Consider the following 121,896-nt stretch of genomic DNA (forward strand, 5'->3'; position numbering starts at 1 on the left):
AAAGAACAGTCAAGTTTTCAATATGTTTCTGTTGAAGATACCGAAGTGTTCCATTTGTCAAAATGACAAGTTTACAGAAGAGGCTCCTGAGGGAGATCGAAGGGTCAGAATTCCAGTTCCTGACAAAGGAGCCGGTGCTCTGTCCCTGGCCTCCAGGTTTTGTAGTAAGTCATGGGCAGAAGCAGAAGTGGAATCTTGTTTTCCTGGGAGTTCATGCAAACTCCAGCTCTCATTTCCTGAATAAATTGCCTCTGCCTCTTAACTAGTAATGGAATCTTTGAGCTCTACCATGAGGGTATCTTTTAAAGAGAACTATTATCATTATTCTTTTTTTCCTCTTCTGTGCAGTGCCAAAGATATGAAACATCGGCTGGGTTTCCTGCTGCAGAAGTCTGATTCCTGTGAACATCATTCTTCCCACAGCAAGAAGGACAAAGTGGTGATTTGTCAGAGGTAAGAGAAGAGGCCTTGGTGAAGATCCATTGAGCCTTAACTATCTGACGACACAGATGTTCCATGGGGAGAAAAGGAAGTTAGATCCCTAGTTAAGCTAAATTTGGATCCAGACAGCCTCCATTTTCATGGAGATCATACTTGCATTTGAAATTTCCATACATTTAGTCGAAAGACGGTCCTAGTCAACAATAGGTTTCACCATAATGATGGAAAAATAAAATCTCTACGTTTTATCCAGGGTCTTAAATTTCTTGCCCCAGTTTTGTGTCGTGGCATTCACATTGTTCTTTTTCTCTCTCATGTCTCTAGGGTGAGCCAAGAGGAAGTCAAAAAGTGGGCTGAATCACTGGAAAACTTGATTAGCCATGAATGTAAGTCTGATAGTTCCCCCTCCCAGCTAATGAGGATAAAAGCACTCTAGATGGACAAGTTAGCTCATACTATGTTTGGTCTTATAGGCACTGCAGATATGCTTGGGTTTCTTCTGACTTCCAGACTCAAGGGAGTGAGTCTGTTTAAAATTTTACCATGTCTTAGAGCGTTGTGATATACAATGGAAAGTTCATACACAAACCATGTGGAAAACCATCTCTCTCACCACATGGAAAAAGGGGAGAGGAAAAAAAATCCAAATACTGAGATTTCTTGCAGTGTTAACCTCAGTTTCTCTACCCCAAACCCACTTTGGCAATTGACGGCTGCATGGGCATTTCAGAAACATAACATTTTCTTAAAAGAAACTTCAAACCTCGAGCAAGAAGCGCTAGGTATAGCTGAGATCCAATAGCTACCAAACATAGATTAGGGTTACCTGACCCTAGTCATCTCCAAAAATGGAAGAAATAGGGGATTCTTTGAACTCTTGCCTTATTCCTTCAACCACCTCGGCTTTATCTAAAATACTATGTCCAAGAGCCCAGCCGGTGTGATAACTGTGGTTCTTTCTCCTCTATCCTAGGTGGGCTGGCAGCTTTCAAAGCTTTCTTGAAGTCTGAATACAGTGAGGAGAACATCGACTTCTGGATCAGCTGTGAAGAGTACAAGAAAATCAAATCCCCCTCAAAACTAAGTCCCAAGGCCAAAAAGATCTATAATGAATTCATCTCAGTCCAAGCAACTAAAGAGGTAGGTCTTCATGGCAGAGAATTCTCTGGATGTTCGTGAAATTTCCTAGTAGTGGTGTTCATGGCATGGATCTTTAGACTATGTGAGTTAGAGGAAAAATTATAACAGTGGAGCAAGTTATGATAATCTTGACAACCGCAAATAAAACAGTTAAGAAAAAAGCTCTTTCATCCAAATGACTTAGATGATCTCCCTTAATGAATTTTTCCGATGAATGTCCCCAATTTGTGAGACAGAACAGAAAACATTGCCCTGCCCCCTGAAGCTGATGAGCCTTTTATACTCTCTTGACAAGTGGCAGGGTGGAGCCAAATATCCTTTTCTTCATTCTTGGGGTATAGAGGGTGCACACTTATTATTCAGGACAAAGCATACAGCCTTCCAGCTTCAACAGGGACTGTGTCTAATGGAGCCTTGGCCTCTGCCCTCAGGTAAACCTGGATTCTTGCACCAGGGAGGAGACAAGCCGGAACATGCTGGAGCCTACGATAACCTGCTTTGATGAGGCCCAGAAGAAGATTTTCAACCTGATGGAAAAGGATTCATACCGCCGCTTCCTCAAGTCCCGATTCTATCTCGATTTGGCCAACCCTTCCAGCTGTGGATCAGAGAAGCAGAAAGGAGCCAAGAGTTCTGCAGACTGTCCTTCCCTGGTCCCCCAGTGTGCCTAATTCTCACTTGGTGGTGTGGGGCTGAAATGTCAAGACTCTATGCCTGGAAAACCTGAGGCCAAATATTGATCTGTACTAAGCACCAGTACTTTCTCCACATTGTAACCTAATATTCATGCTGCCTGCCACGTGTGAGTCACTCCCATGTAAAAACCAGATTTTGTTTTAGTGTTTTGGTGTTCATCAGGGCGGCATCTCATTCTAGTCCAGTTTTCCCGAATTTCTTTTAAGGTGCCATGTGAGCAACTATCTAAATAATGGCCTTGTAGGTCTGGATTTTCAAAGATCGTCGGCAGTTCTCTCCTCCCAACAGTCTGACCTCAGGTTGGTTGGTTGGTATACTTCATGTGACATCCACAGGCACATGTATTCTGTTAGCCAGCACTTTCTCCAAACTCTAGATGTTTAGATGAGTTTGCTCTATTTTGTGTAAGTGTGTGCATATAGGTACACACACACACGTACATTCTATATACATATGTGTATATATACATACATAAATATTTCTGCAAGAATGGTTGGGGAAGACCCTAGGTGCTCATAACTAGAGTGTGTGTACATACTTACATGCATGTTCTGATCCCTGGTCTTTCATTGTATAATTGAACAGGGCAAACTGACTCAGCTCCCACACAGGCTAAGAAAGGCATGCTAACCCGTGGAAAGTGCATTCTGTAAAACTCCATGGGTCTTGCTGGAGAAGCATCCAAGGGAATCCATGCTTAATTTAACCACTGACAGCCTCCAAGTTGAACAGTATTCTAAGGAGCAAATATCATATAGAATCTTATACTTGACTGACGCAGCGCTGTCTCTGGCTGGTTATCACTAGTGGCACTTTTGAGTCCCTAAGCTGCTGGCCTCGCCTTCTTTGCCTGGGTGCTTGCTGCATGAGTCTCAGCAGCCGGGTGGTATGGAGTTGGGAGTTGGGATGCTTGAACTGGATGAAGAAACGCACGTAGGGCCTCGCCAGCTCCAGCTACTATAAGATACTGGCTGAGTAAGGGCACAGAATTTAAAGGTTAATATTCTTATCTGCTGCTCTCTTTTCCTCTCCTGATCAAGGTGCTCTTCTCATTTTGCTTTTTCCAAGAGAACTTTAGCCATCAGACGAGGCTCCTTAGCCCACTGTGGTTGTTTGTTTGATTCTCCATAATGGCTCTAGGCTATATGCCTACACTGATCAACCAGCAGCAGGGGAAAGATTACATTTTATGAGAGGAGACACGTTTTCCCAAACTGAAAAGCCCTCCTAGGTTTCTCTTTTCAAGGTAGAATCTTGTCCATTCCATCCAGAACATCGGGGTTAAGAGAGACTGAAGGCATTTCTTTCCAGGCTCTGAGACTAAACAAGAGGGAAGAGGAAAAAAGAGAAAAAGGATGTCCATTGTTAGAACTACTGTTCGGAACTTTTCAAGGCACATGAAATACTTGAAAATTTCTCATTTATGTTATTTATGGTGTTGTTTTGTACAATGTTTTTATTATTGTATTGTTTTATAAATGGAGGTGCATGATATCACCTGAATTATTAATGAACGGTCAGGAAGTAATTTTCTTCCCATTCTTCTAAAACTACGGCCTTTGAAGTGCACACACATGTACCAACTGCTTCAGTATAAATTACATGCATGAGCACCTTGTGGCGTTTAAGCCAGTAGACTGGGCTGCAAAATGAAGACGCTGGAGTGTGTGTATACAAATCTCATTGTGTTAAAGACATAGGTTTTCTCAGTTGTACCCTTCTTGTCTCTCTGGCAGTCTTTCCTTCAATGTCCCTGGAGTTTCTCATCAGCGTCCCTTTGTGTTACACACAATTCCAGTTTTGTCTCTGGTTGACTCCGGGATCCAAATGTATAACTCTCTTCGTCTTGCCCTATTATAACTGTCATGACTTTCAGATTGTACCTGTACTCCCGAACTGCTGTCTCACGAATAGGTTTGGAAGGTCATTCTGAATGAGAAGTAAATTATTTTATGTAATTCATTTTTCAAGTGTGTTTTTCAATTGCATTTTCCTGTTATTTCATCCCATTTGACATGGAGAGCTTACCTGCTCATGGTCCGTGGACAGAATACTCCTTCCACATGCATGCCTATTTTTATCATGTGCTTATTTAAAGGCCTCAAAGCTGATGCTTCCAGTGAAACACATGCATCTTAATAATAAGGGTAAATAAATGCTTCATACAAAACTATCTGCCTGTAAACACATTAATGATCCACAAACATGTTATGAGAAACAGCAGGGTGAGGGTGATTATAGAAAATGGCTCATGTGACAGCCTTTTATCTCTCCCATGCCAACTCTGGGAAAGAAAGGAGAAAATGAATAGTGTATATTCTTCAGTTCCTGCCACCCTCTGCCTACAGTTAGTCATGGAACAGAGGCAGTCTTGGCTCCAGAGACTTTGCTAAACAGATTTGGTAGTTTACTTGCAGGTCCTCAATAGGTTTTCAAGGGATAGAGCAGCATTTCTTCTGCCTCCAGTTACCTGCCTGATTGAGAGAAGATGGGAGCAGTGGGAGGTGGAGGAGGTGGAAGGGAGTTGCAGATGCCTTAGGATGGATCCCTGCCCAAAGTGCTCAAAATCCTTCCTTCCCTTTTGCTGATTCTGTTCCCTGGAAAAGAAGTCATAAAATATTCACATTCACAGTCACAGGTACTATGTCTATTATGGCATGAGGCCCCCATTTCTTGAATTCTTTCTTTCCCATCCGTAAGAGTCATGCTTACAAGGTTTTAGGGACACGGGGTCTTAAGCTGTTTTGAGTAACAGATCCTTTTAAGGATCTGATGAAAACTGTGGACCATCTCCTGAGAAAAATATATAGAGGAATTCAAATTTATCGTAAATATTTAGAGGAAAATTTTACAACCCCACCTCAAACACGCAAGGCTATCATCCCCTTCTCACACTATAGGTGTGTCACACTCTCAGAGAGAGTGTGCAATTGCTGCTCCATGTATGTCATAGTATCTTCTAAGGATTTCAGAGGAATTCAAAGACACTGCTATTACCAAGTGTGAGCCGTGTTCTTTCCTCCAGTCTCTGCCTTGCCCATCTTTTCTTTCTTCTTGATGATTGGCCATGAAACAAATAACAAATATGTGCTGACTCTTTTTCTGAAGGTGATCAAAGACCATATTTTGAAAAATATTTATTGTTTCTTATTGTGTGCCAGATATTGTCCTGAGCACTTTATATAAATAATACATTTAATTCTCACACCAACCCTAAGATAGGGATGCCAATCATGGGCGTTGCCTCTGCAAAACCTCTGCTAATTTTTACAGATGAGGAAACTGAGGCACAGGGAAGCTAAGTAACTTTCCCCAGTCAAACCGTCATCAAGTAGCAAAGCTGGGATTTGAACTGAGGCAGCTTTGCCTCCAGAGACCATGGCAGAGACATGTAGAACTGACCAAATATCCACATGCCAACAGATGAGGAGCAGAGTGTCATGTTCAGACCTATATTGTCAAGAAGAGAGCCAAAATGCGTCCTCCATCTCTCTCTTCTCCTTCTATGGCAACTCTGAAGGTTATGTGCTCCAGACTCTGTAGCTACAAGATGAAGGACCTCTCGACTCACTTCAGAATATAAAGTGAGTAAGAAATATATCATTGCTGATTTGACTAATTTGTTTATGAGGTTGTTACCGCAGCAGAGCATTGCTTACTCTGTGAAATGTCGAGGCTATGTTCTTAACTATTTCATTGTGTGGCTGCCGTTTATTTGTATGGGGGACAGACACTAGAGTATGGACTCAGAGGACTCATTTACATTAATAGCAGTTTGCAAACAAAAACTTGACTTTGGGGAAACTGCCTGACCCAAGGTGCCTCACACCGTGTTCTGGAACTCCATGTTTATAGTGCTTAGATTTTTAAAGTTAGAAATGAGATGATAGGAGGATGAAAGAGGAGAAAAGAGGAAAGAAGAGAGAAAAATTAAAAACAACTACCTCCAAGGAAAAACCCAAGAACCGTTAGCCTAGGCCAAACATATGGACAAAAAAGTCATCAGAGCAAAGCTAGTCAGATAAATTGTCTCAAGTGACAAGTATGAGAATGCAGTATGAAAACTAAATGGCTCCATTCATTTAATTCTGAGACTGAATTCAAAACATGAGTTTGCCTAGGACATTAAACTACATGATGACCAGCTAAATTTTTGTTCTTCATTAAACCTGTCGTTTTAATACGCATCGCTTTGCTTCTCTAACATCTAGATGTCACACAAAAATATGACATGAGAAAGGAAAATACTGGGTTTTGTCCTTTTGGTGATATGGAATAGAGACAAAATTAAGATGACTCAGGAAGGGTTCACCTAGAAACAGAGGCCAATTTTTTAGATTTTGCATGCAAAGTGATAGTGAGGGAGCTGGGGTCAGGGACTACTGTATTTCTTAGGCACATCAGTGGAGGTACACAATGCTTGGAGAGAGAACTGGGTTTCCAAGGGCAACCTAAAATTTAAGAGCAGCATCTTACATTTTTGGCATGCTTATTAATTGTCAAGACTACGCTGACTGCTTTACATTATCTTTTTAACCCTTAGAGCAAAACTCTGAAGTAGATGCTATTAGGGGTGGGAAAAATGTGATATAGGAAAGTCAAAAATTCACCCAAGATCGTATATCAAAAAAGTGGTAGAGCATGGATCAAACCCAGAAATCCACCTCCAGAGTCCACACGTTTGATTGCTTTAATCAAGGAGCAAAGGATAAGAAGGAAGAGAAGGGAGAAAGAAGCAGAACAAGCAAGGGAGGAATAACAGGAAGAAATAGAAATAGAGTGGAGAAGAGGTAAAAAGATAAAAAGAGTAGAGAAAGGAAAGGAGGAGAGAAGGGAAAGAAAATGTGAAAGAAAAAAACACGAACAACGGAGTAGAAGAAAAGGAAATAAATTGTTGCGAGGAAAGACAAAATGCCAAACCCTCACCAGTCTTTAAGTCTGGTTGGCTATGCAACCCCCAACCCCAACCCCCGCATACGCCCCAGAGCCTCATGCTGCCACCAGGTTGTCTCTATGCTCTGCCTGAACTGAGGCGAGTGGAAGGTCTCTCTGCATCTAGTGAAAAGTGAGTTTGGGAAGAATGGGATAAATACTAGACCACGTTCCTCTCTAAGAATCACTTATCTTTCTTTCTCTAAATTTGCCAGATCCTAAATGATTCTCCAGAGCAAGTCTTTTTTTTTTTTTCTTAAGTACCTGAAAGAAGAAGTAAAAAGTGTAGCTCAACCCTCTTTTGGTTCCAGTTCACCAGTGCTTTAGGTTGACATTGCACAGTGAATCCAAGTCATTCAGCCACTGTAGGAATCATGCACAGACAGGACCCCGGATGGAAACAGGCATTTGGCACACGGTCCTGGTCATGCTGCTCCTGTTTCCCCTCTGGGAGGGAAGCCAAGAATAACCACAGGGCCTCGGTTAAAGGAAATTGCCCCCCACATGAGTCTGGTCAAGGCAACAGCATGTACAAATTAGCAGTTTGTTAGACCGTGGGAATTAGTGAGTGGTGACCTGTTGAGAATGACTTTCCAGGGTTGACTTTGGGGCATTGCTTCTGAAGAATGTAAAACAAAATCCTTGTTGATTTCTTTGAAAAGTATTGTTTGTAAAATACCCAGATTACTTCCACCAATCCAGTTGGCCTCTCTGTAGCTCTCTTCTCCCAGGACAGTATGTCCCCAAGATGTTTCCTTATTAGCAACAATAAATTTTGAGAAACAACTTCTAGTTATGTCATATTAGAGACAAGCACTGCTCATCTTTTCTGCAACCACCATGGCTCTAAGCTCTCTCTTCTTCCTCTTCTTCTCATTTCTCCTCTGTAGGACTCAGTATTTTTTGCTACTCTTGCCTTGTTGATGATAATTTTATGCCTTTGGGGTGTTACAAAGGACAACTGTTAGGGCAGTTTGCAAATTCCAGATCAATTTCTCTTCCAATTCCTATCTTGGAGATGGCCTTACCTTACATGGATTCCCTCAAACTAGAAGCTACGGAATCACCCCCAGTTCTTCTTTCTTACTCACTCCACACACCCAGTAGTTACCTAGCTCTGCAGAATTCCTCTGGGTGAAATCTCTCAAAGCCTATTCCTGCCACTCCACTGGCATGGCCATGGCAGACGCTTCATCCAGGCCCTCATCACACTTGGCCTGGTTTGTTTCCTTGACCTCACTCCTAGTCGCTCTACCTCCAGTCTGATACCGTCTAATTCACTCCAAATAACTGCCAATCTGCTATAAGATGCACATTTGATCTCTCACTCTCCTGCTTAAAGTTTGCATTGCTTCCAACTCTCTAGGCTAGTATTCAAGACTCTTCATGATTTTGAACTCTATCTAGCTTTCTGATCTCATCTCTTGTAACTCCTCCTTTGATCCATCTGTAATTATTTGCAGTTGTTGAAGTGGCATGTTGTTAATTGCCTCTGTCATTGTCCAAGTCCGTCTTCCATCCCTGTCCTTTTTATAGCTAACTTCTACTCTTTATTTTAAACTCAGCTCAAGACCTACCCGCATTGAGAAGATTTCTCCCACTTTCTGGCATGATTTAAATGTTCCTCTGTGGGGTTCTCTTGATACTCTGTCGTGCTTCTATGATTATTATTACATTGTCCTATAACCATTGATTTGTAAGTGTGTCTCCCAAGCTACACTGCCAATTCCACAAGGTTACTATGTCTCATTTGATTTTATAACCCCTGCACCAAGTTACGAGCCTGATATATAGAAGGTGACTATTTGCTGACTGACTGACTTCAGTTTTACATACTGCTGGATGCAAACAGGAAGCAATCCATCCAGCTCCTCTCATTTCTTGAGTGCTTACTGTGTACTGAGTCTTTACATGACCTGATCTTCTCAGAGTCTACTGTAGTCTTGCCATTTGCCTCTTGGAGAATGCAAGGATATTTCTCCCAGCCTTGTGCTGGGGGCTGGGGGTGAAAAAACCAGAGTAAGGAAGAGTCAGTTGGAGCCACTTTACAGAGAAAAGAAGATTAAAAAGAAAGAGGTTACAAGAGTGCAAAGAGGGTGTTCTTATATCTATTTTATACATGCAATTAAAACATATATATTTAATATAATTTTATATATAATTAAAATCAGTATGCTCCTTTACATGAACAACCTTTTCATTCATATCAACATCATAAAAGAGCTACCATTTATTGTTTGCTCTCTGCTAATCCTTCTCTATATGTACTAACATTTAATGCATGTAACAACCCTACAATGAAGAGGCACTAATATTTATCACTTCCCTTTTATAGATGATAAACTGAGGCACAGAAAAGCAAGTACCTTGCCCAAGATCACATAGTTCATAGGCAGAGGAGCCAGGAGTTGGCCCCAGGGCAATGTGGCCCAGAGCCCATGTTCTTTGCTGAACTGTCTCTCACACAAGCCTGGAGTTATGTCTACCTGGTGATCACTCAAAAAAGTGGATTATTTGACCACTCTTCCTTCAAAAAATGTTTCTCTGAAAGTTTTTTCTGCTAATCTTGTACCACACTCATTTCTTGGTATGCTCCTATTTCTGTTTGTCTCCTCTTCTTATAAAATTTTTAACGACTTGCTTCCGACTATCTCTTGTAGCACTTCACTCCATCTTTCCTTCAAACCCTTCTCTTCAGACCTACACAAGATATTCTTGCTGTTGGAGTGATAGGACTTCTAAAACCAAACTAAATCTGGACAGTGCTGTACCGGCATTCCCAGCATAGTCAGCTCATTCAGCTGCTTCCTTAATTTCTACATCCCTGTCGACGTCAGGACTCACTCTGTGGAATAATTATAGATGGCAGGTGGGGCCATCTCCACACCTGCCTCCAATTCTGTTTCCTGATTTATGGCTCTTCAGCACACTGATAATTGGGAAATAAATTGGGCATTTCATGACCTTGGCACTAAAAATAAGCATGGAAAATAAGCTCCCAGCACTATTTATTTTTCGGATGAAGTATTATAGGAAATTTGAGTCAGATGAAGAAATTTGAATATAAATAGAAAGACCTATGCAAAGCAAAGGAAATAATTAAAGCGAATGGGAAAATAATAAAAGGTAAATACTTAAAATACTAATAATCGTTTTTGCTTATTGAGGGCTGACATTTAAGTTGGCACTGGAATTTGTGCTTCACGTAAGTAATCCCATTCAACTCTTCCAATATTCCCACTTTGCAGATTAATAAAGCTATTCAGAGTTGAGCGAGGTTGAGTCATTTGCCCAAGATCTCACGACAAACTCGGGACTAAAAGAAGGACAGTTGGAACCCAGAGCTCTTCAGGTCTTGATGACTCTTAATGACTATTTCTCTAAATTATACTGCATTCAATAATCACCTCAAAATGACTCTCTCATATAAGACATACCAGCATTTGCGGGTGATTTTATGTAAACTTTTACTCACTTAGTCATAGATAATGAATCTGGAGTAAAAGAAAACTCTTGTCTGAACAAGAAATTGGGTAAACTTTATATAAATGACAGATTCCCGGGCTCCAACTCCAAAGATTTGGTGCTGTAGGGGTGGGTACCATTGAAAAATATCTATGTTTAACAATCTCTCTAAATATTCAGTTTGGAAACCATTGATCTAGGGGGCCCAGCCCAGAACCAGGGATCTGAGGTTGTGTATCCATTCATATAGGTATGTTCCCAGCACTCTCTGTATCTTAGTGTCTCTCCATCAGCAAAATGAACTTCATAACAGCCCACCATATGACCTGGACACAGGAGCTATGCGTGGAGAGTAGCCTGCATGCAGTACTTGAGGGATCAAGGGAAAGGGCCCTCTGCCCAGTAATTTACATTGATAATGACTATCAAGCATAACATATTAAACATAAAACACATTGTCTTATTTGACATTCACAACTACCTATGAAGTAGATATTACTGTGATGATCTCTATTTTTCAGATGAGAAAACAAAAATTCATGTAGCTAAGTGGTAGAGCCTTCAGTTGCCTGATGCGATGTTCCTCCCGCCACACTGTACTGCTTTCTAAGTTAAAATTATTGCTTCCTGGGTTCAAAAACAAAATGGAAAAATTTGATGGGGCAAATATGTGACAGTGAATTGAAATGATAACGCTGTTGAGGAAGCTCAAAAGTTATTAATTCTTAGGGGTAAACAGTTCCAGCAATGAAGGATCATACATCTTTAAGAGACGTGTTTGAAGATAACAAATGCAAAGTGGACAAGTTACTGAGAATACCTACTCCTTTCTATAAAGGCATTCTTGAGATCCTAATAAGTAATAATAATGTCCCTTAGTGAATACTGAATCAGAGGGAAAGAAAGTTAGTTGAGGACAATATTTCATTGAGTTAACTGATCGTTCTCCATAGAGAAATATACCTACCTAGAGGTCATTAAAAGTATTTATAATAATGCCCGGCATATAATAATCGGTCAATATATGTTGTCTATTATTATTAGTAGTATATCTGGAGTCCCCTTCCTTCATTCAGCTCAAACTTTAGAAAGAAACCGACAATTACTCTTCAGTTCTCCTTGCTATTCCATAATGACCATTCTTTATGTCCTAATTAATGTGTTTCCTTTCAGCTGTTCCCTCGATGTAACCCACTCCATTAGAGTACTTTTGTGTGGTGTTTACTGACGTCTAGAACAAATTCTTAGTGATGAGAACATGTAACCAGGGTCCACCAGCTCCGCAGCACTGCTGGAAAAATGGCCCCGAGGATGCCTGCAAGCAAACGCATGCTCAAAAAGGCTGGAGTTTGCCTTCAAGCTGTACCCCCAACAGCAGTGTACAAGAGTTCCCTTGGCTTCACACCCTCACTAACATGTGATGTGATGAGACAGTTCAAGATCTGCCAGTCTGGAGACGTGGAGTGATAACTCATTATGATTTGAAGTCACGCTTTCCTGAGAACAAAAATTGTACATCTCTTTGTTTCTTTGCCATTTATGCTTTTTCTTCTGTGAAGTGGCTGTTCAAACTTTTGCCATTTTTTTCTATTGAGTTGTTTGTCGTTTTTGTATTGACTTTTAGGAATTTTTACAGACTGTAGATGCTAATTCATTATCAATTTTATGTGTCACACATACCTTCTCTCAGTATTCTTTCTTTTTTCAATCAATGTTTATGGTGTCATTTGATAAACAGAAGTTTAAATTTTAAGGTAGCTGAACATATCAGTTTTCCGATTATAGTTTATCTATAACAACAAGGTTATAAATATATTTTCCGATATGTATTGTTTTTTAAAATTTTATGGTAATTCCTTTCATATACACCTTTAATTCATAGGAAATTTATTTTTGCACAAAGTGAAAATTGATTAATATTCTCTTCTATATATATGCAGGTACCATCTACTGAAAAATCAATTCATTCCACTTTAAATAGAATGCTGGGTGTCTCATAAATTAAATTTCCATACAGGCATGGGTTTCTATCCCAAAATATTCTGTTCTACTGGGCTATTTGCCTGTCCACCCTCCTTATCCCCACTTCCTCTAGAACCAGGAGTGTCTTGGTTATTCTTGAGCCTTCTTTTCTTCCATCACCTTTTGGAATTAGCTTGACAAGTTCCTCCAAAAAATTTTGATAAAATAACCCCATAAGTTAACTGGAAGTTTAACTTTCTTTGACTCATACTTACAGATTAATTTGGGAATAATTAACATATTTAACATTGGATATTTCTGTTTATGAACATGGTACTTCTCTTCTTCTCTTGTTTACATCTTCTTAATGCCTTTCAAAAAGTTTATAATTTTCTCCAAGAAACAAATTCTTTTCTAAATGTGTTCCTTGGTATTTTATACACTTACTGCTAATTTTGAAAACACTTTTAAATTACATTTTAATAGTTTGTTATTGATGAGGAAAAGTGTATTTGAATCTTAGGTAATGATTTCACATTTAGCAGTCTTTCTGAGTTCTGTTATTAATTCTAATAATTTATTTGTAAATTCATTTGGGTTTTCTTCATAGATCATTTGCATACTGACAAAGTTCTTTAACATTAATCTTTATGCACTGTATTTGGGTTTTTTTCCTTCCTTCAAGTTGAATGGAAGCGATGACAGTGTTCCTCCTTGCCTTGTACCTAATCTTAAAGAGCACGGACCACTTTAGATCCTTTGGAGATGCTCTTTATCAAGCTAATGAAGTTCCTTTCTGTTCCAGAATTTCCAGCAGAGCCATAATTGAATGTTAAATTATGGGGAATGATGGTCCGAATCCATTGAGATGACTAGTTCTGTCCAAATTTGCTTCATATATTTAAATCTATAGTATTTGGTGGTCACAACTGCAGAATAATTTATATATTTCTGAGATAAATAAATCTTGTATCTTTATGTAATAACTCTTATATGTTCAGTTATGTTTTTTATTGTAAAGCCTATCTGATATTAGTATAGTTACGTAAATTTTTTGGTTTTTTAATTTCCTGGTATATATTTATTTATGTTCTTTTAGTTTTCCTTTCCCATATCCATATAATGTAGATGTGTTTTTAAATATAATTTAAACAGAATTTTTGTACATAGTTTCATAGTATTTTTTCTTTGAAATATTTTAATAGAATATACATGCGTTCCTATTGCTAATACATTTGGATTCAATTTTACCACTTTTGGGGCGTTTCCTGTCTATTTCCCCCTCGCTTGTTTTTTCTCATTTTAATTATTTTCCCCTTCATTATTTTGCAAGTTAAATTTTCTACCCTAATTATTTTAAAGGTTGCTCTATATTTGTATTTATTTTTATTTATTTAAAATATTCTGTATTTTAAAGGTAACATGTGTAGCTTATCGAGCCAAACCTTCATCAGTAGTTTTCACTTTAACCGGATATTTCAAAGACCTCAGATCATTTTAACTCTGCTGATCTCTACCTCGACTTATATGGCATTGCTGTCCATTACTAATCTTTATTTTTTTCAAATGTCCCAAATTGAATATTATTGTTTTCCTATACAATCAATATTTGTTGTGTACTAGGTTTTTCTTTCGTCATTCCTTTATTTTTGGGATCGTTTTCCTTCTGCTTAATATAAAGTCCTCAGATCTCCTTTAGGGACAATCTGTGAGAGGTACACTCTCACAAAAAAATTTTTGTGGCCTAAAATTATCTTTATTTTTCTGTCCTTCTTCAAAGATAATTTCACTGGAAACAAAATTTTAGTTTGGTGTTTATTTCTTCTTAACCCATGAGAGGTAATGTTCCATGATCTTTGGGTCCATTGCTCCTGTTGGAAAGTCAGTTGTAAGTCTAATAATTTTTCCTTTATAGATAATCTGCTTTTTTCTATTTGCTTTTAGATTTCTCTTTATCTTAAATTTTTCCCTAGTTGCAAGTTTATCAATTCTTAAGAAATTAAGGACTTGATCAACTGTAGATAAAGTCTTTAATTCTGGAAAATCCTCTATCAGTTTGTGTTTGATTATTAATTATTCCCCTTATCACTCTTATTTTCTTCTGGAACTTTTTAGACATCTTGATCTTTAAATCCTATATTCTATGCTTCAACTCTCTATCTGGCATTCTGAATAATTTCTTCAGAACTTTAGTTTACTAGATTTTTAGTAAACTGAAAAATAGTTTACTAATTATTTTTTCTTTCCAAATTATCTACTGATCTATTTAAGCTAATATGTTTATTTTTTACTTTAAGATTTTATTTTAATATTTTTGCATTTGCATATAACATGCAAAATTTATTTTTGTATATAGTGTACTGAGAAAAAAATCAGAAAGAGATAAAAGCATCTTTTTTCTCTATGATAAAACTGAATATCCAGAATCCCGAAGATGCAGTAAAAAAATTATTAGAATTAATAAAATTTGGTCAAGTAGCTTGCTTAGGATTTCAGATATTAATAGCTTTTCTTTTACTCTACCAATAAGAGTCTCTATAAGGAAATTTAAAAATCCCATTAACTATATACTATTTAAGAATAAATTTAATAAGAAAATTATCAGACACATATGAAGATAACCATGAAAATCTTATTAAACATATAAAGCAAGAACCTGAACAATTAGAAAGGCATTCATATTAGTGGATAAGAACTCAATACCATTTTGAAAATCAATTTTCTCCCAATTAATCTATACATGTAATGCAATCCCACTTATGATCCCAACAAGATGTTTTTGGAATTGCATAAAATGTTTCTGTCATATAGGAAAAGAAACATCCAAAAAATAATGAAGAAAAAGTATGAAAAACAAGGCCAGTGAGGACAGACTTGTCCTCCCAAATACCAGATATGATGGGACTGTATTCATATCATTAAAAACTAATATAACTTTAAGAATAAAAAAATAGATCAACAGAGGGGCCAGCCTGGTGTTGCACTGGTTAATTTTGGTGTGCTCTGCTTTGATGGCCTGCAGCGTGCAAGTCTGGATCCCAGGCACAGACCTACATCACTCATCAAGCCATGCTGTGGCAGCATCCCACACACAAAACAGAGGACGATGCACACAGATGTTAGCTCAGGGCTACTCTTCCTCAAGCAAAAAGAGGAAGACCGGCAACAGATGTTAGCTCAGGGCCAATCTTTCTCACCAAAAAAAAAAAAAGAAGGAGAAAAGGTCAACAGAGCATAACACAAAATACTGAATTAGACTTCAATGTCTAATTTATATAAAAAATGTTTACAGCACTTATGTTTCATTTCAATACGAAAAGGATGAATTATTTTAATAAGTGGTGATGCTATAACTGGCTACTCATTCTGCATTCCACTTTACAGTCAAAATGAAAACCCGACTTCACCAGGGTTTAGCAATGTTCTCAAAGAGAAAGTCACTTTCAATACTGGCTGATGTTTCCCTGGATTTACACTTTCACTTTGTTTATTGGCTTTTGAGCATTCCTTATTTTCATGCCAAGTCACTAATGCATTTTGTAAGACTTATTTTATATGTTATCCAGCACTTGTTATTGTTCCCGTGGAAGATTTATTCGAGCTAGCTGGCCCACCACTGGAGATGCTACATACTGCTTTTTACAGGCGCTTGTGGACTTAAGAGTGTGTGATGCAAAAGAGTGAAAGGAACTGACATGAAGTAGACAGCAGCAAAGAGCACGAGTGCAGTGAGGAATGTTGGGTTGAAGTTTTTCTTTATTAAATGTTCATGTAATTTATCTGTTAGGGCAAAAATTGAGCTAAAGATGGCAGTAGGGTTTGAGCTAATTAACACAAGTTGAATATGCTCAGCATATCAGCGAATAAACCTATGAATGCATGTCAAGAATATATCAATGAGTCTCTGGTATAAATAAAGATTAGTGAATGCTACTTATAGTGACAGAGTTGGAAAACTACTCTTAAAATTTTAAATCCAGAAAGATGCAGATGTAGGACATAATAAATTGGAAGTAAACTCATTCTTTTCTTGTTATGATGGTTATTCTGTTCCTCTTTCTCAACATGGTTACACTCTCTTTCATCTTCCCTTTTCTAATTCCTGTCTATATTTCCTAAGCGCAGTGAAGCTCACCCTTCTGGGGAAATATTAATGACCCCTACTGTTCTCAATGATTCACTTTTTTATCTCCAACATGCACAGCTTCAATAAAAGTCAATTCTATGCTGCCTTATGCCATTCTTCAATATTTTCCTAAATTTTTGTTAATTTTTTTCTAAAAAAAAGGGTGAGGCTTTTTTGACGGCAGATTCCGCCTGGAAGGTTTCCTCCATATACCATGCAGTTCTAGAACAGTGGTAGGCATAGAGACTAGTGCTCGGCAAATGCTTTATACGTGACCTTATTGCAGGTAGATAACTTTAAAATGTGATGCTAATTAAGGTGTTTTTCATGCTAACCAGAACTCATCTGAGACATACATCCCCACACTGCAGGGCTCTAAGCTCTTGGAGCTCGGTCATATACTTTTCTGAAAAACCTAACACAAGATCAGAATAGGTGTTCAATAAATGTCTGCTTGCTGAATAAAGGGAAATCAGATGGGGGAAAAAAGAAGAAGAAAAGAAATAACAAAAGAGAAGAAGAGAGAGAGAGAGAAAGAAAAAGAGAGATACAGGAGAAGAGGAAGGAAGGAGGGAGGGAAGGAGGAAGAAAGAAAAGTTGATTGATTTAATCCCTTATAGCTTTGTGAAAATAGAATTTCAAAGAAAACACCAGCAAAAATTAGGGCCAATAAAAGAAAATGAGGCTATCCGAGGAGGGCATGTTTAAGTTAGAAACATAATGTGCTTGGCAATCATTTCGCGCTCAAATGAACACACTGATTGCCCAGTCAGTTAAATGAACATTAGACACAGTTTAATTAAGAGAAGCTGTCAGAGTGCCTGCTTTACTGGAAAAAGTGAATTGGTCAGCTGCATTTTACTTTCAGAGACTACTAGGAGAAAAGCTGTTCCAGTAAAGCGGACGTATGTTGGTGTACAAGAGTCTCTCTTGCATTGAGCCATTCTCTACTTGGATTAGCTTCTCCCAGGAAGTGGACTATTCCAAATAAGTTTTAAGGCACATTGGGGAGTTACATTGATTCTTTCAGATGACAGGTTTTCCTATAATCGGTTGTTTTTCTCGGTAAAATCTGCTGACTCTAAAGTGGGGAGAAAACCACTCAGGTATGTTGTCCTTATCAGCAAAAAAATGCTGACTTCGTTCTGATGGTTTTTTAACCTCCCATCAGTAGATGACAATGATGAAATCAGTGTGTTAACACAAAGACCTAGTGTATCTATAACCTAGGTGGTTCTATGAAGGACCTTGAGGCATTAAAATAAAGCTTCCTCCCCATCCATCAGCTTTCAAGATGAAATGAGAGCCAGAGAAATGAAATGAGGAGGGAAAGGGAGTTTATTACCTCTACAAGCTGAAATTGGAGTATATTCCAATAAATCTCTTTTATTGCTTACAGTTCATCAGTTTTAATTTGGAATGGGATGTGGGGCCAGTGCTGGAATGAAGATAAGGAGGCCTCGTTTTATCTCCAATGAGTCATACTTATGAAAAATGCCTGCTACCCAAGTCATTTAGCCATGACTAATTATCATCCTTTCTTGTTAGCAACATTTTTCAGTCTCACCCTCAGTTCCTAAGTAGGGACAGAAAGTTCTAGAAATTCATATCCACAAAATAATAATTAAACTTGGGTCCATGTTATAGAAGCCCAAGGTGCATGTTTATATCCTTGTTCTCAAAATATAAAGAATCCCTTGCCTGCAGCCTGAGAAAACAAGAAGAAAAAAATAATAGATAACACAATCCATATTTTCCAGAGGCTGGTTGCAAACATATTTCAAGTCTTTTCCAACATCTCATCCACTATGAGGTTCCACAGATGAGGTTCATCTTGTTCCATAGATCTATAAACTTACAAGACAATTAATCTGCCCTCTGCACACTCAATATATAATGGGATATGGACATAACAACTGCAAGAAATGCTCCTGTTTGGCAAGAGAAAGGATGAAAGGCCCATAGCAGTCACTGGTCCAGAGACATTCTGAAATGGTGCTGAGCAAATGTTCCCAAGTCCCTCTCGACTGAAGATAGAAAAGTTCCTTCATAGATGCTAGTTCATTATTTTCCACAGCTCTTGAGTTGGCCTCTGGGAAGTTCTGCCTTTTCCATCATGCTCCTTAGCTATTTCTGAAGAAGGCATCAGTAAATCTACCTCCCCTTGTCACTGAGTAAATTTCTCTTCCTGCTTTCCACCTGTGGAAAGTTGGGAACGCGGAGATTGCTTCACATATTAAACAATACCAACCTCTTTTTAGTTTAGGTTGGCAGCACTTTTATCAATACAACTCTATTAAAACTTCTTGGGTTTTCTATATATTTGATTCCAGTCAACTCCATGATGCCAAGAGCACACCCACAGCTCCTTTTTAGATATGCCTCATTTTTAGACTTAATTACTGGTAATTTAAGCTCATCAAATTGCTGTGGCATCGTGTCATAAAGTTTTATAGCACCCCCTTTTCCAATGATGGAAACTTAATTGCCAGATTTTCAGGGAGATTAAGAAAAATACACAAGTAAATATCTACCACATGCGTGTCACACACTAGATGCTTCCTAATATTACTTAGCAGTCCATTCTTATTTCATCTGGTTTAAGTTCATCTCTTATCGATCTGGTTTAATGTTAACAGACATGCCCCAAATAAAATATGACTTAGAGTCTAGTCACCCAAACAGAACTGATAAAAATCAAAATTTTATATCTGCAGAGCTGAAAACTAGACCACTACTGAGGAAATGCACTGAGGTGCCATCTGTACATGAGGAAAGTCCCAAACTACTTCCTTCATACTTTGTAACACTACTATAAGTCAGCAAGACATTTATGGATTAGTTTCATAGATTTGTACTTTGGTACTTTCTCTGGTTTTACATTTGGAAAATAGCATCATGGAACTCTACTTAAGTAGAACACCTAAGGCGTTCATCTCTGAACAGAACAATTGTTGCCGATTTATGCAACTGATAAGGGGTCACTGATAAACGCTAGAAAGAAGGCACAAGAATCTCTCATTAGATGACCTCATTAATGACTCTAGGCAAATCTCTTTCTGAGCCTCCATCTCCTCAATTCACTGGGCATAATGGTACCTACCTTACAATGTTGCTATGAAGATTGAACAAGGTTATGTACTAACAAGTGCCTCACGTGGAACAGTGGATTAGCTCTGTCAACAACAGTCCTGATCCCCTTATAACTTGCCTTCCTGATCCCCTTATAACTTGCCTAGCTTGGAAAGCTAAAGAACTACACTTCTTAATTCCCTTTGCAGTAAAATTTCTGAATGTGATTTGAGCTCTGCCAATCAGATGGACTTGTATGTGTCTTTGATACAGAATGGAGTTACATAGAAAGAGAGTCGGGATAAAGGACAGTCATTTTGCTGTCAAGGATTGTGGTAACGGAGGTAAAATTCTGGATCTAGGATCCGTAGTGGTGACTTTCCTGATTCAGCAGCCTCTTGTTCATGGCAGAGGCAGTCTTTCCCTGAAGACGGAAGCCATGGCAACTAATTTCCTGATTCTGCAGTTCCTCGAAAGTAGAAGGGGTAGTAGCAGTCCTTGGCAGACCAGTTCTTTGGTGTGGCGTCTGGAGGCTCAATTCAAGTCTGTTGCTTAAGCTCTGCCAATGAGTCTGTGAACTATTTGTAACCATTAGTAAATCCATTTTTGCTTAAACCAGCTAAGCGGATTTTGTTTCTACAATTTGGAACTCTGGTGAATATAGTGCACATTAACATGTTAGTTATATGTGAAGATATATCTCACAGAAAGCATCCTTTTATGGAAGTTTGACATACAGTCATGCGCTACATAATGATGTTTCAGTCCATGATGGACCACATATATGATGGTGGTCCCATAAGATCAGTACCATATAGCCTAGGTGTGTAGTAGGCTATACCATCTAGGTTTTTGTAAGTACACTCTATGATGTTCGCACAATGACGAAATTGCATAATGACCATTTCTCAGAATGTATCCCCATCGTTATGCAAGGCAAGATTGTAATGGAAAAATCACACATTTGGGAAACATTGTGTATTCAAATCCAGATGACTTATGAGTCATGGAACATCAGACAAATTATTTCACTTGTCTGAAATTCAGGCTACTCATCTATAAAATATTGTTAATAATATCAATACGAAGAGTTTTCCATTTATCCAAGAAATGTTTATTAACTATTTAAACTCTAGTGAGAAGAAAAAGACAATAAAAAATCTAGCAAGTAAAAACGTACAATATCTCAAGCAGAAATAAGTACTTAGAGAAGAAAAATAAGTCGGAAGAAGAGGTTAGAATACGATGGGGAAAGTGGCGGGTGGATCTTGTTTTATATAGCTACATCAGGGAGGGCTACTTTGAGCTGAGACCTGAGGGATGTGAGGGAGAGAACCGTGTGGCTATCCAAAGTAAGAGTGTAGTGGGCAGACAGAAAGCATACCTTGCACATTTAAGGACCAGCTAGAAGGTCAGCGCAACTGGAGGGTAATGAGTGATGGGAGAAATGCTTGGCAATGAGGCCAGAGTGGTAGCAGGGGACTAGATCATGGCTCCCAGGCCTTTGAGAGGCCTTTATATTCTACTGGGACTGAAAATCAGATATAATATGTACATCCCCTAGCCTGGAGCTCCCTTTTCTTCCCTCCACAAAGTAAGTTTAATCTCTATGATGTAAGACCAACCTAGTAGGGCTTCCAGGTTATGATAGCAGTTTTTTTTTCATCCTCTGAATTCTTCTCCTGTCTCCAGGAAATTAGGAAAAGTCATCTCATCTCCACAGACTACCAATCTGTTGTTCTTATAACAACACAATATTTAATAACTTGATGAATACAAGGTCATGTAAAGAGAATGAAAAGTAGAGGAAATAAACTTGTAAAAAATTAAAAGATGAAGTTGATATCATCCTCTGGGCTTATAGCAAGTGGGCTGGCACTTCACAGGAGAGCAACTTTGACAAATATTTGTAGCATGAGGAAAAAGTGATTTATCAGCCACTCTGCTAAAGTCAACAGACTTCTCTGAACTGCATTGTTGAGAGAGAGCAGACCCAGCTGCCTCTTCGCCTTCCTCTCCTGTTGGACCTTTCTGTGAAGCTATTCTTCCATCCATGCTGGTCCTTCTGTCTGGATTGACCATCCCCTTTTTTCCTGGCAAAGTCTCTTTTATTTGTTTTTTAAATGATTAAGACCTAGCTTCTGTGCCACCTTCTCTGTGAAGCTTCATCTGACTCCCCAGGACAGAGTTGGTTAATTCTTCTCTCTGTTCTCACAGCATGTCCTCCATAGCTTTATTGAAAAATTTAGATTTTTCTGTCTCTCTCACTAGGCTGTGAGCTCCTCATGACAAGTTTTTGTTTCATTCTTATGTATTTCCTCATTACTTAGTCCAGCGCTTCATAAAAACGTTTGTTGACCAAAGGAAGGAAGGAAAGAAGGAAGGAAAGTTACTTATATCATTTGCTGCATGTCTCTCAAACATATGAAACTTTTGAGAAAACATAAAACCCTTAGAAAACTATAAACATAAGTAGACATTTCGGTGATGATTACAAGCAAAGATTCTTGTTGGAGACAGAAAATTCTAGATAGGGATCTCATTTTCTACAAGAAGTATCAGAATATTTGTTTTGGAAAATCTTAACATTCCTAATTCACTCTGCCTGATCTTATGCTAAATTCCCCAAGATGGAAACGAATAGCAGATCTACTTGTTTTCTTTATGATAATCAGGAATTTTTTACTTATCTTATTCAAATAAAACATTGCTTTTGGGGATCTGATTTGCCTATGGAGAAATTGAGTCCTGGTTTATCTCATCATTTGATATTCTGCCAAATGTAATAGAAACAGTTTCCACTGAAGTACTGTTTTCTTTTCTGCACGTTGTTTTGTCTACTCTGAGCTTTATTTCAACTAAACTGATCCAGGGGGCTGAAGAGAGCCATAACACTGCTAATAATAATGCAGCTCACAGTGATAGAGGCTTCTTTCTGGAAGGTTAGTAGATCAGATAGTATTACCCTACCATGTTTTAAAAAGAGGAAACAGGTTCAGAGAGTTTATTTGTCTAATTTACAAAGTATAAGTCTATTCTAGAACAGTGCACTTAAGCATTTGTGGAGCATTACTTTGCACCTAAAATTTTCACTGAGTTTTAATCGTTAGTTTTGTAGTAATATATGCTTCACTTTAAACCTATATTATTTTTAGCAACACATGCTATCGATTTCTAGGTATTGGGTAGAGTTTAAGCTGGCAAGAGGGGAACTCTGTTCACAGTCAGACTTTACGAGAAAAGATTGTGCAAGAGTGAAGGTAAAAGGTAGATATGGCCAGACGGCCCAAAATTTTGGAAATGGAAATGACTCAAAAGAGATAGGAAGTTCCAAAAATAAATGCTAACAATGTGGAAGTTTAGTAACGTAAGACACACAACAGAGTTTTCCAGGAAAGAATGACTAAATTCTAAAGATTTTATATGGTGGCATTTATTATGGCAGATTTAATATAATTTAAGTAGCTTAAACCCCGCATAAGATCTAGAAATCAATAAGATGTTCTACAAAACTAAGAGCTCTATTTTCTCTTGCCCCTTCTGGCTTGCTGCCACTCATAGCCTAGTAGGAACGTTGGTCAACCATTTTCCATAGCCTCGTCTTCCACAAATTGCTAAATGGAGAGGATAAAATTTATCCCTTCAGGAAACTTATAGTTCCCACTAATGTAGTTAAGGGATTACGAGAGTTTTGTGGGGAACTAACCTGTTATTTGAGCCAGAGTCACCAAGCAGAGGAGAAATCGGCAGAGAAGTATGATTTAGTGAGAAGAAGCAGGGTTAGTAATTTCTCTCTTTGCCTTGGTAGTAATCCCATTGCGGAGAAAAATGCTACCCTGAAGCTAAGAAAGAATTTGTTAAGTTATCAAAATCCTTAAATAATAAGATGAGCTAGAGAGACTAAGCATTTGCTATGTACCTACAAAAGTGCTAAGTCCCTTGGCCAGCATGATATCATTTAATTATTACTGTGTTAATGAGGCTTTTATTTTTACCTCCACTTTATAGAAGTTTAAACTGAGATTCACAAGGATGAAATAACTTCACTGAGGTAACAGGCAAGAGGGCACCCCTGGGTGGCATAGTCAAATTTGTGATCTATACTCGAACAGAGAAGGTTATATATACTTCAAAGGAAAAGTTGGTATGATTTGATAACTCAAGATTTTTTTAATGGAAAATGAGTCAAAAGAGAGAGGAAGCAAAGGAAAGCCAGCAGTATAGAAGTTTAATAATATAAAGTATATGACAGGTTTCTCTAGGAAAGAAGGACTGAATGCGAAGGTTCCATGGTGAATTCAACATGATTCACGAGATGAACCTCAGTTTTATAGATTCAAAGAAGCCTGGTCAGTAGCCCGAGTGAGTTCAAGCTGAAAAACTAGCTCACCTGAGGAGAATGAACCTGAGGCTCACATTTATAAATAGGCTGCCTACTAAACGAGAATGCTGGCTGGAATAAGGCATTTATCCTCACTTGATTGGAGCATTCTCCTCTCACAGATAAGGAAAAATAAAAATATCATGAAACCCAAACAGCAGCTCAAATACTCTGTCACTTTCCCCTCCATTTTTCTATGCATTCTAATGGGCTTACAGTTTTTATTCAGTTCTCCCTCATAGTTTGTTCTTTCTTTTGGGAGAAAGATTCGCCTTGAGCTAACATCCATGCCAATCTTCCTCCACTTGATATGTGGGATGCTTCCGCAGCATGGCTGATGAGTGGAATAGGTCTGCACCCAGGATGCAAAGCTGTGAACCCTGGGCTATGGAAACAGGGTGCACAGAAATTTAGCCACTCAGCCATGGGGCCAACCCCTGTTTATTCTCTTAGTGGTTATTTACGTACCACTCTTGCAGCTCTTTCTCTCTCCCTGTACACTTCAGCCAGAATGAGGCATAATCTTTTGTTCTTGAAATCCACAAAATCAAAATGAAACAGAACAAAAACAAGCCTAAAGGACAATATAAGACTTTACTGAAGGCTTGGGGAGGAAGACGGAGTTTTCAATTCAAGAATACATGAAACTCGAAATTCTGTATTAGTTATCCCTGTTTTTAAAGGCACTTTGGCCACTCTGCCCAACTACCCAATAATCCTCTCTCTCTTCTAGTCTCCTCTCGTCCCTGACTTCTCCAGCACTCAAGTTTTAGTTCTTTGTTTTTGTTGATGCTAAGTTTTATGAATTTTTAATTACACAAGCGGTATGTTAATACATTCAGCCTCAAAAGCAACAACCCAGGACACTAACAATAAAAATATCCACACTCTAAATCATTTTCTATTGCCTTTTTGTAATTTACATTGTTTTCATCTTTACCAGTGTGTTTTATACTTCCATATGTTTTCATGTTACTAATTGGTGTCCTTTTATTTCACTGAAGAAGTTCCTTTAATTTTTCTTGTAGGGCCAGTCTAGCAGAGATGAACAATAGTTTTTGTTTGCCTGGAAAACTCTTATCTCTCCTTAAATTCTGAAGGACAACTTTTCCAAGTGGAGTATTCTTGGTTGGCAGTTTTTTTCTTTTGGTACTTTGAATATATCATCCTGCTCCCTCTGGCCTGCAAGGTTTTTGCTGAAAAGTCTGCTGCCAAAAGACCATCATCTTATAATCTCTTGTAAGTAAACAGTTACTTTTTTCTTGTAACTTTTAAGATTTTCTCTTTGTCTGTAACTTTTGACAATTTAACTATAATGTGTCTCTGTGTGGATTCCTTTAGATTCATCTGATTTGATACTCTTTTGGGCTTCCTGGATCTGGATGTTTGTTTCTCTCCCCAAGTTAGGAAAGTATTCAGCCATTATTTCATTGAATAAGCCTTCTTTGCCTGTAATACTGTCAAAGATAATATATTTGGATTTCTGCAGAATGTTTGATGTGGTATTTTAAAATATCTTTGAATACCAGATGGAAAAATGTGGAACAAAATCAACAATGTAGTTAAGAGTACGTGTAGCTAATCACACAGCAAAAGTGTGCATGATATAATTTCATGTAATAGTGAAGAAAAATAAAGAAAAGTAAGTGAATGGAAAGTGAAATGGTAATCTTTTACATAGGGTATCAGGAAGACTCTGTTGAGAAGGGGAGAGTTGAACAAAGCGTGAATTGACCTGAGGATGTGAGCTATGTAAATATCTGGCAGAAAAAAAATTTAAGGTAAAGGAATAGGAAGGACAAAGCCCTAGAAAAAAGAATCTATGGAAAGTTTGAAAAACTGTGAGATGGTTAATGAGGAATGAATAGGAGAAAAGTTTGGAACATGAACATCAGGTTATATAGGGTCATGATAAAGATTTTGGATTCTATCCTAAGTGTGATGGGAAGCCATCAGAAGGCTCTGAGATGATTTATGTTTTAAAAATTGACTCTGGGTGCAGTGTGGAGAATAGAATAGCATAAGTTAAGAAAGTGGGACCAGAATGAAAGCACAGGGGCCAATTAAGAAGCTATTTCAGGAGCCCAGAAGACGCTGATAGCCTGGACACACGATGATAACTGAAGGTGATGCAAGATGGTCAGATTCTGTGTATATTTTTGAAGGTGATACCATAGGATTGTAAAAGAAATGGATACAGATGTAGAGAAAAGAGGAATAAAAGATGAGTCTAAGGTTTTGGTGTAAGTAAAAGTGACATCATTCACTGAAATGGGAACTATGGCGGAGGGGTGGTTTTGAGAACAAAATGTCTGACTCTGATTTTGGTTTTATTTATCTTAAGACATCAATTTTGTATATGTAAAGGCAGTGTCTCAAATCAGTAGAAGAAAATTGATTAATAAATAATTGGTTCAGGGAAAAATGGATAGTCACATGGAAAAAATAAAGTCTAACTTGGACTTTAGGCCAGGAAAAATTCAAAATGAATCAGAATTTTAATGGTAAAGAATGAAACCATAAAAGTATGAGACAAAATCACTGGACAATTAGGTCAGAATCTTAAGCTAGAGAAAGTCTTTCTAAATGTGATGCTTTATTTTTAAATTCCCAACACTGCCAAAATCTCCGCCTTAGCACATGCATTCTGCTTGGCTTCCTAGCCTCCATTCCAAGCCTGTACAGCATAGGGATCCGTCATTGACGTGGCGGAAATTGCATTCAGAATTTTGAGCTCATTTTTCTGACGTTTTCTTTCCCTTCAGTGATATTGGCCCCTCAAGTCCTGGCTGCCTCTAATTTTTATCCCTCAGCCCAATGATACTACTGAAAGCTTTAGGCTGTCACTTTCTTTTCAGAATTTATGCTCCATGCCAGGAATCAGCAGATTCTATGAGGGGAAAAAAAGCAAAAGATGAAGGCAGGACTTGGCCAAATATATTTTCCTTCACTCTAGAATCTTACCCTTCAATTTCTGACTGTTTTGGGTGCTCTTTGACAATTTCACACAGCTTTTTTTTTAAAAAAATTTCTCCCACATTTTATAGTTCTCAGCAGGAAGGTTAGAATGACACAAATTACTCTGTTGTGGATGAATGCCCCTACTCTTAGTAATTAATTGATTATACAAACAACAAATATGTAAAGATTAGATGATTTAATAGCACAACTGAAACATTTGATAACTTACAAACTTAGAACATTAAAGCCAAAAATTGGAGAATACACATTTATCTCAAGTCATCTTGGAGAATCTGCAAAAATTTACTATGTGCTAGGATATAAAATGAACCCAAATAAATTTCAAAGAATTATTTTTATGAAGACTACATACAATTATAAAATATAGTTAATGGGTCTACATCTAAAGGAAGTGAAATCAGTATCTCAAAGATATATCTGTACTCCCAGGTTCATTGAAGCATTATTCACAATAGCCAAGACATGGAAGCAACCCAGATGTCCATTGACAGATAAATGAGTAAAGAGAAGGTGGTATATACAAACAATGGGATATTCAGCCTCACATAAGAAGGAAATGATGCCATTTTCAACAACACAGATGGACCTTGAGGGCATTATGCCAAGTCAGATAAGTCAGACAGAGAAAGACAAATACTGTATGATCTCACTTGTATGTGGAATCTAAAAAAGCTGAACTCATAGGAACTGAGACTAGATTGGTGGTTGCCAGGAGCCGGGGGTGAGGGAAATAGGGAGATTTGGTCAAAGGGTACAAACTTCCAGTTAAAAGATGAATAAGTCCTGGGAATGCCATGTACCGCATGGTGACTATAGTTAAAAATACTGTATTGTCTATTTGTATATTGTACATTTGAAAGATGCTAGAAGAGTAGATCTTAAATGTTTTCACTACAAAAAGAGGTAATGAGGTAATGGATGTGTTAACTAACTTTATGTGATGATCGTTTACACATCAATATATACATATATCAAATATAAACATCTATCAATATATACATATGTCAAATCATCACATTGAACACATTAAAATTACACAATGTTATACGTAAATTATTTTTCAATAAAGCTGGAAAACTAGTTGTGTTGTTATCACAAAATGATAATAATAAATAAATAAAGAGGGCAGGGGAAACTTTTGGACATGATAGATGTGTTTATGGCATAGATTGTGGTGATGTAACATATCTCCAAACTCAAGTTGTATACATTAAATATGTACAGCTTTTTGTATGTCAATCATACTTCAGTGAAATAGTTTTAAAAACACACACACAATGTAGTTAAATTACAAATCAAAACCAAAAATGACTAGAAAAAATGGATTTGGAACTCAGAAACACACTTCTAAACAATTCATTAACCAAAGGCAAAATTACAGTGGAAAGCAAAATCTACTTAGAACTAAATAATTATGAAAATACTACATACCAAAACCTGTATAATGGAGTTAAAGCATATTTAAAGTTTTCTCTTTAAAAGATTGCAGTAAAAAAATAAGAAAGTCTACAAAATAATGAGCTAAACGCTCAATTTGAGATGTTAGAAAAAGAAGAGTAGGATAAACCACAAAAAGAAAGAAGAAAATTCTAAAGACATGAGCAGAAACTAATGAAATAGAGAACAATTATATAATAAAGAGGATCAGCAAAGCCAAATGTTTGGTTTTTGAGAAGGCTAAGAAAAATAAACCAAACTCTTAGATGATTGATTCCCCAAAAAGTACGTTATTTAGGAAAAGAGTGTGTGTGAGAGAGGAATAACTGCAGATTGTAAAGATTAGAAACAATGAGGGATATTTGAAATTAACCTGTAATGACATAATCGAAAACTTAAATGAAAAATACAAATTCCTAAAAAATGCAAGACACAAATCAGACCCACTCACGAAGAACTGATAACCCAAGGAAACCAATGGCCCCTAACAAAATTGAATCGATCTCAGACGGTTTTTAATGGCGTATTCTACCAAATATTCAAGGAACAGATAACGCCTATCATATGTAATGTCTTCTGAAAAATAGAAAAAAAGAGAAAATTTTTCAAGTTATTTTACAAGGTTATTATAATTTTGGTAGCAATATTGGTTACAAAAATACAACATAATGAAAAATTAAGGGAAAATTTACTCATGCAAATAGAAATAAGAATTCTGAAGGAAATATTTACGAAAGAATTTCACAAGAAAAAAAGACTAATCCATCAAGATCTAGTTAGATTTATTACAGAAATTCAACAGTATACAAATCTGCATATTCCAAAACATTAAGAGATTAGGGGAGAAAAGTATATGAGTGTCCGCTATGTGCAGACATGTATTTGAAAAAACCCATCCTTCATTTTAGGAAACTAAAAATTGAAAGGTATTTCTTTATCTGATAAATGGCATTACAAAAACAAAATTCTACAGACAATGCCATATCTCAAGGTAGACTGTTAAAATTTATTAAGTCAGAGAAAGACAAGGATATCTGCTAGCACGTCTTTGATTCAACATTGTACTGAAAATTTTAACCATCACAATAAAATTTGAAGAATAAATAAAAGATATGAAGATAAGAAAGGAAAAAAACCAAAATTTTATGTAGTTGGTGGGGTAACTCAAAAGAATCTACAAATTGTTCAAGTAATAAAAATATTGGATCAATACCCAAATTCAATGGACTTTCTATATGTGGTACACAAATAGAGTACACTAATAGGTAAAATGCAAAGAAACAAAGAAAAGTAGCATGTAAAATAGCAACAAAAAATAAGGTCCTTTGAAATAAATCTAATTAAAGATGTTTATTGGTTCCCAGGACTCCCACAACAAAGTACTACAAAGTGGATAACCTGAAACAACAGAAATGTACTATCTCATAGTTCTGGAGGCTAGAAGTCTAAAATCAAGGTATTGGCAGGGCCATACTCCTACCTAACACTTGGAGGAAGATATCTTTTTGACTCTTCTACTTTCAAGTAATGCTAGACATTACTTGTCTTGTGGCAGCATAACTCTAATCTCTGCATCTTCACACGGCTGTCTTCTCCCTATGCGTTTACATCATGACCGCCACCGGGCCAACAGTGATTGTAATTCATGGTCCATTATCAGATGTATTAAAAACAAAATAAATAAATGTGCATCTTAGAATTTGTTAAATATGGTGTAAAGCTCTAGTAATTAAGAAAGCATGGTACTAGCACAGGAGAGAAAGGCAGATAAAGGAGCAGAGAAACAGACCTATCCACATACAGAAACATGATAAATAACAGATTGGTCAACACATGTCAGTGAGGAAAGGATAGATTAATCAATAAAAGATGCCTGAGCAAGTGGGTGTCCAAATTGGGGGGAAAAACATTCAAGTATTCATAAAATCAATTCTTGATATATCAAAGATTTAAGTGTGAAAAGTAATACTTAAAAATAATTAGAGAAATATCTTTATGAATTTGAGGTAGGGAAGATACTAAGAATAAAAAGTGAAAAACTATTAAGGAATAGAATGACAAATTGAAGAATATTAAAATAGTTTTGAAACTTCTGTTCATCAAAAGACAAGTCCCAAACGGGGAGAATCTTGTAACACAAAGTACTCTCTCTATAAATACAAAAATACAACACTTAAAACTTCTATAAATCGACTTTAATAAACATTTATCCAAAGAAGATATATATAAATGGCCGACAAGCCTATGAAAAGACACTCAACATCACTACTCATTATTGAAATGTAAACCAAACCCGCAATGAGATATCTGTCCTAAATATACACTTGCAGGTGAGAAATAGCATATGTATAAAGTTCTCTATTGCAGCATTATTAGTAACACCAAAAGATGGAGAAAATCTAAATTCCAATCAGTAAAGAATTGGTTAAATAAATTAATATATATCTATATAATAAAATATTATGTAGCTAAAAAAGAATAATAGATGATAAACAGACAAATGATATATTAGATAGATAGATCCATGTTGACAAAGTGTGATGTCCAAAATGGTATATAGATAAGTACACAAACATGTACAAAATAGCAAGTTATTGTTTTTATAAATGGGGAAGGGAAAATATATGTATTTGCTTATAGATGTATAATCTATCTCTGGAAGGATATACAAAAATTAATGATAGCACTGATAAGGGGACTGAGAGGTTAGAGGACAGAAAGGGGAAAAAATTTTTCAATTTGGAATCATATAAATCTAGTATTTATTCAATAAGTTTATGATAACAAAATAAAATGCTCATGTCCATAGATAAGTAAATTTCAAAAATATTTTAAAGTTTTAGATGCCTATTACATTAGGTATCAAGAATATAGTTAGATACATGTGTCATGAATAGGTCAAGGTTGGAGATAAAATTTTTGGAAGCTGTCCACGTATGGATTGTATTTAAAGCCATAGGAATGTGTATAATCCCATTGGTGAGAGAAGGAAGAAATCCGAGAACTGAGTCCTAGGGCACTCCTTAATTTGAAAGTCAAGAGGATCAGGTAAGACACTAGACAGACACTAGAAAACAAAGAAAGCAATGTGACCTAGAAGCCAAGTAAACAAAGTGATCAGCTGTGTCAAATGCTGCTGACTTTGAATAAGACAATATCACAGAGTTTACTGTTACATTTGGCAGTGTGGGAGTTAAAGGGGGATGTTGGCAAGAATAGTTTCAATGGAGTTAGAATGAAACCTTGGCTGGAACCGGATCAAGAGAGAATGGAAATACGTTCGTGGAGACAGAAAACCCTTTCAATAAAATAGGTCATAGTTGGCAGAGGCTGTAGGTCAAAGGAGAACCATTGTTTTGAAACTTGTTGGTGTTGCTTTGAAAAAGGGGAGATCTAACATCTGTTTGAATGCTGATGAGAATAATCCAGACAAAAGATAAAAATTGAGAATGCAGGAGAGTTGGTGTATAATTTGTAGGAGCAAAGTGTGATTTGACTGCTCACCACTCTATAATTTTTCTTAAAGCAAATCAGGCAACATTAAGAGAAGTAAGATTCAAAACCGAACTACTATCAAAGCTTCTCCGCTTAGCCCTGTCACACTCATCTGCAGGATCATGTGGTGCATGCTACCTGTTCCTGTCCTTTCTGAGTGAGAAGAACACTGACCAACTGCTGGGAAAAGAAAAAAAAAAGAATTGAGGTTAAAAGTGGGATGGAAAAAGACGCAAAAATAAAATCGTATTGGGAACAGTTGAGCCTGGAGGCATGAGACCCTGTGAAAAAGCGTGAAATTGATCTTTGAATAGATGTCATGTGGAAGAATGAGTGCATTGATTTTCTAAACATAGTTTCTTAGAAGAAAATTAGGATGAAAAACACAGAATCACAAGGAGGTAGATATTGGCTAATTATTTTTTAAAAGCGTGTCTGTGTGTATTGAACATGTACGCGATTTTTAACAATGAAGGCTTTCAGTATTTACAGAATTATAAATATAATTTAAAATGGGAAAATATAGTCTAAGTATTCTTCCCATTTTTTATTTGTGCTCTTACTGTTATTTTTTAGTGTTCTTTATATATCCTGGATACGCCCCTCTATAAGATACGTGATTTGCAAATATTTTCTCCCAGTCTGTGGCTTGTCATTTGATTCTCTCATGTTCTTTTAAACATTTGTGCAATCTGCATTGGTGTCTATCTATTCCTTTCTAATACTAGTAATTTAAGTTTTCTCTATTTGTTCATGTTCAGTCTCATTAGTCTTTATGAATAATAAACTATTAGCATTCTTGATTCTTTCTATTTTACTTTTTTACTTTTTTTTTTTTTGAGGAAGATTAGCCCTGAGCTAACTGCTGCCAATCCTCCTCTTTTTGCTGAGGAAGACTGGCCCTGAGCTAACATCTGTGCCCATCTTCCTCTCCTTTATATGTGGGATGCCTACCACACAGCATGGCTTGCCAAGCAGTGCCACGTCTGCACCCGGGATCTGAACCAAGGAACCCCGGGCCCCTGAAGCTGAACGTGCGCACTTAACCACTGTGCCACTGGGCCAGCCCCTCTACTTTACTTTTGTTTCCTATTATTTTCTGTTCTAAAATTCATTTTACTTGTTTCCATGTACTTTCATTAGGTTTAATATGTTTTTCTACTTCTTTTCATTTGAAATATCTGCTTAGACCATTGTGTTTTTCTTAGATACTACTGTTCCATTCTGACATAAACGTCTTAAGCTGTAAATTATTCTGTAAGCATACAATTGGCTACATCTGCAAATTTTATGTAATAATTTTATAATTATTCACTTAAAAATATTTTCTAATTTTTGCTTGATTCTTTTTTTGATGTGTAGCTTATTTAGAAGTGTATTGTTTACCATCCTAACAATTGGGAATTTCCTAGTTATCATTACTGATTGCTAAATTAATTTCTAATAATTGCATGATTTTAATATTTTGAAAATTTTTGAGGCTTGATTTATGTTCCAAAAGAAAGTCAATCTGCCAGCAAATTTGCAGCCTGCCAGTAAAATTCAACCCTTTTAAAAAGAAGAGGATATCATTCAGACCGTCAAAAATGTAGTATTCACAATGACAAGCAAACACCCAGGAAAATAGCTACAAATTAACTATAAAAAGAAAAAAAAAGGGTACTTTATGTACAGGAGAACAAAGATAAGATTAACTCTTGGCTTCTTATAAGTAATTCAAACCAAAAGACAATGAAAAAATATTTCAACCTAGAGCTCTCTTTCTAGAGGAAATAGCAATCAAAAATAAAGGTAAAATAAAGATAATTTAAAACAAAAGTTGACAGACTTATTATTAGCAAATATCTATAAGAAATGCAAATGGGGGGGCCGGCCTGGTGGCACAGCAGTTAAGTACACACATTCCGCTTCGGTGGCCCGGGGTTTGCCAGTTCAGATCCCAGGTGCAGACGTGACACCGCTTGGCAAGCCATGCTGTGTTAGGTGTCCCACATATAAAGTAGAGGAAGATGGGTGTGGATGTTAGCTCAGGGCCAGTCTTCCTCAAGAAAACGAGGAGGATTGGCAGCAGTTAGCTCAGGGCTAATCTTCCTCAAAAAGAAAAAAAAAAGAAATGCAAATGGAAGTTCTTCAGATAACTTATTTGAATAAAGGAATGAAGAGCATCAAAAATGCTAAATATGCCATAGAATATAAAAGTGAAAGGAGGAAAAAATAAAATGCAAACCTTGATCAAAAGAAAGCTGGAGTGGATATGATATAAAGTTTAAGACAGAGTAAAAGAGGGATATTTCATAGTAATAAAAGGGTCAATTTTTCCAGAAGAAGTAACTATCCTAAATGTGTGTACACCTGACAATAAAGATTCAAATCCTGAAGTTATTATTGATGGAACAAAAGGTAGGCAAATATAGTTTAATACTACTCACTCAGTAATTAGGATAAGAAGACAAAAAATCTGTAAAGGTACAGAAAGTTTGGACAACATTATCCAACAGCTTAACCTAACCAACCCTTACGGAATACTGAACCTTGAGGCCATTTGTTTGAAGTGCACGTAGAATATACACTAAGATAAATCAAATGCTGGGCTAGAACGAAAGTTTCAATATTAGAAGAAGAGGGGAAAGCCCTTGAAAATCAAAACTTAATGAAACTAACTTGAGACAAAATAAAACACATAAATAGCCCTCTGTCTGTCAAGGAAAACTTTAGGCCCAGATGTTTTTACTATTGAGTTCCATCAAACATTTAAGGAAGAAATAATACCAATCTTATGCAAACTCTTTCAGAAAATAGAGGACAGTAAACCTTCCAACTAATTGATGAGGCCGGAATAGCCCTAATACCAAATGTTGTGATATTGTGAGGATATTGTGAGGAATGAAAATTACAGAATACCCTCATGAAAATAGTTATAAGATCCTTAATAAATATTAGCAACTCAAAACTAGTGATATTAAAAAAAATACATCTGGATCAGGTGGAGTTTTGGCCAGAAATAAAATCCCCTTCATAGCAAAATCTCTGTGAATGAGGAATTGAAAGGAATCCTTCAATCTGATAAAATCCATCTATGAAAATCCTTTAGTTAATATCACACTTGATGAGGGATCATTAAGCCTGGGAACAAGGCAAGGATGACTGCTTTTTCGACTTCTATTCAAAAGTTTTCTGTAGGTCCTAGCCAGTAGAATAAATCAAGGAAAGGGAAGAAATGTGTGAACCTTAAAAAGGAAAAAGTTAAAATATCTCAGTTTGCGACAATGTCATTGTGTACACATAACTCTACGAAAAGAAAAACCAAGCATGCAAAGTCACAAGATACAAGATCAATAGACAAAATAGTATTTCTAAAGATTAGAAATGGAAATACGGAAAATAAAAATACTTAAAAATAAATTTAATTAAAAGCCTATTAATTATTTGTTTTTTAAAGATTGGCACCTGAGCTAACATCTCTTGCCAATCTTCTTTTTTCTTCTTCTTCTTCCTCTCCCCAAAGCCCCCCAGTACATAGCTGTATATTCTAGGTGTGAGTGCCTCTGGGTGTGCTATGTGGGACGCCTCCCCAGCATGGCCTGATGAGTGGTGCCATGTCGGCACCCAGGATCCAAACTGGCAAAACCCTGGGCCGCTGAAGCAGAGTGTGGGAACTTAACCCCTCGGCCACAGAGCCGGCCCCAAGCCTATTAATTCTTGATACTGAAAATTATAAAACATTTCTGAAAGGAATTAAAGAAAATCACTATAAGCGAACTATACCTTGCTCACCACTTGAAAGATTCATTATTATTAAGATGTCCTTTATCTTCTGTTGGCTCTATGGATCCAAAACAGTCCTAATTAAATTCTCTGCAATTTTCTAAATAGAAATTGACATATTGAGGGCTGGCCCCGTAGCCGAGTGGTTAAGTTCGCGCACTCTGCTGCAGGCGGCCCAGTGTTTCATTGGTTCAAATCCTGGGCACGGACATGGCACTGCTCATCAAAGCACGCTGAGGCAGCGTCCCACATGCCACAACTAGAAGGACCCACAACAAAGGATATACAACTATGTACTGGGGGGTTTTGGGGAGAAAAAGGAAAAAATAAAATCTTTAAAAAAAAAGAAATTGACATATTGATTTTAAAATTTATATGGAAATTGAAAAGCCCTAGAATAACCAAACCAAATTTGAACAAGAACAAAGTTAGAGGACTTGCCTGCTTTCAAGAATTATTCTTAAATTACAGTAATCAAGTTAGTATAATGTATTAGCATAGTGATATATACAAATTGATAAAATTAGAATTGAGGAATATATATGCATTTCTATGGTTAATGATTTTTTTTTACAAAGGCATCAAAGAAATTCAATGGGAAAAGGAAAGACTTTTCAACAAGTGTTGCTTGAAAAATTGGACATCTCTACGGGGAAGGTAATAAACCGTGACTCCTGCTTGAAACCACACCTGAACATTAAAGCTAAAACTATCAAATTTCTACACTATAACAAAGGAAAATATCTTCACGATCTTGGGTTATGCAAAGTTAATTTAAGACACAGAAAGCACTAGACGTAAAAGGGGAAAATAATAAAAGTGACTTAAGACAATTAAAACTTTCTTCTCAGAAAAACATATTGTCAATAAAATAAAAGGGCAAGCTATATATCCTAGGAGAAAATATTTGAAATAAATATAGCAGCCAAATGACTTACATGCAGAATATACAAAAAGCTTCCCCATTTCAATAATTTAAAAACGCTCAATAAAAATAGGCAAAAGATAGGCAGACACGATACCAAGGAAGATATGCCAATGTCTAATAATTACATGAAAAAAGTGCTCATTATTAATCAGCTAAATACTTAAAATCACAATACATTACACTACATTACACAATCACAATACACTAATTATTGTTGAGGATCTGGAGCAATTGGGTCTTGCATACACTGTTCATGTACATTTTAGAACATTTTTGTGAAAATAAAGGTCATCATGGGGTTACATTTTTGCTTTTATCTACTCAGGAGAATCTGGGAAAAGAAAATGATGAGCTCAGGACTTTGAATTCCTAGCTAAATATCCACATACAAGATCTAAAAATTTATAAAATTCCCTGAAAGAGACCCTTCCATCCCATAGCCATATGGCCTAGAATTCTGAAAATCAAACCCAATCTAATCCTGCAGGTCATTGAATTACGATGCAGATTGAATTTCTAACTTCACCAGGTCTTTGTTGTCAAAGCTGGTGCATTCATTGGGAAGGAAGAGGATTCTGAAAATTGGGATGGGGACATACGGGCAGATTCTGATGAAGCTGTGGACCTTGAACATCTAAATTCCACTGAGTCTTCTTGCTGGTAGAAGCACCTCTCTCACCCCTGCCTGAGGAGGTTGGTCTCTCTCAACTGAAAAAACCATTATCAATTATTATTTTCCCAAAGCCCATAAAAAGTTGTAAAAATGTTCTTAAGCCTCCCCTGAGTGGTGACCTAGTGTCGAGACCTGAGAAGCCCAAAAGGAGTTTTGGTCAGATATCACATGGCCTCTACCAGGGAAATCCTTTTCTACCAGGGCTGTTTCCTGACAGCCCAGAATGGAGAGCATTCTGTGTTTGCTGAATACTTGTGATTAATGAATATAAAACTCAATGTTCTTGGGTAGAAGATCACATCTATTGAAATCTTGGAACTCAGCTTGATTTTCAGTATTGACATGACTAAGCATAACTCCACGCTGGGACAAGTGAAAGGATAATGAAAAGGCATCTGTGAAACTGCCGCTTTGCCAGGAGGGGGCGCGGTAGAGTACGAGTATTAGACTAGTGATCGCAGCATGTACGTCTGCTCCTTTTTGCTTTTGGGACTTGGGCAGATTACGTAAACTTCTAAACTTCTTTCTTAACTGTGAAATAGGCATAATTATATCTGCTTTTTGTATCTCATGGCGTTACTATGATGATCAAGTGAGCTTCGCTTTTGTCTGGCATTCATTCATTCATTCACTTCACAAATGCCTTTCCAGCATATAATTTATCACAGCCACTGCCCTGTCCTACATCCTTGGGATACACAGCTAAACAGGAGGCGGAGCTCATAGTCTAGATAGAGACAAGAAACAGCGCAAGCTTGGGCAAATTACTAAGCCTCTTTTCTCCTTTTCAAAATAGGAATGCTAACAGCTACCTCATGTTTAGTTCTTGGGGTTATGGTGATAATAGACAGAAAGTGCTTGGGAAAATGCCTAGCTGATAGTACAAATAATTATTTTTTAGTATCATTAATATTATTATTTTAGAGAGAAAGTGCTAAGGAAAAGGAGTCAATCTTACTTTGGAGGGAGCATGGTTAGAATATCTCCATTAAAAAGTGACTCTCCAGCTGAGTCTTAAGAAAATGGCTCAGGTGGGCAAGGATGGGGAAAGGTCATGCAGGCAAGGAGAAGGCGCAGCATGGGCGTGAAGAGGATGGTGTCATTGTCTGCAGTGTAGCACCTGTTTGATTAACTCATTCTGGTAAAAGATAAAGGATCACATCCTTGTGATGTGAATATACAATCAAATTTACCCACCATACTGTACCATACAGACCTGGGGGCTCCTTCCTGTAGGATTCCACATTCACGAGCTCTATCACGTCACTCATCACCTTCTTTTGGAACTCTGTGCATATATCGCCCACCCCCCCAGCTACATCCCAGGCCCTTTGGAGAGCAGGGGCTGAGTTTAGTTCATGTTTGTATTCCTAACTAACATAGGACCTAGTACACAGGACTCAATAAACTGGTGCACATTGAACAACTGTGATGAGAGCTACATGTAGTCTAGTTCAGAACAAAGTGTTAACATGGAGAGAAGCAGGGAGCCGCTGACTTCGCCGAGAGTTCTGCCAAAGGCTTCATAAGCAGTAAGGTCCAGAAGGATCAGATCTGGATCTTTGTGTTTATCCTACTGAACCACCATTTTCTAAGAGAAAATTTCTCAGGCAGCGTGTGACTTGTTCCAATGATCCCTCAGGATCTAGAACATTGAGCTGTTTGTTCTTTGAAGCTTAGGAATGACTGTTTCTACAGCTGCTGATTTATTAACGTTGCTAAGATTACACAAACCTCGTCTATCTGGGCTGAATTACAGCTTAGCTGGACTAAATATATTTTCTAAACCCCAAACCAAAACACATAGGCTATTTGAAATGGCAACTGTCTTGGAAAAATCTCTGTAACCCTGGTTGCTATTAGCATAGCCTGCTACTTCCTTGTGCATAAAGGATATGTGAATTCCTCAGGGACACATGGTGGGTGGTTGATAAGAGAGGAATTGGAGGCGGGTAGGGCTCAGTGGGATTCTACAGAGGTTTGGAATATCAATAAAAAGTAGGTGTGCTTGTAAGAAGGGAAAATTGGAAAACGCCCTCTGCACATGGAATTACATGTATCTGCAGAAGAAAAAGAGAAAATCCAGGCCTTCTTCAGGGTAAAGTGACCTGGTTTGAAGTTAAAAGGGAAGAAAGAAAATTAAGAGAGGGAAGAAAAAGGAAAACAACAAGCTCAGTATTCATAGCTACCATGTGTCCCAACCTGGCCCCTTTCTAGCTGCGGGACCTTGAGCTTGATACCGACCCTGATATCAGTTTCCCTACATTAAACCCAGCATATATGGGGTTAAGCACCTGGATTCATTACCTCCTCCCCACAAAGTGATACAGGCTGGTGGGAAAGCTCTGACCAGCAAGGCCATATGCTGTCCCCTCCCCTACCTAAAACCCCAAATAAAAGCCCTTCTTTTTAGCTTTTCGGCGAGTTTGGGATTTCAGCAATAGCTACCCTCTCTCCTTGCTCAGTGCTGTGCAATAATAAAATTCCTACTTTCTTCCACCACACCCGGTGTCAGAGAGTGGCTTGCTGCACAATGGGTGAGTCAACTCACTTCAGGTTTGACATAAAGCTCCTCATTGACTCTCTTTAAATCATAGTTCCTCATCAGAGGAGCTGCAAAGACTGAGGGAAGAGAAACTGAAAGTGGGAAACTGGTTGAAATCACACATGTAGACGTGGTTTGAAATTTTTAAGGAAACATTCAGATGTGAGAGGTCATTAAACACTAAAGCAATATAATCACGAACAGAAGGAGCCAATAGCAGGCTTTCACAATTGGACATAAAAGTATAACCTCAGATGTCAGTCAAGAGTTCCAAACCTTGGGGAACCATGACAGACGGCCCAGCTGGCTGTCATCTGAGATCGAACACCTTTTAAAACAAAGGAACTAGGCAGAGGCTTTGTAAATAAACCTGACCACAGACTAAAGGAAAATCTTCATGTGCGCACTCTTGCATCCTTCTCTTTTTCCTACCCACTTAGATAAACTGTAACTCTATTAGTTTAACCTCCAATGAGGTGGACTTTTTCTTAATTATATTTTTCTATACATGCACACACATTCATCCGTGGATCGTGAATAAAGAACACACAGACGTTATTCAAGGTCATTCACTCTATTACCAACCCTGAGAAGATGCATTGATGCTGAGTTTGTTAGCTGCACACTGCAGTCTGCTATGAAAAAAGGAGCTGCAGACAAGAGCCAGAAGACCCATCCTCTAGACTCAGTTCTGCTGATATTAACTATGTGACCTTGTCAAGTCTTTTAGATTTCATAAGCTTCAGAATTCTGATATATAAAGTGAACATTTTAATCCTGCCTACTTTAACCACCTCACCGAGTTTTTATGACAATCAAGTGAAATAAGGGAGGGAAAAGCTGTAGAAACAGCAGTTATTGTTAGGTCATTGAGTAGACTGTAGGACTGAAGAGGCCAAAATATCTTAAGTAGATATCTGGTAGACCAGTTAACTGATCATGGTTCTGGGTCAGTTGGTTAAATTATATTCTAGACTCTCAGGACACAAGGACACCAAAGAATAAGACATGGCCCGAGTCTTCACTCAGCTCACAGTTAGGAATTGGCTTGGTTGGGGGAAGGGGTCAGTGTGATGGAAATAAGGATGTATTATTTGATCCCTAAAGAAGTAGTTACTTTCTCTGATTATGCCCCTGATAATTCATATCATTATGCCCCTGATAATTCATATCCACAAGTTATAACAGGAAGCAATTTGACCTGGATGAGAATCTGAGAAAACAGCCTTATTCTACATGCTACATAATCTTTTGGTACATATTATTTTATTTACTCCTCATCACCTCTCTGTGTTATAGAAAATCTAGGTAGTCCGATTTTTGAAGATGAGCAAACAGAGGCTCAGGGAGCTACTTATGCTGCCGAAGATGGTGTAGACAAAAAACCTAGCCAATGACTCAGATTTTGCAACTCTACACCATATGTACTGAACCAACTTGAGAGAGAGGATGATTGTAACTAGAAAAGCCATTCTTCCAGCTCTAAAGCCTAATATTATCTACACATGATTTTCTGAAGTCTGCACTTACAGTTCAAAGAGACAGTCATTTAGTTTTTATCAAAATATGCCATCTGAATCTGAAATTCCATGTACGTCTGTTGCCTGTCTTGAGGAGCTAAGATCTGAATAAATGCTTTCATTTGGATTTAGAATGCTTTTATCTTCATGATGCAGACACTATAGACAGCTGATAAGTAAAATAGAAGGCCTCTCACACAAGCTAAAAGTATTCAGTCTTTTGCTTCTTCTGTCTACTCTTAGTCATTCTAGAAGGACTCAGCTGGGAGGATTTGTCAAGATAAGAGACATGCAATCCCCAAATGCTCTTAAATCTTTTTAGAGGAATAAAGTGCAATTTCAAAAGGGTAAGATTAGCCACCTCTCCCCGCTCACCTCCTAAAGTGAAACAGAAATGGTATTAGAATGAAAAGTCACAGTAGCTACCCACCATAACAAAAATAACTCATTTCTTTTCTCTATTTTTCTTTAATGGTTAGCACATTGTCTACAGATGTGCAGGGATAAAGAAACTGAGAGATGTCTGACCTACTTATACAGAAAAGGAGCAAAGTCACAACATCCAGAAAATTTAGTGCATAGCTACCCTGAAGGAGATGGACACAATCTGCCTGGAGGGGTCTGAGGTAATTAAGGTCCCAACAGCCTCTTGTCTTTCAGGATGCCAACCTCCCCTTGTCTCTGATGTGGTATTTGTCACATTGGACAAGAGTGGATGTAGGAGGTATCGTGTCTCCTGAGGGCATAGTTGAAATTGAAAGCCTCAGGAATTTAAATTCCCTTTCACGGCCCATCCTACAAACTCAGGAGGAGAGCGGTATCTGGAAGTTTTCAAGTCCAGACTTTTTCAGAAGTTAAAATACCAGACCTTAATTGAGTTTTCTAACTGTTCCACACAATTATCCTGTTCAATTGGTAAGGACACTTCTTTGGTCTTTGGTGGAAGGATACCAGACTAGGGGAATGCCCTCCACTTTAGTTAGGTGGGATCTGATGAGTACGAAGGAGGTTTCCTCAGGGAAGATGATATCTGTGTGCTAATTCTTTAAGAATATGTAGGTGCTTGCTAGGTGAAATAAAGGGAACGAAATGAAAGGAGCTGCCTCATGCAAGGGCTGGAGCACAAGAAGACCTGGTGCATTCAGAGCTCTGCAAGACATCACCCAAGCCTGGTTACTTTACAGAACTTTGTGTATTTGGCTGAAGATTCAGGGTGCTATTCCCTAGGGTAGTGGCAATCAAAATTTTAGAGTTAAAATAAACTTTTAAGATTTTTTTTTTTTTGAGGAAGATTAGCCCTGAGCTAACTGCTGCCAATCCTCCTCTTTTTGCTGAGGAAGACTGGCCCTGAGCTCACATCCATGCCTATCTTCCTCTACTTTATATGTGGGACGCCTACCACCGCATAGCTTGCCAAGAGTGCCATGTCCGCATCCGGGATCCAAACCGGCAAACCCTGGGCCGCGGATGCGGAACGTGCGCACTTAACCACTGTGCCACCGGACCAGCCCATAAGATTATTTTTGAGGACATCCATACAAGAGTAGCTGTAATACTATTACCTATTAATTTAAAAGATTTGAAATGACAAGCTAGTAGAAATTCAGGAATGTTTTTAAGTGAATTTGTATTTTGCTTTTAAAATCTGGATGAATTTACACGATACATGGATGTGTGAGGTATTATTCAATCAACGGATAATGAGGGACACATATGTGCCTTTACAAACTCTATAAGACTCCCTCTGTCCCCTGGGTCTGGAGCCCATGGAAGGCTGAAGAGCATGGAAAGCCGCTGAAAGATTTTAAACAGAGGACTAGCATGACTCGATAAATCATGAGAAAAATAGCATCTTCAGGTAAATGCTCTAAGCTGTTTTCTCTCTTGTCACTGAACTGTTAAAGATTTTATGTGTTACTCCTTTTAGGAGAGTTCGTGTTCAAAAGGAGAACTCTTAAGTGATGGACAATGCTTAACAAAATGGAATAAATTGAAAATGGTAATTTGCAATTGGTAATTGAGAAATTTAGCATGAGAACTTTGCAGTTCTTCAAATCCCAGTAAAGAGTAAAACAGTACCTAATAGTGGCCAGAATAATGCAAAGGATATAAGACTCTTCTGTGTCCATAAATCTTTATTAATTAATGGTGCTGTCAGAGAATGGGACCATGTATAACATAGGCGGATGACCAGGTCTCAAAATATAACATTACAACAGACACACCTCTCTTTCCCTCAATCGAAACTGGCTGTCTTCAGGAAGGTTTTAAGAAATAAGCAATGTGTATCATCCTATTGGAGATATTCACATTAAAGAACGAATAGCTGATAACTTTCCAACAGAATATTTTACTTTTAAAGAAGTATTTTGTTAATCTGAAAGGATATCTATTGGGAAAATTATTATAGAGATAGAGGAGAAATGTATATTTTTGAGAAGCACAATTTTTCTGGGCCAACTCCACACTACCACTTCTCTGGTATCTTACGGTTCTTTGACATCAACTTTAAGAACATCTGTTATTATAGATATGTGAATGTGGCATATCGTAAATTTTGTTCTACAGAAAAAATCCCCCAGACTTGGAATCAGATCATCTGTAAGAATGATGCTGTTTTCCGGATGTGTAACTTTCTACAAATTATTTCATCCCTATGGGCCTTAATTTCCTCGTCTTTAAAATGGAGATTGGGAGGAACAATCTCTCAGAATGGCAGAGTGGATTTTTGTGTGTGGTGACTGCTACCCGACTGATCACTCAGGACAATTCGGCCGATCTAATTGGCCAGCAAGTGGATGCCCCTTTGCTCTCAGGGCTTCAAGTGTTTGTGTCCCCGGGCTGCTGACATCTCTCTCTGCTGAGAAGAATCTTTGCAGAAAGAGGAAGACTAAACTTTCGCCCTGAGCATTTGAGAGCATTTGTAATGTCTATTCCAGCTCCAACATTTTCTGAATCTGGATTTTTCCCTTATCACCTCCCTGCTCGTTATCAGTAGCATTGCTAGAGCAACTCAGGTAGATATAGAAGTTATGGCTTGAGTTGTTAAATTAAAAAGCAGTCACAATACATGTTCTGTTAGAGGAAATCAGAGGACATCAATCTCCATCCATCCTTAGTCATTAAAGCCTCTGGGCTCCAATTCCTCCTTAAGTGTCTTTTAGGGTTTCCAAGAATTCTGCTTGAAAGCACAGTGGTGTCGGGCATTCAGCAGCACAATCTGAGGCAGGTGTCTATATCTCACACGTCACAGACAGCTGCAGCAGCAGTCACAAGGCACCACTTCTTCAAGACACAGCTAAGACTTTCACTGTCACCTGTGGGCTGCATACCCACCCTTGTCTGCCTGCCTCAAACTCAGCATTCTCCCAGGCCTGGAATAGGCCTGGCTGCCAAAGAATGAGCAAAGATTTTCTCCTATTAAGCTTTTCTTGCTAATAAAATTTCAATCCCCCCCCCTTTTTTTTTTTTGGTGAGGAAGATTGGCTCTGAGCTAACATCTGTGCCAATCCTCCTCTATTTTATATGTGGGATGCAGCCACAGTGTGGTTTGATGAGCCACACCCTGGATCCAAACCTATGAACCCTGGGCCGTGGAAGCAGAGTGTGCAAAATTAACCACTGTGCCACTGGGCCAGTCTTCCATCCACATTTTTTATTGTTCTAACAAGTTAAAACATTGAGAAGGTAGGATTTGACTGAAAAGTGGAAAAATATGGAAAGTGGACCAGAGATTTGCCAGATGAGACTAATTCAAATGCAGAATGCACTGAAGCACCGGGAAGCCATCCCAAGTGTTGAGGTATTTGGAAAGTTGTTTGTGAGCAAAATAATTTTCAAGACACTGCTGATTTAGAAAATGTAAAATTAGCAAAGTATGCTTTAGGGATTGTGTACCTTGGACAGCTTGGTTTACATCACTGACAGGGACTAGAATGGGTTCCCACTTGGGCAGTGTTTCATTTAGCCCATTTTACTCAAGTTAGAGCCAATAATCCTAATGTTTTGAGGGATCACATGTGGTTCCTTCGGTCTGGTGGAACACACAGATGTCTAAGAGGTGGTCAATCTGACCTCTAACCTCTGTTCTGCCACCGATTCACATAGTGACCTTGAGAATATCACTTCTTTTTTGTGGTGGAGACGAAAGTGTCACTGATCTTTGCTTTAATAATACTTCTTGGTACGAACTCTCTGAAACTCATCCAAAATAATTAAAATAAATAGAATAGGTGATATTGAAATGACTCAGGGGTATTGCATCTACTTTAAATATAGCTAGGCCTTATGGGAACTGGGAATGAGAACTAAGACGCCGTTGGAAACCAAGACAGATACTCTCCTCAATCTCTCAATCTCTCCCTCCCACTCTCTCTCTCTCTCTCTCTTTTCACCTTCCTTCCTCTATCTCTCTGGTCATATGGATTCTCATCATTGTTTTTCCCTGTAAATACGCTCCTGTTTATGCTTCTTTCTGCACACAAGCTTTCCCTTTTGCCCACTCCCAATCCCACTAGTTGTATGATCTTAGCCCATTACCTAAACCATCTGAGCACCAAATCCAAGGTCATAGACTTGGATTGCTTGCAGCAGCACCTGGATTTCAGATCTTTCCCCAGTGGGGGAGGAGCAGGGGATGACTATACTCACTAGATATTGCAGAATCCAAATGATATAATCCGCTCAGTTGGTTCTAACAGTGGACAGCTGGGTCAATAAGCTGTTGCCGCCTGAATCCAAGGGAAAGTGATCAACAGAGTGTATGAAAATGGGGCACTTTCTGAGTTTTGCATGTCAAGCTGTTATTACAGTTGATGCTTATTAGGATAGGAATTGTCCCCATTGATCAAGGGTTCACTGGGTTTAAGGAGCATAATGAACAAATAAGCTGATCTTAAGGAAGAGTTTCATATAAAGAATGTTCAGGAGTCAAGAAGGACTCATATGAGGCTGTCATATAGGTATATATTTAATATAATATATGTGATCGTGGTTACAGATACATAGTTAGTGCTTTATTTATCGAGAAGTATGAGTCACATAGTACACAACATATTGGATACAAAATCAGAAGATAAACACAATTGTTCATAAATGAAAAACTTGGGATAAATGCTGACAAGTGGATTTCCAAATCTTTCATTTCTGCTCCTTTCTCTGGGCTGAGTCTCCTGAAGATGAATTGTGAGTTGCAGCATCTAAAAAAATTTTAGTTCCCCCAAATCCTGACACTGTCTCACACAAAAAGAACTTTTGCCAAAGTTTCTCCAGGTTACTTCTCTCCACTGGTAAATGTCTCAGCATTTCCCATTGTTTTGTCTATGCCTTCGCCTATACATTTTCCTAGATAGGAAGCTAAATGCTTTTGATGTATTCATATTACATATTTGTGGTTAGACTCAACTACTTTAAATGTTTCCTGTTGAAGAGGGAGAAGAGGAAGAGAGACGTGGGGTGAGGTGGGGAGGGAAAATATCTCAGGTTAGAAAACAAGTAAGTTGCAAGAGGCTTATTAAACTAGATATGAGTGTTCAGAGTTTGATTTGTAGCTTCTCTACTAAAAACTAAGATGATGATTATTAAACTGCGAGGTGAGGATAATATTCAAAGATTTTTTTTGCCGTTCACTTTCTGCTATGAGTTTCCATTCAAAGCTACTATATATGTCTCTTCAGTTGGAAGAGTTGATCTTTTGTGATTCAGGATGGTTAGCCGATGCTGGGGAAAGCCTTTCTTTAGATATCTATTGCTCTGGTCTGCCACATAACCTGTTTGGGAGAAAGTATGTTTAACTCAAGTGGCAATTGCTAACTTGTTAACTAGAAAGCCTTGTCCCCAGCAAGTTTTAAATACATACTGCCTGATAGAATGGAGAGACTAGAAAACCAGAGAGGTCTAATAACAATTCAGTCAGGATAGACCGAGATTCATCAAGATCTCACGTCCAGAACCTGCATAGAGTTGCCTGGCCCTTGGGTTTGGACACTTGGATGTTAGAAACTGAATTCTCTGTGCTCTGATTTCTGCCACATGCGAGCCAAATGAGGAAGGTATATCCTCGCTGTTTGCCCTTTTATCTAATCAAGACTCTCTAGGATGTTAAAATGAAGTTTCGATCTTAGCTGCCTGTGAGTCAAGAAATACCTTCCTGCAAATCTTGCTGGAGACAGCAAGAAGCAATTTGATTTCAATCAAGTGGAGCTGCTCTGAAATGTTTCCCAGAGAATAGATTCACTTCATAGGGCTGGCCACTTACTCCTTTACCACTCCCCTTCTCCTTTCTTCCCACGACCCTTTCTCTCCCAAACCTGCTAAGTTTCCAGGAGACAGGGAAAATGGCCAGCTAGAGGAAATGATTTCAGGGGTAAAAAATCATTTTCCTGAAATATAAACAGGCTTCTAAGTGATTCTCAAATTATCAAATTTGCGATGGGACAGATGATTTGACAAAACCCTGGCAGGAAATGCTGATTAGTTTATCAGTTGATTTGCTAATGGTCAAGTTTTTATTGAAGCTTCTGGATATCTATTATTCTTTTGGAAATAATTAATAACTCCATCCTATTGAAACGGAGTGTATATAAAGAACACATCAAGCAAGCAAAATCCATGGCTTTGTAGAGGACAAAAATAAAAAATTTCTCCCAGTTCTGGGAAAAAGAAAATGTGTGTGTGTGTGCATGTGCACACGTGTGTAGGGGTTGTTCCCATGAACAAGCACTGCTTTAGCAGATGAGCATGGAACACAGTCTCCTAATTTACTCTAGAGTCGATTGTCTGTCTCTGTTTTCCAGTCCAGTTTAGATCCTAATCTGACGCCAACCCCAAACCATATCAAACCCAGGGAGAAAAACTTCGGTTATGGGCCATCACCTGGCCTAATCTTAGGTTTCTCTCAAGAATAAGAAGCATATACTCCATTCCCATTGACCGCAATTTGGTTCCACCACCTCTCTACGTCCCAGATCCACTTACAACTGTAGTTACATTTTCACGGGGGAGGAAAATGCAAACGCCACAGGGCTCTTGCATTGTTTCCTACTATCCCAGGCGATTTACTCAAGGGAAAGTGGGGAAGAAGAGGAGGAGGCAGAGGGACTGAAAAATAGATGTTACACAGTTTTTCCTGGAAAGATCATCCTGGTTTTTCTAATTTCCGAGAATTAAAAAATGTATTTTCTTTCTGTTACCATGGAAACTTCTAGTAACACAATTGGTTTTTTTTTTTTTTTTCCTTTTCTCAGTTTAAAAACACTTTCAAAATCACTCAGAGAAATTTTCTGGGGTAACTTTGATATGTTTGCTTTCTCATTTTGGGCTGTGATATTTGTATTCCTTTTAATTTTATTACTTTATATGTTAGAGGAGTCTCTAATGTATGTGTGTATTGCTTTAAATTTAGAACCATACATACATATACATATTACATGTTACCATTTTACTGGAAGGCATTCAGGCCTTTGCAGCACTGCCCTTGGGGTACTTTTCTTGCCCGCTACTTCCTGGGTCCAGTTTATGAAAAGGTGAAGCCCCTTCTTATCTTCCACTGACAAGCCTACCCGCTTACACAGGGTGAGTGAGCAGTCAATTTGTGAGTATAGTCAATCTGAATCTTTGTCACATCAACCATCTGAATGAGTTCTGAAATATCTAGTGAATTCTTTGGGAATTTTCAAACATTTGTCTATTTCAAATAATATGAATATAATTTGAATTTTTAATTACATCAAAATTCTTCTTAAGAATGCTTTGGCATTCAAGAAAAAAATAACTCACCTAGATTCTTGCATTCTTAAATTTTCTACCTGCGTTAGAAAGTAAAGAACTGGCAATTTTATACTGATTGAGGCAGCATAGAGAGATGTTGAGGAAGGTGGTACCAGGAATTTTTGATCTGTGTTGCTTGTCACTCTTACGCAAATGGACATGGTGAAAACTTCTTCATGATCACAGTGTTGATCTGGCCTAGCTGCTGACTACCTCATGACGGAGTTTCTTTGAAGTGAGCAATATTGACAAATATGGATGAACTCAAACCGCGCTAGGAAGTGTTGGCAGTAGACCCAGTCACTCCAACCCATTTTCAGAATGTGAAGTGGCAAGAATTCAGGAAGGGCATGTTATTAATTTGAAATAACAAAAATAGGGAACACCCAACAAACACAGTCAGTGCTTACGCGAAGAATACAGTAATATCGTTGCTTCACTTTCAGTATTCTGAGGAAATAACTGAATAAATGGGTTACAAACATGTGGAACTAGGAGTGTGTGAATGAAAAAGAGAAACAAAAGGAGGAAATACAAGACTAAACAATGTAACCTTCTACTTAAACATTTCAGAATTTTATTAATCCTTTAAAAAATACCTTCTCCTTTTTTTAATTAACTCAGTATCCTCGTCCCGGTTACCCTCATACATCATTTAGTTTGGTTCTCTTTATTACTAGATTATGATAAGAAAAAAGTTCTAGCAAGACTTACAAAAATGAAATACAGAATTCGAAGTTTAAACCTACTAAAAATACCATGGCCTATCAGCTAGCTGTGTGTGAGGCATGTTAGGGCCCACATGCGCACTTTGATGGTAAGTAGAATTCATTAACACAGGGAACAAAATAGGGAGGGAAGATGGGGGGTAGATAAAAGGTCATGTTATTTTGCAAAATGCAGGGTACTTTAAAACCCTGTCTCACTGAGAAGGCCTCTACATGTAGTCAAATTAGTTTTTCCAAGATAATTTGGTATTTTGAAGGTAAATCATCATTTACTAAACAAAGAGATGACATGATAAGGTAATTAACCATTTTAGGCTTGACAGAATTTTCCCATTTCAGTGTACAGACCTCTTGATGTTGAGGTGAGAGACCACTGCAATGGACAGCAACCATTTTATTTTACATGACTGGTGTTAAAAATTTTGGAATTTTATACTTACAAGCATTTAAAATAATCTGAAAATTGAAACTTTGGGCCTATATACTAGAGGCATAGATACATTTAGAAAATAGTTCATTGTCAATCTTAGGTCATTGATTTAATAAAGAATTTGGTAACTTTATGGAGAAGATATGAGGGAGGTATAAGGAAAAAATCAATATGGATTGTGTTCAGATTGATTTTGTATAAACACATCATGTTCATGGTTGTATCTCTTGTTTATAATTTCCACCTAACACAAAGATGCTCTAAGGGGAAGATCAATATTTTAAATAAGGTATTTGCTGAAAAAATCAAATAGTGGCTTCATAAAATTCTTACCACCTTTTACTAACCAAGCTCAGAAATAGTTAGAGGCGTGATCCTTCTGGATCAGAATTAAAACAACAAACGAGATCAATAAGTCTCACTTAAAATTGGTCTTTCCACATCCATATTCTTTTTCAGACCAATTTAGACGGCGATCCGTTACCTAAACCAAGTGGACTCAGGTTCAATGACTTCATATTCTTATCTTATACTTCCCTGACTTCGGCAGAATTTTTCCGTGATTCTGATTGCATTTCACAACCACACACTGGGTAGAGCTTAACTGAGAATGGGGCAGGAAGAAGAAACTGGGAAAGGAAGGCATTCAGACAATAAACATCGAAAACAACGTGGGCCAAAAGAATAAGCAACACTCCCTAGGATTTTCCCGTTTCGGTTATCTTTGAGCAAAGCTGCTATGGGAAGACATGTAGGTTGCTGGAAAGTGCAGGGTTATTATGGAAGAATAACTCACAAGGTGATTCTCATAGCCAGACTAAATTGCTACTTGATTAACTCTTGATAAAACTCAGAGCGCACAAAGCGAGGCAGTGAATCCTTTTCCATCAGGGCATGGATTCTTTTCTGAGCCACATCAAAGCTGCTCGGGGAAGGTTCCACCAGGTTCTTCATTGTGATGTCCTTCGTGAAGTGATCAATATTCACCTGTGGGCCAGGAAACAGGGTCATGAGTCAGCCCAGGTTGCAGGATTTGATGAGAGTTGGGAAGGCAAGTGGAATTTCTCATCACAAAACACACTAGGGGAAGAGAGTCATAAAAGCGAGAAATACCATTTCTATTTTATAGGCAATGAGGTAAGGTAACTGGTGTTCCAATAAATGCATGACTCAGATTAAGCAGAAATGTTAAGTGATTTGCCCCAGCTCATAAGTGGTAGAGAGAAGATTCAAAAGCCCAGCAATGTGACTTTTAACCAGGAGACTGCAGTGTTGGAAGGCGTCATAGCTTCCTGTCCTGAGGCCAGTGCTGCTACACTGCACAACTCCTGGGGACACCATTTGCCTTAGGGGCCATGGGAATGGTTCCCTGGAGTTGGGCAGCGTACAGCCTGCATGGGCTTGCCTGAGTATGATTTGAGAGGAATCATCGTACATCGCGTTGTACGCTTTAATGACTCTTAAGCCATCTGAGTGTAAAAGAGAAAGAAACAGAATCCAAATCAGCCAAAGGTTCTGAACCAGAACATTAGAAAATGTTTCAGGTTTCTCCTGGGCTGCTAGAGATCCTTGATACTGAGGAAAGCTATTTGGGCTCAGAGAATTATGGAGTGGCTGTAGGCCAGAGTCAGAGACAGAGGTATGACAGGGGAGACCAGGCCAGAACAGAGAGGAGTGGGCTGTGTGTGAAGGTCCAGGATGAAGTGAGTTGAGCCTATAGTGAGATTCTGCATAGGTGAGAGGGGCTGACGTGCTTTACACAGGCATGGTAGGAGACATGCAGTCAGCACCGGGAGCAGCCTCAGAGGTGATGTAGTCCAAGGCCAGCCTTTCTATGTGAAGACCCCGAGGCCGGAAGGGGTCACGCTACATGCCCACAAGCAGCTAGTGAGGGACAGAGTTGAGGCCATAATGTATACTTCTCTGTTCTCAGTCTATTGTTCTTCCCGCCACCCAAAAGCAACGCTTCTTTCTTCTCTGATACTAAATGTGTACCAAGCGAGGCAGGGAGTCTTACTCAAAAAGGTTGAATTTGTAAAAATTATGAAACTATCTCCTAACCCCATTTCTTTAAAGAAGTGGTGCATTTAAAACTCTCTAACAGGGGCCAGCCCGGTGGCACAGCGGTTAAGTTTGCACGGTCCGCTTTGGTGGCCTTGGGGTTTGCCAGTTCGGATCCCGGAAGCGGACATGGCACTGCTTGGCAAGCCATCCTGTGGTAGGCGTCCCACATATAAAGTAGAGGAAGATGGGCACAGATGTTAGCTCAGGGCCAGTCTTCCTCAGCAAAAAGAGGAAGATTGGCAGCAGATGTTAGCTCAGGGCTAATCTTACTCAAAAAAAAAAAACCCCCAAAAACTCTCTAACACACGTATCCACCTGCTAATAATAGCTATTTAGCTTATTATTTTTATCTGCATAAGGCTCCTCCAATGAATCATTCTGATACACATTCATTTGTATCCTGAGCCAGGAAAATATTATTTCATTAATTTCAAATATGGTCAAATGACAATTTGCAATGTACCAATTATCTACTTATTCAACTATATATGGCTGTTTCTCTTTCTTTAAATCTTAGTTCCGATTCTTATGACTATATCTCTCTGTCAGTTCCTGATGTTAGAGAGCTGAGGTGAATATTCAGAGAAGGAAAATTTAGATTACTGTTTGCCTGGGTAAATTTTCATATAGGTCAATCAGCTACTCATCGAAATAAAATAGTAAACTTTTAGGTTAAAATACAAGATTTGGGGAATTTTTAAAGTAATAATAGCTACAATTTATTAAACATACTCGAGGTACAGACACATACATGTGAGATGCTTACAGTTAAAGGAACCGAGGATTAGAGAGCGTTAGTTAGAGACTTGCCCAAAGTCACAAATCTAGGAAGGTCTGGAGTTGGGATGTCTGCATCCATCACCTCACAAATATTTACTGAGTGCTTATTATGTGCCAGGAGCAGCATTTACATCTTCTCTGATGCCCAGCTCAGAGAATGGAGGCCAAGATTATTTTAATAGAGTCCATAGGTCCTTATAATTGGGGGCCACCATTTGTTTGTTCTAGTAACTCACCCAGGGTTTTATTTATTTTGAAACCCCATTTTTTTTTTTAGGAAGATTAGCCCTGAGCAAACTACTGCCAATCTTCCTCTTTTTGCTGAGGAAGACTGGCCCTGAGCTAACATCCATGCCTATCTTCCTCTATTTTGTACGTGGGACGCCTACCACAGCATGGCTTTTGCCAAGCGTTGCCGTGTCCGCACCTGGGATCCAAACCGGCGAACCCCAGGCTGCCAAGAAGCCGAATGTGCGAACTTAACTGCTGCATCACCAGGCTGGCCCCTGAAACTCCATTTTTAATGTCTCATATTTTCATGATAAGCATTAATGTTTTAATAAAGAACCTTGAGAACAATGTTTTCCTAAAGCTCAAAGCAACTAGCGATAGTCTGGATGAAATATCTGTTTACAGATATTTCAACAAATCCTACAATTCTGTGAAGAAGAATAAAGTTGTTAGGAAGGGAGGTTGGAATTGGGGAATCCAGCTCAAGTTGGGAAATGTATGACAAATTTAACACTAACTTAATCTCCTTGATAACATCGTAAATAGAGATTCCATGCTAACAGATGAAGGATAGCCCAGCACAAAAGTCATCAGAAGTAGGGAAAGCTAACATATGTGCATGGGGTGGGAGGCTGAGAAGAACAAGAGATCTGGAGAGCATCCTCAAGTTAATTTCCACAGCAAGACTAATCTCAGTTTCCTTCTAGGAGTCTTTCACTTTCTCCACCTTGACCCACGGTATTCTACGCTGTCAAGCTCCTGACCTCCACCTCCTGTGTCATGGATGGAGCTCACCTGTTGGTATTAAAGTAAATAATTTGTCCATCCACTCAAACATATTTACCCTTTAAAAAAGTTCAGCAATGAGTAATTCATAACCAAAGGAATAAATTTCAAATGGTGGAACTCCAAGAGTCTAGAGCACCTGTGAAAGAAAGGGATATTGGGGATTTTTCCCTTTCAAATCATCTTAGTAGATTAATGCCTACCTACAGGGCTTGCTCAGATCACCTCTGTACTTGACTCCAAATCTTGATGAAATATTTAATATCCAAATTGGATTAAGGGGTACAATATGAAATTAGGGTGACCTGATCAAAACATGATGAACAGGTCTTCCCAAGGCCTGTGGAATCCTCGATTCCACAAAAAAGGCAATCAATTCAGTTTCATAAAAAGCAAAGGACAGATAAACTGACCCAAAGCTTCTTTGAAATCAACACACATCTTGTCTTTAGCAGTCAATTAATGGTATATTGTCTTCTGACATCTCTAGCTCTGTTATCTTATAATAATTTGAATTTCATGAGTAGATATGCTGTTGTCGCAACTAGAATGTAAATAAAAGACTTGAGGGAAACAAAAGGATGGAGAGGAATAGAGGGAAAAAAAAGACAGTTCTCAAGAAAAGAAAGGGAAGGGGAGGGGGAGAGAGAAAAGATAAGTGATAGGAATATTCATTAGGCATTAATTAGTTCAGACACTGAGATGTATTTTTTCACATCCACTGTTTAATTCCATCCTCACAACGACCTTGCAAAATAGTCTTCATTATCCCCATTTTCACAGAGAAAGAAACTAAGTTCAGAGAGACTCAATAACTCATCCAAGACCATACAACTAGTATGGTTCCCACGTGAGATGACATGCTCCTGAAGTGAGAGCCATACTGCTGGAAAGTGGTGTCCACAGGATTCAGGTTCACATCTACTTGGCCACACTGTCCTGCCTTGGCACTCAGTGGGTGCTTAGAAAGATGGCCCCCTCCCAAATCGGAGGAGCCTTTGGCTGCAGGCTGTACCACAGATGTAAATCCTTCCTGGGAAGTCGCTGAGCTGACTCTCACTGCCCACACTCACCCACCTCCCCATCAGGACCAACCTCTTTAGGAGCCTCCGTTTGGATGAATTCTTCGTAAATTTTCTTTGCCTTCTCAGCCATCTTGTCAGGGGACTTGATCTTCTTGTAATCCTCACAGGCAATCCAGAACTCAAGGTTTTCCTCACTGAATTCTGATTTCAGGAAACTTTTGAAGCTGGCAAGTCCATCTAGCAGGAAAAAGGTCAGTGAGAAGATAAATTTATTTATTTGTGTGTTTTATCTCTCTCTCTCTCTCTCTCTCTCTCTCTCTCTCTCTCTCTATCTATCTAATAGTATATCCTGCTGTATAGGCTAAGCTTATTTACTATATATTTCTGTCACATATAAAAGAACTTTTTGAAGGTTAACTTATTTACTCCTATGACAACCCTAAGAAGCAGGTGCTGTCGATATCCTATTTTACAAATGTGGTCAGAGGGTCAAGGAATTTCCTTAGCTAACCAGCTGGCAGGTGGCAGAACTGGGATTCAATTCCAGGCAGTCCATATCTGAGTGATGAAGGTTTACCTGTATGTGGCATCAAAGAATACTATGAACACTAATGCCATTCTGGATACCTATCAATTACCAATGAGAAAAAACACATTGAAAAAGAGGAATAAAGGAAAAATCATTGTATATCATCAATTTTTTCCTCCTTTTTAAAGCTGAATATATACATACTTTTAAAGCCAAAATTCTCACAAGTATGTATCTATAGAGAGAGAATCCATGTCTATTTAGTATCTGAAGAAAGTAGACTTCTAAAGGAAGCAGAGAGAGAGAAGAATTCTAGTTTTCCACAGCCTGTATCACAATTATTGGCCAATCCTCAGTAATTCCCAGCATGTCACTTTGCCTCCCAGGGGAGAAGACAGGACTGACTGTCACCAGTACGTCAGGGTCCAGTTTTCCTCTAACTTGCCCCCTATCAGGAGACATTTCTACAATCCATTAGTTCTGTTTAGGAAACATATTCACGTTCTGAATTCATTTCCTTTGACCTAATTTCAATCTATTTCCCTTTCTCTTGAATATTTGTCCTTACTCCTTTTTAGAGAGTCTAAATTTTCATTCATTAGTCCTTGCCTAACACATGGATTTCATACAACATGCACAAAATGCGTGTGATGTTTAAACCAGAGATATATTGTTGTCATTTCGGCAATTTCCCTTCTATACATTTTTATTGTCTTCATGCCCTTCACAGTCCCCTACAGACACATTCAATTCCAAAGAAACAGAAAGGCTAGTGATAATTAACTTGGATTAAGGTCACCAGTGATTTCTGGATCCAAACAAGACAATTTGTACTTTAATCCCCTCTCCTTCCTCTTACCCTAAAAACATTTTTTATTGATCAACACCTAAAAATATATCTGGGTACAATGGTAGGTATGATAGGTATGATAAACAATTTTTTCTAGAAACCTAGCTAGAAGAATTACTTTAAAACCATTTGATAACATGTACCTGGATAAAATCAGGGATATTTTCTCTCTCCCCCTGCCCATATTTCCAGCACTATTTATTATGATTTAGTGACACAGGAGCCAACATATATGCTGAAAGGAGAACCAGGCCCTGGATCTCTCTCTGTCGTGGTTAAAGTTTTCATTGTTTCTTAAACAAAAGTAGTCTCTGTCAAAACGGAAAAATTCCCAGGCACTTTCTAGCTGCCAGGAAATGACAGCAGGAGTGAAGTCTTATGAGCTCCTACACAATTGGGTCTAAGATTGTGGAGGAAATAATAATTTCACAGAATAAGTCTGTGACCAATTTGTTCTCATTAGCCCCAAGTCCCCACGACATATCAGGCACTCTGAATCACCATTCCAGATCTTTGTAAAAGATAGAGATATAATCCCAGTCCGCCCAAACACTATTATTTATGACCTGAGGACACATGCCAGGATTCCACAACAGTGTGAACATTTACCATCTATCCAGGGAAGGAGGTTGGAAAATAACTTTCCAGCGCAGTGAGTCCATTTCCTGGGTAATGGTTTCATCATTCTCATTGAATTCCACAATATTATTTCAAGGCTTTTTGTCAATATACAGACTTTAAACCGAGACTCACAAAATGGCTTTACACTCTATTGGTCTGGGAGATGTTTAAAGCTATTCTTTCTCACATCTGGCTTTTGAGGACTCTCTGGAGAGTCCCTTATTAGGACCTTCTAAAGCTACTTTCTAAGTACTTTTTCCTCTTTAACCTCTGGTTTCCTACTGGTCCATTCCTCAGATACTTTCCTGTTGAATTCTCATTACCCCTGAGGAAGTCCTCTTGTGTCACAGTCAAATAGACTCCAGGCCAAATGTGCCTATAATGCAAAGAACACAGCTGTCTTCTTTGCCCGACCCCATTCCCCTGCCCGCTCCACACTGTAGTAGAGCCCCCAGCACACATCCCTGATAAACTACCACGTACTTCCCTGCTGAGCCTGCACAGAGCCTCAGGACACCTCTCAACACACCTCTTCAGGCATCCCCTACCTAGGAAGCAAATGAAACCCACCTGATCCTCTGGTCTGGTGGAAATACTCTGGGTTGTGACCCACATTATAATTCCAGAACTGACCCTAATGTGTGTTGTTGTGTGATATTACTTTTTTTTTTTTTGCTGAGGAAGGTTAGCCCTGAGCTAACATCTGTTCCCAATCTTCCTCTTTTTTTTGCTTGAGGAAGACTAGCCCTGAGCTAACATCTGTGCTAATCTTCCTCCACTTTATATGTGGGTCACTGACACAACATGGCTGACAATCGGTGTAAGTCTGCGCCTGGGATCTGAACCCACGAACCCAGGTCGCTAAAGTGGAATGTGCCGAACTTAACCACTAGACTACAGGGCCAGCCCCAGTTGTCACTTTTGAAATCCATGTAAAATAGAGTAGCAGCCCTACCAAAGAACGAAACGAATCCACCTATAAAACTATTTTGAAAATAAAAGGAGTATTAGTCAAATCTAAGTCAGATTGGTATAAAGGAAAAATATCAAAAACTAGATTAGCACAAATCTCTTCTCCTAGGGGAAAAATAGTGAAATGTTTTGATAGTTGAGAAGCACCATTACATAGCTTACTGGTTCAAAGCATGGGCTCTAGAGTTGAGATTGCCTGCTGGTGGATCCTGGCACACTACATTACTGCAGTAACTTGGACCTGTTATCTAACCTCTCTGAGCCTCAGTTACCTCATCTGTTAAATGGAGATAATAATGGAACCTAGTCAATAGAGTTGTAAGGATTAAATAATTCATGCAAAGCTCTTACATGGCATTGAACATAATGATAGCTCAATAAATGTCTAGCTTTCATCATTACTATTCATACCCAATTTAAAATTAATCTTTATCGTCATTCAAAACCCAACTCAAATGTTGCCTCCTAAGCCTCCTAATCAAGGTAGTCTTTAACCACTACCCTCCACTAGCTCCACTTTATCATCATGAGAAGAGATTACTTTTGTTCTTCTGTTGGATGTTTTTGCTTATATGGCTATCTTTTCCAGAAGGCTGTTAATTGTTTGGGTTCAAGGGTTGAGTTTCACTTATCTTTGCCACTCTTTCTCATCCCACCTCCTAGTCTAAATCTTTGTGTCTAACATTTAATAGAGGTTTGCACTAAACTAAATAAGACCCATTTAGGGAAGTATTTTCTCCCAAGTCACAGAACTGAAGAACACAAACTTTAAAGGAAAATTAATTTACTGATTTTGCTATTGTTATACTATTTTATTTCATGGACAGGTTTCCTAACCTCTCTGTGTCTCAGTTTCCTTTGCTGAAAAGTAGAGATCATTATTGTACCTAAGTTCTAAAATTATTGCAATCATTAAATCAACTAATGTATGCAAAGTGCTTAGGACAGTGCCTGGCACATGGTAAATAATAAATGTGAGCTATTGCTTTTATTATTATAATTATTGCTTTAAAGGAACTTGTGGCTGCCAGTGAGTAAGATGATGATAAAGATGAGCTGGAAAGGAAAAGGGAGAATATTGAAAACCAAAAAGACTGGGGAAAGACTAAAAGCTATTCTTCTGAGAACAGGACAAAACAGGGATGCTCACTCTCACCACTGTTATTAAATATAGTACTGGAAGTTTTAGCCAGAGCAATTAGGCAAGAAAAAGAAATAAAAGGGATCCAAATAGGAAAGGAAGGAGTAAAACTATTACTATTTGTGGATGACGTGATTCTGTATATAAAGAACCCTAAAGAATCCACCAAAAACTATTAGAAATAATCAGTGAATACAATAAAGTTGCAGGGTACAAAATCAGAATAAAAAATCAGCTGCATTTCCATACACTAACAACAAACTAACAGAAAGAGAAATCGAAGAATACAATCCCATTTACAATCGCAAGAGAAAGAATGAAATACCTAGGAATGAATTTAACCAAGGAGGTGAAAGACCTATACATTGAAAACTGTAAGACAGTATTGAAAGAAATCGAAGAAGACATAAACAAATGGAAAGATATCCCATGCCCATGGATTGGAAGAATAAACATAGTTAAAATGTCCATATTTCCTAAAGCAATCTACAGATTCAATGCAATCCAAATCAGAATCTCAATGACATTCTTCATGGAAATAGGGCAAAGAATCATAAAATTTATATGGAATGGCAAATGACCCTCAATAGCCAAAGTAATCCTGAGAAAAAAGAACAAAGCTAGAGGTATCACAACCCCTGACTTCAAAACATACTACAAAGCCATAGTAACCAAACAGCATAGGGGCCAGCCCCGTGGTCGAGTGGTTAACGTTCCGTGCACTCCTCTTCAGTGGCCCAAGATCACAGGTTCAGATCCTGGGTGTGGACCTACTCCACTCATCAGCCATGCTGTTGAGGCGTCCCACATACAAAGTGAAAGAAGATTCACACAGATGTTAGCCCAAGGGGAATCTTCCTTACCAAAAAACAAAACAAACAAACAAAAAAACAAAACAGCATGGTTCTGGCAGAAAAACAGATACACAGATCAATAGAACAGAACTGAAAGCCCAGAAGTAAACCCATACATCTATGGACAGCTAATCTTTGACAAAGGAGCCAAGAGCATACAATGGAGAAAGGAAAGTCCCTTTAATAAATGGTGTTGGGAAAACTGGATGGCCACATGCAAAAGAATGACAGTAGACCATTATCTTACACCATACACAAAAATTAATTCATAATGGATTAAAGACTTGAATGTAAGACCTGAATCCGTAAAACTCTTAGAAGAAAATATAGGCAGTACGCTCCTTGACATCAGTCTTAGCACTATCTTTTTGAATACCATATCTGCTCGGGCAAGGGAAACAAAAGGAAAAATAAACAAATGGGATTACATCAGACTAAAAACCTCCTGCAAGGCAAAGGAAACCATCAACAAAACGAAAAGACAATGCACCAACTGGGAGAAAATGTTTGCAAATCAAATAACCGACAAGGGGTTAATTTCCAAAATATAGAAATAACTCATACAACTCAACTCAACAACAGTAACAAAAACAACCTGATCAAAAAATGCTCAGAGGATATGAACAGACATTTTTCCAAAGGAGATATACAGATGGCCAACAGGCACATGAAAAAATCTTCAACATCAGTAATTATTAGGGAAATGCAAATCAAAACTACAACGAGGGACTGGCTCGATGGCATAGTGGTTAAGTTCACACGCTCTGCTTCGGCGGCCTGGGGTGGGCAAGTTTGGATCCTGGGTGTGGACCTAGCACCACTTGTCAAGCCACCCTGTGGTGACATCTCACATAATATAGAGGAAGATTGGCACAGATGTTAGCTCAAGGACAATCTTCCTCAAGCAAAAAGAGGAAGATTGGCAACAGATGTTAGCTCAGGGACAATCTTCCTCACGCACACAAAGAACTACAATGAGATATCACTTCACACCCTTCAGATACAAGAAACAAGTGTTTGAGAGGACGTGGAGAAAAGGGAACCCTCATACACTGCCAGTGGGAATGCAAACTGGTGCAGCCACCACGGAAAACAGTATGGAGATTTCTGAAAAAATTAAAAATAGAAATACCATATGGTCCAGCTATCTCACTACTAGGTGTTTATCCAAAGAACATGAAATCAACAATTCAAAAAGATAAATGCACCCCTATGTTCATCACGGCATTATTCACAATAGCCAAGATGTGGAAGCAACCCAAGTGCCCATAGACTGGTGAATGGATAAAGATGTGGTATACATATATATATGTATATATAATGGAATACTATTCATCCATAAAAAAAGACAAAATTGTGCCATTGGCAACAACATGGAGTGACCTTGAGAGTATTATGCTGAGCGAAATAAGTCAGACAGAGAAAGACAAATACCATATGATTCCACTCATATGTGGAGGATAAGCAAACATATGGGTAAGGAGAATGGATTAGTGGTTACCAGAGGGGAAGGAGGTGAGGGGATGGTGAAAGGGGTACAGGGGCACATACGTATGGTGACAGATGAAAACTGGACTATTGGTGTTGAGCACGATGCAGTCTACACAGGAACTGAAATATAGTGATCTACACCTGAAATTTACACAATGTTGCAAGTCAATATGACCCCAATAAAATAAAATAAAGAGGGAGAGAAGCAGGAGGAGAATGCAAAGACAGAAACAAAAAAAGGAGCCCAGATCCAGGCTATTCTATTCCCCATGGAAGAATCCAAATCTCAAGAGTGTCTCAAGGAAATATTCTAACCTTTTGGAGCACCGAGGGCAAAGAAATCCACATAAAAACTTTACTGCTGCCGGACTGCGTTTCATTCTTTCTCTGCTCTTAAAGACAGTCACATGGAGGAGTTTAATGTCTCTGTCTTATTTAAATTCCCATGTGCAATCTGTTTGTGTTTAAAAAACAACACAGTGGTTATGTGCCCCAAGGACCTACTAAATGAAAACAGTGCCATCTATAGAACTGGACGAAGCATGTAAGAAATTGATATGCTTTCAGAACAGAGTCAAATACACCGGATAATTAAAATGATTCTAAAAAATGAGGAAAGGTGAGAGGAATCTTGTTAGCTAGAAAGGAAAAGATTGAGTAGAGGCTTAATTGTCTTATTTTTTTTAGAGGTTTGGTACCAGCTGATTTCATTTCCTCTCAAGAAAAATTAAGAAAAATGTGGATTTAAGGAAGGCTTGAGGAACTATATCAATTGTGAGAGTCAATATCCTACATTAGCATAGCCAAATGTTCTTTAAAAATCAACATAGATGCCATTCCTCAAGGCTAAACGGTTTGCTTTATCAAATCAAACATGTGAGAAGGGGGGGCTGGCCCCGTGGCCAAGTGGTTAAGTTCAGCAGCCAGGGGTTTCGCTGGTTCGGATCCTGGGCGTGGACATGACGCCTCTCATCAGGCCATGCTGAGGCGGCATCCCACATGCCACAACCAGAAGGGACTCCAACTAGAATGTACAACTACGTGCTGGGGGGCTTTAGGGAGAAGAAGAAGAAGAAAAAAAAAAAGATTGGCAACAGATGTTAGCTCAGGTGCCAGTCTTTAAACAAAACAAAACAAAAAACATGTGAGACGGGACTGTGAAGTTTTAAATGCATATATTTCTCAAATATATCTTTCTCCATTACCTGTTTTGCAACAATCACAGCTCGTGTTAGATATTTCTGATCACAGGCCATTAGTTTTAGCAGATTCAAATAAGAACATCTCATAAGAACTGAGTCGCCAAAGTTTGGCTTAAAGTTTCTCATGATGCGCAATAGTTGATGTTTGGGGGAATAGGTCAAATATCCTTTCTCCAGATTGATGGTGTTGGGGGTAGAATAATTTGGGCATGCCTGTTGTTCCACTAATCCATCTCTAGGAACAGCCAGAGAGAAACAGAGAGCAGAGACAAAGCAGCAAGAGAGAGACACAGAGCAAGAAGGAGAGACACGGAGAGAAGCAGAGACAGAGAGGAGAAATGAAAAGATAAAGAGGAAAAGAGAGACAGTAAGATTAGAGAAATAGAGACAGAGAAAGGGAGGGGCTGTCTTGCTTTACTAATGGCATACCTTCCACAGTACATGGCTCTCCGCTGTTTCTGTGAGATCTCTACACCCATACCAGACAACCTCTTTTTCACTCGAGCTAGTTTGAATGGATAGATACCGTTTCGAGGGAAGAATTTTGACTAGAGTAGTGCTTTTCCATTTATTGCTTGGGGAAATTAATTGCCCAAGTCTTAAAAATATTAATTACTTAAGAGGATGATTATGTGGAACTTAAGATTATATATACACACACATATACACAGATACTATATACCCACATATATATGCATATATAATTTTTAAATATTATATATAATTAACTAAATTAAATATTGTGAACATTATATATCTTTACACAAGTCTGGCTTAACTTCTACCCCTATTTTTCTTATCCCAATAGCTCTCTGTCCCCTAAATGCCTGAAACATATGAACTGAACATATGGTCCTAAGGATTAGAGTGACAGAAAAGGATTGTATATGAGCACATAAATATCTATCATTCTCCTTAATGGTTTTGAACACATGGAAATAGTTCTGTTAATTCTCAAGTTTCTAGACAATAGCAATAAATACTTGTACCCGGGTTACTTAGCATTCATAATGTATTAATTTGACTCCAATGGATTGATTGGATTACAATTTTAACTGTAATCTATCAGGTTGCTATTGGCCCCAAAACCACTGTATAACACAATAAATAAGTCAATTGATAGACTTAAATATGTTTCTGTTAGTTGACCTCATGGAGTTTCTGGGTCCAAGAGGCAAAATGAATTCATTCATTCACCCATTAAGTAAATAAACATTTATTGAACATTTTGTTCGTGGGCAGGGTACTCTGATTAGCACAAGAATAAAAAGAGAATCAAAGATGTATAAGATTGTGAAAGTTCCAAATTAGAGGCTTTGGTGTTCTGCCTCCAGACGTAAGATATTAATTCTATCACAGGTAAGCACAAGCTTAGCCCACCAAAAACATAAAAACTATTCATACACAATTGAACATACGTTCTTTATTATCTACTCTGTGCCTATTAATCATGATAGTCCTGTGAGAAATATTTTTTAAATCTTTATTTTTGCAAAGTATCTAACAAAATTTCATATTCCATTCTTGTGGTGAAGTTGGAGAAATATGAATTGGATATCTTAAACTGAATCATATTTTTACTCATTTATTTTTTTCCCCAAGGAAGATTAGCCCTGAACTAACATCAGCTGCCAATCCTCCTCTTTTTGCTGAGGAAGACTGGCCCAGAGCTAACATCCGTGCCCATCTTCCTCTACTTTACATGTAGGACGCCTACCACAGCATGGCTTGACAAGCGGTGCCACGTCCGCACCAAACCGGCGAACCCCGGGCTGCCAAAGCAGAATGTACACACTTAACCGCTGCGCCACCAGGCATATTTCTGGAATAAACTATTCAATATTTATTTTCCCCATACCATGCACTTCTTGTTGTGAAATTATCCAGACCAAAAAGACTAAGTCCTGACTGTCAATGAATTTATAATTTATCATAGGAGAGAGATGACTATGATCAGAGCACAATATAGCAAGTATTAAGTGGCATAAAAGATGTGCAGACGATGGCTCTGGGAGCTCAGAAGGAGGATAAATCATTCTGGATGGTCAAGAAAGACTAGGCATTTAGTATTTAGATTTGCTTTTATAGGAGCGGGAGAATTTCAACACATAGAGATATGAATACAAAGTATTCCAGCCAAAGTGATTACATGTAGAAATCCTATATGGAGGGGAGAACACTTCAGTTTGACTGCAGACCAGCCATATGGTTATCATGGAAGATCTTAAATATTGGAAATTTGAACTCGATACTGCAGACCTTGGGAATCAGTAAGGATTTTGGATTAGGGGACAGGCAAGTAGTGTTCAGCTGTATTGGTATTAGCTTGGAAAGGAGTTCTTGCTGGCACTTTTGTTATGTCTCGAATGAAGACATAAAAGGCATGCTGCCAGAAGGGGAAACCGAGGCTGGGGGAGATCACAACCCATGTCAAGTCACAAAGGCAGTTAAGAGCAATTTGAATTAGGACATACTACCCAACCCATGCCTCATGGTCCAGTGATCTTTACACAGCTATATCTAATCCTTATCAAGCCATTATGAGGCTAAGCTGGCAGCATCTCTATTTTACTGATGAATGTATTAAGACGAACACAGGTCAAGCCACTTGCTCTGGCTCACACTAGTAAGTAGGACAGATGGGAACACAATCTGCAATCATGAGTCCTCAGGAGACCTTATTTTCACATTCTCCCACAGTGCAGTAGAACTTCTTCTCATGAGCTGGATAACCACACTTCCTCGGCAACCTTCCCTTGTTGAGACTACTTTGAAAAACCGAAGAAATGTCAACATTGGGGAAGAAGGACATGGGCATCACAAAGACGTGTTTTGTCTCCATCCTTCCCCTGAGCTTTATAAAAGAAAACGTGAACTTACAGTTGTTCTGCAGGACCTTGTCCAGGGAATCACGCCACTGCAGGGCCTCATCCAGGGAGGGTCTAAATCAAGAATCAAGAAAGAAAAAGTTGATGGCCATAAGAAGGGAAATAGCTACCTATTCCAGCAACGACTTGGACCTGCTTTTCTTAGAAATGATACAACCAATGACTCATACTCAGGACAAAGGAGTTGGAGTTTGAGTTGTTTCTCTCTACCAACTGGGTTTGATGAGCTGGGTTTGCTTTCATACATCTATATCACACATCTTCATCTCTTTTGGAAGGATTTCATTCGATCTGTCCCTTTTTAGAAGTAGAGTCTATTTGTCATGAAGCTATGTCTTGATAGTCTTGTATATCCCATGACAGTACTTCCAATAGAGGTCCTTTTTCCAAATGTAACTGTAGGAAATGAGTTGTCCCACTGCAGGGATCAAACTTACATCCTCTGCCTCACCAATACTGTACTTGAGCCACCTGATTTCATCAGCAAGGGGCATTTGATTCCACATCCACATCCCAAGGGCATCACATCAAAGCTGCTGAAAGATGCTATGTATGATGCCATCTTAGGTTGGGAATGTGATCATAGGGAGTCTACATTTTAAAAAATCTGAGTGCATTTTTCCTGCCCAATTAGGATGGGATAATATTTTTTTTAAGATCTATTCTTTCTGAGAAGGGATTAATACATCATGAATAGGAATGTTGTGCACAAATGCTCCAGATACTGACTCAAAAGGAGTAGGTAATAACCAACATATAATTTCCCTTTAGGCTGTTTTTATTTTAACATTTATATGTGTAAAAACCCTGCAGTTATTTCACTTTAACCACTAATTTTTCTCTCACAGCAGGATTATATCAAGTCAGGCTGGTGTTGTCTGGGGGAAAAATGTCCTGGGGCTCACCCTGTTCTCACTCTTGCATTAGCAAGTGAGTTCTTCACTGTCAAATCAAAACAGACTAACCAGACATTTATTCGAATATTAAGGCCAATCAAGGTGTTCTTCCTGAATGGGAATTTCTTTAGCTATGAACTTGTTTTGTCTACTGTTCAGACAATCCAGGATAATTCCTGCTTCTGGTTTTTAAAAATTAATATCTTGGGGTTTTAATAGACAATTGCCGCTTCTACTTCTTCTTTTTTTTTTTTTTTAAAGATTTTATTTTTCCTTTTTCTTCCGAAAGCACCCCAGTACATAGTTGTGTATTTTTAGTTGTGGGTCCTTCTAGTTGTGGCATGTGGGATGCCACCTCAGCATGGCCTGATGAGCAGTGCCATGTCCGCGCCCGGGATCCAAACCCTTGAAACCCAGGGCAGCCGACGTGGAGTGTGCAAACTTAACCACTTGGCCACGGGGCCGGCCCCTGCTTCTACTTTTCATTTTGCCATCCAGGCTCGGATTCTGCCTCCCTTTTTTACGTAAGGAGTCCAAGATGGCAGTAGAGTTTTTGGCTAAAGTACTGTGAATAATTCCATCACCTCTCTATGCCTCGTTGCAGAACATGTACAGATTTCAATTCTTAATGATAGGATTTTTCATAAAGTTTTATGTTTTTACTATTTGAAGGTCAAATATGACAAAAATTAGTGTAAGAAACCTGGTGAAATAATCTTAGGTGATTTCTTTTTTCCTGGCTGGAAACATAGGTATCATAGATTAAAAACTAAATACTAATTCCTTGGAAATTTATTTTTAATAAGTGAACTACCTCCCCTCCCCCTTCTTTTTGTCTGGTTAGTATAAAGAAGCAGAGGAAGGAGAAATGACGTGAAGAGGAAGTTACAAGTATGTCCTTATATTTTTCTGCCTCATTTTATTTCTAAACAGAGAAGGATCTGTTTTCTAGGGGTTGGTAACTCCTTTTGGCTCTTCTATATTAGCTCATATTCAGAACTTTTCCTTTGTATATATTATTTCATATCTACATCTTTAGCAAAAGGCTTTACCCATCTTAATTTCTTCATTACAGTGGGTGCAATGTTTTGCATGCAATAGACACCAAGTCTCTATTGATAATTGACATAAACAGCAGGACACCAAATTATTTGACAAAAGAAACTGGCTCAGATCAAGGGGAAGACCTGCTTCACTCACTGAGTCTCTCTGATTTTATAAATATTCTCATACAATGAAATCACCTTCCCTCGCCCCTTTTCCTCTGGTTAGTGCAGAGGGACAAAGGAATAAGAAATGACATGAGCAGGTGCACCAAACTTCAGCATGTTACCAGATCCAGTTTGTCCCACATGGTCTCCTTAGAACCAGACTAACGGTCAATAGCAGCAGTACATCACAGCCTAGATTAAATTCCTGAAAAGGACATGTGCAGAGCCTGTGCTGGGGGTTAAATTAGTCCACATTGATTCAAGGACACAGTCAAGCAGGACGCAACCCCCACAGCATGAAGCTCAGTGTTGTGATTGCCAGTCTAGGAGGTAACACAGGTTCATCCTGTCCTGCTTCTCAGAATTTGCCGGCCCTCATTAAGTCTGACTTCTTTGGAAACAAGGTAGATGCAGAGCTGAATGACCAGTGAGTATCCTGGTTTGCAGGGTCATAGCTGACTACAGAGGGTGGGCATGGAGTCTCTGTGTGTGGGCATGGGGCAAGGGGGAGGAAGTCAGTTCAAGTGAAATGCAAAATAAACTTTTATGGAGATGATTAATTTTGTGCTTTATAATGCCCAATGTAAATGCCACCTGGTCCAGGAAGTGACCATTTCGGCTGGAAGTGCTCTGACCCTTCTCTGTACTCTTCCCACCTTTGATTGTTGAACATCTTACATGGCAATGATGCTCTCCCTGCCTAAAGGTATAGCCTGTTAGTCATGGAGAACTTTTCCCACCACCCTGTCCTGTGTGCATCCCTTGCAGCATTAATCTACCCCGCAATAAATGCTTGTCAAATTAATAATGGTTCAATTTTCCCAGAGTTAGCCTGGGTTGATGAGAGTCACAAATAACCCAAAACTTTAGAATTCAAAAATTTTAGCCCCATGAACCATTACTACAGCTATTGGCAACTCTGACACTTACTGGTTGTGACCATGGGAAAGTATTTTAAACTCTCTAAGCACCAGTGGTTTTCTTTCTCATTTTTTTCTTAATCTGCATAGTCCCTGGCACATATTTAAACAATCCTCACATACTCTTGCTCTCAACAGGGAAAGTGGGATTCAGATTATTTATTGGCACTTACAGTGCCTTCTCTGCTCTCTCTGCCTTTCCTGCAGTACAGTCTGTTCATGACCAGTCTCAAGTCTATGAACATTATTGAGCCCTTGCCCCATGGCTAACAGTGACCTGATCACCATGGATGGGGATACAGATAAAAACATCTGCCAATTTTTGATGTCTATCTGTCGGCCAAACGTTGTATACACATCTTTAAACCTCACAACAATGCTCACTCTGCAGTTTAGGCCAGAGTATATGTATGAAAACACTTTGTTCCTCACTGTGCACAGGTTAGGTGCTGCTTATATGTGGAGGTCATTCTAGAGTTATAATGTGATAAAAACAACAACAAAATGTAGTTAAAAATTATTGACATAGGGAGCCAGCCCTGATGCCTAGCACTTAAAATTCGGCACACTCTGCTTTAGCGGCCCGGGTTTGGTTCCCAGGCACTGAACCACACCACTCATCTGTCAGTAGCCATGCTGAGGTGGCGGCTCACACAGCAGAACCAGAAGAACTTACAGCTATACACAACTATGTATTGGGGCTTTGGGGGGGGGGGGGGGGAAGGAAGAAAAAAGGAGGAAGATTGGCAATAGATGTTAGCTTAGAGCGAATCTTCCCTTACAAAAAACCAACATACATATATATATTATTGACATAGGGAGAAAAAGGACATCTAGATTATAAAATAAACTATAATATTATCTATATCTGCTCCTGAGAGCTTTGCAATTGATTACACTATAAGCCATGATAAGAGTTGTCACAAACTAAATTTATGTGGTTTACTAACATGTTTAGTGTTTATTATGAGGACCTACAGCAAAGCCTTAGAGAATGCTCACATACAGAGGGTGGCAAAAAGTAGTAGCCCTTAGAGAGAGAGAGAAGACAACAGGAGAATACAAGTTTAGGAGTTAAGGAAGAGAGTTTTAAGGAGGCCAACTGGTGAGTAGAGTCAAATGCTGCCAACAAGTCAGGGATGAGGCCTTAGTGCTGACAGTTTCCCTGAGGTTGGAAGGTTTAAACCCGATAAGAAGGAGTTAAAGAAGATACTGGAAGCAGTGACCTTTCATTTCTAGAGTTATTCAATGAAAGCAAGAGAAAGGGATGGGAGTAGAAGGCCTGAGGAGCTGGGAGAGTGTTTTTTCAGAGTGGAGCAGGGTACTTGTTTCTTCCTGATGGAAGAGGGTCCAGAGGGAAAAAGAGCAATGAAGAATACTAAATGGCAACACACACTGGCTTTTCAAAGTAGGGATGTACGCAGCCTTTTCCTATTTTTTTCAATGGTTTGATTTTTTTTTTTAAGGAGAAGAATAAAAATATATCAAAAAATAGAAAATTTTTTTTTTAGAAAGGATTGCTTTTTTTTTAAAGATGAAAGGGGCTAAAAATACCTTCAGTCCAGAGAAGGTTTATTTTCTTCTCTGAGAGAAGAACGTGAGTAAAAAATACAGAGAAATTTTAAAGTGGGGGGAAGACAGATCAGTCGAGCTCATGCAGACCACTGTTTTTCTGTTAGTTACCAGGCCTGGACATTTGCTAAAAATGAGGAGGTGGAATGGGGTGGGGGATTGGAAGAGGATGGGAAAGCTTTGTAGCGGTCACTGTTAAAAATGCAGTAGAGACACACAAATATTCTCTGGGGATATGAAGGATTTTTTTCCAAAACAATTGAAACTTCTGGAAGAAGAAAGGGGATGAAAACAAGAGAAGGAAATAATCCAATAAATGTCGGCCCCAGGTTTTCTTCCAAAACTGGCTCTCTCTGAATCCCTGTTAAGCCGAATTGTTCAAGTGTTTGTGTGGGATATTAAAGCAGAGAATCAAAGCAGGAAATATAGTACTGTATTTATTTTTTAAAGCTAATTCCAACAGATCAATAACCACCATATTGTTTGCTTCAAAATAGACTTTTTGATCTGATGCTGCTCTAAAACGTGGTTCTTATTTCCACTAGTGCCTGGTGCCTACCAATCCACATTGAATTAGCTTCCCCTTTCTAAAGGCAGAAAACTCAATTATGCCTCACTTCCGGTTTGGGATCACTTTGAAGTAATAAAAGGAAGAGAATGAGGATATCCACTTAAGTTGATGGAAAAAGATTAAAAAAGCATCACCCATCTCTCTAGCTCCTAACCAATCTAGCTATATTAAGTTGAAGGTCATTTGGACAAAGAAAAGATTGGCCAATTTATACAAATGTTAAATTTTAAGAGAAATGGAGGTTAAAAGGGATTCCTGTATTTTTACCACACTTCTGTGATCTCCTCAAAACTTTTAGGTAGTAGAGTGAAAGAGTTTGAATACCTTTGGCTTTTCTTCTTCCCACTTTCCTTTCCTGATTTTTACGGGTATCTCTGTTTTAAAGGGAAGACGGAGTGTATTTTGTCTAGGCAATGACAGGCTGTGTAGCTGGTGGAACAATGATAAACCATGTGAATGCCGTGAGCAGTGTGATTAAGTTACAGGAGAGCCAATGCCAATCATGAGCTGGATTTACCACCATAACATCTTGAATCTTTAGGATGATAGTTTCTCTCCATGCCTAAACTGACAGAAGTATGTTGGGCAAGGTAGGGTAAGAGGGAGCGAGGACTACGGAAGTCCAGTCAGGAGTATTAATTTATGGATTGGGGGAAAAAATTACTTGATGTAAATTCAATAGAAATAGCTGGTGAAGTACTCATTCTTCCATCAAGGAAGTCTTCTGCTCCTCTGTTGGACCTTGAAGGGATAATATCTTGGAAAAGAAACTATGAGGCTTAAATTGTCTGCCTTGGTCTTAGCCTCTTCCTGAGGAAAATGTTCTTACTTGTAGCTCCTGCTGAGGAAGCAGCCTTGGATACTTCCTTAGCAGACGAGCATCCAGTGATCACAATTAATTGGATGAGGAGAGAATGGTTACCTGAACCCAGGGCAGCAAGTGAACAGATACCTTTTACCACACTTCCACATGGGTAACTGATGAGGTGTCTGGCGCCATTTTATGAGGTATGATCTGTCTCTCGAACAAGGTCCCAAGGCAGGGCCTTGTCTATTTTTTAAGTATCCTGCCAGTATACAATATTATGCTCCAGACATAGGAGAGTCAAAAAAAAGTGCTTATTTACAAACCAACTCTCTAAGGCTCTTATGATCCTCCATGAGTAATTGAAGGGGGGAGTTCTGCAGATGAGGGATGGTGCTATACACTTGAAAAATAGGCATCCTCTGGAGGAAAAGGAGCGGAATCCATACTCATGACTCACTTCTGGGTCTTGGCTGGTTTCTCCGGCTTCTCATTATACGGAATGACAAGGTCAATAGCAGAGTCTGGCTTCTGGAGGAGAATTCCCAACTTGATCTTAATCTCCTTGGCCCTGAAAGAAGAGATGTAAAGAGGAATGGGAGTACCACGTGAGCACACAAATCTAAAAGAGAGATTTCTTCCTGTGTCAGAGAAACAAAAATGAACAAAACCCCATTTCACTGTTGTGGCAGAAAGAATACTAACGTAGAAATTGAGACACATGAATTCTAACAATTAACATTCATCAAGCTCTTACTATGTCCCTGGTTAATATGCATTATCTCATCTAATCTTAATTACTGTTTTATTTGTATTCTTTCATTTTATATATGGCAGACACTATAGTACTATTCCCATTTTACAGATGAAGAAACTAAATGACAGAGAGTTTAAATAACTTACTTAAACTAACCCAGCTGGTATGTGGTGGAGATGGGACTTCTGACTCTAGAGTTCACTCACTGCATTGCCTACCAGTCTTCTGAGGGCTCTGCTCCCAGATCTGCCATTAATTAGATGTATAACATTTGAAAAAATGATTATTTTTTCCTGCCAGACCACAGTTCCTTTATCTGTAAAATGACAGAGTTAATCTAGATGTTTTCTTCTGCCATTTTCAGCTATAAAAGGAAATCATTCTGCTTCAGTTGTACGGATTTGATTTTTTCTTCCCAACCCCTGGCCCATTGTTCCATCACGGCTGTTGGAGTATCTTACATTCAGTAAGCCTTCAACAGACGTGTATTAATTGCCAACGGAACGACTGTAGCAGCATTACACCACTCCTTTCTGTCTTCAGCATTCTAGTGAGTGGATGTGGGCAGAATTCTGAGCCCTCCTCCACATAGGATGCAACTGTTTTTATGCCCAGTTTCAAAACTAACCTTCTAGGTTAGCCATTATTTTATCATGAGTCTGAATTCAAAAAACACCAAGCAAATCTTAAATGTTAATCCATAAGACAAGCTGTTGTATATAGGGAGACCCAAAAAAGCTGTCCCTTCATTGTCACCTTGGCACTTTACACATGCTTTTAAGATAGAGTTTATCATATTGCATTAGGGTTATTGATTTATGTGTTTGTTTTCCAAGCTGGATATGAGGACGCTTTGGAAGGTAGAAATTGAGTCTTAAATACCTTTTAACTCCTGTACATAGCACAATGCTTGGCAACATAGTCAACAGTCAAAAATATTTACCAAAGTGAACTAAAAATATCTTGATTTTGCTCCTCAGAAATCTGCTAACATTTATCTCCTGGTCAATGCAGACCATAATCAAAGTCTTGAAGAGCTGTGACAGGATTCATATGGTGGCCAGACAGGACTTGCTGCTATAAACACACTTTCATCATGCATTCACATGGAGACAAGGAAGAGACAATTTAAATAAAGTGTGTAAGATTAGCAATTATGGATATTAGGGAGAGAAAGGTAGGGAAATTTACTATATAACTTACAAAAACCCCATAAATATTGAATCATATCATAGTTTCCTCTAGTATCATAAATATGATTTTGAAACTATGATTTAGAATTAGTCACCTCTCCAATGTCTTTTCCTTTTCATTTCTTTCTGCTTCCGTTCTTTCCCTAGGACCCTCTCTCTGAAGCCACCTGGGGTCCCACACTACAGCAGATCAGGCCCAGCCCAGCATAGCATTATGGCTGGAATAAAACACGAAAATAAGGATAAGCGTCACTTTGATTCCAAATTCTGGAAGTTGCTTAAATTATCTAATGTTTATTTTTTTCTGTGCCTAGAAATTGGGACTGATAAAGTAAAACATTCTCATGGAATTTTTTGTAATGATTAAATATGCTAATGCATGTGAATCACTTAGCACAGTGTTTGGCGTGTACTACTGCTTCTTCAGTTAGTTCTAACTGCATAATCATTTTTCCAACCAAACTCAATCCATGTTCTCTAGCTTCAGGTCCCAAATTAAAACATCAAAAAAATTCCCCACAAGTTACTAAGAATTACGACACCCACTACCTCCCATATTCTTCCTCTGGAGACAACACTCGCCACTGTTATATTTATCTGAAACATGATGAAAACAATGTGGGCGGGCGCATGCAATGTTTGTGGCTACCCTCTGCTGGCTGGTGTGGGGTACTACAGCCAGAAACGGCAGGTCCATTTTTTCACACAGGTCGCAATATCCCACCCAGCTCTTGAAGAACTTCATCCATAATACTGCTCTTCCAGGCTCCATTTACCCCTCACTTCCAGCCCATAAGGCGAATGCAGGCAGTAATTTTTTCAGTTTCAATCTTGACCCAATAGTTCATTCACCGTTATTTAGATAAAGATAATCTATTGAATAGTTCTCATATTCTTGGTTTTTTTATTCATCTGGTTCTTTAGGTGTTTGTTTTGCTTTTTTTTCCTTCCCAACTTCTGTCTCTTTTTTCTTTCTCACTTTTGCTCCATTTGAGCTATTTGTTTTTGTAAAATACAGAGACATATTTGTGTATGACTGCCCGGTGAAAGAGTAAGTAGGACCTGAAAGGGTAGTTAGAACAAATGAGTTGCGTATTTTTACATTTCATTTATTCATTACTAATGTACTCCTCGCTCATGCTTACTGTGTCAGCAGGACACAGTGAACATACAAACTCTCACAGGGTTTGGTCCTTGCCTTCAAGGTGCTTACAGCCTACTGAGGTCTCAAAGTTGTAACTAGTCACAAGGAGCCATTCAAGGAGAGGATGTCCAGACAGCAGCAGAGCACATTGGAGGACACCAATATCCACAAGGGCGAGTTGGGAGGCTGCTCAGAAGAGGCAAATGAGGAGCAGAAAAGGATGGGCCTTCCAGGCAGAAAGAGGGGAATTTGCATATGCTCTGAAGAGATGCAAAAGTGACTCTGTATTTCTTGAGCCTGAAGTGTGATTAGGGAGAGGAGAAAGCCATGCTAAGCGAAGCCCGCTCACTCTGCCTCCCCTTCCTGAGGAAGGCACGGATGGTGGAGGAGGCTCTGTACCCAGCCCATGGCAAATTTGGTATGAAAACAAAAACGGGGTAAAACTACTGAAAGGGGCCTTCAAAGACTGTTTCAGTATACAGAGATGGCATCTTATCTTCTAAACTCAATCGGTTTCAAAATTTTCCTTTGCTAACTCTTTCACGATGCATTTCCCCATAAAAACGCCGTCTATAAATAGTGGTTAAATTCTCAAGACATCCCACAAAAGCCTTTTAAAACCAGAATGAATCAGAACCCTTGTACAATTTTATCTATATCACTGCTTCAATAGGTTTTTGTAGGATGACCTAGAAATCAGCTGCCATTTATAACATTGCCTATAGAAAATCATATTCCGTTTCCTCAGAGTAGACAAACATACCAGAACATCTGATTACTGTTCTCTTCATTTTTGCCCTCAGGATGTGAGGGAGAAGGGAAATGCTGTGCTTGGAAAACATTTCTTTCTGACTTCGACTCCTGGCTTCGTATAGGTCCAATTACAGGACATCAAAAAGTTAAGAGTATAGACATTGGTAAGTCCATTTGGTTTAATTAGGAGTTTGAGACAAGACAGAGAATGAATAATATTGCATCTCTCATAAACGGTAAAAGTTTAAAGGCTGAAGTGTTCACAGATGCTGAAGTGGAAACCACTTAAAACATTTTATTCTTTTTACAAAGATAAACTGTGTTGCTACATTTGTTCTCAAAAGTTCCTGGAACACTCTTTCATTCCCTCTTTCCTCTTTCTCCCCACCATAGCCACACATACAAATAGGAAAATGAAACACAGCAAAAGAAAATCATACAAAGCTCAGACCCAACATTTTATTTTCCCCTTTCAAAATCAACTTGACTGTATCTGACATTAATTTCATGTCAAAAACAACCCCATCCAGAGAAGAAAACTTTCTGATGTGCTTATGATTTCAACTCAGTCTCCGGCTCTACTTGACCCTATACTAGTCATTTTTCCTGGCTACATTACATTAATGCTTGGGAACAAGAAACAATTTTATCTTCTTTTCTCTCACCTCCCACCTTGTTATCATTTTGTTTTACAAAGAAAAGCTTGTTTTGGAATAAAATCAATTGGCAATGCCTGGGTGAAATCTTAATTGAAGGTTCGGGGGAGGTAATTCTTTCTCTAGATGACTCATATTAGTGATTTCAAACTGAAACGGGTTTGAATAATTGTAGGGTTGTGCTGTTTTCAATCTGTGACCTGTGTGGGTACGCTGGCCAGGAAATCAACTTTCCAAAGGCCGTGGGCCACCTCCATCCTTCCTGCTAATGAGTGAATTGAGTGAAAGTTATTATCTTAAGGTGCATTAGTGTGGAAAACAGTACAAACAGTCACTGAAAACAGAAATATGGCTGAATTTTTAAAAATGCAATTATATTCAAGTAAAATTTATCAATAACCAACTACAGATGGTCCCTAACTGACGATGGTTCAACTTAACGATTTTTCGACTTTATGATAGTGTGAAAGCGACACACATTCAGTAGAAATCATTCTTCGAATTTTGATCTTTTCCCAGGCTAGTGCTATGTGGTACCAGACTCTCTCATGATGCTGGGCAGCCAGGGCTCCCAGTCAGCCGTGCAATCATGAGGGTGAACAACTGATACACTCACAACCCTTCTGCACCCATCCGACCATTCATTTTTTCACTTTCAGTACAATATTCAATTAAATGAGATATTCAACACTTTATTATAAAATAGGCTTTATGTTAGATAATTTTGCCCAACTGTGGGCTAATACAAGTGTTCTGAGCACGTTTAAGGCAGGCTCAGCTCAGCTGGGATGTTCGGTAGGTTAGGTGTATTCAACGCATTTTCTACTTACGATATTTTCAACTTAGGATGGGTTTATCGGGACATAACCCCATCGTAAGCTGAGGAAGATCTGTATATATAAAATCTTGTGCCAGGTGTTTCAAGGGTTACAAAGTTGTTCCTTGCTTCAGAGACACTTGAAACAACTGAATATAAGACATGAGCACGTAAACCATATGCTAGATATTTTTGTAGTCATTGACAAAAGGATATACTGATAAAAGAACATAGGCCCTAACCTCAAGGAGCTCAAATGTCTCCTGATGTGATAATATGAAGATGGTGGCACTGGGAGACGTGCTCTAACAGTGGCTCTATATTCTCAGAGCCCTCTGTGTTTTTCCTTCATGGCCCTTGTCAATTTGCATTCATATCTCTGCATGTTTATTTGAGTATTGTCTATCTCTCCCTTTAGAATGTCAGGTTCCCAAGAGCAGGATTAATGTCTGTTTTGTTCACAATTCCAATCTCAGCATGTAGCCCAGGGCCTGGCACTTAATGGGCACTCAATAAAGATTGGCTACATAAATTGACGAATCAAGAAATGAATGAGTGAACTGAATTGCTAGGTTATTGTAAAACTGTATTTTGGGGTGGGATAGGTGAAATATTGAAGTGTGGCACAGAATAAGGCATCAAGGACTAGGACGTCTCTAATTTGGTTAAGTGGAAAGATGTAAAGCTGTTAAATGACTACAAAGACTCTAAAGTAACTGATTTCAATTTCTGGTTGAAAATAGACAATTGGGTTTCAAACTGAGCTTGCTCATTCAGTTCCTCACACCAGAGAGGACATACCCTGATGAGAAGAGGGTAATTATGATCACTAACAGTCTGATCAGGCTCCGTTAGGAGACCATCATTTATCAGGACTTAAAACAAACAGAAGTAGCCCTGAGGCGTAGACTAGTCCTGTGGCAGGTAGAGTTGGCGACCACGGGCAGGTTTTATTCTAGACTCCAGACATATGTCGGGAACAGTCAAGAAGGAAGACAAAAGGAGGAAAGTTGGGAAGAACAGGACAGAGATTTTACAACACATTTCTCAAAGAGTTGTCCCAACATGTCCCATGTCAAGGACATGCCAATTTAAATTCAACTCAACTTAAATCTGTGTTGCAGATGCCCCCTGCTGGCCATGGGAAGGTGTGACCATCAGTGAAGAAGTAACTAGGGAGTGGATTTGTTCCAGGCTGCTGCCTTCTGAGAAACACCACAAAGCTTGCTTCTTCATGAGCAAAAGGCACATGCCCTTTCTTGGCTCCTAAAAATGTAATAACTACCCAGGAAAGACAAATAAAAGTTTCTAAAACACTTGTTAGCAGCCAGTCTCCACAGCTGGAGAGTACCCGGTCAGCCGGATCTGAGACACAAAGGAAGAAGTGAGCTCCTCTGAGTTCTTGTGGCAGAGATCTGAACTCAAGCAGAGGCTGATAGAGAGAAAGGGAGCCCAGAGGGTGTGTGCTCATTGTGCTGGATCCAGCTGGAAGGATTCATTTGGCTGAAGACTGAAAAAGCCTTCTTGTTGGCTGCTCATTTAAAAGTTGAGATGATCAGAGTCTGTTACTCATAGATGTCTCATGAGAGACAGGGTTAATAAGTGATTGTGAAAACCATTACTAGAGTATAAGGAAATAGGGGAAAATCAGATGAGTTCTGGAACTGAAATTCTCAACTCCCCAGGATCCTCTACACCTGGCCCGTCAAATTCAAGACTGACTCTCAAGTACAGGGAGAAGGCAGTGCCGGGTCATTCTGGTGGAGAAACAATGTCCCATTTTAGCATCTACCATTTTCCTGAACTAACCTACTTCAACTTGAACTAAAGAAAATCCACTCATTGCTTATGTCTTAACAGAATGTGAAAGAGTGGCTGACTAACGTAATGTGATATCATGTTGACGTATGTATTTATATTCTTACCTGATTTATATATTAATATATAATACATCATGCAAAATGACTATGGTTAGTTAATATGAAATATTCTTCAGTGGTCCAAATGATAAAAAGATGAAGAAAATGCGAAATATATGGTATTGTAAGTATTAATGTGTTATGATATAACTCCAGAAATGACAGCTCTGTTTCTAAACACAATTGAGTCATTCCCTGGTAGTGCTTTAGGCTTTTGCTCATATTATTGATTAATTATATAATAAGCCATGTTAAACTACAAGACGGCTGAAGAAATGGAATTGACTATGTTCGTCACATCGTATGTATCCAGAGTGGGCACATTTCCTTCCAGCTCTTGACAGCTTCTAACCAACCCCCATCGATAAGTTCTCTGAATAACACCTACTTCCATCCTTGTGTTCAAGCTCTTACTTCAACTACTAGGTTAACTTGTCATCAGGGCCCCTCACAGGCAGTCTGTAGTAAAAGACTAGGGAGTTGACAAGGGTACTGATTTAAATAAGCTGATTTTATTTCATAGGATCACAGTAGAGACAGAAAAGACTGGCCTCAGTAGCTTCTCCTTTTACTTACTTATTTATTCAACAAATTAAAAATACATTTATTAAATGCTGGTGATGTGCCATAGACTATTATAGGTTTCAAAATCCCCAGTGAAACAAAAAGACAAGGTCCTCTCACGAAGTGTATAGTTTTAGTTGGGTAAGACAAACACAAAAAAAGGAATCAAAACAATGAAATGAGAAGTTTTAACTGGTTGTCATTGCTACAGTGTGACATTATGGATGTACGAGTTAGCATCAGCCACCTGCTTTAATCAGGAATTTACATCACATTGGTGGTCAACAAGCTTTTTAGAAAGACCACACTCCAGAGGCGCCTGCTGTAGGTGTCTCCAGCTGTCCTTACCGAGATCAATACCAGATGCTTTGCCAATTAGCAGAATGTGTTAGAAATGAGTTTCTACGTGTAGGTTTGTTCATTAGATAATGGGCTCGCTCTAGTCACAAAAATTGTATTCAAGACGTTTGGTCTGGTGACACTGTTGTAAAAACCTCCACCCATTCCATAGAAATGTTATGAGAATGTCATTAGCTCTTCATCCTTAGAGATGGCACCTGTGACTTGATCCCTGAATAGTCCCATATCTAGGCCTTGATTCTGAGATTTCTTGTTGCCTGATACCAAATAGAAGAGTATCAGAATCCCACCTCAGATTATTATTGTCTGAGTGAACCTTTCCCACAGGCTGTAGTCAGAGCACAAAGAATGAGGTCTTTATTGAGATTACAGAACAAGTTGTATAAACACGTATAAACATGGCGTATAAATAAGTTGTATAAACCAGCTTGTTAATAACTATTTGCCTAAATAAGTATGGCACACTTGCGTTTCATTCTATGTATTGTGGTCTTGCTTTCATAAGCTGGTAGTGAAGTTGTAGAGAAATAACTAACCACCATCCACCACTAACCATTGGTTATGTACCGAAAAGAAGCTGAGCTAGACATGAATAAAATGACTTAGGCTCGTCTTCAATAGCCACTTACTATCTGTGTGACGTTATTCAAGTTATATTATATCTCGGCCTCAGTTCCATCATCTTTAAAATGAGGATAACATTAATAGATACTGTAAAAAGTTTCTGTGAGGGGTGCATGAGAATATGCATGTAAAAGTTAGCATAGTACCTGGAATACAGGGTACCATCATCATCATCATCATCATCATCTCTACTTATTTAACACTCATACCACCTAGGATTACAATTTGCAGCAGTTTCCTTTCACTTCTGGGATATTAATATTTGATTGTATTAAGCTCATTTACTCGTGGATGAATGAACTTCATGCCTTAAACCCTACTTTCTTGGTGAAGTAACAAAGATACTGGAGTAACTTAGGAAAAGTCACAAGCAATTTCCAGGGACTCTACCCTGGGGATGACAGGAGGAAAGCTAGGTGTTCAAAGCCAGGAAGATACTGGACTGCAAAGCAGTAACTAAGAAAGCGAGGAGGCCCTGACCCACTTCAAAGCAGCATGCAGAGGTCCATCTCACAGCACCCCTGTTTGCTCTCTGTTGGTCAAATGCAGACTGGACTTGGGCAGGTTGATACCGCCTGGCCCTATTGAATGATGCATCCTCCTCCTTGGTCACCTGGGGGACAAGCACACTCTGTCTCCCCAGATCTCTGATATATCCAAGTGTGAGGTCACCAGACTTTCATTTTAACCACAGAATCCCTGAACCCAGGACTTCACCTATGGTCAGGAGGTCACTCCTCCTCACAGCACACAGGCAAAAAACAGGTGATCTGTGGCAACTCTTAAAGATAATAATAATAACCTAAGTAAAATATTAATTTATTGAGGTATTCATTCATGTTTTTCTCTACATATGGTTTTTCCTCTTACTTTCAAGATGGTAGCTAGGCGTTTCTGCTTCCTTACCCCTGAGGGAGTTGTGTTGTAAGGCCAAAAGCAGAGAGGGTAGTTGAAGGTAGCATCTCATTTCTGGCCTTTGTTTTCCAAGACCCTAAACTCACCAGGGACATATCCTGGCTTCTTCCCAAAGAGGAGGACTGATTTGATGAGTGGTAAAGGAAGAAGCAGAAAAATGGAGAGGGAAAAGAGGATCCCTGAGACAAGGTCAGAGGACTGTGGTTTAGGGTTCTGAAACTGATCAAGATCCCCTCCCTCCACCTTTGCAGGACTCCAGGGAGGTGATAGCACCACAGAGGGGAGCAGACATATGGCGCCCATGATGAGACTTGACCCCTAGCACCAGAGCTCCCAGCTTCACCAAAGACAGTATCCAGACCACAGCAAGGGGCCCTGATGTGGCATCAAGGCATTGTGAAGCTTCAAACAAGAAACATATAACTAATGATGAATCCATTTAAAAATTCAAAAACCAGCCACTTTTAAGTGTGAAAAAGCTCCCACAAAAAAACCAGGAAGTGTTCGGGAGAACTTACTAACCATATGGTGATGAAACCATGGAAACAATGAACTAAATGTGGCAGAGTTTCCATTGCTGAAGAAAAGTCATTAAGAAAAGACAAGCAACCAGCTGTTTTGGATAACTAAGTCACATGACCACCTGGATCTGTCTGGATGATTTCATAAGATACTTTCCAGATCTCAATTCCATTATTACAGTCACAAGTAACATGTTGAATTGTGTTAAACCTCTTCCTTGCACTTGTCAGAGAAAATGTCCAACTCCCAACCACAACAGAAGTCCTGTCTCAGGTTCTATAAATGGAAGAGTTTGTAAAGTTAGGATACGGGTTGAAAAGGCTGTTCCTAGAGAGAAAGTGAAGTGGAACATTGAGCTTTTATCCAGAAAATCCAATTAATGTCAAAACTAAGCTCTTTTTCCTATTAAGGCAACAGACAGAATAGCACAGTGGTCAAGGACATGGATGTTAGGGCTAAACTGCCCAAATACATCTTACTACATGTGTGACTTCTGGCAAGTTTCTAAATCTTACCTCACCTCAGTTTTCTCATTGGCAAAATGGAGATAAAAATGGTACCTACCACTATGATGATGATGAAATGAGTTGCTGTATGTGAAGCATCTACATGAATGACTAACACATTTACCATGTACTCCATAAATGGCAGAGTTTATTATTGTTATAAATTACAGAAAATCATGTGCGAATGAAGTAAATTGTCTAGCTTACCCACAGGAAAAAAAATGACAACTCTCAACATGGAATACAACAATTGCAAGGAAACTTAGGGAAGAAAGTGCAACAGAGTAATGTTTGCCCTTGACCAAACCCTATTTTCAATTCAGTCATTCATTTGCTGGGTGATCCTGAGTAAGCGATTTGAGCCCTCTTGTCTTCAGTCAAAAAAAGGGAAGACAAACAGGAAGGAAGGAAGCAAAGAAAGAAGGAAGGAAGGAAACCAGTTTAGTGAAAAAACCTCTAATATCCCTCCTCTGGCTGTTATAAACAAAGATTTTAAGATGATCAAATTCAATGTCTGTAGTATATAAGTGAGAAACCAAAGACGTGAGATGATAACTGACATGTGAATAGTACCATATATCCCTTTTTTATTCAACTCTCCTTCCCAATATCCCATTTTTATCTGTAACTACGATATTCTCCTTATTCTCATAATTTATAAACACTCATTCATATTAAACTGTTCATCTTCTTCACTCCTAATAGCTAATCTGTCACAAATAATGTTCTTTCTTCCTATAAAATGTGTCCTTTCTTTTAAATGTTTCCTTTCTTCTCCATACCCAAATCTGCCCCCCTTCTCCAGGCCTGAATGACTGTGACATCCCACCTTACTGTTTCCCTCTTCCTATTTGAGTACGTTCTGCACTCACTGTCATACCAGCCTGTCAGAAACAATTCCCTACTCACTTGTAATGGTTCTCTACAATCTACCACAGTGGTTCTCAAACTCGAACACGCACTCCCATCACCTGGAGGTCTGGTTAAAACACAGATCACTGAGCCCCATCCCAGAGTTTCTGATTCAAAAGGTCTGAGACAGGCTGGAGAATTTACAACTCTGGTCCAGGACTACACTTTGAGGACCTCTGATCTACTATATCAATTTCAAACCACTTTCTGGCTTCCAAAGTTCTCCATTTCTAACCTTTGTCCCCAGAATTCCCTGCAACCACTTGAATACCTAGTCCCGTTGGTCTCCTCAATGTCTTCCAAGCACACCACCTCCCTCTCCGTCCACCCACACCACAATTTAAAACTCTTCTAATACTCTAGGCCCAGAAGTCTCACTCTTTTTCAGAAACCTCAGTAATTACTCCAGCCTAGACTGCTTTCTCTTGTCTCTAGAATAAAATCACAAAATAGAGGCACATTTCAGGGATCTTAGAGAGCTTTTAATTTGTTCCCTCCACCCTTATTTTAAAAGTAGAAAAACTCAGGTTTATAGAAATTAAAAGATTTTCCAAGATCTCTAGTAAGTTACAGAGCAAGGGATAGAAGACATTCCTTCTGCTAAAGTTATGGACAGCACATTTTCACCCAGTTTCTCTAGTTTCTCATGGTTGTGTATCTAAGAGTTCCATATGTATGGACTCCCAGTGAGACAGCAAGCTCCTTGAGGGTGGGTACCATATCTTACTTCCTTGGTCTCCCAGAGTATCTTGAAAATAACTAAGTACTTTAAAGTTGCTTTAACTCCTAGGACGGTATAGAAGATAAGAGCAGAGGTCCACACTGCTTGGGTCTATATTCCAACTCTTACTTAGCAGCCGAGTTACTTTGGGCAAGTTACTTAAATTCTAAGCCTCCATTTTCCTATGTAAAATGGTGATAATATAGTTCCTGCCTCATACAAATGTTATGAAGCTAAATAAGTTAATGTATTAAAGTGTTTAGAATAGTACTTGGCACATAGTAAATATTCTATAAATGTGACCCATTATTATTACTGTTCTATTATATTTGGCCTATTATCCCTATCAAAGCATCTTTCACAGGGGTGTTGGTTAGTAAATGTTTATTGAATGAATGAATGAACATATGGAATGGAACAGAACTGAACAGAATAGAATAGAATAGAATATGTTCAGCAAAGATCTGACTGACATGCAAGATATGCTTCTTTCAGAAAGTCTCTGCCTTGGAATAATGCTATTAATTCTGAAAGCATAGAGAAGCTACATTGTTGGAGATCACTCCTATGGAGAGACAGAGAAAGTAACTTTGGGGGCTGGCCCGGTGGCACAGCAGTTAAGTTCGCACGTTCCGCTTCTCAGTGGCCCAGGGTTCACGGGTTCAGATCCCAGGTGCGGACATGGCACCACTTGGCAAACGCCATGCTGTGGTAGGCGTCCCACATATTAAGTAGAGGAAGATGGGCACGGATGTTAGCTCAGGGCCAGGCTTCCTCAGCAAAAAGAGGAAGACTGGCAGTAGTTAGCTCAGGGCTAGTCTTCCTCAAAAAAAAAAAAAGAAAGAAAGAAAGAAAGCAAATTTGGAGGCCTCTGTCACTGCCTAGTGCAGCTGATAGTTACATTGGAATATCACCCATCTTGTGCTGCTATTTAAAAATGAAAAAAAAAAGAGTATTGTTTTTCTTAAGCACTGGCTACTACTTACCCAAGGATTCCCATGGAAATTGAGATATTTCCCATGCTTTTGTGGCCTGTCTCTGACATACTCATCACTCAGAGTAGGTTATTGGGGGTGATGAAGGAGACACAGGAGGGACAAGACAGACAGGATGGAAACAGTTTATTTCTCTCTGACCTTCAATTCCCCATCTTATTCAAAATATTGTTGGCAGGATTTCTGGACTTTTGGTAATTCAATTTGGAAGTCAGATAATGAATAGTGGGAAAATGGACCTCAAGTTGAGGAGGACAGAAATTTATGGTTTATTTTGAGTTCCAAAAGTGGAAGGGTCAGAAGGCATTCCCTCGAGAGCTTCTCTCAACACTCGTGTGACCCATAGTCTTTAAGCAGCTCCGTGTCATTCTGCTTTAAATTATAAAGAAGGACTTTGTGGACTGAAAGTTCCTTGCTGTACATGGCCCCTACTTTATTTGACTTGTTTTATAAATTAGAAAAGAAGGAAATAAAAGTGGTAATAAAGGGTATTGGAGAAAGAGGGAAGGAAAGCAGAGCAAAGTAAAATTTACTGAGACCTTAATCAACATTAACATGTATTACATCATTAATAAGAATGGTTCCCAGAACTTAATGTGTCCTCTCACAATGAATTTATGTAACAGATAGAAATTCATTGCCTCAAATAATCAGACACTTGGTCAACATTTACCTTTGCCAAATTATTAAAAGGGTTTATTGAGCCAAATAATGACATACCAATGAAGAATAAAAGGACTGTTTCTTATCTGAAGCCTAGAATTAGATTTCAAACCACCTCCCCCGCAAATATCATAACAACACTTTATTATTCTCAAGATCTCTATTTTCAAGAACTATCTATTTATTGATTCATACATTCATTCCTATATTCATTCATTTATCAGACTCTAATGAAGTACCACTTCTTGTCAGGCATGTACTACATAATATAGGAATGTTTTACAAAATTATTAAGACATTGTTCCTGACCTCAAGTAGCTTCCGTTTTATAAAGAAAATATGTCTACATAGTTTTATTGAGATGCAGCCACGATGTGGTAGAATAAGGCCTAGATTTGAAATTCGTGCACCGGAATGCAGGCATGTCTTGGGCAAGACATTGAAATGATCTGTCCTTCTTCATTGGTACAATAGTGACGTTGATAATGTCTAACTTGAAGGGTTAGGATAAGAATTAAATGAGATAATATCAAATATCCAACCAAAGCTGAATCTGAGGAAAGTAGAGTTAGAAGAGATATGAAATACAGGGAGGATTAAAAAGTTCTGCGAGAGTTCAAAGGATAGAGGGTTAGCTTCTCTGTGAGAGAGAAATAGAGAAAGCTTTCCAGAAGGGTTGAAATTTGGAAATGTATGATTTGGCTTGACCCCTGTGTGACAAGGGAGGAGAGGGTATTAGTTTGGGTCCTAAAACAGATGCTTGCTTCCTGTTTTTCCCCCACCTTCCCAGAGATCCTTTCCAAAGTTTAATATGGAAGCCCACATTGTTTTAATACATTTTCTAAAAATTCCAAAGAAGCTTTCAAGGTCCATGCATATGTCGCAGGGTCATAATCCTGGAAAATTTCTCCAGCATTCTTAGAATATTCTCTCATTTTCCTCCCAGTGCGCAATGCAGTCTGCCTTGTGGCACTCACACATAAAGACTTGAAGAATGGTGGGGCTGGCCCCGTGGCTGAGTGGTTAAGTTCGTGTGCTCCACTTCGGCGGCCCAGGGTTTCACCGATTTGGATCCTGGGCGAGGACATGGCACCGCTCATCAAGCCATGCTGAGGTGGCGTCCCACATGCCACAACTAGAAGGACCCACAACTAAAAATATACAACTATGTACCGGGGGGCTTTGGGGAGAAAAGGGAAAACTAAAATCTTAAAAAAAAAAAAGACTTGAAGAATGGGGACTCCCCAAATGGTATGATTGCTGAGATAGGAGTTACTAAGTTAGAGATCTAGGCTCAAGATAGGAACAAGGTTCAGGAACCAAGCAGATGGTCACCCAGGTGCCACAAGAAGGATGCAAAGCAGGAGTCTTTGGGCTAAGCACTCCACGCTAGACTGAAGACGTGAGGGATCTTAGACAACAGCAAATGTAATTTTATTATTGCCAATGCAAGTCGCAGCTGATAGGAGACTATCAGACATAAAACACAACAAGGGAAAAAAGATCTGAGAACTTGGGGAAGGACGCCAGAGAGGGTGCCAGGGACATCCCAGAGAAAAAAGAAGGGAAGAGCAATGTCTTCTAAATGGAAAAGTATCTTGTTAAATCCTTGACACATGGCCTGCACCTGAGAAATTTTCACAGAAGATGACAGAAATCTGCAAGGCATAGAGACAGGCACAGAAGGAGAAGGGGAAGCGAGGAGGGAGGGTTGTCTCATTCAGTTTTGGATGCTTTCCAGTCCTTTGTTCTTGTCCCATCCTGAGACTTGGCTGCAAGGATCACCCAAGATGAAGATGAATAAGAAAAATGACACCTTAAGAGAAAGCACACATTTCCCATTATGGAAATGGCTTACTCAACACATGCAATGCATAAGCTTATTTAGGGCTCATGACAATCCTACAAGGGAGGTAGAAATATTATCCCCATCTTGCAGATGAGAAAACTGAGTCACAGAGGAGTTAGGTAATTTGCCCCAAATCATCCAGTAAATGACAATGGTGGGAGTCAAACCCAATCTCACTTCAGTGCATGGGCTTTTAATTACTATGCAATACAGCCTGTCTGTCTCATGCTGTTCAGATATTCTAATTGGCAGGTATATGCATCTAGTAAATAGAAATGGAAAAAGATCACATTTCTTCTTAATCACTATTTTGTTTGGTAATTAAAACCTTTTGAAAGATGGTGTCTCTGGAAGAATAAATATTTTAAAAGTGAAGACACACAAAATTCATAAATTAAAATTCATCAGATAAAATAAAATGAAGGCAATATGTAAATCCACAGACCTTTAATTAGTTCCAACTCTAACTAGCTTTGTGATCTCGGATAAGTCACCAAAACAGTTTGGACAGGTCCTCATCTATAAAAGAAGGAATTACCTGTGACCCTGATCCTATTCTCCATCTGTGATTCTAAGCTGGTCATATTAGAGAAGACAGGACAAACAATCATACCCCATCTCAAGGAGCAGAATCTATCAAGCCATTAGACTTTCATCGTGCGCCTGTGAGTTATCAAGATTGAGCTAGGGGCTCACTTCCAGACTGTCACACTTGTCAGTTTTCTTCGTTATTGTCTTTTTCATGCTCTAAAGCTAGCATCCATTTAATAAAACGTGCTCCCTAAGTAGCTAATAGAAGTTACACATTCCTTTCCCTCAGCTGCATTCAGCATCTGCACTCCCATTTTAGCACAATTATCAACGTCAGGGCCCTGTCTTGACCAGGAAGGAAGACAAAGATTAAGCCATTCTTAGTGGATCTGGAAGATAAAAGTTAGAAAACAATTTTAAAAAATTTTAAAGCCTTTTTGAACATTCAGATGAGAATTCAGAAAAAAACCCAATTTACAGACAGTTTTTTCCCTTGACACTGACAGCAAAAGGAGAAAGTATAAAATGTCAACTATGAAGGTAGAAGACATATTTGCCTAAGAAGGAAAAAAGCCCCATCAATCTACATTTATCTTTGTAAAAGAAAAATTGTTTCCTCCTAGCAGGCTCAGCATCACTTTCAATTTGTCTGCATGGATCTCTGATTTCAACAAACCATAAAAATATCAGGGATGTATGAGTGTGTGTGTGTGTGTGTGCGCACCTGATGCATGTGTGTGTTCAAGGGACACACCTTTTGGACTTGGGGGATTCAGAAACAAAGTTGAAGATTCTGGAAGCATGCCATCCAGAAAGTACCAGAACCAGACCTTACATAACAGGCTTTTCTGAGAAAGCATTCCGCGTGATCTGCATCGTTGACCTTGTCCCGAAGTGCAGAGGTCATTCAGTCCCATGCTTCTATTGACCCAGATATCTCTTGTAAACTATCCCCTAAAATAAGTTGCCAAAATACAACAAACTACTTTGTTAGTGGAACATCTTGATTCTCTAAACTTCCTGCATCCCTACAGACAAGTGCCTCATCAAGAAACAGATGTCTGCACAAGAAAATGTCCAAAAGCAGTAGCTTGACCGAAACAGCTCCACACGCTTCACTACCAATAATAAGCACTTATAGAGTGGAGCGCTTCACATTTTTCAAGGATTTTACTTCATGCTGCATCTCTTACTCTGACTTTAATATGATAGTTCCAACATGTTTCTAGAATGTAGAGTTGTAAGGACTGAGTGAGATTCTGTCCACATGGACTAGGTATTGTTTTGAGAAGTGTCTGGAGAAGCAGTTGGCAAGGAGAAAAGAAAGCACGTAGAATATAGAATAATGATCTTAGACTCATTTGCTCTTCTTGAAGCCAACATGATTATCAGGTGTCTACTGTTCAAAGCATTCAAAGATGGCTTTGCTGAATCCTTTCAACTCCGAAATATTTCCTTTTTGAAGGAGAAAAGATGTCAGGCCAGGTTGTATCTCGACATGGCAACTGAATAGAATGCTTTGCAAAGAAATACTCTGACTGGACTTTCCAGGAATGCTATCGTCAGTGTGAATAAGCCCAAAGTCACAGGTACATTAGCTGTGTTGATGGTGCATGCATCCTATAATTAGGTTGACCATACCTACAGATTTTCTAGGAAAGACCCAGTTTCTAATGCCTGGAGGCAAGCTGTATGTCCTCATTCCGGTTGGAAATTACAGTTGTTGTGCATATATATGCCTGATATGAATTCATGCAGTTAGAAGCAATCTTCGTGGCTTCAAGAATTGTGGGCACAACAGGATCTACTCAGCTGGTAGATAAAAATTGATTAATTATGTAAAGGTCTAGAAGCCCTGATTCACCCTTTTCATTCCAGCCTCGAGGATGGAAACTCTCACTGTTAAGGCAAAGGATGTCACCTTCTGGGCAGATTCAGAGGGGCATGAGTGGGCCACCCTTTCCACTGACTGGAGAAAAGGGTGACATAGTGTCAAAGTAGTCAATGGCACCACACCCCCAAGGTCAGGTGTGTCTGCGTCCTTGCTTCGCTTTCTCCTCCTTGCCCTCAAGGAATTTACACTCTTGAGATAAGAGAGAACTAAATTAGTTGTAAACAAAGTACAAGAATGATAGACTGTTAAGAATACATGATCTTTGAACCTGTCAATTCACCCTTGAATTTTACGAGAAACTGAGACCATCTTTTCCTTTCATGGAATTCACCAAAATAAAAAGAGTCACTCTCCACTACATATAAACACATATTTCTCACAAAATGGGAGTTTATTCCGAATTTCTCACAAGTATTTTTAAGAAATATGGGGTTCTTAATTTAGTCCATTGAGATCCAAAGTGGCTGGAAGAAAACTGCACATTTTTAATGGATTGCAGCTTTCAAGCTACATCCAGAAGTTAGTTCCCTGGTCTTCCTGGAGGACTTGACATGAGATGCAAAATTAGAATAAAAATGCAGTCTGTCCTCAAGATACATGTTGTCCAAATTAAGAACAATAAAGTGGAGCTGGAAGGAAAGTAAAGGATCATATAATTGATTCATCGCCTTTTACAAAGATGATAATGAGGCCTGGAGAGGGCAACTGACTCATGACTCACCCTCTGCTAGTTAGTAGAAGCCAAAGTTACAGCTCCGGACATCTGCATTCCCCACCCAGTACCTTTTCCAGAATTTTTTTCTAAAAATCCTGTGTTCTACAAATGAATTGCAGAAAAAGAAGAAATAAGAGACAGGAAGCCTACTGATGAAGAGAGATTAGAGAGACTCAACCAATCTCGGTGTGTGACCCTGAGGTTTCTGTGGTATCCACGCCTGGGTGGAGATTTGGGGCACCTTTCAGTGTTGGAGGTAGGGTGACTGCACGCAAACCAGTTCAGCAGTTCAGGGAAGAGGAATTAGTTCGCTCACTGCCGAGAAGCGAAAGAATAGAAAAAGGATCTGTGCCCCAGCTGGCTTCCAGCTCCTGGCGCCCTGCGCTGCACGCAGCAGGAGCTCAGTAAACGTGATTTGATGTAGAAAAGCCAGCGGGAGGCTTGGTGAAAGGATTTTTGCAGTTAGTAAAGAGACGAAAGGGCGCTGCAGACAAACCCCTGAGGTCAGTTTTGTTTGTGAATCACCGACGCCTCACCACGTCTGCCCTCTGCACTAGCAAAACCGTCCAAATTGAGTTTGCTAACGTCTCCCGATCACACAAAAGCACTGGGCTCTCGGTCTGAGGGGTCCTTAAGTGTGTTTTCAAGAATGGATGGACCTTGAGGGTATGAAGTTAAGTGAAATAAGCCAGACAGAGAAAAGACAAACACTGCCTGATTTCGCTCATATGTGGAAGACAACAAATACTGGATAAAGAGAACAGATTAGTGGTTACTAGGAGGGAAGGAGGTTGAGAGGGTGGGTGAAAGGGATAAAGGGGCACATATGTATGGTGATGGATGAAAATTGGACTACTGGGGGTGAGCACGATGAAGTATATTCAGGAACTGATAAACAATAATGTACACCCCAAATTACACAATGTTATAAACCATTATAATCCCAATAAAATTACTTGGGGAAGAAAAGAAGTCTTTTACACAACTGGGGCCCAATTACTTGTAGAAAGAACACTAGATCAAAGGCTAGTGTTTATCAATCTAATAATAATGACATTTAACAATAGTAAAAAAAAATGTGAGCTTCATTTAGATCCTGATTCAAATAATCCAACTGCAAAAGACCATTTGGATGCTTATGGATATTTACTGATATTAAAGAATTGTTAATTTTTAATTACAATCATGGGCTTTAATGCTATTCAATGTTTTGTAAAGAGTTGGTATATTTTTTTAAAAAAAGGACCCACTGAAAGAATTATGGATTCAATGGGAAAAATACCCTACTATTTTACAAATTCACCTTTATTATTTAAAAAAGATAAAGACATGATGAGGAAGGATGAAAAGAAATAAGTTTTATCAAAGACCTCGCCACGTAATTGAGACTTAAAGGTTTTCCCGACTACCTATAAAGAAGAAAAGAAGAATGAAAGGAAATTAATTATTTAATAAAGGCGCACCTACTAAAAACTAGTCACTTTATGTGCATTACTTTATTTATTTCTTATAGAATCTCTCCTCAACAAGGTCAATATCCTCATTTACACATGAGGAAACGAAACTCAGAGAGGTTTAGTGACTTTCCCAAGTTCACACAGCTAGGAAGTGATAGAGGTGGGGTTTCTATCTCCATGTTCTTTCTCCTCCACTCCATTGCTGATGTTAAGGAAGGGGATAGATTGTGAACTTACACCCTTCCTTATTTTGAATTTTCTTTAATATTCCTAAAACATGTAATAAGAGCTGCTTTCTCAAGGCAGTCAAAAACAATCAGGCTTCAACCGGCTTTATCCTCTGGGTGACTCAGCCTTAAAACATAGCACAGATCCTGTGTTATCTGGAACTGAACGGAACTTTAAAGGAAGAAAGAGATAGGAACCTGTTATCTTCTGGCCTCCAGCCATATTCTGGTTCCTGTTACTGATGATGGATCCTGACTGAACTAATTAAAGTTTAGTTCCTTTGCTTTCCAGCCAGCAGGACAGACAACAGCCATTAACTGGCCCCAGAGACAGAGACCCCCTCCCTAGATCTGACCTATCCCACCACGGTGTGTAGTCCTTGCTAGAGAAGAAGAAACAAATTAGATATCCTCTCAGGGATCCCGCCAATCTGAAGATGCTGGCATCTGAAACTGTTTTGAATTGCTATCTGGTGATTCAACATAGCCTAGACTAAAAGGAAGAAAGACTAGAAAGAGGCAACTGGTGAGAATACAGAAGAAATTCATTAAACAAGCTGCGGCAGGAAATACATGAGAAATAGCTGAAGAGATACAGTTTCATATGGTTCCACCAATAGCTGCCAAAATGCTCCCATCGTTAGAAACAAGAAAGACTCGCCTCCTTAACAAGGGTTTCCTGAGGAAGTTATAGAAATCCTGGAGGTTCCCTGCCCTTCCTCTCCTCCTAATCCCACTCCCACTCTTCCCAGCAGGAATCCTCTTTTTTATTTATTTCATTTTGCAACACACACTCTTTCTCCCATCCTAGCCTACAATATCGCTGATACGAATTCTTCCCAATCCCTTTGGAAGCAGAGAAAGCATCAGGCCAACCTGCAAGCGGGGCTGTCTCCAATTGTTGTAAATTTATTTGTGCATTCTTTTGACAAAATGTTAATTAAGTGCCTACTACGTGCCAAGTACAGATTGTCTTTTTAGTAATTGAATTCCTCAGGCACCAGAGGTTAACTGATTAGAAACTCAAAGCTCCCTCCCTGTTTACCTCTAGGGATAATACGGATCCCACAAAGTCGTCCTAACATCAGCCAAACTCCTTGGGCCCTCTCCACGCCTTTGCACAGGCAGGCCTGCCCCTCTTGGCCTGGAATGCCTTCCTTCTCTCTCTTTCTATCCAGATCTGTCTAACTCCTCTGTCCTTTCGGGTTTAGCTCATAAACCTTAGTTAGACATCATCCCCTGTAACTTCTTGGAAAGTTTTCCCTGACTACCAAAAGCTCTATAAGCTTCTACCTACTCCCTCCTTTTTTTATTTTTTATTTTTTTGCCAAGGAAGATTTGCCTTGAGCTAACATCTGCGCCAATCTTCCTCTATTTGTATGTGGGTCATGGACACAGCATGGCTGCCACCAAATGGTGTAGGACCATGCCTGGGAACCGAACCCCGGTCACAGAAGAAGAGAGCACTGAACTTAACCACTAGGCCATGGGGCCAGCCCATCCCCCCATTTTTGTGCATCTATTCCTTCATAGTGGATCTCAACACACTAATTCCTTCTTATTTACTAACTGAACTGAAATTTCCTTGAGAGGTTTTTCAACCTTATGCCTAAGGCAAATACGGAGGTTTGAAAGGCAATCCAGAGAAATAATTGTTTTATCAATAAGAATTGAAACAAAGTTTTTCTTAGTGACTCCCCCTCTCCAATTTTATTAAATAGTTCATTCGCTTTCTTAACATTATAGAGTTTCATTGCAATATTTGCAATTATATCACAAGGCTATCAGCTATAGCAAGCTTCAAATTTACACTTCTTCCCAACTAGAGGTCCTGTAACTACCTCGTTAGGCTCCTTTGATGATCCTGTATCCATTCTGACTGAGCCATGAGTTGTGCAACTTAATTGACACAGTCTTAATTCACTTGGTACTTCTGTTTTCTCTACAGTTGACCCAAAGATGTGCTCATGCCTTTGGGAAACGCTGTATTTACTTAATCCTGCAGACCCAGGAGCCTTGGCCCACTCGGTATGGTGCTTCCACATGGTTTAAGAACCTTAAAAGATTAGTTGATCACTCCCTGCTTCTGAGGGGCTTCCTACTCTAAATTGTCCAACCTTAGACCCACATAAATCAAAAGATGGGTAAAAATGGAATTTTTAGTAAAATAATAATTAATAAGAAAACAAAACATCACCTCCCCCATTTACCTTCTGTAGCCCCTGAAATTTCCAGCATTCCCACATACTTGAGATGGCCAGAAGCCCTTGTGTGAACTGTGGATTAAACACATTCCACCACTAGCAGCCTTTACAATCTTAAACGGAAACTAGATCTATGCCAGACACCTACAGATGTGAAGGGCCTGTGACACTTTATTAATGTCCCAGGGAAAATTCTTTGTCAGAAGCTAAGTCTTCATTACTCGTTTACCCCCTTGTTAGTTTAGTAAAGACTGTGAATTGGTATCAAGACTAGTTAACAGTGATGGACAAAAATCATCATCATCACACTGGTTGCTTTATATTATAGTAGGAACTTTTTGGGAATCATAATAATAACACTTCTTGTCTCAGAATACTTCCATCCTTTCCCAAAGAGCAATGCTTACTTTAAAAATTAAACTTGTTCAGAGAAATTCAAGAGACTCTGAAAATAAAACGACTTTTCAAAAGAAGCCTAAAATTCTAAGTTGAAAATCACGAATAAAAAGAAGACTTCAGAGCATTCAACTCTTTCCTTTTCTAGTGACGCCATAAGATTCCCACCCACACAGTACAGGTTTCAATATACACAGGGCAGAAATGGTGGGGTGGTGGCCCTTTATGGTGTAAATGTTTGGATTATTCATCTCTTTAAATATATAAAAACATGTGAAATCAATTTGGAGTTTTAATGAGCAACAGTCTTAAAAATCTAAGTAAATAAAGAATAGTTTATACAAGTACGTCAAAGATGACTCTGGCTTAATGCTACCCTAAACATTGAGAAGGGAGTTTCCTAGGATTAAAGCCTCCCTTACATGAAGTAAACTTTGATTTCTTGTAAATCAGTAATTTAATCACTGAGTAGGTTGCTTCTGCGACAGCCAAGATGTCAACACAGGGCTGTGTTCTTGATGATTTTTCATTAACCAACTCTTTTCTGCTCCCAAACTTGAAGAGAAAAATAAAGAAAGAAAAATTTCCCTTTAATTGCATCTCTCATTAGTCACTGAAACCAGGAGATCTCACTTCATTTGAACTATGTTATAATCGGAAAGGATGTTAGAGAACAACCAACCTAACTTTTGTTTACTAAATAAGAAATAAAATCCTAGGAAAGTGAAATCACTTGCTCATGGACACAAATGAGATAATGACAAAACTGAGTATGCTCTTTATTCCTTAACCAGTACTCTTTCTACCCTGATAAATAACATGTTAATCAGATTTTTGTAACTGAATTCTGTTTCCAATGCAATAGAGAAGATACATTTGAACTCTTCAGCAGAGCTTTCCATTAAAAACAGTTTGTTTGATAATGCACATATGTGAGCCTAATTTATTTTATATGGATTTCAAAATATCTTTCTCTAAGCATTGAGGCGTACCCATGTTCCTTTCATAGCTTGGAGAGGAGAAAGGAGGAGGTGGGGAGCTGGTGGGGATGAGGGAGGGGAGAGAGAGAGAGTAAAGCCAGGGAAGGCTGGTTGGGAAGCATTCATTCGAGTATCATTGTGCCCTTAGGATACATAGTCTTGGATTCTTTCCATGAGTGTGTGCTAACAGTTCCACAGATCCACAGTTCCATTTCTCCAAAACACGCCTCTCAGGCAGCATTGTAATTGGAAATCTGACTCTATTTGCAAGGGTAACAGATCATGAAAAAGAAATATGTAAGAGGAGACAATAATTGCACGATTCTACTACATGCCAATAAATTAAAAGGTTCAGGCAACCTATGCAAAAAAACCTTGCTCCTCGGCCACTCTATAACATTCTACGTGAACATTAGTTATATCCTGGAGCAGAAGAATTTACTGTGCATTAAAAGATACAAAAAGTGATTCAATATTAATGTTGATAGTGAATCAGATATAAAACAGTAATAGGAATCAATGAAAGAAATGTTCCATCCATGTATCTCAGTAAACATTATGCATGTTTACAAGGACATATAGGGCAAAATTAGTAACAATGCCAAACTTTTAATAAACATTTATTGATTATTCACTAAATGCCAGGCAGTGTGTTATAGGATCACAAAATGCCTGACAGACTGACGTCACAATCATTCTAGGGTCAATTGTTCACCAATTAATGAAATACATGAAAGTACATAATAATTTCAAATAATTGAGCTAAAGGCATCCATTAAAGTTATTGTGAAAGTCAAATTGCATTTCTCATAGTTGCAAAGATGGAAAAGGAAATAATTATGCATCATCTCATATTCAAAGAACTTTGGGTGCCTTTCACCTCCCTCTGTTCTCCCTGTTGCTCAGGCTTTCTACAGAGGGAAGGATAGGCTGATAGCAATAAACAGTATCCACCATTAAAACCTGTCCCTCTCCCCAAGGTTGGTCTGATGGCCAATATGGCCCCCTAGTTACACCCTAACTACTGTTACTTAACTACCATGAATTTCTTTTATGTGCATCTTTTAAAAATAATCTGTGCTTTTGACAACAGTGGATAAAGGCAGATTTTATTTTCAGTCACTAGACAGTATTGTTGGAGATAAATTCCTTTGCCATAATGATCTCTTTAAAAAATCATTTTGAGGTTGTTTCCAGGGTAAAAGTCATCAAAAAGAAGATGTGAGCTTGTTAAGAGACAGGAGAAGTCATAGACGGCCCTTTGAACAACACGACCTTCTTAGGCAAACATTGCCTTTAGGCATAGAGTCAGGTTGCAAAAGGGTCAACTTTATTTATTTTAAACAAGGAAGGCTCAAGCCAAAGTTAATCAAATCCACTCTTAAGAAAGAAGAAGAGGAGAAACAGCCCTACTTCTCTGCACCAGGTAGGATTATTGGGTTAAATTTTCCAACAAGTCAGATATTTGTTCTTCTGTTTACTTAGGCTAGATACTTGGAATTCCCTCCCAAATGTTGTCCAGCAGAAGGACAACCAGGAGCCTCAAAGGTGTTCCTCTTTATCTAAAAAAGAATGCTAGCTAACAAACAACCTCTGTGTCCCGAAGGCTTTCTTCTGTCCAGCAATCCAGCTGCTTCTATCTAATGGGATCAAGATACAAACAATGAGAAGTCCCCTCTGCCTCATTGCAAACGTTCCTTCCTCTCCCAGTCTATGTACATTAATAAAGGTTAACATCTACATAGTTCTAGTATGTGCCAGACAGCGTTCTGAGCATTTCATATACAGTAATTCATTCAATCCTCATAACCAGTCTATAAGGTAGACACTCCTAGTATCTCCATTTTATAGATAAGGAAACTGAGATATGGAGAGATTAAATAAATTGCCCAATACCACACACACAGTAAGTAGTGGAGCCAGGATTCAAACCCAGGCAGTTTGATGTTGGAATTCATTCTCTTAACCTACGCTTTTGACTCTGAACAAGCACCTATAGACGAGACATCTCCTCTCCTGGGAGGAAATGCTTTGGATAGTAAATGTTGTATGAAATACCCCATGTTGTATCAGTCTCCCAGCTCAGATCTTTCAAAACCTCTGTGTTGTTAACAGACACGAGACAATTCCCAGTCTACAATCAAGCATCTGTTTCACCACAAACTATAATGACCCTTTATTGCCTCTGGGTATCCTCCCCTGAGTAAAGATTCTCCGTATCTCCATCTCTTAAGCCAAAATAACGGTTCTCACCTTTCCAGGCATGAGTGGGGCAAAGCTGCAAGTCCTTTGCACATTTTGGCAGGTAGCTTAGCTCCTCAGCTTTGAGCACAAATTCTTAACAGCAGAGTGAGTCTTTGGAAACTTCAAAACTATCTGGGACTGCCTTTCCCTCCGAGGAATATATAGAGGTCTTTCCCAGCCCTCTGTGGCTCTCCGGACCAATCCCGAGCCTCAGAGGAAATTGCAGGCTGGAAAGCAGCAGCACTCTTGTGGGAGGTGGAGGCTGGAATCTTGCCTCTGCTGCAGGCGCGGCTGCAGCATCAGGCTTTCTGCTGCTCTTATCAGAACACTGGTGGCTTATTCTGCCAGGGCAGGATTAGGCCCTAAACTGTGCACAGGTCATTCATGTTTTAACTCATAATCTCGAGCCCACCACGGCAAAAATGTGAGCTTTGTTATGAAGCAGAGCGCTGTGGGCTACTTCAGATCTGCTAAAGTCATCGACTGTCAGGATTGCAACAGCCCTTGCAGATCATTTAGCCCAACTTTGTTTCACAGTGGAGGATAGATTTAGAGAAGCCTAGGGAATGTGCACAGGAGTACATACCAACATGCCAGGCACTCAGCTGGATGCTAGGAATTCAGAGAAGAAAGAGGCACTCCCTGCTCTCAAGACCCACAAACATCATATCAATACAATGTAGGTGAGGGATGGAGGCAGGCCCAGGATGTTGTGAGGTTTCAAGGGCCACTAGAGAAGGTTTGGGGGAGAAAATAACCCCTGAGCTGAATGCTGGAAGAGACTAAATACACTACACGATTCTACCCACTATATATTACCCCCCAGGTACCCCTAATTCTATAAGTGGTCTTCTGATTATTCTTTACTTTGATGACTAGGTTATATAACTGTTTGGACCCCCACGGACCTACCCATCCATCCATGGCTAAGCTTGTCTTCCCTTTCCCTTCAATCTTTTCCTGCCTTTTATCACTCAAAGATTTTTGCCACCATAATTTGGCTGATTTGTGTCTCATCCTGTCAGGACCCAAAGGGCTAATAAATTAATATATAAATGCAAATGCCTAAGGAGTAGGCATGAGTTCAAGTTAAAAATAAGCAGCATCACATAATCTGTAAGAAAAGCTCTAAATTTGGAATTAAAGATGATTCTCATAATGTTCCCTATTGTCTGAAATAATTTGTTTTAAACTGTTGATCAAGGCCTGTTATTGGCTTGTGAAGTCAACACAGTGTATTATGACCTGGTGTTTTAAATTAAATAAGTAGAATATAATAGACAAATATTCACATGCATTGCATGAACAAAGTTAAACATTGTTCTCTGAAATTTTTGCTTCAGTCATCAATATGTATGTCTAAACAGGGTCATTAGATAAACAGCATTTCTTACTATGTCATAATCAAAAAGGTTGGAAAGCCATAGCTCTGTACCATATTTTTTAACAAGGAACCCTATTATAATCACGTTTGTACTTCTAGCACTTAGCACAACATCAGGCATATAGACATTCACAAATATTGCTCGAACTAAATGGAGTCATCCAGGCTCTGCCATTTACTGGCTGCATAAACACCAGCAAATGAATTAATCCAAGTGATGGAACACTTGGTGTTCATAGAAATATGAACACTGTTTTCGACTATTGAATCTCATAGTGGGAAGATAAAACTAGCAGTGGAGACTCCTTGGGGCAAGAGCCTAAATTACTGTTTGATATCCAAGGGGCCTTGAGGAGAGAACACTATGGAAAAAAACCAAATTAATGTAGAGCAGTTGAGGGTCATGTCTTGGCCAAGGCTGAAGATCAAAGCAGGTTTCTGACTGTCCCAAAAGAGTTCATATGATGGGTGAAGTATCAAAGAATCAAAATTTTGCCAATCATACTAAAAGATGGGCTAGAACCCAAAATGCAAATAAATGCAAAATGTAACAGAAATAAATATTAATCCAGCATATATTTGCTTTCAAAAACTTCATTAGGGTGGGATAGCCAGAGAGCATGTAAAAGAGCCTGCTCATTGTTTTAGTCAGAGATTTATTATAAGGAATTGGCTCATGTTGATACTGAACCTCTTAGTCTCCAGTTCATGTGCCCGGTGTGCAGTAAGCCAATCACTGAGACATGGGTGATTGGAGGTAGAGAAAGTTTTATTCGAATTGGCCAAAACGAGAAGGCAGGAGGATAAGTTCTCTCAAATCCGCCTTGACAAAAGAAGAAAGCAGGGTTTTTTCAATAGAGCTAAGGGTCTTGGGAGGAGGAGTTTCAGAGAAACAAAGGGGAAGTCCGTGTTTCTTTCACTCCAGATAAGCCCCTGGGCAACCAGACTTCTGGGTGTCAGTGGCAGCTGGGGGCTGGTTATCTGGTGGTCGTGACTTCCTTAACGACATTCTTTTCTTCTGCAAAACAAGCTCATCAATCCTTGTGACCTTTGAGTCACCCCTCTGGTTAATTAAGAAAATAGCAAATAACAAGCTTATAATGATGCATGAGTTAACTTCTTTTCGTCTGTGTGTTGGGAACAAAGTTGAAGGGAAACCATGTTCTTATTGAATATTTACAGTAACTCTCACGTACCCGGTTCAGCATGCTTATGGAGGCTGGGAAGTTCCAAGATCGGCAGTCAGCCAGTTGGTGGCCCAGGAGAGTCAATGGTATACAGTTCCAGTCCAAAGTCTTGAAAAGCAGAACTGATGGCATGAATTCCAGTCTGAGCCAAAATCTGAAGGCAGAAGAAGACCCATGTCCCATGAAGACAGTCAGGCAGAAAAAGAGAATGAGTTCGCCCTTCTTCAGCCTTTCTGTTCTATTCAGGCCTTCAATGGTTGGAAAAGGCCCACTCACATTGGGGATGGCAATCAGCCTTACTGAGTCTACCAATTCAATTGTTAATCTCATCCAGAAATACCCTGATGGCCATACCTGGAATAATGTTTAAGCAAGCATCTGGGGACCCTGTGGCCTGGCCAAGTGAACACATAAAATTAACCAAACTCATGTAAAATAAATTTGAAGTTCTTTTTAAAGTACACTGAACTATTTTTTCTCCTCTCTCTCCCAAACATCCTTCAAAATGATAGGAAAAGTATGAGAAAGGTATAAAGCTATAACGACATAGAGAAAGGGAAATAGCGCATCACATTCTGAGTGGTTTCAATCTCCTTATGAAAGGTGAAAGGAGTAGTCAGGAGTGGTAACTAAAGAAGCAAGCTAACACCCCAAAGAGCTATCTATCTGCCTTGCAGGATGCTGCAGGAGTTCAGACTCCAAAATGCTAGTTACTACAGGGGGCAGGAATGAGCTATGGAGCTGGAAGTAGTGGAAGCAATGGAAAGTTTTCATCAGACGAAAGGGTCCCCTGCTCACATAGCTCTCTCCACACTCTCTGACCCCCTACAACTGCTCTGATTCATTTCTTTCTTTTTTTTTTTTTTTAAGATTGGCCCTGAGCTAACATCTATCGCTAATCATTTTTTTCTTCTTCTTCTTCTCCCCACAGCCCCCCAGTACATAGTTGTATATTCTAGTTGTAAGTCCTTCTAGTTCTGTTATGTGGGATGCCACCTCAGCATGGCCTGACCAGTGGCGCTAGGTCTGTGCCCAGGATCTGAACCAGCGAAACCCTGGGCTGCCGAAGCAGTGCATATGAACTTAACCACTCAGCCACGGGGGCCGGCCCTGCTCTGATTCATTTCCAATACATTTTCTTAACTAAACCATGTATCAACTTTTTAAACTATTATTAACACCACATTTATTGAGATGCATTTTACAACCAGTGACAGCGCACCATGGGGAGAACCTCCGATCTGGGGACCTCTGGGACTGTGTGGTTGATGGCAAACAGACATCCACCTACTGTTTAATCTCCCTTACTGCTAAAGATTTCCACCCGAAGGCCAGCTAGGAGCACTCAGAATAAACAAGGACATGCCTTCACCTTACATGTTGCTTCATTTCTTTCTTTCTGATAATTTTTTAAAGTTATGTACAAGTTCAATTTATAATTCCACCATCCAGAAGCATAAACTGTCAACAAGTTGTGATATTTGCTTCAAGGCTTTATTTTCTTTAAATAAAGAGGGAATAGACAGAACTAAAATCTTTTAAAATGACCGTTTTCATTTCTATTCTTTTCGCATTTTCAGCACATACAATCCCTATTCAGATTTTGGTATGTGGTTTATTTCCAGATCTTTTTTTAATAGATTCGCATACACTGGATTCATAAAAAGTATATAGTAATTATTCATATATGTTTTGATTTATATATATGGTAATATAATCTCCATCTTACTTTTTTATTCAAAATTATGAATTTTTTGTTTTTGATTTTAGATTACAGTGACAGCCAGTACTAATAGAATGTTTTCTATGTACTAGGAACTTTTAAAAACATGTTTCATACATTTTCATATTTAATTCTCACAATAAATCTATAAGTGGCATAATTATCAGCATTTTAAAAATGAGGGAACACTGAGATCTTTTAAATGGAGATGAAATTGTTGAGGGTTGAAAAATATCAATACTAACACAGCAAGTGTGGAGCCTACACTCTACTTCTAGCTTATGTTTTTTAATTGCTGGAGAGAATTTATCATAGGCACAGATAAGTGCATTTCTCTATAGACCAACTGTTGACTATTTAGGTCACTTTCATTTTTTTGCTTCTGGAGTAGTTTCTCTATAATGTGTTTTACAAAGTGAAATTACTAGATCTTGAGATATAATACTACAAAATTATAAAGTGGTCAGACCAATTTAGATCGCTAGCTGAAATGTATGAAAGCATCATTTTCCTCTCATTTTTCCCAATACATAATGTTTGCCAAGCTTTAATTTTTGCCACTGCCAGGCAACAAATATCATGCCACTTAAATTAATTAACTAATTTATTTAGTATCTTTCTGATTACTAGTGAATTTGAGCTTCTATTTACATTTGTGTTGGCCATCACATTTTTTTTCTTCCACTAGTTGTGTATTCTTTTTTTTTAGAGGAAGATTAGCCCTGAGCTAACATCCGTGCTCATCTTCCTCTATTGTATATGTGGGAGGCCTGTCACAGCATGGCTTGATAAGTGGTGCATGGGTTCACACCTGGGATCTGAACTGGTGAACCCCAGGCCACCAGAGCAAAAGGTGCACACTTCACCGCTGTGCCACCGGCCTGACCTCTAGTTGTGTATTTTTAGTTTTTAAACAATCTTACTATTTTGCTGATTGTTTTTTCAATATTGATGTGAGAGAAATATTTATATAAATAATGAAACTGAAAATGAGAGAAGGGAGAAGAAAGAGAAAAGTAGAATTAGATCATTGATTGTTGTATAGACAATGGGTTACAGTTAAAAGACACCAATAAAATCTGATAAACCAGATATTAACAGGTTAAATAAGAAAGAAGGAGATGAGAAGCACTAAGAACAGTATACATACAAAGGTAACCATTAGGGCAAAACTACAAGCCCTCCTAAATACTAAAATTAAAGAAAAATTATAGATTAAAGAGTGAAAAATACACATTTCGTGGAGAACAAAATACAGGAAATATCACAAAATATACATAATTATACAATATTGTGACAGAGTTGAGACCAAATCTATAAGTCATATCAAAAATTGAACAAGTGTAGGGGCCGGCTCTGTGGTGCAGTGGTCAAGTGCATACTTTCTGCTTCAGCGGCCCAGGGTTCGCTGGTTCGGATCCTGGGTGCAGACCTACACACTGCTTATCAAGCCATACTGTGGCAGGCTTCCCAGGTGTAAAATAGAGGAAGATGAGCACAGATGTTAGCTCAGGGCCAATCTTCCTCAGCAAAAAGAGGAAGATTGGTGGCAGATGTTAGCTCAGGCCTAATCTTCCTCCAAAATAAAAACCTGAATGAGTATAAATCACCTATTAAACGTAAAGTTTTCATTAAGCTCACAAAGTAAGACTCAACTGTATTCATTATACAAGGAATACACCTAAAATGAAGTTATTTAGAAAGGTTAAAAATAAAGAGATGGACAAGGGTACAGTGGACATACAAAAAGAACAAGAAAGTAAGAGAAGTAATTCTTATATAAGACAAAGAATTCAAGCCAGAAAGTATTAAACATGACTTTTTAAAGCTTAAAATCCACAATAATTCACAAAGAAAATATTAAGATTATAAATATTTTTCCACCAAATAACACAGCAACTACCTTTCTGACAGATAGAAATGCACTAGTAAGCAGAGACTAACACCCCACTCTTAGTACAAGAGATAGGACAAAAAATAAATGTGGAGATAGAAGTCCAAGAACACAAAAACAAAAATGTAGTTCTTATGGATATCTATCAAACTCCACACACTGACGACAGAGAATATATCTTCTTCTTGAATGCCTACATAATATACTCCAAAGAATACATTATCATCTCAAAAATAGTTTCCAAAGAAAATTAGTACATTCTATTAAATAGAAATATTACAATACTCTGTGATTACAATGAAATAAAATTAGAAGTGATTAACAAAAACACAAAGGCCCTTCCACCTGGAAATTCAAAAATCTTCAATTAAGACACTTCTGAATGAAAAGAAGAAATACAAATTGAAATTATGGAATGTCTGAAAAGTAATGATTATGATAACACTACATTATTCTAAAAACTATGAGATACATTTAAAGTAGTGGTCAGAAAAAAACCACAGAACCAAAATATTTTCAATGGTTAAAATGAAAATAAATTAATTAAATACCCAGCCCAGAAAACTACCAAAAGGAACAATGAAAGAAACAAAAAGCTCAGAAAAGAAATAATAAAGATAAAGGCAGAAGTTAATGAGGTGGTGAGAGAAAAATAGGACACGATTTACAAACAAATTCCTGCTTTTAAAAAAAATGAACAAAAAAGCCACTAGCAAACTTAATCAAGAAAAAGGGAGAAATCCCACACAAATTAAGAACTGACAGGGAGGAAAGAACCGATTAAAGAGGAGAAATTTTTTAATGAGTTTTTTTTCAGACCTCTGTACAAATAACTTAAAAATCCTAGACGAAACGGATAATTTTCAATGGAAACATTATTAAAATGGACCCCATTTAAGGCAGAAATCTTAAACAGCCTAATCTCCATAGGAAAAAGTGGCAAAAGTGGGCACAAGGCCCAGATTATTTCACAGGGGAATTCAAACAAACTTTCAGAAAATCAGATACCCCCAATGCTGGCTATAAATTGTTCCAGCACATTGAAAATGAAGGAAAACTTTCTAATTCCTTTTATGAAGTACGTTTAATATTAATATCTAAATATAATAAAGACAGTGCAAAAAAGGAAATTGCAGACAAGTATCACTCATAACTATAAATACAAAATACTAGATAAAATACTAGCAGAATCAACATTAAGAAAATCATACACTATATCAAAGTGAATTTATTCCAGGAATGCAAGGTTGGTTTCATATTAGTAATCCATTAATATCATATACCATATTAATAAATCTAAATGGCAAAATTCATATGATTACCTCTATGGATGCTGAAAACAACTTTAACAAAATTTAACATTCTTTTTTTCTTTCTTTAATTTTTTTTTGCTTGAGGAAGATTGGCTCTAACATCTATGGCAATCTTCCTTGATTTTGTATGCGTAATGCCAGAGGCTAAACCCCAGGCTATTGAAGTTGAGCACACAAACTTAACCAGTATGCCACCAGGCTGGCCCCCAAAATCCAACATTCTTCATAAAAATTAAGAGTTAACTGACATTTCCTTAACAAAGATATATATGTACATTTTTACATATTTTTATATATTTATATAAATTTATACATATATGTATTTGAAAAAGACATACTAAAAAAGGAAATTAGAGATCAAATCTGACTACAGATCTAGTGTTTCCAATGCAGAAAATAAGGAATAAGGCAAAAGGATGCCCTTTTCAATATTGTACTTGAAGTATTTGATAATGTAATCAAGAGAAATCAATTAGAGGCATAAGAATTGATAAAGAAAAAGAAAAATCATCTCTGTTTGTGGAAGACATGATAGTAGACCTCAAATACACTATAGAATCAATGATAAAACAAACTCAAGCAATAAAAAATTCAGTAAGTTCTCATAATATACAATTAACAAGAAGTTGATCAGAGGATATAATGGTATAGAGAGAATCCGCTTACAATAGGAGCAAAGAAAATTAAAATTTAGGAACAAACTTAACAAGAAATGTATAAAACCAATACAAGGAAAATTTTACAATGTTCCTGGCAGACCCAAAAGTTGATTCAAACAAGTGGGAAGACATCCCTCTCCTTGAATAGGATGACTCAACACTATAAAGATGTCAGTTCTCCTTAAGTTAAATTCTAAATTTAACACAGTCCTCATAAAAATTCCAAAACACTTTTTTAAATGGAGTTAGACAACTTGATACCAATGTTCAGTTTGACAAGAGTAAACATGCATGAATAACAAGACATTAAACGTACTACAGAGCCTATATAATTAACGCAGTTGAGTACTGCCATATGAATAGACAAGTATACTGGCAAAATAGAACAGCTCAGAAAAAGGCTCAAGTACATATGAAATTTCAGTGCATAATAAAGATTTCTCAAAACACTGAAACCAAAATAGACTTATAATAAATGGCACGGGGACAATTGGCTTGCTATTTGGAAAAAGGTAAAATTAGATCCATACCTGGTATTTAAGAATACACTTAAAAAGGATTAAGGATCTAATAGTACAAAAGGAAACCCGGAATACTAGAAGAAAACATGGGTGGATTTCTCTTTAACCTCATTGTAGGGAAAGGCTTTCCAACTATGGCTCAAAATCAGAAGACAATAAAGGAAAAGATTGGTAAATTTGACTACACACAAAAAAAAGTCATGACAAAAATCCCTAAACTTAAGTCAAAAGAAAACTGACAAACTGGGAGAAAACTTTAGCACATATCACTGTCATAGGGCTAATAGCCCTAATTTATAACGATCTTTAAAAATTGAGGTCAAAAGGACCAACATCCAATAGAAGAAATTGGGAAATGACATACTGACCAATGGTTTTCAAAAGGATCAAAGTCATGAAATACAAAGAAAATTGAGATACAGTCATAGATTGGAGGAGGCTAAAGACACATGATGACTAAAGGCAACGTGGAATCCTGGATTGGATCCTGGATTAGAAAAAGGACATCAGTGGAACAACTGGAAAAATTCAAATAAGATCCATAGATTAGTTAATAGTGTATTACTGATGTTAAATTCCTAGTTTTGATCATTGTACTTTGGTTAGGTAAGTTTAACATTAAGGGAAGTTGGGTGAAGGGTATATAGGAACTCTACAATTTTGCAACTTTTTCATAAGTCTGAAAGAATTTCAAAATTAAAATTTTTTAAAAATAATTATTTATATATTCTGATGCTAATCCATTGTTTTACAAATATATTCTCCCATTTCGTAGCTTATCATTTTACCTTCTTTATGGGATATTTTGATATGGTATACTTTGTTGGTCTTATATAAAAAGCTTTCACTATAACAAACTCATAAAGATATTCTCCTAAATTTTTGTTTAATAATTTGATTTTTGCTGTTTACAATTAGGTCTTTAATCCTCTTGAAGTCAATTTTTCTTTCTAGAATAAGACAGACTAATGATAGTCTATTTTTTCCATATGGAGAATTATTTTCCCAGCCCCATTTATGTTAGACTATTTTTAACCCATTGATCTGTAATACCGGCTTTATCACAAATCATGTTTCTATGTATACTTGGTCTATTCTTGTCTATTGCACCAATTTAGTTGCTCCTATTCCTATACCAATACCACACAATTTTATTTATTACATATTTGTAATATCTTGAAAATAGTAGGGTAAGTATATCTTTGGATCTTTTTAGGAATTATCCTGACTACCCTTGTACATAATTTACCTTTCATTTTATAAATTTAAGGATCAGCTTTTGAAGTTCTCCTAACAATCTTGTTGAGATTTTGATTAAAATCATATTGACTTAGTAGATTACCTTGTGGAGGATTGATAGTAATAAGTTAAATTGATATATCAAGGTTTGTCAATTTCTACGCTGCCAACTCCCAACAGTAAAGTTACAATAACTCTCCGTTATTTCAATCTTCTTTTTGCCCTTCAGTAAAATTCAATAAATTCTCCCTTATAGTCACACGTCCATAATTTTGGTGAGGTTTGTCCCTTGATACAACGCATTTTTTTATTGCTATTTTAAGTAGATCAAAGAAAAAAAACTCTGATGGAAATAAGAAAATATTTTTAATGGATAAAGTAAGGAGTGACTTTTCCTCTCTTTCTATTCCCTAGTATAGTTTATATAAACGAGAGATTACCTGTTCTGTAAAATTTTAGTAAATAAAACTTGAAAAACTAATTGGGTCTGGTGTTTTTGGAAATAGTATATTTTATACCACCACTTTAGTTCCACTAACAGATACAAATTTAATTTAGTCTTAGACTTCGTCTTGGGCCAATTTGCGTTTTTCTGAAAAATTGTCAATTTCTTCTAGGTGTCCAAGTTTATTTGTATATCTCTTGAATTTTTAAAAAAATTCTACTTTGTATTTTTATGCCTCTTTACTCCTAGTATTGTTTATTTCTTTTAAATTCTTTTCATCTTGATCAGTCTTTTCGGAAGTTTATTCTACCTTGTTAGCCTTTTCAAAGAACTAATATTTGTTAGTGGTGACCATCTCTTTTGTTTTGTTTTCTACTTTTTACTTTGTGTTTGTATGTTTATTGTTTCCTACCTTCTATGTTCTTAGTCTTTGTCCTATTGTGATATTTTTTAAATTAGCTTGTAATTTAAACACTTGGATAATTTCTATTCAGTTTTTCTTTGATTTGAAGCCATAAATTGTCCTCTAAATATTATTTTATCTGCTTTATATGTGTTGACATATTACTGTGTAAATATTTTATAATTTTCATTGGAGTATCATTTTAACCTATGATTGCTAAGAAATGTGGGTTTTTAGCTTTTTTTTATGGTGGACTTGTAATTTAATTGCATTGTAGTTGAGATAATGTGTTCTGTAGATTTTAAACTCTGTTGAAATTTGTTGTCTACTAGTCAATTTTTGGTAAATAATCCTCAATGCTTGGGAAAATGTATGTTTTCCTTTTGATGGGTACAGGCAAGTTTCTATACATCTCTATTACTGTAATTATTCATTTTATTCAAACCTCTCGATGCTTGTTTATTTTGTCTATTTATCTAGCAATTCTTGATGGAGATATTTTAATACTTCCCAAGATGACACAGATTTTTCAACTTCTTCTAGTAACTGAGACAGCATTTGCTTTGTACATTATGAAGCTAAATTGTTAGATGCCTACAGGGTCGTGATCATTATACCTTTTAATTGAGCAGGGTGTTTTTGAAATCTGTAGATAATATCTGTCATTGTGTCCTTCAAAGAAATTCCTCATGATTTTTAATTCCTGCCTGAGATTTCATCTTTGGTGGAATTACCTCCTGTGGGAGTTTTCTCCCAAGAGTGTCCTGGGTTTTATAGACTACAAAATGGTCAGAGATCTACATTGTCTGCCAGGCTCCACTGGATGCACTGGTTTTAAACCAGGTCCTGCGTTGGTGTGTTGGCTGGAACCTGGAGGATGGGGTGTGGGAATGAGTAGTTTAAATCTGGATGGTGCGTGTGGAAGACCCACACTAAACGCACTAGGATTCCTGAATTGAGCCAGGAGGGTATACTTTGTTTCAAGTTTTATCCCAGCTAGCTGACTGGGAGAATAAGTTGAAGATCACAATTTCAGAGAAGTTGTGGGTGTGGTACTCCAATTTTAAGAAATTTGCTTGTGAAGGGGTATTGAGGAAGTTGAAGCAATGAGTAAAGGCTATTCTTTCAAGAAGTTTGGGGGTGACTGGAAGAAGAGACATGATATGATAACTTGAGCAGCAATAACATTAAGAATTATTTTTAAAAGGATGAATGAGATGTGAACATGTCTACAGGGTGAATAGAATGGATAAGCTAAGATTTGGAAAGGGGTAAGTCTATTTTGACACCAAGTGGAAGGAAAATGAAAAGATATTTCAAAGAAAATTTATGGTGAAGGGAACAGAAGATGAGGAGGCTGCTTTGGTGGCCTCAGTCCTCTCAACTGAGGAGGTGAAGGCTTAGAAGCCTTGGAAAGATTCTCACGCACTCTTTCCATTCTGTTCATGGAAGAAGTGTAACCAGAAACCCCATATTTTATTAAACTATTAAGTATTTTGATAGATGGAATTCTCTTTTAAGGATGGCCTCACTGTATGTAACTCAGCTGCAGAACAAGATGGTTCCCCTGGAAATTCCAGGAGTCTTTCACTATGTATGTTAAATCAGAAGTAGGATGGAGTTGCATCTACACTCCATGTTTTTTGCCTCTAGAAGATGCTGAAAACAAGGAGTCCTACCCTGTCTCTAAAGGGAACAGACAGCCAACATAGTTCTGTGAGAGCTGTTTTTCTGGTATAATTACCCTAACGTCGTATTTATCCTCAAGGTCAGTAGTGGCTGTTAAAAAGGCTGTCCCTTTCCCTGGAGAACAGCATCCTCCCCTCACAAATAATTTCTGCTGGAAGAACATTCTGTAAGTCCTGTTCTCACTACAAATATTATCCAAGTTAGCACTGGAGGACATTTTAAAAACAAAGCTTTTCTTGATCTTTCTGAGCCAAAATGCCTTGGACTTCATTCCCTTTCCACAAAATAAGCAGAATCATTTGGATGGAGGATTTGTCTTTCAATGCTTAATCTCCATCTTCTTCACAAGTGTTTTAGTTTTGGTTCTCACATATGAAGGATGGATTTGGATAGACGACCTCCAAGTTCCCTTCCATTTCTAATGTGCTGGGGCTCTTTGAACCTGGGAGATCACAGCAATTTGTGTCTTATGTCCATAGTATAGTCTATGCTTCTTGAGGCTAAATAGGGAACACGCTCCATCCCTGGCTCCCCCGAAGTGTGTAGGATGGCGTGCTTGTATCAGTAAATCTCTGTTAGTGAAAATATAAATGAGTTAATTAAATAAATGGCAATACCTCCAAATATCATAGCATTGCCCACGGATACCACCTTCATGAGAATTAGAAAAGACAGGCCATTCCAGGTGGATGAAACATCTAATTGCATGGCTTAATTGGTGGAGCACTGGCTGAGTTTCACCCCCAGCCTCTTCTCTTGGTCACATGCTCTTGTGCAGTGTACAACCTCTACAGCTGTACTGAGCAGCCCTGCTGCTGCCATACATCACCTTACCTCCTGTGAAGCCTGAAGAGCAGACTCCCTCATAGCTCCCCAATAGGTCTACATGTAACCTGAGGGGACCGCTGTCCTGGGAAGCACCATGCCACTAACCCAAGCATCTAGACCACAGCCACAAATAATACACACCCTCCTCTGAGATACTATTAGGGATCAACATCATCATGTCGCATGTCCCTGTTTACCTTAGGCACCTGCAGAAGTAAAGCCTTGCTGTTCATCAACTCTTAACCTCATACTATTCTGACCCAATCCCTTTTCCTCTCACAACCATCACTAGCCCTTCTCTTGCTCTGTCTTTACAAACTAACTTACTTTCCTTATCTTTAGCTTCTTCTCTTATCATTCCCACTGTTTCATGGTCTTAACTGAAATTAAGCTGCTCCTCAAAATTGCAATTTTTTTTTTTTGCCAATTTTCTTTTGTTTTGTTTCCTTATCTCCAGTGGATTTCAGGATCAAGAGGCAATTTAGTTTTCTTCCCTGCTATACATTGTGACTTCAGGATTCATCAGCCTCCTTGCTCTCACAAAATCAACTTGTCCTCTAGCACTCACATCCCCTGGATATGGACACGGTAGATACTACTAGTTGCCTATGCATTACTCATTCTCTTTTTCTTTTCAAAATAGAAACCGGATTCTGCATGGAGCAGCAATATGCCCAGCTTTATAAAAAAAAATTAAAAATTAAATTTCCCTTGCAGCTAAAATTACCCAATTACATAGTTTTATCTAATGTGGTGGAAGCAGACATCACTGGATGGAATTTGCAGGAACTCATTTGAAAGGGAGGCTGACTCAGCTGACTCTGCTTTGGTCCCTCTCCTTTCCCTTCTGACTATAACGACAACTTGATGATGTATGTAGCATTAGGTTGGCATTATGTCTTGGTAACCATGAGGCAGCGGGCATGAGGGCAAAAGACACAAGCTAAAGATGCTTTAGAGGAAAGAACAAAGGATCTTGTTGGTATAAGCCTGAAAAGCCTACATCCAGACTTCTGGTTATGCCAGAAAAATAGAACTTCTCACTTTTTGTTTTTAATAGTTTTTTTTTTTTTTTGAGGAAGATTAGCCCTGAGCTAACATCTGCTGCCAATCTTCCTCTTTTTGCTGAGGAAGACTGGCCCTGAGCTAACATCCGTGCCCATCTTCCTTTACTTTTTTATGTGGGATGTCTACCACAGCATGGCTTGTCAAGCATTGCCATGTCCACACCCGGGATCGGAACTGGCGAACCCTGGGCCGCCAAAGTGGACCGTGTGCACTTAACCACTGCACCACCGGGCTGGCCCCTGAAGAACTTCTCATTTATTTAAGCCACATTTGAAGCTGCATAAAACATCTAACTTCTCCTTATTCTCCAAGGACTTTGGGTGTGAGCTCACAATCTTCCTCTAGCACTCTGTACCTTGATTCCTGTCATCATTCATTGTGATATCAGGATGTGGGCGGTAACCCAATCAACATTTGCACCTATGGATTCTTTTTAAAACTCTTTTCTAACCAGCTTTTTCTCACTCTACCAAGGACTCACTCAGGATTTCATCATAACCAGAAACTGCACCAGCTCCAAAATCTCAAATCCAAACTTTCCATTTTCAGACACCATCTCCTGTTCCTCAAGATTGTTGATCAAGTAACCCCATTAAAATAATCTTTTGACCTTATCAGATGATCAGTCTAGTGAACTCTCCACTTTATATATAAATACACATCTATATATCTACATCTATACGTATATATGTATAAGCAATCTAAATCTAGTTTTGTACATTTGTATATTTAAAACATATATAAAATGGAATGATTTGGAAACTTTCTTTTTTCCTCAACTTTAGACTTTTGAGATCTCTCCATGATGATTCATATTTACCTACGTCATTCATTGTAAATTTTGTATTGTATTCCATAGTGTGTATTCAAAATCATTAATCTGAGAGTCTGCATTGTATGCTGATTAGAAGCAGGGGCTCCGGAGCTAGGCTGCACGGGTTTAATCCAAGCCCCTGTCATTTACTAGCTGTGTGAATTTAGGCAAGTTATTTAAACTCTCCAATGTCAGTCACTTCATCTATAAAATGTAGTTCATAAACGTAGCTCCATTTTTGGATTAAACGAATTAACCTACGTGAAGCACCCAGAACCTTCCTGGCCTACTGTAAGCACACAGTACTAGTGTGTCAGTAGGAAAACAGATGGCACACTCAAATTAGGATAGTTGGAAGAGGGCTTACTTATAAAAGGACTAATTACAAAAGTGTAGGCAGAGAGTAGGGAAACCACAAGGAATAGTACAGTAACCCATGGCAGCAGGAGAGAAAGGGGGCTCTTAACACTTTCAGGCAAGAACAAAAACAAATATATGATTAGGAAACAATAAATCATTGCAAATAAATTCAAATCTGCTCTGTTCCCCTTCCCAATCTCCTTCCCCTCCTTTTCCCAAGAAAACCATTATTAGGCATTTGGTTTGTATCCAAACTATATTTTAAAACTTTTATACATACACATATGCAGACTCTTAAACCTCTTCAAAGAAACAGGTTATTGGAACCCAGAGTAGAGTCATGCAAGGGAGGCCTCCTCTAAGAGGAGCAGTGTCCTTCCATCGAAGGACACAGCCAGCTTGACGTGCCTTCAAAGAAAGGGAACCAGGAGACTATATACTCCCATCTCTTTCTTTTCTCTTCCATCAATCTCCTTCCAGGGCTCTCTATCTGCCAAACCCAACCAGAAGCCAGAGGGCAAGGAACCTCTTCTTACTGGCCAATCTCCCTGGACAGACAGTGTTTGGAAAGAGAGCAGAATAATTGAACAGCTTACTACATTTGTCCTCCCTTCCCTTCTCCCTGCTTATAATGTCCATCTGATGCTGGAAGTAGCGCAGCATTGAGCAACCTTGAAGCAACCAACATGAGTACAAAAGCCACAAGCTAAAGATGGTTTAGTGGAAAGGAAAAGAGTCCCTGTTGCTGTTGGTGTCACACTGCCATTGAAACAGTCCAGAGAGCTTACGTTCAAAACTTCTTGTTATGTAAGAAAGACAAAACTCCTAATTTATCTAAGCCACATTTTGAAATTAAATGGAATAACTTCCTTCACCCTCACCCTCCTGGTTTCTCCTCCTCAATCTCAAAATTCTTTGTAGAGAAGGAAGGCATATTCCTCTGCCATCTAGGTTCTTCTGGTTGGTCTAAGAATTAAGTTGACGTGAGAAAGAATAACAGGAGACAAATCAAACAAATTTAATGATAGGTATACATGAGAGAAACCCAGGAAAACTGAGTAACTTGCCAAAATGGCAAAAGCCTCACCTTAAATACCAACTTCAGTTAAAGACAAAGGAGGATGTTAGGGGTAGTAGTTTTGGAATTCAAAGGGGAGGAAGGCAATTCAGATGGAGAAGAAAAAGCAAGTGTTTGGCAAGTGAATGGTTGCCATAACTTGCAAAGACAGTGAGACCTGGGGAGGACTTTGATTAAAAGGGCCTTGCTAGCTTCCTCCCTGTCTATCATTATACTTATTTATGATGATAGCTCCTTCCTGAAATAGGCTTTTTGTCTTAAATTTTTTTAGGCAGTTAGGGGAAAGGTCAATGTTTCTTTCTGAGTCTTTTCTTCTTAAAAATAATAAAGCCGAAGAGAGACATTTGGGGTGGTAAATTCTGATCCTTCTCTCCTTTAACTCCTGGCTCACAATCTTTTGCAAGAATTCTGTAATTGGTTCTTGTCATCATTCACTGTGGCCTCAATATTCATGTGGAGTTCCCAGCTAGCATTCAGACCTATGAATGTTTTTTGAGAAGAGTGGAAAGTGAATCTGGAGGGGAAAATATAAGATATCAAATGCAGTCTGTCCCTCTTACTCTTCTGTGTTCACTCTTGTCCTTTGTCTAGGGGAGAATTTGCAAGCTGAACACAAAGTACAAAGTCCTATCAGCTAGCATATTGTGGGGACTGGATTTGGCCACCCCAAGATATGTCTCTTTGGCATGAGGATTATTTGAGGCTGATTGCTTTTGATAAACTGGGACAGGGAAGGAGGCTCTGAGGAGTGGAACTTGCTTGCCCTTTGTTAGGAGACATTTACATTGTAAAGGAAATCTCTATCTGTAAATGTGCCTCCCTCTCTGTACCAGGAAGAAGAAAGGGAATGACCTTCTCTCTAGAAACTCTTAATCAATGCCAAAGGCAAGGACTTAAATCTGTATTTTGTTTACTGTACTTGTGTGGTATTCTCCTATGATCAACTCCCCCTCCCAACGTTGGCATTTCTTTAAGGATTAAGCATCTTTCCTTAGGCTAGGAACTGATTGCTGCACTCACCTGTGACCACCCAGCTCAAGACAATAGACTTGCCTCCTGCTGTGTCCATCAATCGCTGTGCTGACAGGGCAATCTTGTGACTATTGTGGGAGGGACATTTCAATCATATGTGAAATATCCTGTTTGGGGGTATATAACCACTCTGTACACCCCACTTCTTCGGTGCCCTTTCTTCCTTCAGGAAGAAAGGCCCCGGGCCATGGTCCTCATAAAGCTTTGTTTAATTTTCTCTTGCTATTCTGTCTCATGTGAATTTAATTCGTTCTCCAGCCAGACGAACCCACATTACGTAGAGGAAAAGTCTTCCTCCCCTACAGTATCATCATGGGGAGAGATCAATTCATTCGTATGGTGACCTAAAACAAAAAATGTTATTTGACATTGATATATTTCAAATGAGGAACCAGAGAGAAAAGGAAGAGAAAAAAATTGTTTAACATAAAACATAGCTGCTACGAACTCTGATCTAAGTTTGCATCATAGCTGCCTTCTACAACACATTATATCTCGGACAAGAGAGTAATAAAGCATGTCCTAATGGATGCCCTGGGTTCCAATTATAGTCCTTTCTGCCACCTTTGTAACAACTGAATTTTTTGCTGGTCATTAAGATTGATCACTCAGGCCAGTAAAGTAACTCCCTCTCTGCCTATTGGCTTAGCAGCATGAAAAGCCCAAAATGACCAGAAGGCAGTCTCCACTTCCAATTTCTTGGAGACTTGGAGATATTTTCCAGTGAAACTATTCTTTGGCACTAGGATTTCCAAACCCACTAAGCCTAAGGTCAAAGGGCAGAAAACAAAAATTGATTAACTGAGATGGTAAGTGTAACGGTGAGTGGAGTCATTTCTGCCTTCACTTCTTGGTTCCTGAACCCATGCATTATATTTATGGTGGGGCTGGCCCTATGGATAGTCTGCTGGTTAAGAGATACACTGCATCTACCAGCACAGTATTCCAGCATTCAATGAATCAAGCTCCAGCTGATGCTGTAACTATGCCCTCACCATCCCATTTAGCTGCTCTATCAAGCCAGCTGCTTCTGTGAAGTGAATTTCATGGGTGTGAGCCATTATCACACTCCTCTTTTGTCATACAATGCAATCTTTGATTGGAGGCAATGCTGAATGGGATGTTATGGTGATAAATAAGGTATTTTGTAAGATTGAAAATGGTAGTGCTGGCAGAAGTTCTGCAGGCAGTGAAAGTAAACTCATATCTGGAATATAGATCTATCTCTGTGAGTCAAAGTGCCCCCCTCTCTCTCACTTTCGCCAGTTGTGGTAATGACCGTAACAGGACCTCAGCATTGGCCTCTGCTGTGGGCAGGTTGAATATTTTCACCCTGTGTCTGGAGAAGGTAATATACTTCAAAATGCACACTCAGAAATACCATTTCACCTTCTACATTCCTGTGAACTGTAAACTCTTCATAGACAAATTTTTAAAAAGAAAGAATTGACGAATTATACCATTTGGATCTTCTGACTAGAGTAAGCATAATGATCTTTTTAAAAGTCATACGATCCCTTCTCTCTATATGTAGGCCCATCTTTTTCTTCTTTTCTTTAGCTTATCCATCAGTGGAGGAGAAGATACTAATCTGATTGGCTAAATCCCAAGGAATGGATCAGCATGGGTACTAGTGGTCAGGGGACCTCACATGTGGCCTGCCTTCATGTGGTGACCTGACTTAAGCAAGACATGATCGTTCAGTGTATGCTGGCCTTCATCTCTCATCTCTTTTCCGCCTCAGGCCTGCATGCAGGGTGTATTGAATCAGGGCCTCTCTTAGGCCTGAGGTTTCTTCCCTTGCCTTCCCTTCCTTTTCCTCTCTTCTCTTTTCTTCTCATCTCTTCTTTCTGCTCTCTCTTCTCTTCTCTCTTCTTTTCTCCTCTTCTCCTCTTATTCCTTCTCGTATCTCCCTCTCTTGATGGGATTCAGAACATACTACCCCCAAATGTGGAACCTTGGCATACTGAGTATTTTCAGCCAAAGAATTTGAGGAAATGACAGAAGCAGGAAGGTCTCTCTGAACTTCCCCCACCCTTCACCCATGAAGCAGATCATAAGATGTTCATGTGAGAGGTGTCCTTCCTACACCTGGAGGAAGGGAACACCCTTATGTCCAAGATGGAGGGACACCAAGAAGAACTCAAAGGAACAGGTCTTGCAAATTTTCCCTCACTTTACTACACTTAGCTTATACTCTTTGTCCTCCCATATTTCTCCACAACTTTCCACTCTTCATCAAACCTAAGGTAAAAACACTCAGGTTTAACCATCTCTTCAGATCTTCATTTCCTTATGAGGGCTCCCATGTCACATAAAACTTATATTAAATAAATTTCTATGCTGCCCTCCTGTTAATCTGTTTTTGTAGGTTTAATTTTCAGACCCAGCCAGGGACTGTAAGAGAGTTGAGGAAAACTTTTTCCTCCTCTACACACTTTATTCTCATCCATCTCTTCCTCTCTCCTTCTCCTCTGACCTCAGGATAGATGGTGTCACCTACAATACGTCAAGTCCTCAGGACACCCTGCCGACAGCTTCTCTTCCTGTTCTTTCCCCTCTGCTATATATCTGTGTGGATAAGATTTTTAAAAATCCAATTCTTTCTTCTTATCTTACTTTCTCTGTATGGCCAGCCAAAGAATGGTAAGATCCCAATATTTAAAATGTTCTTAACCAGACCTTTAACAAAGTTTTCGTTGGGGGACCAAGAGCTAGCAGAGCTATCAACAAAATAATACTCCTGGTTTTCTTTCTGCTGGTGATTCTTCAAAACCTGGCCAGAGTAGGAATATTCACTAGAGTATTTTTATGGCCATCCTGGGTCTTCTGACTATAATAGTCCTAACTTTCCATTCTAACCCCACATAATTTTCAACAAGCACCAATAGTATAAAATACACTATATCTTTTTTTTTAAAGATTTTATTTTTTTCCTTTTACTCCCGAAAGCCCCCACAGTACATAGTTGTATATTCTTCGTTGTGGGTCCTTCTAGTTGTGGCATGTGGGATGCAGCCTCAGCATGGTTTGATGAGCAGTCCCATGTCCGCTGCCCAGGATTCGAACCAACGAAACACTGGGCCGCCCGCAGCAGAGCGCGCGAACTTAACCACTCGGCCACGAGGCCAGCCCCCGCTATATCTTAATTTAGGTGTAAGTACAGGTTTCCTTTTTCACTGTGTTTATATTTTAAACCCACTCTCTAATTATTTTGTGAGAGATTTATATTTCTGCTAAATAATTCATACATTAGCAAACACACAAGAAGATTTCTGATAATGACATAATAAATAAATGAGGTAGGGCTACCCATTTCATCCTCGATGGATGTCAGGTATATTCTTCACTGACACTACCTGGAAAACATTTCTCTAACAAAGGCCACTGAATTTTACCTTGATCCTACCTGCAGTTCTTCAGTGATACCACCGTCTCCTACCCAATCCACTGGGCTCGGAACATATAACTGTTTTGAGGAAACAACTTAGTTTTACTATAATGCAGGAGCATTTCAAAGTCAAACTATATACAAGTGAGGGAAATCATAAATTCTACCCGGTTTAGCTCTCTTAAGTCAGTTGGGAACATTGTGCTCTCATCAGATGTCCCAGAAATCATGCCAGGCAGATCTCTGTCCCGTGGCCTGTCGGCCATGCAGCTAATCAATTCTTTAAAAGGCCATACAGAATTCAAGTAAGGAATTAACAGATAATTCAAGCCATTAAGAAAGCTTCATTCTCAGAAAGGCAGGCGGCTTGGATCGAATCCAAGGCAGTTCCTGAAACTACTGTTCTTCCCAGCAGGCCAGGTAGCATGGTGGTTAAGGAACGCAAGATCCACTCCTGGCTCCAGAACTATAAAATTAGAATAATAATACTTCCTACCTCACAGGGTTCTTGTGAGGCTTAAATACAATAATGCATGTTAAATATAACATAATGCCTGGCACATAATAACGGCTCATTAAATGTTCATAATTGTTATTCACAGCTTTGTACAAAATCAGAACCAATTACCTTAGTCTCCAATAAAACTTAAGTATCATAGAAACCCTTCATTTTAATACTTTAGAGGCCTCCATACACACTTATATATACATTCAAAATAACTTGAAACTTTACATGGAGTTTTGGACCCTAACAAGAATTTGGCTCTTGATCGATCTCTGTCTCGCTCAGCAGACAAAGTTAAGAAAATCAAAGCGTCATTAAAACAGAAATGCCAGGATGTTTATACCTTTTCTGTTTAGCATTTCAATCCTTTATTTATTTATTTTAACCTGCTTTTTCCACTCCCAAATCTCTCACTCCAGATTTCCACAGAGAGAATTTAGTCCTCTCAATCTTCTGGGAAAATTTCAAAAAAAGTTATCAATATAACTTAAATCTTTTAGAGAAAAAACAGAGTCATGAACAACTAATGATCCAATAAATGCCAGGATTGTCATGGGGGTGAAAGGAAATTAGCATTTATAGTAGTACCGACTCACAATAAAGGGGACATTGGCCCCTTTTCTCTTCCTGAAAAGATCAAGAATATGGAGGTCAGGTGATCTTTCCTTGTCCTTAGATTCAGTAAAGATTTAATAAGTCCTCAATGCATGCCAAACCTTTCCTCCAAATTGTTTAAAGTTTTTTTTAAAAAACAAGACAATTTAGGTGATACAAACAAACTTTATTTAACACTTCATGAAGCGGGCAGTTTGCATTCTCAAGAGCCCAGAGAACCGTGAGGCAGGGGAGAAAACAGCAAGTTTTTATAGAAAATGAATAAGGAATAAAAAAATAAAAAATGAACAAAGAACAAGGAAAACATTCAAGTTACTCGGCTGTCAGGAATTGGTAGCTTGGATGGCGCGACTTCTGAGCAGATGGAATCCTTACAAAAACATGAAGCTTTAAATGTCGTGTTCTGGTTTGCTGACACAATCTCCCAGAATCAGTTAACACTCAGCTTACTGAGGAAAGGTCATTGTTAGGTTAATTAGAGATTTCAACACAAGGCAGAAAAGACTTGCCCAGCGAGCTGAAGGCAGAGTTTAATATCTGTTTCCACCAGCGTTTCTAAAAGTGTGTTCAGTGGAGCATTGGTTCTGTGGCATGTTAGTGGGTTTCTTGTCAAAGAAGTTTAGGAACAGCATTTAAAACTAAATTAAGCAACTCTTTTCACCAGGACTTCTTAGAGTTTTAACTGTGCTAACGTGGGAGTCAGGGAAGGGTCCACAAACTCACATGGGGATGGGCTGCTTATATCAAGTGTCAGGGCTAGAGACAACATCTTCAGATTGAAACATTGTTCAATGCTTGCATGCCATTTCTTGTAACTGCTTTGACCACTGCACCTATTACCAACCACCTTGACATTACTTGCATGACCAACAGGTGTCTGAGTTCCACATCAAAGACAAGCTCCTTACAGATAAAACCAGGACAGACAGAAATGGGGCTCATCATGTCTGGCTTTATTTTTTTTTAATCTCAAAAACCTATGCAAATAAAAACCTCTTAAAACAACAGTAAGAAAACAAACATTGCATTTTAAAAATGGGCAAAAGATGGTGAACAGGCACCTCACCAAAGATTATATAGATGAGCAATAAGCATATGAAAAGATGATCTACATCGTACAAAAAAATGAGATACCAACACGTCCTTCAGTAGGTAAATGGATAAATACATAAACTGTGGTACACCCAGACAATGGAATATTATTTGGTGCTGAAAAGAAATAAGCTATTGGCGACGAAAATAATCCATAACCAATCTATCAGTGAAAATTTGGGTGAGTTTATTCTGAGCTTAAGTCTGAGGATTATAACCTGGGGCCTTTCTTCCCGAAGGAAGA

At 38.6% G+C, this 121,896-nt stretch overlaps 2 protein-coding genes across 2 annotated transcripts in view; one reads left to right on the forward strand and one right to left on the reverse strand.

Moving 5' to 3' along the window:
• The window catches only part of RGS4 (regulator of G protein signaling 4), a 6,938-nt gene extending 2,703 nt beyond the window's left edge, over positions 1 to 4,235 (forward strand). The window contains exons 2-5 of the mRNA XM_046680327.1: positions 349 to 453; positions 766 to 827; positions 1,415 to 1,581; positions 2,013 to 4,235. Of these exons, the coding sequence (XP_046536283.1) occupies positions 349 to 453; positions 766 to 827; positions 1,415 to 1,581; positions 2,013 to 2,252 (574 nt within the window). The 3' untranslated portion in view covers positions 2,253 to 4,235. The remainder of the gene's footprint in view (positions 1 to 348; positions 454 to 765; positions 828 to 1,414; positions 1,582 to 2,012) is intronic.
• Positions 4,236 to 46,516: 42,281 nt separating this feature from the next.
• Positions 46,517 to 98,573, reverse strand: RGS5 (regulator of G protein signaling 5). Its single transcript, XM_046682240.1, has 5 exons — positions 98,422 to 98,573; positions 72,355 to 72,465; positions 65,912 to 65,973; positions 55,442 to 55,608; positions 46,517 to 51,472 (listed from the first exon to the last, which is right to left on the reverse strand). Exons 1-5 carry the CDS (start codon positions 98,463 to 98,465, stop codon positions 51,311 to 51,313), a joined length of 546 nt encoding a protein of 181 aa, XP_046538196.1. The 5' UTR covers positions 98,466 to 98,573; the 3' UTR covers positions 46,517 to 51,310.
• Between the last annotated feature and the right edge of the window lie 23,323 nt (positions 98,574 to 121,896).

This window comes from Equus quagga, chromosome 13 (genome assembly GCF_021613505.1).
Source record: "Equus quagga isolate Etosha38 chromosome 13, UCLA_HA_Equagga_1.0, whole genome shotgun sequence".
Classification (NCBI taxonomy): Eukaryota; Metazoa; Chordata; class Mammalia; order Perissodactyla; family Equidae; genus Equus; species Equus quagga.

Coding starts and splice junctions, on each gene's coding strand:
- RGS5 (XM_046682240.1), bottom strand. CDS start 98,465: ATGTGCAAAGGACTTGCAGCTTTGCCCCACTCATGCCTGGAAAG. Junction 65,974..72,354: donor AAACCAGCCAAGACCCAGAA/GTGAGTCATGAG, acceptor TTCTTGATTTAG/ACCCTCCCTGGATGAGGCCC. Junction 51,473..55,441: donor AAACGGAGGCTCCTAAAGAG/GTTGGTCCTGAT, acceptor CCTGGCCCACAG/GTGAATATTGATCACTTCAC.